General features: G+C 41.7%; 4 protein-coding genes and 1 long non-coding RNA gene across 8 annotated transcripts in view; 3 read left to right on the forward strand and 2 right to left on the reverse strand.

Moving 5' to 3' along the window:
* The window catches only part of BET1 (Bet1 golgi vesicular membrane trafficking protein), a 7068-nt gene extending 3270 nt beyond the window's left edge, over positions 1 to 3798 (forward strand). Inside the window, exons 2-4 of the mRNA XM_056334128.1 lie at positions 1 to 28; positions 3006 to 3062; positions 3634 to 3798. The exon at positions 1 to 28 is cut by the window's left edge and continues 88 nt beyond it. Coding sequence (XP_056190103.1) covers positions 1 to 28; positions 3006 to 3062; positions 3634 to 3789 — 241 coding nt within the window. The 3' untranslated portion in view covers positions 3790 to 3798. The remainder of the gene's footprint in view (positions 29 to 3005; positions 3063 to 3633) is intronic.
* Positions 3799 to 6773: 2975 nt separating this feature from the next.
* On the reverse strand, positions 6774 to 96881 carry LOC130147254 (probable acyl-CoA dehydrogenase 6). Its single transcript, XM_056334129.1, has 9 exons — positions 96685 to 96881; positions 81075 to 81195; positions 41193 to 41322; positions 33944 to 34050; positions 27963 to 28130; positions 21423 to 21596; positions 15229 to 15390; positions 14864 to 15014; positions 6774 to 7637 (listed from the first exon to the last, which is right to left on the reverse strand). The coding sequence occupies exons 1-9, from the start codon at positions 96835 to 96837 to the stop codon at positions 7547 to 7549; spliced, it is 1257 nt and encodes a 418-aa protein (XP_056190104.1). The 5' UTR covers positions 96838 to 96881; the 3' UTR covers positions 6774 to 7546.
* A 107-nt stretch (positions 96882 to 96988) lies between these two features.
* On the reverse strand, positions 96989 to 100855 carry LOC130147255 (guanine nucleotide-binding protein G(I)/G(S)/G(O) subunit gamma-11). 2 transcript variants are annotated; one of them, XM_056334131.1, is made up of 3 exons: positions 100701 to 100855; positions 100462 to 100560; positions 96989 to 97446 (listed from the first exon to the last, which is right to left on the reverse strand). In XM_056334131.1, the coding sequence occupies exons 2-3, from the start codon at positions 100555 to 100557 to the stop codon at positions 97321 to 97323; spliced, it is 222 nt and encodes a 73-aa protein (XP_056190106.1). In that variant the 5' UTR covers positions 100558 to 100560; positions 100701 to 100855; the 3' UTR covers positions 96989 to 97320. The 2 variants fall into 2 exon arrangements, with proteins under 2 accessions (XP_056190106.1, XP_056190107.1); XM_056334132.1 differs by having other exon boundaries at positions 100462 to 100565; positions 100703 to 100842.
* Positions 100856 to 104147: 3292 nt separating this feature from the next.
* TFPI2 (tissue factor pathway inhibitor 2) lies at positions 104148 to 109542 on the forward strand. 2 transcript variants are annotated; one of them, XM_056337894.1, is made up of 5 exons: positions 104148 to 104360; positions 104447 to 104626; positions 105092 to 105271; positions 106543 to 106716; positions 108493 to 109542. In XM_056337894.1, the coding sequence occupies exons 1-5, from the start codon at positions 104279 to 104281 to the stop codon at positions 108591 to 108593; spliced, it is 717 nt and encodes a 238-aa protein (XP_056193869.1). In that variant the 5' UTR covers positions 104148 to 104278; the 3' UTR covers positions 108594 to 109542. The 2 variants fall into 2 exon arrangements, with proteins under 2 accessions (XP_056193869.1, XP_056193868.1); XM_056337893.1 differs by having other exon boundaries at positions 104175 to 104360; positions 108490 to 109542.
* A 4013-nt stretch (positions 109543 to 113555) lies between these two features.
* LOC130147210 (uncharacterized) lies at positions 113556 to 121027 on the forward strand. 2 transcript variants are annotated; one of them, XR_008821159.1, is made up of 4 exons: positions 113556 to 113698; positions 114789 to 114970; positions 116919 to 120131; positions 120621 to 121027. It is a non-coding gene; the product is annotated as an uncharacterized LOC130147210 (long non-coding RNA). The 2 variants fall into 2 exon arrangements; XR_008821158.1 differs by having other exon boundaries at positions 116919 to 121027.
* The last annotated feature ends 23152 nt before the right edge of the window (positions 121028 to 144179 follow it).

Below are 144179 nucleotides of genomic sequence, written 5' to 3' on the forward strand. Positions count from 1 at the left end.
GCGTACAAAAGTCAGTGCCATCAAATCAGTAAGTATTTAATTACAGTGGTATCGTCACATTTATTGAATTAAAATATATGGGTCAGTGAAGCAGTAGACTTAGTTTAAAACATACATTTAATACTGTGGTAGGTTGACCCTGGCTGGATGCCAGATGCCCACCAAAGCTGCTCTATCACTCCCCTCTTTATCTGGACAGGGGGAGAAAAAATATGACTAAAGGTTCATGGATAATAAGGACTTAAGAAGAGAGAGATTACTCACTGATCACTATCATGGGCAAACCAGACATGATGGAAATTAATTTAATTTGCTGCTAATTAAATCAGAGTAGAGTAGTGAGATATAAAACCAAATCTTAAGACACCTTTCCCCTACCCCTCCCCTTTTCCTGGGCTCAACTTGATTCCAGATTTTCTCTGCCTCTTCCCTTCAAGTGGTACAGGGGAATGGGGAATAGGGGTTGTGTTGTCTTTGCTGTTCCTTCCTCCCTAGGGGAGGACTTCTTACACTCTTCCCCGGCTCTAGCATGGGGTTCCTCCCACAGGAGACAGTCCTCCATGAACTTCTCCAATGTGAGTCCTTTGCACGAGTTGCAGTTCTTCAAGAACTGTTCCAGCATGGGTCCCTCCCATGGGGTGCAGTCCTTCAGGAACAGGCTGCTCCAGCATGGGTCCTGCCAGCAAACCTGCTCCAGTGTGGGCTCCTTTCTCCATGGGGCCACAGGTCCTGCCAGGGGCCTGCTCCAGCATGGGCTTCCCACAGGTCACAGCCTCCTGCAGGTACTCATCTGCTCCGGCATGGGGTCCTTCCTGGGCTGCAGGAGATCTGCTGCACCATGGACTTCCCTGGGCTGCAGGGGCACAGCCTGCCTCAACATGGGATTCGCCAGGGGCTGCAGGGGAATCTCTGCTCCAGCGCTTGGAGCACCTCCTCTCCTCTGGCTGCTGTTGTACAGCAGTTCTTTCCCCTTCTTAAATACATTATCTAAAATATGTTATCACAGAGGCACTACCACCATCGCTGATGGGCTCAGCCTTGGCCAGCGGCGAGTCAGTCTCGGAGCTGGCTGTCATGGGCTCTGCTGGACATAGGGGAAGCTTCTGGCAGCTTCTCAGCAGAAGCCACCCCCGTAGCTCACCCCCACTACCAAAACTTTGCCATACAAATCCAATACAAATACAAGGAAGAATTATTGTCAGTCAAAATGTACAATCATTCATTTGCATAACTGAATCTTCCTTTAATTAGATTTTTAAGCTAGAGGTGTCCTTTTCTGCTGATCTTGAGGACAGCTGTGGTGTTACTTACGGCTTACTGTCCTACAGAATGAGTCACTGTCCCCACAGAAAGTAGAAACTTTTGAGTTTAGGTCAATAAGCAGTTTCTGTTTCATTTAAGAAAATGGATCACTACTTCTTGCGGTTACCCTTGTGGCTCACCAGTTTCTGCTGTATCTGCTGATAATTCTGTAATGTGAAAACAGCTCTTCTAAATAGTGTGCTAATATCCTCTGAAAGAGAAGTTTGTTACTTTAATGATTCTGATTCCTTCCAGAGATTAAGGACTTATTTCAAGCAAGTATAACTGAAAGACAGCACTGTGATTAAAGTTACGTGGGTTTATTTTTCTTAACAACTTAAGATTTTATAAAATACATTCTTAGCTATAGGTGCTGTTTCTATGTATGTTGTACAAGCCAATGAATTATTAGGCCTAAATTCATTCAAAGTCCTATTGCTAATACTGCTACTTAAAAATTATTTGTTCAGTCTCCAACAGAAACTAAAACCTTAGGTTTAGAATAGTAATTTAGAGTAAGTTAAGAATAAGTTAACGTTACATTGCAAAATCAGTGTATGTCAACGGTGCCGTTGGTAGTGCCCCATGGAGCGGCACATGTGCTCTTTCTACAGTTTCATCTTTTAGTGCAACATAATAATCTTGGAATATGGAATAGTCTTCAGATAATCTTCCTAGAAGCCCGATGTAAAATCAGTTTCACTCTTGATTATAGATTGCAGTGAAATGCAGCAGTAAGAAATCATGAGATTTAGGTTGTGTCACAAAAAACATGTGGGTCTTGGCAAATCCAAAGCCTGGGGGCCAGGAGCACATTTCCATTCCTTCTAGTTGAGCCGGTTGTTCAAGGCCAGCATGCTGGTAAGAACTGTTACGGAGCAAGAACTGCAAAGAAGCCACAGTGTGGGTTCTCCCTGGTTTCACTTGGGAGCTGCTTTCAAGCCAGGGCCCTCCTGACTAGCCCCTGCCTTTGCTGCGTTGCAGCTGTGTTGCAGCTCTGTCTGCGCCTGGTCTCATACCTCCCTTATTCCGACCCTTACCCGACTTGACTTTCTTGCTTGACCTTTGATCTGTCTCATAGCTGGGGATGTGCTGAATGATCACTGGGCTGTTGCTGACCCTAGTTACTACCTCTAGAACTGACTCGCTTACATACACGGCTTGCCACCTTGTCCTGCTGTGCACTTGCTGTTTCATGACACAAAGCAGAGAAGGAATAGACAAGTTCAGAAAAGAAAATAGCATTTATAGCACAGCAGCAGCTTGTCAAAAGAGGTGCATTAGCAGGTTACAAGTGTCAACTCCAGCAACGCTGAGGCAGAAAGAGTGCTTATGGTCCTCTGTGCCGAGTGCGAGTATTTTTAATGCGTGTTCCAGGAAATGGATAATTGCTGCTGAGCCTTGACTAGATCTTGAATTTTTGAAAGTCCACACAATAATTCTAATAAGGAGTTCTCTGGAAAAGGGGAGGAGGAGCATTTAGTAACCTTCCGACACTCTTCAGACTCATCTAGTCAGATGACAAGTACTTTCCTAAGGTTTATTGACAGAATACTGTGCATGCTGGTTTGTTGTTTGAAAATACCAGGTACTGTTTTCACATTTTACCTGGGAAAGTGCTAGTCATGTCATGTATTTTAGACTGGTTAATCTATGGGTAGCTGTTTACTCATATGTAATACTTTTTCGGATTTTTTTAATAGCTTTCCATTGAAATTGGGACAGAAGTTAAAAACCAAAATAAAATGTTATCAGATATGGTAAGTATTTAGTCACTATCTTTCTTTAAATGTGGGGCAGGATTAAGAAGTTAGTAAAGTAAGTTACTAAATGCCTTCTTTTAGTATGAACATTTGTATTAAAGCATTGACAGCTTATTGTTGACTCTAAAATGTGACTAATTCAGCAGTAGTATTTCTGTTCAGAAAGATAAATATGTAGATGCATTACTTCCAAGGCATAATCAAGGTCTTTATATTTCAGATACAACTATTTGTTGTATACTATACATAGCAAATGTATAGTATTATTAAAAAGGCAGTTCTATATTTAATTGTATTTAACAATAGGAGAGGGAAACAAAAAATAAGTCAGAAATGCCTTTTTTGCTTACATTTTGCTTTGTTTTGGAGAAAAAATACCTCTGGATAAATGGGCAAAAGTTTTTTCTAGTTAATTTTCAGAAGCTGCCTCTGAAATAATTTTAATTTTTGGCAAATTTGAAAAAAACAGGAAAAGCTACAGTTAGCAAGCTTTAGGGGTAATCTTTTTTTCCTCAGAGTAACATGTTTTTTGTTGTTTTGTTCCCTTGTTTGTTTTTCTTACATGTAGGATAATGATTTTGACTCTGCGGGTGGACTTCTAGGTGCAACTATGGGCAGACTGAGAACACTCTCTAGAGGAAGCCAGACAAAGCTATTATGTTACATGATGCTCTTTGCATTGTTTGTTTTTTTTGTAGTATATTGGATTATTAAACTGAGGTGATGCATGTTACCTCCGGTTTAAATTGTGTCATTTCAGCTATAAAGCAGTCTTAATTATTGAAGACATTGATCTAAAATGGCATATTCTGTTGATAAAACACGGTGAAATTGTTGTAAATTGCATTAACTGTTAATGCGGTTATATATAGTTTTCTTAATGTATCAGAATTTTTCCCATCGTCCCCTGTTTTGGGGGGATCATTTGTAAATATGCAGAGACTGCTAGGAGATTAAGTTGATTTTTTATGGGAAAATAGTTTTTAGAATTGATTTTAAAAAAACCAGAAAACTGGTTGTTTGGATATTAAGTAATTGCAGAATTACAAGGCTTTCATTCTGCTTTTTATTCTGGGCCATGCTCTAAATTAGAGCTCCAGTTTCAGGCATACAGTAATTTCTAGGTTGCAAAAGCACGAAGAATACTTGGCTCTTTCTAAATTGTTTTTATCTGTGGATTTTTAAAAGGCTGGCCTGAAGCTAACAAGTATAATAGTGGTACCCCCAAAATTCTGATAGTGTGTGTGTTTTAAGTAGCTTAAACTGTGTGTTATGGGGAGAAGTTACTTAAAGCTGGTTGGTTGGGTTTTTTTATTTAAATGTAACAAATCATGCTTATACATCTACTGTTTTAAGCAAATGCCGTTGATCATTGGGATCAATTAATATGGACACAGTACAAATGTTTCCTTTATATTTAAAGCATCTAAAACTTAATGATTTCATTGAATCACTAGAGCTTTTACCATTAGTATGTTTACTTTTCAGTCTGTGATGATTCCTAAATCTAAACTGCATTATGACTGAAATATGAGGTCAGATATTTTGAATTTTATATTACAGTATATTATGATGCACCTGTTGAAGGTACTGTCATACTGGTTTTTATTTTGAAAACTTAGCTTTGGCTCTCCAAATAGTTTCTGATAGTTGAAGCCATCACATTCCTGGGTTTAACATTTAAAAAATTCAGTTTCCTTGATACTGAAATTGTATCTACAATTTTGAAAAACTTTTCTAGAAATACTGTATAACGTGTTGCCATTAATAACTAATTATGAACTGACAAATGAAGTGTCCTGTAGTATTCTAGCTAGTGTTGTTTATATACATTCTTTTCTACTGTAGAATACCAGTCTATTTTTTTGAAATGGTGCAGCATTTAAGGGGCTATACTTGTGTGGGGAGCACTGTTAAAATAAGAAATGGAAGTATATGCTACATTTCTTTCATGTCAGATTTTATATATAATGGAAGTATGGCATGTAAATCACCACCTACACAGATTGTGTAAAAGTAATTAAAGCTCAAATATTTATACCTTATTTAATCTTTGCCTGTTAAAAGGTCTACAGTACTTCTACAAAAAACATCTAAGTACTGACACCAGGATAATGTATCGTCCTTACATGGGAATTGCTAGGCTTGTTAAACAAGTATAGCATTCCCAAAGCTAGTCAGGAAGAAATATTGCCATCCAAAATTAATGCACTTGTATAATTTTCATGAGACAGTGGCGTGCAAGGTACCTAACAAGTGAGATGATAATTACTGACATACCTGTTTGACAACCACACTCCCCTGATAGTTGATCATCTTCTAGAAGTATATTTCTGGCTCTTAAACATGGTGTCTGAACAATTATTTTTTTTCTTGAAGCAATCAATCTGCCATACCAATTAATGGAAAACTTTTTAACCACCTAATATAAATTAGAAGAATGGGTGGATGCAGCTAGCTATATGGCCAATACAGTTCCTGCCTTAGTTCTGAAGAATATGCTACAGTGTCCCTTAAGTCCTGACAGAGCACATAGTGGTAAGAGTCTTTTACCAGTCCTTCAGATCATGTGTAAGAGCAACAGGATTTTCATTTTAAAATGTCAACCAGATTAAAAGGTAATTCATGCAAAATAGGAACTAAGTCTTCTTCCTTCCCCCTCATCCCCCATTCTGCGTGGTGTGGAGAAGTGAGGGGAAGTGTATTGTGTGTGTGTATAATTTTAAACCTATGTCATCCTTTCTGTGTTTCTTCCTTTAAGAGGGGTTATTTTTTTGTTGTTATCTAGATAGGGCAGGAAATGGGGAGAAGGCTTAAGCACAGGGAATATATATGTTTATTAGAAAACACACAAGTGCCTTTTTAATGAAGTGCTGAAACAGAACTCCATTAGGCTCTTTAACACAAACATTCTGAACTGAAATGTAACTGAAAGTTAAATAGTTAAAACTGTGACATATTTCTGTATGTTTTTATGTTATTTTATAGCATGTAGCATATTTTCCTTTCTTCAGTTCCAGTAAAAGGTCAGTTTTCAGTTTAAAATCTGAACTGGAATCCTGCAGGTTTGCTTAGAATGGTTAAGGTGACTGTGTAAAGGTGAAACTGCTTTGAGAGTATTTCACTCGGGGAAGGGGAATGGCAGTTGGTGGGAATCACGGGTTACAGCCTTAGAATCTTCCTCAGCATCTGCACTTGCTTTGCTGGTTATTTTCTGGTGGAAAAGTATTACTCTGGCAGGGCGTAGAATTTACAAATGGCAAGATTTCAGGATGCTGTAGGTATGATCTTGTAGAATAAAATACACTGCAGTGGATACAATAGGAAAATACTAGTAGCATTAATTGTACTTTGTAAAAATTAGTTACATTTTGTAACTTGTAAATTTTGTAAAAAAAGCTACATAAGAATACTGCAATTATTATTATTATTGCTTTTTAGATCTTTTATACGTAACTTTTACACAATATTTATACTCTATCTAGCAATCATAGAGATTATTTCCAGGTGGAAGGAAATACCATCTTTTAACTACCAAACTCTTAACCTTACAGTGTCATGGAGATTCCTTAGAAAATGCATAATCAACACATCCATTTGATTACAAAGACAATTCTGCTGAAGGTTTGGGTTTTTTTTGCAATAATATGGGTTGTCTCTTCTGGCTTAAATGGCTGCTTTAGGAAGAGTTTAAGTAATTACACACAATTTTCATATTAACATGTTTATTTTTAGTATTTTTCTTTAATAATTACACACAAAACATGATACCTTACTGCTGAAACTAAGGCCTCCAAAAGCTTCAGATACAATTAAACAACTGTTTGTAGAATTCTACAACTAAAGATCAACCCCTGCTCCCATCACCAAACATCCATGACAGTGTAGTGCAAGTTGATGTGAACTTGGCAAAGATGACAGAACTCATTTTGATGACTACTTGCTGGAAGTAAAAGATAAGGAAGGTGCTTGTAATTGAGAGCAAAATTGCTGTTCCAGTATTCGAATACGACAGGGAACAATTTGTGCCTTAATTACTGATCTTGAAAGCAAAGCTACACTGAAATTAGATTAAGCTACTAGTGAAATCATAGCTATATCCATATGGAAGTTCTGTTTCTTAATTGGTGGCTTAGTTGCTCTTAAAATGTAGATATACCATGATTTAAAGAAGGCATTTGTTCTGGGTGCTTAGTGTGGGTCACTAGATTCCCCAAAGCAGTAACCCACTGAAAAAAATGGGGAAAAAAATTCTTGAAGGAGGCCCCATGCTTTCAGCTTGTTTCATATCAACAGAAATTTGTTATTGGAGAACACATAGAATGATAATGGTCAAACACCTTGACAAGCATTTTGATGGTGAAATTACTGTTACATTTTCTATTTATTTTACCCTTGAAACATGTGCTGGCTGTAACCTTCAGTGTGCAGTACGAGCTATGCTCTTGCTTTCTTAATTTTCAAGGAAGAGTGGAGATGTATCACTTGCTTGGAAGCATTTCCATGTATTTGCATATGATGGAAAGCATGATTTCATCTGTACCACCTCCTATCGACATTAATCTCAAGTCTCTGTAGAAATATAAAGAGTAGATTTAAACTTTTGCATGTTATACAGATGAAACAAGTACAGAACTGTATATACCCATTTATTCCTCTATGCATTTATTATGGAGCTGCTTTTATTATATTGAAACCTCTTGTTCATAGAAGTACATACAAGGTGTGGAGAAATGTGTTGTCAACAGTGTAAATACCCTTTTGTGTACACGGATGTTGCTAATTCAGAATCAAAAGGCTTAAGATAGTTTGGCACATACAGTTTTCAGATTCTTTCAAAAATAACCTTAACTTGCCAAAACATTATTTTAATCTTGAAGTAAGTTAAAACTTCTCATAGCATACAACTGCTCCTGCTTAAGGCCAGTCAGAGCTCATGCAGCTGAACTCCATAGAGACCTACCTCTGTTTAGGTCTTAGCACTTTGGACTGGCATATCAAGCATCACAGGCTCTTCCCAAGGTTTTCTGCTGGACTGCCTGCTCGAATAACCTACATATTACATACTCATGCCAGTAATCTGCAGAACACCTCATCCTCTGCCTCCTCCTGGTGAGGTGGTCTGCAATACTTCCCACAGCATCCCTGCTGTTCCTTTGCCAAAGCAGTAGGTGCCTAAGCGTGCAGTTGAATTTTAGGAGAGGAGGGAGTTTTTTGGAGGGCCAGCAGCAAAATGCGTTGCAACACTTACGCTTAACTGTGTCGTAAGAAGAGTATTAGTCAGTCAGTGCATGAGGTATTGGAGAGTTCTATGGAGGTGGTACAATTTTCATTTGTTTTTTAACCAAAAAGTATCCTGGTCTCCCCAATCACAAAGCTTTGTGACATCTGGCATAATCCATATTAGGATTGTATAGTATTACATAGTACAGCATTAGTATTCTAGTGTAGTATTTTATAGTGTATATATAGCCTCTCTGCTTTAAAAATGAGTAGTGGCTCCTCCAAGCTTGTTTACTTTTGATTTGATATTTCTAACTGCACTCATTTAATAACTGCCACTGATATCACTGAGTTATCTGTAACAGCATTGCCTAGGTTCCCTGTGCTAGCCAGACTGGGAACTACTGCAGCCTTAAGCAATTTTCTTCGCAAATTTCTTTTCCCCTTCAGGGAGAAGAAAAAAAAATAATCACCAAAACATTGAAACAGTTCTGCTAAACTATCTCTACTCAATTCAATAACCTGAAGATTCCCCACCTTCCTGGGGGCCTTGTTGAAGGCAGCAGAGCTGGAACAATGGTGGGTTACTTGTTCTTCGTGCTGTGGTGCTGTCTGCTTTTTCAAGCTGCAGAAAGCCCCTGCCAGTGCTTAGCATCTTCGCAGCACTGTAGCAACAGTAAGTAATTAACCCTCAGAACTCTGTGATGCTGATAAAAGTCCTCCATTTTCAGCAGGAATCCTGGACACGTGGCTATTACAGTTATAGATAGGCAGGGGTAAGATCTGGCTTTGGTAGTATGTGACAAACATGTCAGTTTTTCACATCTGTCAGGTTTTCACATACAAATGCAGGTTTTTAAAAACCAAAACATGTCATGTATGTTTTTGTGTGTGTCTCTGTATATATGTATATCTGTGTGTGTCTTTACAAAATTGCTGGTGATTATATTTTTGTCTCTGGGTGAGATAAGGACTGTTTCCTACAGAATACACAGGCAGGTGAGTAATGTCAATCTCTGCCCCGGGGAGACAGGACAGAAAGTTTCACCTGGTTGTAGAGGTTCAAAATGACAAAGGACTCAAATGATTTTAATCTAGCAGCCCTCTTCTGGGAACAAGACTTGTTTTCAGCTTAAGAAAACAAAACCACAGGACTAACTGTCCTGCCAGGAACTAATGTGAGGAAGGTGGGGAAGATGACATAGTGAAGTAAGCTTGTATATCAGCTATTTATTGTAAGTTTATTGTTTGATAGTTTATATTATATTAATAATGCATTATTAATGCAGCATATAAATATTTTAATATATATAAATAGTAGAATCTTATTGCTTTAGGTAGGCTACCCTAGAATGCTTTTGATTTGTCACAGCAGCGCTTTGCTTTCTGATTTCTCCATGGCCTTGTCGCTGCCCCTGTGACAAAGCAGCATGTCCTGCACTACCTGCAGCCCGGCTGAGGTGAGCACCAACCTGTAATGGCTTCACTCTGACCAAGGACAGTGAGGAACCAGCCTGCAACACACCATACAGTTATGTAAAGGTGTCATTTTGAGGGACCAGACAGCTAGCTGGTTGTTAAGTGCTTTTCCCTTAGAGAGCGGGAGTTTGCCTGAGGAAAGGGATTAATACTGACCGTTGTGTTCTGCCTTCCTAAAACACTCCCTGCAAAGAGTTTGCTCTCATTCAGGAAATCCTGTGCACCTGAAACATCCACTGTAGATGGTAAGACTTACTCTACTCAACCAAATCAAGAGAGGTAAGTGTTAAAAAGCTTTTGACAGATTAAAAAAATAAGTTATTCAATGCTGAGTTTAAAAACTGCATTTAGGAGGGAGGGTGAGGAGCCTTTCCCACCCACCAAACCCAATCCAGGTTATCATTTTCTAGTTAGGCAGCAAAAGGAACAGAAGACCCCCCACGTCATCAAATCAGATTTCCCATTTCCATAGGTACCGTGTCATATAACCTTCAGAAATGTATCAAGCACTACTTTGAGATGGAAAGAACAAGATCCCTTTAATCTTGGACTATCCTGATTTGAAGGCTGTCACATGAAAAAGTTGTTTTAATGATTAGGAATCCTCTAATTTACAGCCAGAATGTGCTCTTGAGTAGTAAAATCCAGTATAGTCCTTCAGTTAACGTTCGTCTTCTGGCTGGTGTTGACCCTTCTGCACCCAGAGCACCATTCAGCCCTCGTTTTGCACAAGCCGAGCGCAGTCCATCACTCTGCCTGTAAACTTTTTGGGCCCCGTTATCCTGAAGATCAGGGCTGGTGCTTGGCTCCACTCTGAGCTCTCCCTTGCGTGCGATTCCACTAGCCATGAAGTAGGGACAGGTAACTTTCCCGCAGCACAAAGAAAGCTTTTGGTGTTGTAACATTCTATATAGGCACTGAGGCCACAGCTAAGGGTACGCTAAATCTGTCTCTAGCCTCAAGCTGATAAAACATGAGGGTGTTTGCAGTTGTGCGTCCCACTACCTTTACTACCTGCCGCTGAAAAAGTGCTTGCTCAGGGAGCCATCCTGCGCTACATTTTCCTCTTGAATGGCATCGTGATCTAAAAAGCCCTTTCTGTTCACAAACACCCCGAGAGGAACCTGCTCCACCATCTACATAACTTTGAAGTCTTGAGAAAATAAACTTCAGTCATCTTGTTTCCCTTTTCCAGCAGCGATCGGTGCTGGTCAGACGTGGGGAAGAAAGCAAGTTTTGGTGACTCCACCTCTAGTTTTCCCTAGCAGCCTGGCTTCACAGCAGCAGTCCCTCGGAGACGCTGCTCCCTGCTTCCCTGCTTCGGAGGCCGTTAGTAAATCCTTCCCAAGATTTATGTGTCTCAGCATATGACTGCTTCCCAGAAGGCCATTTACGCACTGCCCCCTTTCAGCACAAATTGCTCTTGATTATGAAACCTTTATTTATTTACCCTTTTTTCTCACACTTATTATTTTGAAGTTGTATTACTGGCAAGGTTTTTCTCAACAAAATATACTGATGTACCCTGAAACGTAGTATTTTGTGACTTCTTGCATCTTCAGACTCGGCTAGATTACTTCTAGGCTGTCCAAATTAAGCAGCATCTAAAAGAGACACTGATCCAGAGGGAGAAGTCTGAGTTGATACCACCCAGTGTGGCAGGCTTCTGGCCAGGCTGGGACAGCCCAGCCACCAGCAGCTGTGTCTGCCAGTTCACGTGGCCCTGCCCGTGTCCCCCACGGGGCATTCTGAAGGGCCAGCTGAGCAGGAGCGGGCATCGCCTTCGCCCGCTCTGGAGCATAGCTCCACCTTCAAGTCACTGCTGTACAGTTATGTACTTTGATTTGCCATATTAGAGCTAGATGTCACGTGCTTCGTCCAAACGTGCTCTCAAGGTCCTCATAAAAGTCTACCAAAGTGGTAGACGGGCATCTGTCTCAAAACCTCTGCAGGCAAAGGTTGAGGCTACGGATTTGTTTTCACAGGTGACTGAGGAATCGTTACTAAATCTTGTCTCAACAGTTAGCTACTGACTTCAGAGCAAATTGGTTTTGTCAGCAGAAATGGATAGGTTTGGTTTCATTTGGTACAACCATGAATTGGAATAATGACAAAGACCGATGGAAAACCCCCCCGTTTGTTTAGACTCATTCTAGTTTAGACATGCTTTGTAAAGAATGAAAGAATATAAAAAAATCAAATAAAGTAACTGAATAAAATATTTCAACTGACTTTTAAAAGGGGAGGAATACAAAAAATAATTTAGAAGGAAATGCATTACTTATTCAGAAAAATTCACTTTATACAGAAGCTTGATTTTTAACTAGCCTGAAGTACAAATAAGACTTCATATTGCAATACCTAGGCAAAAGTTGAGGGGAAAAAACCCACCTGTTTTTCTTCTGCAGCTATGTGCATTTGCAATGCTGTTTATCTATTTCACATGAGTAGTCAATATTTTTACTGCTTTCTCGAGTCTTTCACAATGCAGCAAGTAAAGAAATCAGCACTCTTCCCACCACCCCCACAAAAGTAAAACTTGTAAGAAGTGGCAGCAGATAGACACAGTGTTTGGTACTTAGAAACAATCGTAATTTTAAAAAACCCCAAACTTCTTTAAGAAGGCCGGACAAGTTCTTATAACAATTGAAGTGTATGTAATTACAATATATAGATCGCTACCTGAAATTTTTTAAAACTGACGTTATGAAGTCTGAAAAATTGCAATATAATTGCTACAAAAGGTTTTCCTCCCTCTGATCTCTTATAGCCTGGGGTTTTCATATAGATTGTGGGTTTGTTCAATAATTGATTTTTCCTAAGTCATGATGTCTTCGAGGCATTTCATACACGGGAGAGAAAAATAAACACAACTCCACTCTGCACTCTCCTCCAGCGTCCTGCTAGTATGGTAAAGTCTGGAAAGTCCACTCTTAATCTTTTTTATATTGGCTTGTATTTTTCTGTGAAACCCTTTGATATTTGGGCTCAAAACTTTTTTTTTTTCAAACCCAATCTCCTCAGAATCCCTACAGCTCAAAATGAAACATTCACGTATATAAAATCAGCCCAGTATAGACACCTACATGGTAAAACAGCTATCTTAGGCCTTCTAGAGAATACTACACTTTAGAAAAGTCAGTTGTTCTACAAAGTTTAAAAGACTAATGATTAAGATTACAGATCTGAATAAAGTCATTTGGCAGTTTTGCGTTGGGTCTGTTTATTATCTCCCCACCAACACTAAAGACTAAAATTCAAAGATTTCATGTACTAACCATGGATTATACTGTGTGCTCTTTGAGGAGTAACATCCGGACGTGTCAAAGACTAACATTTCCTTGGAAACTTGGTAAGGATTATGCTGCAAAAATCTTTATACATGGTGACTAGATGTCATGCTGTGCAGTTACGCTGTTTGCTGCTTGGTGACAAATACCACAGTGACGTGAATGGTTACTCAGACTGCTGTACAAAGAACTGCTTTAGGAAAGTTACTGTTTTGCTTATCGTTAACAGAGAACAAGATTCTGACTTGAACCTGTAATTGTTTATTTAGGTAATGCTTCCCCCTTCCAGGAGCTTATAGTTACTCAGTGATGGAATTTTACTGATTCACAGAAAATTTTGGAGTCTAGATATCACGCCACCTTTAGCCTCTTTTATAACAGTGGGGGTTTTTTATAGCCAGACAGATAGTTCTTTAGCCAGCTACACAGTTTATACCACTAGGAAATACTCTGGATTTCTTCTCGGGAATAATGTGACTGTGCTGGTATACTTAGAAACTAGTCAGGAATTCACACAGAAGAGCCCTGCCCACGGTTAGCAATAATACACTGCACTAAGAAATCTAAAGACAAATCAAAGCTATATAAAAGCACTTACACATTAATCTGTACTTATTACTACAGTGACAGTAAGCACTTCAAGACAAGGATTAATTTTATTCAGGGTGCCTGCTGCAGAAGCTTTTAACATCTGCGTCACCAGGGACCATTAGCCACTAATAAAGAGGCTGTGGAGAAAATAACTTGAGAAAAACCATCGTATTGACAGCTGGCTTAAAACCATCACCACACAGCAGTGAGTACGTTCACCAGAAAAGTTCAGGAACCCACCAGTCAAAAAGGTTGAAGATCTCTCTGACTTACCACAATAGCATTTCTGTTCATAAAATGCTATCAAAAAAAGAAAAAGTAACTTAATCTACAAAAGAAGAAATGAGCTTTCTACAGATTTAAGTGTTTCTGCTCTCACTTTACACAGATCTATTCACCAAAACCTTCAACTAACTGAACCAGTAACTTATTTTGCTAGCCTTTGATTGGATATCTTATATATAAGGGCTGAACTGAGATCTGTTACTGCAAGAAAATGCAAGTTCCATTTTGGTCCTTCCTATCAGCTGCCAACAAACCTGTTTGCTTAGAGAGAATTTCCTTTAAGTAGATACATGGTAAAATTTGAAGAGACTTTAATTAATTTGCTAAAAGGCCTCTGTAGCATTTTAATGTTCTAACAGCTTGCTGGAAGCACCTACGTCTCTCATACGAGGCGTCTCACAGTATCTGGTATGACTAATCAAGTGGAGACTGCTGTCAGAAAACACTATGGCAGGAGCCTGATGGTGAACTCCTGTTTCACACAAATATTTAGGGAAAAAGGTAAAGCTGATTTTCAATGGTTTTAGAAGAAAGCTTGTAGTTTGCTTTAGTTCCGTTGTAATCAAGACTACAAGCAAACAAAGGGCAAAGAGAAAAAAAACACCATTGTCTGGCAGGTACCAGAGGACCAGCAGGGAAAACATGGAGTTTGCTTCTTTCACCTGACATTCAAGTTAACCCGTGGATAGTTTCAGACTACCCAGTTGTAATAGAAAGCCAAGATTTAGCAAAGGAATAGGCACCCTGTGTCCTGACATTCACATGTCACTCCAGGATCGATGTACGCCAGTGACAGGCCATTCAGTTTGACAATACCAGTCACGCTAGCGAGAAGCTGGTGCTCTTTTCAAGGGGTGATCTTTTAGCAGGATATGTAAGAGGCCAAATTTCAGTAAACCCTCTTCCTATTTTCACCACTCACTCGCTTACCTGTAAAACCTGCTCACCAGAACCTCACTGGTGAATCCCATTCCCCCCCAAAACTGGAGACAGCTATCGGTCACTTCACGGGCCAGACGACCTGCCTTTAGCTTAGCCATGGAAGCAAGTTTTGTCACATCATTGCCTTCCACATAGAGAGCTACAAAAAAAAAAAAAAAAAAAAAGGCACAGTTAACACACATAGAGAGCTACAAAAAAAAAAGGCACAGTTAACACACACAGTCACCGACAACAGCCTGCATCTAGCCATCGCCTCTCCATGTTCCTTTAGCCTGACAGTGTTCTTGGCACGAAGGGCGGCAGGTGTGGGGGCACGAAGGGCGGCGGGTGTGGGAAGCAGGCTGGGGGCTCACCCACGGTGCGGTACAGCAGTGAGCGCAGGAGCTCCACGTCGGTTGCCAGCTCGGCCAGGCGAAAGTGCACGACTTGGTTGTGCAGGATGGGCTGGTCAAACACTTGCCGCTGGCGAGTGTAGTCAATAGTTTCTTGTATTATAATTTCCAGCGGCGTCAGGACTTGAAGAAGCAAAAGACAGAACATGACATCGTTTTAGCCAGATCTGTTGTTTTCCTTCTTGTTGACAAAGATTTTTTTTTTCATGTAGTACAAGAAATCAGGGTTTCTAAAGAAAATTATTCCATACGCTCAGTTTGAGGTGCCGTGTCAATTCTGAAAAAAAAGTCTGGTATTTCCTTGCACCTTGGAGGCCTCTTTATCCCTATTTCACCTGAGCCCCAACCTGTCAAAACTCAGAGGAGAGCGAAGCGGGGTGGGGAGGAGGGAAGGAAAGTCATGGAGAGCAGTATGCAACAAAGAGTGTATAAATTTCATCCCTAATGCCTCATTTGGGGCCCAAGCAAAAGCTTGTGGTAACTCCTGTTTTCCATGCTACCTGTGTCCTGAAGGTTTGTTACAATCCCAAAAGAACACCTGCAGGCAGAGACTGTGCTCACTGAGGAATGCTGTTCAAGGAAGGCAGGGAGAAGGCAGAAACCAATTCAGAGATGAAGGCACGCAAACAGGCTGCTTCCTAGTCTGCATTCCGTGACCAGATCCCGGTATAGAAAGGAAGGGAAAACCACTAAGATTCGCAGCCCCTTTTTAATAAATACTGAACAGTGCTTCTAACGGGAACAGAATCAAAATAGGATACTGCTGGAAGACATGTGATAAAGATAGCAGACACTGCTTTAAAGCAAGAGAATGAGCTTGCTGCTACTTTTTGAGCAAACTTAGAGATACCCTATTTTAAACAAGAAGAAAAGGGAAGTTTCTTTTCTAAGACAAAGAACCCTTGAAGTGAAGGGCTAGGCTCTTGCAGCCTAGCTAGGATAACAGCAGGTGCTCAATTTGTGGAGAATTTTATATTTTTTTTTTTTAGCAAATGTGGTCCCATGTCACTATGGCAAGCAAGAGGGAGAGGAACAGAGTTCACAAACCCATCTGTATGAGAAGGGTCAGATTTTCTTTTTTCAAAATATGCATATCCACGTCCATTCACATATAGAATCTAAACCACAAAAACCCGAATCTGAAATGCAAAATACAACCAAGCCTTGGACTACTACAAAATCCCTTTTCCCACCTGCCAGTTACTCACAACAGGAGCCTGGTATACTTCCATATTCCTTTTTGCATCACTTTCAAGAGCACCTCTATTTAAACTTCATCCCTATACTGCTCTCATATGAAGACTCTGCATTCCACCAACTGACCCTGCCATGATCGTCCACCAGCTCTTCCACAGAGCGCTACTTTTCATGTTTCACATGCTGTCCCCACATTTTGCAAGGTGATCAGCTTTTTTCATTCCTTAAATATTATTCCCTCCTTTCTCAAGCAACTAGCCTCAATGCTTATTTTTCAAAAAAGCATATACAATAATGTCCTCATTTCTTCTGTGCTATTACACTATGCTGCCTTGCCACCCTACTGCTGGTTTTCTGGACAAGAAAAAAAATTGTGATTTTCAGGGACATCTCTCGTACAGAGGAACATCCCTGTCCTTCCAAAGGACTATGTAACACAACACTGTAGCATGCATAACACTAACATGTTTTTCACTTCTATGTCTACAGCCTCCAGCTTGGAAGATGCTAAAAGAGCAAGAAGTGTCCAGGCACCTCTTGTCCCTTGCCCCTAAAATGATACCTGGGAAGCAAACAGCCAAGTCTGAGCTGCTGGCAGGGAAACTAAACAGTACATGCCAGTTCTAGGAGAGCAGAACAGAGGTAGGAGTGATAATGACAAGGGATTAGTCTTGTGCTGGTCTGTCAGAGCAAGGCACTCCAGCATGGCTCACGTGGTTCCCAGCAACCAGCACCAGGGCAAGAAGAGATGAGAAACGGCAAAGACAAGGCAGGGGCAAGACAGGGTGATAGGGAACAGGCCAACACCTATTTAGGTCCTGCTTGCAAAAGTGCTGAAGATCATGAAGGGGTTTTGGACCATCTCTGCTCAGGCTGTCACCATGCATCAAGGCTTGGAGTGGGGGGCCTGGGAAAAGTGCTCTCAGAGTGTTCACTTGTCCACCTCACTGCCTCCTTCCCACCCCAGCTGACTGATCCATCCTCCTGTTTCCCTAACTGCCATCACTGCCCTTCTGCTTATTCCTGGGACTGCCACCTGCACACAGAAACAAACAGAGGAAATCTTCTAAGGACAGTCCTGGGTAGCATCAAAAGCAGCACGGCCAGCAGGTCGAGGGAGGTGATTCTGCCCCCGTACTCTGCTCTTGTGAGGCCCCACCCGCATGCAGCATGGCATCCAGTTCTGGAGCCCACAGTACAAAAAAGACATGGACCCGTTAGAGCACGTCCAGAGGAGGACCACATAAATGGCCAGAGGGCTCTAATGCCTCTCCTGTGAAGAAAGGCTGAGAGAGTTGGGGTGGTTCAGCCTGCAGAAGAAAAAGCTCTGGGGAATCTTTGTTGCAGCCTTTCAATATATAAAGAGCACTTGTAAGAAAGATGGAGGGAGACTTTTACCACAGCCTGTAGTGACAGGACAAGGGGCACTAGTTTTAAACTGAAAGAGGGTAGATTTAGATTGAACATAAGGAAGAATGTTGGGGTTGGAACTAGATGATCTTTAAAGTCACTTCCAGCCCAAACCATTCTATGATTCTAAGAAAATCTAAGAAATTCTTTATGATGAGGGTGCTGAGGCGTTGCCCACACAAGTTGTGCATGCTCCATCATTGGCAGTGTTCAAGGTCAGGTTGGATGGAGCTTTGAGCAACTTGGTCTAGGGAAAGATGTCCCTGCCCATGGCAGGGGGATTGGATGTCATGATCTTTAAAGGTGCCTTCCAACCCAAACCGTTCTGTGATGCCATGACTACAGAGAGCTACGAGCATAGCTCTAACATGGCAAAGCTTAGCTGTGCAATAAACAGCAATGAAACACCGCATGTCGTGAATACCATGGCTGCTAACAGCCCTGTACAACAAAGCAGCACACAATACTTTGCCAGTCATACAAGTACAGAGAAACTCCATTAACAGTGAAACTAATTTTTCTCTGAACATTCCCCACCCACCCCCCATATATTTCTTTTCTCTTTTTTCATATAATGTTCTCCACATCCTCAGACAACCTTGGCCCCATGGGTTTCAACAGACAGCACGTGCAGGAAATATCACTCTAGGGCAACCTAAGGATGCAGCTGAGAATTGTGAAAGCACGTGAAGTTGCCAGATGCAGAATATTTTTTTCCTTGTACCTCCATCTGATTTATATTTTTCCATTTGAAACTTCTGCTCACTGTAAACACACTTTGCCTTGCTGCATCTCTTCTCCAAACAAAAGGAAATTAATATATTTTTCTTAGGTTGTGGCTGATCACCCTCTAGTGAGATGTACAGTGAGTTCCAAGCTGAACAATCTGTCTCTTTCATAAAGACGTGCATTGCCCATGCAAAAGGATCTGTCATGCCGCTTACTGGCCATGACTCAATGGTGCTCATAAAACTGAGAGTACAGAAGCAGATAGAGGTCATTACAAAAGTGCCATTCTGCTCTCTCACACACACTGAACTCCGTCTTTGCCTCCAAGTGAAGCAACTAACAAAAAACCTGTTTGCTTTCTTGCCACAGCAACATACTTTTCCTGTGATCCATGCACCAGGTCCACAAATGGATGGTGTTTACCAAGTGTCATAACATGGGAGAGATACCTAGCAACTCTTCTCTTTGAATGAAGCAAGAAACACAGCAACTTCCATAATGTTTCACTCAGAAGACCACACCTGTGACCAAATTTTGCAATTCCAGGAAACTAGTTTTCTATTTATATTTTAAATCTGTTTGACTTAAAATTCCATTTAAAGGGGGGGAGAGAAAGAAAAAAAAAAGTGAAGAAGGAAGGAAACTCCCCACAAATTCTGAAATCTGGCCACAAAGAAGATAATTAATAAACAAAGAGAAGGCTGGAGCACAATACTTGCTTGATACTAATAATACAGAAAAACAGAAAACAAAACAAAAAAACCCAAACACAACACAACAAAACAATGCCCAAAAAAGAGAGAAAGAAAAGAATGGCAGTCAACTGCCTCTTCCAAGTTTTAGGAAGCAGTGAAAGCAAGGGTGCCAGGACTGGGCCCTAGAGCAGGCAATTTTCAATGTCACGCAAATAGTCATGAACTCAGAAGGAACAGAAACGTCCTTCTGAGGGCCACAAGTGAGCACTAGGATTACACACGCACATCTAATCACAAAACTGCTGAAGGCACGTGCATAGTTTTGCACACCTGAGGCTTCAGCAAAGCACTTGTGGTTGAACATATGTAAAACCATCTGCAGGACTGGCAGTTAACAGCGAGATGTCACCGTGTAACAAACCGCAGCCATCAAGTACCTGGCTGCCTTCTGAGTACTGGTTACTCTTTTTTCTTGTTTACAACTGGTTACCTCCAGAGTTTGCAACTTGGCTCAAACCATGGGTCTCGTCCCTGTTCCCAGTGATTTTATACATTTTATATCAGAATGGCTATAAACCAGGGGGCCCAGCGAGATATAATACACTGGTCACCATGCGGCAGAAGGCAGCTCCAAGGCTCTTCCTCCCTGATGGCTCCTGCCTGGCCATGGCGGGCGGAGCAAAGACGCCCTTCCCAGACTGCTCATCCAGGGTGAGGGTTTGCCTGCTCCTGCTGTGTTGCTCTGGGCAAAAAGAAGAATTGAAACCTGGTGTCCCGCTTCCTGGCAGGGCATGGTGACTGCTGGGCAGTTGTGCAAGGCTGGACAGTACCAAACTCTCAGTGGTTTTAACAGGAGTGATCAAACCTGCCAGGCTTTGTGTTTGGATGCTGTCAGTGCGCGTCACTTTTGCCTGGGGCATGAGTAATGCCTGTGAGCTACTCTGCTGCCTGGGGAGCACCACTGCAACCCAGAGTTTCTGATTGTTTTGTTTAACTTAGACTTCAAACTGAGCATAAAAATGCATAATGCACATCCTTGCAGTCTGTGCATGCCTTGATTAAAGCAGGACCAGCAGCAGGACCGTGTCTCTTCCTTGCCTGAGTCTAACCTCCTGTTCTTTGCTAAAACTACTCTCACATTTACAATTTATCTCAGGCTGAACTAAGAATTTTGGCCCAAACTAAAGATTTTTTAAAGCATTTGAATTCTAAAATATTTGGTCTGGGATCAGCCCACAACAGGGAGTAATTTTTTATTTGGTCACTGAATCAGAAAATCACTTCTTAGAATTCCCGACTCCCCAGCCACACACAGCCAGTAACAGACAGGATATGCGCAGGAGCATGAATATAGTGGGATTATTTACATGACCATGAAATTTAAAGAGGGCCAACCTTCTTACAGTGGACCATTGTATTTAAGTTGAAGAAGCAAACACGTGTGTGTGTGGGGGGGTGGGGGGTGGGGGGGGGTGGGGGGGGGGGGGGTGTCTGTGTCTGTGTGCTGAAAATGGACAATCCAGACTTAGGTCTGTTACCTGGAATATCCAGAATCCATATAACTCAAATATGCGGATTCAGGTATGGCCTGAGGCCAGAGTAACAAGAACTCTGTGACAGCTTAACTTCAGGGAAAGGAAACTGGTGCTGTACCACCTATGTCCAAAGCACAGGGAGGTAAAACAGATTTGTAAAACAAAGCTCTTTTACATGCTGTAAGAGCCACTTTACACAGCCACTAAGAATTTTCTAAAATCCAGGATAAACATCATAGCTTACTGTACTAAAGGATAAATCACCACCCTTCTATTTCATGCCAGTATTTTAACAACCTTTGTACTATATTTGTAGCAGACATAACACGATGCCATGTTTTCTTATCAGCAGAAAAGCACCAAGAAAAAGAAACAAGGCGAAACCATCCTTGCTGATATGTCACAAAAATTTTTCTGTGTTGAGCTTTTCTACAGAAAGGGAACATGGTCTGTATCCAGGCTATGACAGATTTCAAAAACAGATCATAAGAGGTCACTCCAATTCACAATAAAAGGAAAGTGCCATTAGTCATGCGAAGGGTGACCCCCATGTCCCTGCCCAGCCCCAGAAGCGCAAACGGTGACTTACCAGTGGCTACTCCCCACAGCCGCTCTTCTTGGAACTGCAACATCTGATATGTAAAACCCTTTCCTTCCTCACCGATGAGGTTTTTGCTGGGGACCCTCACGTCTTCAAAAAAGATCTGAGCTGTGTCCGATGACCTCATGCCCAGTTTGTCTATCTTTTTAGCAATGTGAATGCCTGAAGAAAAAAGGGGTATTAGGAACACCACAAAAAATAGAAACACTCTGTACTTTTAGGAAGGCCACAAAAGAAATAGAAGCACTACATACAAGTACATCGTTTTAAGAAAGTGAAGTTTGCAGATGTGAAGGTATGTGCCAAGGCTACAGTGAAAACTACCTTCAGGAAAAACTTAACAGTATTCTGGAATTTAAGAGTAAAATGGTCCACAACCTATTTTGAAGAGTTTTTCCATTTAACATTTAAGTAGAAAATCAGAAACTGCAGTGTAAGGGGTCCTCTTTTCTTACGTCTTGAATAATAATTGTTTACTAGTAGTAATAATCTTACTTCACAGACTTCTTGAAACAATGCAGTATTTGCTTATATTTGATTTTTAGTGCACTACAATAAAATGCTGGGATTCAATTTAACGGTATTTGCTGAGTGCCTGCGCTGCTGTGAAACAGTAGAAAAATATTTTAAAATGACAAAAACAGAGCTATGTTGTAAGCTGTAACTAGAGAATTTCTCTTCCTGGAAATCCTTTTCCTTCCCTCTCTTCCACACTTATTCTTCCCTTTCTAGCCTATCCTGACTTTTTCTGGTACCTGTAGAAGAAAAATTTATAATCATGCCACACTGTTTTTTCCTAACAATAAAAAATCAGACTTAAATTCATAACTGCTACAAGCATTCAAAAATTCCATATCAACTCCAAATTTTGTTAAAACTATGTATTTTACGATGGCCTACAAAATACTGCTTAGTTCATCTAAGTAGTCATAGAAGGGTTCATAATGATTACAGTTCATTCCTCTGAGTTGTCACGGACGTGCGTGTGAAGAGGGTTTGCCTCCCCACAGACCCCCCTACACAGCACCGACTGACCCCATGTCCGGTGCTTTGCTGGAGATGAGCCCAGTTCCTTCAGGTTTGGCCACGTAAGTCTTCAGCTGCCTTGTCACACCAGGCAGGACTCCTTCCTGCTGTTCATTTTTTGCTAGCTACAAGTTCTTGCTCTTGTGCAGATGCAAGCATGGCTCACCACCGCGCCATGGGAGTTTAACAGACATCCACTGATATGTTTTGTGGCAATTCTCTTGTCTTCAGTTTTTGCCTCCTTGTTGCTGCAGGGCTGATGTGAGTATTCGGGATAGAAGGCAAGAATGTTTCAGAGGTAAATTGAGGCCAGCAATCAGGTATGAGGATTTGCGGCAAACGTACTGATTCCATCTGCCAGGGCAATATTTGTAGAAAAACAGTGCTCCAAATCAGCATATAGGTCCTTGCAGAAAACCAAACATTTCACTACATACAACATACATAGTATTCTAACCAGTTTTGTGAAGAGGAGGCATTTGAGAAATATTTTCCTCTTTATTCTTTTTTTTTTTTCTTTTCAGTTCTCTGCTACTCTCTAAAGTGGCTCAGTAGGAGCTGGTCACTGCACAGGCTGTCATGGTCCCTCTTTGGGGACCATGTCCTTCATGGCTTTCAGTGAATACATCTTTCTGAACCAATATAGACATCTCAACTTCTACTGATAGGAGGGCTTCAACCATATGAAAATTACTTTGGTTTTGCATGCAGAAGCAGCTGGCAGTCATTCCCTTCACATTTACTCTCTCTGGCTGCACTGAATAAGGTTATGGAAAGTTTCATTTCTCCGCAGAGATGAAATACTGATGCTATTTCCAAATGCCAAGACTGCTCTCAGAATAAGGTCCACATAGACTTACAGAACACCTTCCACTCCAGATTTTTCTCCACCAGCCAATCTATAAACAGATTATGTGTTAGAAATACTTGCTTTGATACATGTTCAACACAGGAAGAAAATCAGGACAGCTGTATAAAAAATTCTGATTCTTGGATTGAAAATTAACCAGCAATTTGCACCCAGTCATGCCAAGAAAGCATTTGTGGCTTGTTTCTGTATTAAGATCAGAGCTAAACACACACACACTGAACCATTTAGAGGCCCAAATGATTTCTGGAACATCTTTTCCTTTTGGAATATTACTGCTTGGTTTCTTTGACAGCCTCAGAGATCATGCCTTTGGTCTACTTCCAGCTGGTTTTACACAATCACTGCTCCTCACCCACATGAAGATGCACTTACTGCTCCTGTTAGTGGGTGGTTTACTAAGGACTCTGCTGGAAAAAGTACAACTGCTGCCAGTTCTTTATATTGCTAAATCAATCCTGCACCTCCCCAGATCCACATACAACAGCTATTGAAGAAAGCTCTTACACCTTTGATTAGAGGAGCTAGACGTGTTAATGATTTTTACCTATACTTCTTCCAGACTGGGCTGTGTGCTCAAGTTTCCTGAATCCAGCAGCATCCCCTCTGTTGTGCCTTAAGAGTTTCACTTGCTCTTAGATTAATTCATGCTTCTCATTCAGAAGGAGGCCCAGAGTGCATCAGCCTCATGTAGTTCCCCCTCTGTTGCTAGCACATGCTTTATATTTTCTCTTTTTTGAAGACAATATATTATCATCTCTTTGGTTACAATATGGGCATCAAAACTTTCCTTTACTTAGTTTAATTATCTTAATTCTATATAATATATATACACACATACTATATACGCTTCTATATACTCTTTATATACTACATACTATATATATCCATACACACACACACACACTTACATACAAAAAATTACCAGCAGCACTAGAAATTACTTGCCCAGATAACTGCTGGAGTTTGTCTGTATTAAATAAATCGCAAGCAATAACACACAAACCTTAATCTAGCAAGGCTAAGTGCCTGACTTACTAAAATCACTCTAGCAGAACCATTTGTGCTACTAGCATAAGTATCACTGAGATGGATCGCTGTATCTCCTCCTGGGCAGTTTTTCCCAGGGGTCTTTGATTTTTCATTTTCTCCCACTACTCCAGCCTTCTGACAATCTCTTTTATTTCCTATATTCTGTCTTGAGAGAAAGGCAACGGGTCTCTCCTGACACCATTTAGTGCCATTACAAATGGAAACAGGCAGATTTTAAATGACAGCCTGAGAAACATGCTATTTCCCCTTTCCTGGATGCTCCCCACTTTGTGATCTCCCCCTTGCAACCTACCCTAGAGCTATCTAAGGACTCAGAAGACAAAGCAGTGCACAAATAATTACCAGATTAGGACTGCCAGCCATTTGTCTATATATCTGACACACAGACACTTTATGACTTGTTAGATTCTCTTCCATTGTATGAGAAATTCAGCTTTTTTTTTAAAAAAGACATCATTGGTATGAGGAGTATTCACCTAATGTGGATATCTACTGTGAATCCACACTGCTGTTACATGAATTCCCTTGATGAGAAATGTATTCAGCAGTGTCTGTCAAATCTAGACCATGATTTGCTTCACCCCAGAACACTGTACACACCTAAAATTAAAGAAGCAAATCCTACTTCATTTCTCCAATAAACTACTAGTTGAAGTTAATAATATGCTTTCAGACTTCAAACTTTTGGGTTTTTTTTATCACCACATTATACAAGTATGAAACAAGATTTTTGAAAAAAAAAAAAAAAAAAGCAAACAGTCTCCCGTGTCCTTCCAGCTGCTAGGAAGGAATGAGTTACTGCTGCACCAAGGATCCCTTCCTTACCCTGTGTTACAGGCTGGTGACTGCAGCAGTTAGTCAGACATAACACACTCATCTCCATTGCACTCGTTCTTGAGCTTTGACACACATACATCTACAGCCGCTTGATACTGCATCATTCAGTGATGTCCTCCAGACACATCCTGTACAGTCTTGGTTTGCTGCCCTCAAAGGAGCACAATCTGGGCCACACAGACATCCTTAGGATGTATCAAAACAGCTGGAGCTTCCTTCTCACATCTGTGTCAAATGGAAGCCTTTTTCATATTTTTCCTCTTTGTTTTCCTGAAAAATCTCACTTCTGATATGACCCACCCACTAAACAGACTCAACTGTCTTAATGCTTTACTTTAAAAGGTCACCAGTCTTGGTACAGTGATCTTTTTGGAGGTCAATATCTGTAACACAGAGAAGAATGAAAACATGTACAAAGCATATACACTTTGAGAAGTGCAATTTTTTTGTTTCTAGGAAGACTTCTGCACTGATGCAGATCACCTTCAGGCGACTCAGGCAATTTTTCTACTCTTTACCACAGGTAAAGAAGTTCTGTGTATAAGCTGCGTGACCTAAAAACACTCCCCCTCAAAGCTATGGCTCATGTGTCTTTTTGGCATAAGCAAAGCAGCTGAAAACCTACAAGTCCATTTCTGTATATTTTATCTGCCTCTAACAGTAGGTTGGCCACTTTGTTGTTTTTGGACAACTGATTTCAGAGGAGCAGTATCACATTTGCACTCTGACCCTTTAATAAAAAAATCACAAGGAGAACTTCATGCAGATGGCTGATAAGTGAGTTTACCTGGAAATTCAGGGAGATTCTGGCTCTGAGTTACATATTCACTTGTCACTTATCAATAAGGACAAAGTTAACAACTAGTGAGGCAGCTCAGGTCCATCAACTGTGAGCGCCCATTCAAAGCCTGTCTTGCATAAGCAGTGGTTGCAGAAATTCACAACCCACTCAGCACTTGCTTAATTCCCAAGGCAACTCACTTGCTTGAGTTACTCCACACTGAAATTCACTTCGAAGACATTCCCCTTAAGTAGCTCTCATCACCCTCTTTTGCAACACTGGAGACCTCGGTTTTGTTCTCAGTCTGATCCATTAAATGAGCAGACAGACATTCACTTCACTGCCATGGTGGTGGTCCCTACATGCGAAATGCTGATAATGACATATATTTTGTATGTAAAATACTCTGAATTAAATTTAAAAACCCCCATAGTTTCTAATATTTTATATTACTATATAAATACATTTATACACACTATTATCCATTAAATAATTGTCTATTTAAAATGTTATAAAATATAGTATATATTATATATTAAATTAATATTACACATTTTCTCAAATATTTAAATGAGTGAAAACCAAAACAGGTTTAAAAACTTTTGAACAGGTGTTAGAACTGCAAAGAGTCCCTGCCGACATAAGCTTGACTGCATCCTCCCTGAAGGGTGTCCTTTTTGCAGACAGCACATTATTGTTGCTGCAAGAACTGCAGACTACTCAGGAACGGACATCCAGTGGACTGCACCACTGAAACTTGCACCCTTATGTCAGGATGTACTTCTTCAGCATCTTCACACAAATTACTAGTCTTCTTCAAAAACAAACCCCTACTTCCAAGATCTTTGAAGCTTTCACTCCAGCCCACATTTAACTCGCTATTTTTGTAATTTAAACTGATAACGATAGTAGCGCCCTAGAAAAAAAGATCCCTTTGCAGAGCACAGCCATGAAGCCCCCTGGGTGTGCCTGCACTTCTCTTCAGCAAGCCCACCAGGCTGGGTGGCAGAGGACAGCTATCAGAGGAAGGTCAGGCCCAGCCACACAACACAATCGCAGCGCAGCATTGCATCCCTCTAGTATTCAATGCAGCTGGTAAGTCACCTCACCCTAACTGAGTCAGATACTGCCCATGGGCTCCTGGGAGGCATGTGGGATGAGATTGTTTCGGGATTTGTTTCCCAAGTTTAAAATATCTAAACTCTTTATCCTTTCATTTTCACGTTTGAGAATCACTTTCAGTGTTTTTTAAGAAATAAGACAGCAAGCTTAAAAATACTTCTCCAGTCGTTGAAAAAACTATATATTTTCTGTTCACCAGTCCTCACACAAAACAGGAAAGAGTTTAACGCTTTTTTTTAAAGGTAATTTGAGAACTTTTCACATGCAGTTCATATGTAGAAAAGATCTATGTAAATAGAGTACTGTGTTATTTGTTTTGCAGACTGTTTGCATCTTCATGCTTTTTAGTGACAGAAAACCAAGATAAAAGTTTCGTGGAACTTCTCCAAAACTAAAAGACACTGGATGTTATAACTTTCAAAAAAAAAAAGTTTGCTATATTTTTAATGATTTCTTTGAGGCATTAATTTTGTCCTTGGCATTGACTTGTCTATTCAGTCTCACAGAATGTTACGAAATACTCCCATGCAAATGTATCTCAACAACTTCTATAAACTTATTTTTGGCACAAAGGACTCTCCATGTAAAATTATTTGGGAAGTCAGAAGCCAAAGTCTGCAAAATATTTAACTTCCTTCTCATTTCCTGTTGTCCCCTACTTGTTTTGTGGAAGCGTGCAAATCCATTTCAGAACCAACTTTGTATGACAGTGAAACACCTAACTTAGAAGAGCATTTATGGGTGCAGTCCTTTCTGTCAAACATCTTTCCTTTTTGTTCTGGGCATCCACAAAAACACTGATAAAACCACATTAGAAGAGAAAAGAGTTCTGTGATATTACCAGGTAGATTCATTGGCAGACATATGAGAGATTTATTTCGATGAGGAGGTCCTTCACTGGTGTTTGCCAGCAGGCACATCCAGTCTGCTTGGCACCCAGACGTAGTCCACATCTTACCACCATTTATGACATATTCATCGCCTTTTCTCACAGCTTTCGTCTTGATACCTATTTCAAAACACAGGAAATTAAGGGTTATTCTTGTGACGGAGGGATAAACCGGTCCCGGAATGACCGGCAGAGTCGTTCCCTTGCTCTCAGACAGACAACTAATATTTGGGTCTCCCTGCGTACGCCCCCCACGTCCTCCAGCCCTTCAGGGCTGCACAAAGCAGTGTCTGGACAGCTCTTGGAAGGCAAGTGGTGAAACCGGACCACTTCTCTCATGCTCCTTTAGGTGGAGTCTTCATCCCAGTGGATGAAAGCAGAAAACATTCCCTACGTAAATTTGGTTGTCAAAAACTTGGGCCAGAAACATTTCAGTCTGGGGTCATCTGTATTACATCTCTGATACTGTGCACGTTAGCCACCGAGGAGGCCATTAATTCCAGAGTCCTGACTCAAACTTAAGCCTCAATATCTGTGTATGCATAAAGTTATATATATATATATACATGCACTTCCTGCATGTTCTTCGTCAGAAAGGCATAAAAATTTCGAAGCCAGGAAACTTTCAAAAGGCCAAGTCTAAGTGCTAAGAATGTCTGTGCATGGAGTTCTAAACACCAGGCATTTATACCCCCTGGCAAAAAAAAAAAAATAAATCATATTTTCATCCGTGAGCGTTCACATCACACTGCAAGCCCTAGCTGCACAGACAGCCGGAGTGAATCATTAGTTATTTTTTACAATCCAACAGAATTTCCAAAGGGCTGGCTTCTTTCCCCTGCAATTCTTCAATTAAAAACCCCAACTGAGGAAGGCTCTCCAACAGATATCTAGCTATAGGTAGGGATGGTACCACACCCCTAATAGCACCTGTAAATCTAATGAGACTATAAAGTCCATAAGAGCCCACCTACTGAGGGAAGCGGTAACTTGGTGGGTAGGCATCAGACAGCAGGTGGAGCGGGCAGGCACATTGAAGTCAGCTGGTTATACCTTCATACACACCCACCCCAGTCTGCGCACGAACCTTCTTCCCAAAGCTCTAAACATAAACCAAAGCAAAAATCAAGAATCTGATCTTCATTTACAAGGTAAAACGGGACTGAGGTCAGCATGGCTGAAAAGAAGCCTTGTTAATGGAGGAACTGGGGAAAAATGATGGGAGAAAATTATCTAAGTATAAGACAGGGGAATATCAGATAAAGTTATGGCTAAAGGAATTTACAAGCAGCTAATGATGAACATCAAAGGAAAGAGATAGTACTAATGTGGATATATAGCTATTCAGTCAATGAAAAGACTATGTCAAATCTGTCCAAGGGACCTGACATGATATTCTCTCTAATAATGAAGGCAAACAAACCGAAGAAATCTAAAGTACTGATGCTCGTAATACACGCACACAGACACTGAACAATCATATATATGGAGATTAAATAATAAACGAAGGACACACAGTAGCCAAAATAAGAAATACAAGACTGTACTGAAGCAGTATGAAAAGGATGGAGCATACATGGTGATTTACATCACACATCCCTTTGTTGTAGAACAGCTACTGGAGAGATTAGATAGAGGTCTCATGGAAGGTCTGCAGAGGAACAATGAGCACTCTGATGTTACCACAAATGTAAACAGTTCTTCCAAGCATGGCGTCACAGGGGACTAACCACCCAAACACAGACTGAAGAACAAATGCCTCGCTAATGGGAATGTTCAAGTGCTCCCAGATGTGATAGCTGACAGTTTGCTTCAAATGCTTGAGAAACAACTAAAATCAGCTTATGAAGAGTTGATTCTCTTTAACTCTAATAAGAAGAAAGATTATCAAATCAATAAATAAGTTTTATGGCTAAAATACAGAAGGCTTAGAAAACCTACTTAACAATTTACTTAAGCCTCAGGGATATGGCTATGACAATAATTTGGAATAATTGACTGCAATTTTCTCCCTGATAGAGCATAGCTCTAGGAAAAGGCTACTTCATTGGTTGCTCCATAACCCATTTTTGGCAGGTCCACACCACTGGCCCTGTAGTGCCTATAACTCAACGAGTTGCAGAGCATGCTGTGAGGGCCCCTTCTAGGAAAGGCCACAAGTCACCATCAGAAGGATACAGCTAGTGCCCTATAAGCAACAGGGCTGGTCACTTCACCACTCCAATCACAACATACTTGAGTCTCAAGTTTTCTTCTACACTGTGCTCTTGAATCCAGCCATGCATCTTAAGAGATTTGACGAAAGGCAAGGTTGGCTTTAACTTTTAAGGTCACCATTACAATCTAGGATAGGCAATGCATATCCTTAAAGTAAAAACTGAAGAACACATATCTAGAATTTACATCATCAGCACAGGAAAAAAAACCCGAAAACTTGCAAGAAATAGCTTCAAGTCTAACTGAATGAATAATCACTTCAAATAACAGGAGATAGCCTACAGGAAAGGAAAGAGATTAATCATCAAAGTAAGCTACAGTTGGAGGTCAGAAGGTAAGAACTGCCACAGGTCAAACCAAGTTAAACCTTGTGGATGAAAACGAACAAAACTGAAGAAGACTGAGGCAGCAAACAAAAATGTTTCAGCCACAGAAATGAGAAGTGAATGAGAAAAAATATGAGGCATACAGAGGATGCCTCAAAAATAAGGAAATATTTCACATGAGATTATAAAGATATAGCTGACAAAGCAAGACATCTACAGGAAGGAGTGTCCAGAAATCAAAACTAGTGAAAACAGAAGTTGTTTGTTTTGGCAATCTGCACAGCCTCAGAACACATTTGGAAAGAAAAGACAATTCAATTTACCAGTGGCACCTTATTTAAAACCAACCTCATTTGTTTATTACAAAAATGGATTTTCTAGAGAAAAGCAGAACACTGTTGGACCCAAGCAAACTAAAATTGATGCTACAAGGTAACCATGAGTTAAAATTTTGAAAAGATAAGAATTAGGACAAAAGTGGGAATGTAGGTAAGGAACTTGGTGAAAGGGAAGTTGCATCAGTTTGCATTAAAAGAGGAAGTGCTGATGTGCAGATGTGCAGGAAGCTACTACCTGGATATCAGCCTTTGGACAAAGCCTTTAACAATCTTTAAAAGAAGAATAGGAATACACTAATAAAACTTGCTGGTGACACAAACTTGGGAGACATCACCAACACAGACAACCAAGGTATCGCCCAGCAAGAGAGGATTGATCTTGAGTTTTCAAATTCAACACTGGAAGTACAAGCAGTTAGGCACAAGGTAATACAAATGATCGCTTGGTGTCTTATGATGTTTCAGCAGCATAGTTAATCACAAGATTCACTAGCCAGCAAACTGTTGTGTACACTGTGCATATCAGAGGGTAGTATTTCTATTAGGCTTGGAGAAGCATTTGTACCATTATAGACACCGTGTGCAATTTTGGTTTTTCATGCTCAAAAAAAGATGACCTAAACCCAGAAAAGCAGAAGGACTGGATTCCACTGAGACAAAATGGGCCAAGATATCTATGTTGAAGAGGTAGATGTGAACAGAGTTACTTGGTGCAGTTGCCTGGAAGACATAACCTGAAGAAAGGGCGAGTGTCTTCCATGATGCATTTTTACATATCCCCCCAAATTATCATTAAAACATTACATAAATTGTAGAATAGTAGTGAAAGATAATGAGACAAAATCATTAAAACTGACACAAATGTGTATGCTTTGCAGTACCAAGAATCCTGAAATCAAAGACAGACACTTTCTATACCAACTGTTCTGTACTGCTCTGCTCAAGTCATCTCTGTGCTAGTTTTGTTGTACACAGTCAATACTACGTACAATATACAACAACTACATCTGAAAGCAGCCAGCTGCTCCTTCAAATTCACTTGACATTTATTTTAGACTAATATACACAGTCTTCTTTGTTCTATTGAATTTTGAATAAATTAATTCAAGGCACCTTTTACTTCTCATGTAGAGAAACTTTTTTCTTCTGTGTTCACATCGCCTTCAGTAATTTTGGAACTGGTAGAAGATAATGCTAGAGGTACCTTATTCTGTGTTCATTCTTTGGTTAAAAATATATTGGCTTACATGGCAGAAGTATGTCCCCAACCTTTGTATGTGAACAGTTGCTATGTTTTACTACCCCTTTACTTACCTAAGGGACTCAAACATCCCAATAGCATGAGAAACCCAAGGATGTATCAAGTGCAATTACACACAGTTCAGTCTACTTTAAAGCTGGGCCACCTGGAGGTGGCAAGTTCTCTCTGCCTTGTGCAAACCAGTGCTACTCAGAACATAAGCTAGTGCTGTTCGTGCCTAAGTTGTCCATTTAATTACCCTCTAGAAGCACTGTAAGCTGCTTTCTGGATTTATACCAGGGATCAGATCTTCCATGACAGCTGAAAAAGTATTGTCATTTCATCCTGCGGTCTGCCTCCCAGCTGCAGTCTGGGCTCATCAGATAATGCTAGTTGATTCCAAATTTCTCTTTAACTGTATTAATCCAGTGTATCACACCCATTAAGCTAGATGATAAACAACATGCAGCTAAAAGAATATTTATGTTACTTATTATCTGGAACACTGCATCAAAAATTCGAAATCATATTTAGAAAGTTCTTACAATCATCTAATTATACTAGAGAGGCATTAATTAAAATAAATAATGTTGTATTTCCTACATTAGCAAAATTCAAATTTCAGATTGTTTTAATGAAAAACAAGTCTATAAATATTATGGAATTTTTCTTATGAATAAAATCAACTAACTAGAAAGAAAAACAGCAACAGATCATGCAGTAAGATTATTTCATTATCCCCATTAACTCTCTTGAAAACTACTTGTTGCACCCTAATGGTGAATAATTATCTATTTGTCTTGAGAAAACAACGGGATATGGACATAGGACTCTGCTGATGAAAAAACTTCTGTGAAACTTGTCAGTTTTGTCTGCAGGAAGATGCTGTCTCAGCAACTTGTAAGAGCATCATGTGTGTTCTTACTTTAGCCACCCTGTGTCCAACAGTGACACCTCTAAAAGCGGTTTCTTGTCATTCCCTTTTCCTTGAAGTCCATCACAGTCAGATGAGATATCTTTTACTTTTTCTACGATATCTGTTTTAATTGATGGTTCAAATTATCTACTGCCTCAGGCACTTCAGAATAATGGTTTCATTTTACCACATTTTTAAACATATTCTTGCACTAGAACAAGAAAAATAGTTGCATGCAAATAACTCACAAAGCTTATAGATCTGACATGGCAAATTCTTCATTAGCTGCATATAAAACAATCACCAGTTCAAAGACATTTTTGCTGCACAGGAATGATGGAAGGGGCTGAGGTGAAGTAAGAACAAGCAAGAGGAACCCATTGTGGAAGTGACACCGGCATTTTCAGAACAAACTAGCTCTGTAATTTGCCCACATTCAGTGGGAAGGTCTGTTTTAAGGAAGTGCGAGTTTTAGTACAGTTGAACAGGCTACACTCGCTCTCTTGTAGGTCTGCAGATTGCACAAGTGACAGTGGCTGTGCAGCTACGGAAGGCGCTGGAGGGCTCCCTGCCAGGGGTGAGCTTGAACAGAACGGGGAGGCAGCAGCAGCAGCACAAACAGGAGGAAAAACACAGGGCCAGCATGACAGCTGCATATTAACCTGTTGTGCTCAGGCTACACAGGGTTATAGCTATTGATTCACTGACAAATATGTTCAATTTGATGCATCAGAGACATGTATTACTGCTCCTGGATTTTGCCCTCACCACACTACCCTTTCCTTCCTTTATATTTCTTACAAATTATAGCAGCAACGGGAAAGGTCAGGGAAACCAGATTATTTCCATTAAAATACCAGGCTGTCTAAAACTGGCAATTTGCTAGGTTAACTTACTTGCGACATCTGACCCAGCTCCAGCTTCACTGACTCCCAAGCAAGCCACAACATCTCCAGCTATAGTCGGCATGAGAAACTGTTTTTTCAACTCATCAGAACCAAACCTGCAAAAATATAACACAAAAGATAGGACATTAAAAAGCTTTTGAAGGTGGATTTTCTTTACAAGTTAGTTACAAATTTTGTTCTACCCATACAGTTATTAATTTTCCTCTGATTAGGTAAAACCTGTCCTAGAGCCAAAAGACAGAATAGATACCCTCCAAAGCTATGATTCAGAGCTTTCACCACAAGTGCAGCCGCAATCATTTTAAAAAAAGTTTTTACAAGTATGCAGGCATCTTACTCCCACAGAAATCTGTGCTCTAGATGCCCAAAACTCTGATCTTTATAACTGTTGTTTTGAGAGCTCTCAGATCTAACTAAACATAGTCCCTGGGGTTTCCCCCCCAGTGCCCCCGTACCAGTCTGCAGTCAGCCAGGATGGAAGACCTGCTGCCTGTATATCTGTTGACTTTTGCACCAGCTCTTTGCCAGGTTTTAGTGGCGACTGAAAAGTTGTGACATGTGATGGCCACCCTCTGCAAATATCTGTGTTCTTACGTTATTTACATTATTAGTATTTCACATCTGCATTTAAATCACACAGCGCCATTAGTGCTTCTTCCCAGCCGTTCCTCTAGTCCTCAAAAAAATAAAAAGGGAAACGGCAAACTGTTGATGGCATTTTAACTCAAAAAATTCCCTTGGCCATATTTCAATTCAGCTAAGAGACACCCTCGTTTTCTCAGTGTTTAGCTGCTTTCATGGATTCAAAACATGGTCCATCTCATTTCATGGTTGATTTTGTCCTAATTAACATTCGCTGATTTGTTCTTGCAGTGTGAATGGTGAGCTCATGGTCTAGTTTTTGAACCATTCTCGTGCTAGGCTGAAAAATCCCTCAGGTCATGAGATGGCTTTCCTGTGAGCAGCAATGCATAGAAGTCATGTTCCTCCTCAGGCTCCTCTTCAGTATGAGGCTTCTCAGGTCAGCATCTCCACTCATCTCCTTGGAATTGCTGGCTGCCTAAGCAGGCTGCTGTTACCTGGCCCTCCTCCTAAAACACTGTCCCAGTACTTCCAAAGGAGTGATGCCATTTTAGCTAGAACTGACCCATCCCCTCCACTGCAACCCTGACACAAAACAGTCAAAGAGCACAGGACAGCCAGAGAACAGGCTGGGAGCTGGCAGGCACTTTCACTGAGCACACAGGGAGCTCAGTTCCTAGCTCTGTCCCTGCTGATAATCATGGCAGCAATCCCAAATAAATACAAGAAGCGAGCTTGGAGTGTTTACCCCTTCCTCCAGCATACTGAGACAAAGTCCCCATGTCTGTTATGCAGTGTATTTTTTTTTTCCCCTTCTCCTTTCCTTGGGACATGATCAAGTATAGCCAGATGAACATTCATTAGACAAAAAAGCCTCAACCAACAACAGGAAAAATCAGATTATGAGAGGAGCTAGCAGGGATTTTTGGCAATGCTTTCTAATGCTTAAAACTTTGAAAACCTTTAGTTATTTCAACAGAGGATTTCCATGACAAGAACTTTTCTCAGAATAGTGTTTTTGGTTTGATATCTTTGTTTGTTTGGTTTAACTTTCAGAAAATAGTTCAGCTCTTCCCAAAAATGAGGCTACAGAAGAAGCTATTTTGCAATTAAAAAAAAAATATCTGGCAACACTATCTTCAGAAGATCATGGGTCTCTGTGCCTTGCAGGAAGGGCATGCAGCTCAGCAAGCAGCTGGCTATTGTGCTAGAAATATGCTGTTTCTGTAAAATTCTGCCCATCTTAAATGTATCCCAGAAAAATCTCAGGTTTGCATAAATGTAATACCCACTTTTTTCCAGTTTAACAGCTCCAGAATTAGAAAACCCTGTTTGCAATGAGATCATGCTCTGGCTCAAGACAGACCAGACTATGCCTGCTCTCTGGGCCAGGGCCATACCCCAGAGTATAGTTTCCCATGTGATTAACTGTGAAGCCTTAGCACTGCTCTAAAGTGTATTTTCATGCATATGTGCATGTATGCACACACATGAATCTACAGCCAATAAACCAGAGCTCCTTGCTGATGCTGGGTAACCCAGAAGTCCAAAGTGTGAAATTCAGACACATTTAAGAGTAGCATGAAAGTGGTTCATCCTTTCTTGCTCCACACTTTCGAAGTAACATCGGTGGAATGTCCTTAATGCAAGTACAAAAATGACAATGGTATAAAATCTTGTAAATGGTGAGTAAAAGGAAAACAAAACCATGACAAAATACAGATGTAAGTACACTTCCTTGATACACATAGTTCTGTTTAAGTGCTCTGCCAATTAGCAATTTGAGGTCACCTTTATTCATCTCAAATATATATAAAAATCTGGTTTCTGACAGGTTAGATTGCTACATTGAATGAAAATATGTCTATCGCACATCATTATTCTGATCTTAATTGGGCTGATAATCATCTTGGTAGAATCACAGATCTTATTCACTTTTGTTTATTCTGCTTCTGGGGAAAAAAAAATGAGCTGAAGTGAATTAATTAAATTAGTAAGGAAAGTTCTGTGTAGAACTGACAGATACACTAGTATGATACACTATTAAGTACAAATTGAAATTCTGAATATGAACAGCTGCAGGCAGTTCTAACACGGCTCTCAGCATTTGATGAACTCAAGCTTTCTTGCACTGGAGCTCAGACATTCAAGCACTATTCTCCACTAAAGCAGAAATAAAGCAAAAGAAAAAAAAAAGAAAAAAAGAGTTTGTTTCAGATGATCTATGCATTATTCTACAGTATCTCAAAGATGACACAACAGTTTACTGATGAACTTCCTAGGAACAAAAAGATGTCCTTTAGGCAAAGAACAGGGCCACTGACTTACTGTCACTTTCTTTCTTATGTACTAGCAAGAACTGAACTTCTCCATTTCTTTTTTCTGTTCTGCTTCTAGACTCAAACTATTAATAACGCAGTAGCCACGTGCCACGCTTTTGCTTCAGTGTAGTCCTGCTCAGGCATTTTACCATCTGATATCCAGATCCAGATTAGCAGTACTCCTTGGATCTTCAAGATACAGGAAAAGAACCAAGAAAAAACAAAAGGGAAGAGATACTCTTTACAGGCACAGAAGTTGTTAGAAATACATCGTGAACAGCAGCAAGCACCCTTGGGCAGCGTAGAAGCCTCATTAAGTTCAGTAATTTACATAACCTGGATTTAAAAGAATCTATGCTGCAATCAGCTTTATCTCCTTGAGTCCCTATTTCAGCCAAGATCAGAAGACATGCAAGTTCAAAAAACCCACACATTTAGAAGACTTTTTTTTTTTTTTTGGTGAAAGATAGTGTAAGAAAAAAAGCAGTAAGAAAAGTGCTCTGGCTCCCAGTTTTTATCAAGCCTTTAAGCTTCAGTTATTTGAATATTTTATGAAATGAATTGCTCAGTTTGAGCTACTGTGATGTTCAGAAATGGATACAGATGAGAAACCTGTATGGACTACCTGATGGGCTACCTCATGCAGATGAGACTATCTGAAGGGCTTTGGTTAAGAGTGATTACATCAATCTTCTATTTATTTGGGAATGCATTTTGCAATAAAATGCAGGTATTATAAAAAAGGAGTCATATTAAAGATTACCCTCTTCAGATCATGCAGTTTTTCAGAGGTGCTCATGTGGCTGGTATCCTGCTGCAACCACACCAGCTCTGGAGACCTCAAGGCTGCCAACCAGACAACCTGCCACAGTAGCATGGCCAGGCTGTCACCAGCAGCTGGAGATCAAGGGTACAGGAACAGTGAGAAGCTGTTTTGAGGAAAGCTAGTTAGAAGTAGCTGCTTGACTTCATATTGCCCAACTGTACTCCTCTGGTCCGGTTAGACTTTCACAGATTTCAAACCCACCAAGCAGCACAACTGGCTATGGATGCAACATTCCAGCAGTGCTTAATGATACTTTTTTAAATGGCCTGTGGAAAGCTGCACCTATAAGTCTCTGCTCTGGCTCAGGGCAAGAATTGGCCTATCTTATGTGCACTGTACAAACTTAAGTACCAAATGTGAGAGTAAGACAACTCAGTATGTCTGTTCTTGAAGAAGCACAAACTCAGGATTCCCTTACATTACGCCAGTGGGAAAGCCACCCGGGTCTTGAATGACCTCATTTTCATCCTTGTCCCAGCTGATAAGTGGATGACCCTGCTTTTCAAAACTGCTGTTCTGATTATCAGCTGCAGCTTCTCTGCAGCAAACAGGAAGAGACAGTGAAACTAACTTTTCTGACATTAATTCTCAGGTATGCTGCTGCTCAGGGTGGAGAATGAATCAGTGACAAGTAAGCTGATGAAACAGGAAAGCACTCTCTTCCCACTAAATAATCATCATTGTCCTTAGGCTTTTCTATAAATAATAGGAGGCAGCGGGGGAAGAAAAGTAAAGTTTACTGACTACTGCCTAGATAAAGGAGCTTTACACTGATCTGGTATCACTATGGATGTGTCACCCTACAGGTTTGTTTACAAGCCCAGGGAAATGTATCCCATTCACTGCCTCAGCTGAGAGCTGCTTTCTCCACTCTAATTGTAAGCATGAAAGCAAAGCGAAGTATTATATCTGAATGCATGTGAAAGACCTGACAGAGACTTATGTTCAGAACCAGGTACATCAAAGGTCAGATCCCTGCTGACAAAACATTTTGCATTTATTTCTCAAATTTACAAAGTGCTACTGATTCACTTAGAGGAATCTGTGAATAAAAAAATGGAGCAGTCTGGGAATCTTCAGGAGAAACAAAACTAGTTTCTCCTGTATCTTTTTGCACAATAGAAATGCATACAAATCAAAACCTGCAAGGTTGCTTCCAAGTATGACCAGGAAGATGACTTCCTAAATGTTGTAAAAAAAAATAATCATAAAGAACAAAGTAAAAAGGGGAAGGAACAGTGAACAGGCAAACAGATACGGGTAGCATTTTCATTATTTTTAAAATTAGAACTATTACTACAATGCTCTTCTCATTTAACTGAATATCTGAAAGACCTTCACGAACTAAACATTGCAACAGCTTATCACTGAAGCAAGAAAGCTGTGGAAGCTGCAGAAACAGCATCAGGAGGCATCCTGACTCTTGAGACTCTAGATCTTCTAAGACTTTATTTTTCAAAAGCATGAACGTTTTAAAAGCTCTGTGTATATGAGCGTGTGTGAACATGTGTACCTATCTGTTTAAATTACTGTGGTGTCTACATATGTAGTTAAGGGAACATCTCTGATTTATAGTGGCAGAACATCTTAAGGATGTATCACATTCACCGAGTTGGTTTGCAGGTGCACTCAATACATGCTTGGTGAATGCTAAATAAGCCCAGTCAGGAAAGCCAACAAAGGGCTCCAGACTTATTTTAAAAGTTGTTTAGGAGATGATGGTTGACTCCCATATTACTGTTCACTTTGTGCATCACTGATGCATCATCTGTAACAATGCATAGTTCAGATACAAAACTTAGATTATCTCTTTGAACTTGTTTAGGATCACCACAGTACAGAGATACCTTTAAAGAAACCATCCAGGTTGCGAATGCAATTTGAATCCATGACCCAAGACAAGCAGCTAGCCCTCTCACTATACTGCATGAAGTAAAGCTGCACCTGTGCAAAATGTCCTGCAGCAGCCAGCTTTCTCCTTCCATTACCAAGTTTCACTTTTACATCTGAAGAGTGGGACACTGTACTGTATAACTAGTCACTGGCATTAACAGTGAAGGAAAAGTTCACTAATACAGATGCAAATCAGTTCCAGATTTCATCATGTTAACAACATTTTCACATTTGCTTTGCAGGAACATCCACTTTAGGATTTCACTAGCACAAATGTATGAAGCTTCACTGCTTTGCTGCAGTAGAACAGAGTAACAGAAAGCCAAAAAACCCCAATGGAACAAAATCCCATCTTCTTTTACCCACAGATTTTTTTAAACCCCTGGGAATAAAAGGCTATTATGAGGGCAAGGTAATATTCTCTGAAGTCTTTAAAAATACTAGTTTTATCCTCAGTTGGACTATAACTAAGCTACGGTTGCAACAGACATACTGAACTCCATGCTTTCAGTAAGCTTTTGGTGTATTACACAAAGAAGAAGATTTTTACAAAGATTTCCCCTGCTGAACTCCAAAGTTGCAAATACCAAGTAGAAGGATAAATGGATGCAAGGGAACAGAGCCTACATTCCACATTCTGCAGCAGATTTACAGGCATTTTAATTCAGAAAGTGGGGGGGGGGGGGGGGGTGGCTGCGGCAGAACCCCAACAATCCAATTGCTTTTCTGTGCAAAATTCCCTTCTTGTATCTCTGTTTTGTGTAGAGAAATTCCTGACTTCATCATCATTATTTGAATTTAATCCCCTCCACCACCTTCCAGAATTTTAAGCATATCCATGTTCCAAGGGAAAACTGCTGGACCAGCCTGTCACCTCCCTCTAGCTTTGCAAACTGCTTTGATGCAGAATGTCTGTGAAACTACTACAGGAAGAAGTTGGTAACTGCCACTTTTATTGAGGAAGGGAAAAAAACACCCTAAAACAGATTCAGAAAGTGCAGGATCCTGAATGACAGCAAGTGATAAAAGGGGAACACGGACACAAGCAGATGAGAAAAAAGCAAAATGAGTAATTGCCTGGAATGGGCATACTTAAGAAGCATGACACATGCTACAGTTTTAGGACTTACAGCAGTATTGATCATTATTTCTGAAAAGTCACAGTCAGTGAGGAGCACCTTGTTAAGCTGGAAAAAAAGCAAGTAAATTATAAAGCAGAATTAGACCGATCCTAATCATTACAACTAAATGCTTAGTATGACTGCACTGGGATATCTGGCTAAGAAAAAGCACAGCCACTAATAGGAAGATTCTAGAATTAAAATTCTGTTATTGGTTGTGGCACCGAGGTTCTGTGTTTGTAAATGTACCATCTACTATTAAACAAGGCCTATGTTTTAATATATAATATTCTAACATGAAAAAAAAAAAAAGTATTTTCTCCCCTCAACCAAGCTGAGAGGTAGAGAGCAGTTTCTTCCTCAGGCGTTACTGAAGCACAACTAGACAGTAAATCTGCACAGAAATGTTTTTTCTACTCTTATACAGATTGGAGTTTAGGTCTAAACACATGACAATTTGGGTTGTAGACTAAACCAAACTTTCTGAAAATTACCTTGTAAGAGCAGGAGTAGCCATGCCAGCTTGCACTCCAATGGCCATAGGGATACCTCCACAGCGAATATTTCCCAGCTCTTCTGCCACGGCAATGTTATAGGAGAAGTCCAAGCCCATGCCGCCATATTCTGAGGAAAAAACAAATCTGTGACACTGGCATTCTAGACTGGCATAAGCAACCAACAAACAAAAAAAAGATATCACTACTGCAAGGACTTGCCAACTGCCATTTCATTGCTAATTTTTAAAGATTTGACAATGACCAGCTTTCTTTTCAGAAAGGCGATGACCTGCTGTTGTTTACAAAACCTGAATGTAAAATTGCAGCTGCTCCGGTTACCCACACGTGCACACCATGTGAACACCCTGCATAGCACCATTACTTCTACTGGAAACAGCGGGGCGAAGTGATGTGCTGCTGAAAACAACATTGGAAGGGAAAACTATTCTGACAGCAAGGTCACGCGAGCAAATCACCACAAGGTAAGAAGCGCTTTCATTTCTCCGTGGTAACGCCTGACGCCTGCTCTCACCCCCAAAGTGCTCAAGTGGAGCTCGTCTCTCACATGCAGCAGTCAACTCAGCACAGAGCAAGACCACGTGCAGGTTGTGTCCCTATGTTGAGTTACTGCCATGGCTCAAAACCTGCATCAGACACAAGTACAATACTCAACACCTGCATTTCATATCCTGGCACCTGGCCGGTGCCGTCATTAAAGCATTTTTCATCAGCAGGAGGCTGACAACCCAGGGAGCTGGCTGGGCACCAGCACGGGCTGTTCCTCCTCCCCACATTCCGATCTGCAAACTCAATTAAAGAGGATATTATTCTTCACCTCCTTTCCATGCCCAGGGCTGATAAACCCACCACAGAGCACAACACAGAAAAGTGCTACATTGCTGTGATGGATGAGCTAATTTCTAGCTGTACTAAATAGTTTATAGTCAAAAGGAAATATGGTGAGAAAGGGAAGGTTACTGCTTGACGTCATTAGTTGACTGAGAAGCTTTGATTAGATAACGTTTTCCTCCTCTTTTTTTTTTTCCACTCATTTGAAGACCAACTAAGAAAATGTCAAATAAATAGATATAATCCCCCACCCTTCACACACACAATAAGGGGCAGACAACTCTCTTCCATTTTGACTTGCTGACATCAAACACTATCTTAGCTCACCCCTTTACTGATGTGCTTCGCAGTTTTCAAAAAACTATTAGTAATTAAAAATCAAAACACTACAGTGCATACAAACACAGGGCTTTGTGTGCTATCATCTGTTTCCTAAACCCACCAACACTATCTTTGTGCATCCTTTTTCTGCTGAAAGAAGGGAAAACACAAAAGGAAAAGGTTAAGTGTGAAGTTCAGTTTTCAAATAACATTTCTCCTTAGGTCATCGTGAATAGCCTGCATTATCAGAACTAAAAACACAGATACACTTCCAAACTTTTTACCTGAAAACAAAGAATGTGTCTTAAAAATGTACATAACATTAAAATTCTTACTGGGTGCTTAAGCAGTACAATGAAACAACAGTAATATGGAAATGTGTTTAGCGTAATACAGTCTAATTCTCTTGCCTTTACAAAGCTCCCATCACTAAATAAATGTTCTGAGTAACAGTAAGGCATATATGCACATGTAAAGGCAAGGCTATTTCAAGATGTGTGGTATGAGAGAATTTTTGCTAATTTATAAGATTCTATAACACAGTTGTAATAGATAACCTGAGTTTTGGCACTGCACAAATGCTTTCCATTTGATTTTGGTTTTTTTTAATCAGTCAATCATTTTATTGCTAAACTACAGTACTGATTTTGCCTTTCGTTTTGTCTGTCAAGCAGTTATATTCCTGACTTTCACTTAATTTCACGAATCAAAACCATAATTTCTTGATTTACCCAAAGCAGCTTCACAGGAGCAGTGCTATGCACAAAACTGACCCAAAGAAGGATTGTTTTATGCAAGTGTATGGCTTACATATATATTCTTTGTTCATAATAAAATTCATTATATATTACAATATAACAGACCCGCCTTGCTCTCATCTGAGATAAGTTACTAAGTGGTACATTTCAAAAACAAAATGCTGCAAAAGGCCAGCTGTCAAAGCGATGACAGCAAAGGAAATTCCTACCAAACGGAGGAAGTGATCAGAACAAACTCTCAGGAGCTGAGAAGGTGGAGGGGGGGAAGCTCTGCCAGATGAAGAGATGATGCATCCTTTGAAGATTTTTTTATAAAATGATTGATAATGCAAGAGATAACCACAGATACAGACCAGGCAGGAAAGGCAGAAGCAAATGGTAAAAACCATTAACCAGACAACACCTAAATTTTTCAATAGTTCTGTTCTAGGAGCCAAGGAGAAAGATTTTCATGAAAAATGTGAGTGGTTTGATGGAAAATTATAGGGAACACCTTTTCTAAACCCAAAGCACTTGATCACAACAGATTCACTTGCCAGTGCAGCCTGTGCAGCTTACAACCCCAACTAATAAGGGCAACTTCGGGCATGGTTAAAGACAGTGTCCCATCTCTTCGGAGAACTCGATCTCTGCACCAAGACATGCTGCCCAGGGTGTCACACACAGCAGCAGCAGACAGCGCTGGCTCCAGGCGCTGGTGAAACTTTCTGTTTTCCCCAGCACATGGTGGCAGCCTGGCTTCCACAGCCCAGCTGCTAGCATCCAGCTAGGTGTTATGGGGCTGGTCCAAGCACATCACCCTGAGTGCCATGGGTCTCAACGCTTAAACTGAGACAAAACCACCAGGTTATTCTTATCTCACCTGCTGCATCAAGTACAGTGAATGTACGTTTTAATTTTTATTTGGAAATAAGGCTTACTCTATTCAGAATAATTGTTATTTGCAATAAGGGAATAAGCTGGTGGTAGGAGGGTCATGGTCACCAGTTCATCAACAAACACCACTTCCTGGAAGATGCAATGCTAATAGGTCAATTTACTTTTCTATTAAGAAAATCAAACACCATGCATAATATAATTTTTGGTGGAAAATCTGTAATGAAAGGAACCAAATCAATTTCAGATTAGATTGCATTTTTTTAAAGAAAGAATAAGAAGCTATATGTAAATATTCACATGTAAAATACATCTAGGGTCAATATTTCATTTAACTTTAAAATGAGATGAGTGACCTTTAGAGAATCATTTCACTACGTTTCCATTTTTAACTTGCAAGAAATATTAAAAGAACAAAGAAAAGCAATACTAGGCAGGAGGTCTAATGAACTAATGCTTTTATAATTCAAAACAGGTAGAAAAAGGCAACTCTGCTATATTTAAATTGTTACTGTTTTGATGACAATAGCACAACTTCCAGCTGTTCAACAGTTTAGTTTGGTATCTTATCCATTGTTCCATTTCAGGTTCTTTTACAAAGAAATTAAATTATAAAGCCCAAAGCAAGAGCACATGAACATGCAAATGAACAGATTCTGCACTGCAGACCATGGGCAGGACCCACACGGGAGCAGGGGAGAAGTGTGATGTGACTCAGGAATGAAGGACTGAGGCTGAGCTTGGGAAAACAAGGGAGAGGATGGGGGAAATATGTTGTTTTAATTTGCCAATTTTCATTTGGACACAAATCCATTTTTACTTGGCAGCAAATTAAACGAATTTTCCCCAAGCCAGTGATGGTAACTGGTGAGCAGTCTCCCTGACTTTATCTTGCCAGCTGACCCTTGACACCCTATTTTCTCCCCTGTCCTGTTGAGGAGGGGGAGCGATTGAGCGGCTGGGTGGGAGTCTGGCTGCTGGCTAAGGTGAATCCACCACACCATGGTCAGTGTATTAACCTATTTTCCTTTTAAATTGGCTCTGTGCTTTTCTACTAATCACCACCACCACGTTATTTTAACACCCACCCCCCCACCCCCCAAAAAAATAAAAAAGCTCCTCATTTTGTATAGACCACCTTATTTCTACAAGTTTGTGACACTGCCAGCAGAGTGGGAGCCCAAGAGAAAACAGCAAGTTTTAAAAAGCATAATTTTTAAAAATACAGATGTACATTCCACGACACCTGATAATTTAGGTTATCAGGACTTTCGTATATTTATATAGGCAGACAGAAAAGGTGATGCCCAAAACCACAAACACAAGAGCAAGACTATCTGATCTTCAGCTGCAACATGTTAAAACAGAAACGCTGCTGAGATCAGTTGGGAAAGCAAAGACTATCTATGAAAAATGGACTTTAAAGGCAAAGGAGAAGCTGCTGTCTTTCATATAATTATTCCATTTTTGTGAAGACCAACACATTTCTTGTCACTTGTTCAGCCACAAGCTCTCTGTTCAAATATGACTCTGCTCAACAAGATAGGCTTGAAGTCTCTCATCCAAATTTTGTAATTTATAGAGTGTCTCTATTTGGAATTTGCTTCTGAACCCCGTCTAGTAGCCGTCAGCGGGAATGACAACATCTGTGGTGAAAAGGGTCTGTAAGTGAGTTGAAGCAAGGTGAAACAGGGATCTTTAGAGGGTTTTAAGAATGTGAGTGAGCCTAGAAAAAGGAATGGTGAAAACACACCACAGCTGTATTGGTAACTCAATCTTAAAGGCTTATTTAATTTATCTTGTTGATTTACATAGCTTCTGAAGTTTACATACAGTTTATCTACACCAAAGGAAGTCACACAGTATTATTTCTACTATTGGTATCTAACTCAGTGCAAGAAAAAACAAATGTGTGCTCTTATTTCTAGTGACTAGAAAGACAAATAAAACATGAATCAATTCCCATTTTGAAGACAGGTCTGGGAAACTCCTACATCTGACACTAGGATGACAGTTAATTGCTAGTTTTCATCATAGCCTACAATTTTAAATCAAAAGAAGCAAAATTTAAGTGTTCAAACTTTCCTCACCTGTCATAAATATAGTTAAGAATTTAAACTCTGGAGGACTACAGAGCCTTGAAGTTGCATAATTACAAATGTCATCAGGTAGGACAGTACAGAAATTGTACTGTAATCCCTTTCCTCTTCTTTGCATAAAAGGAATTTAAAGAATTACCAAAGGTGTACTCTCCATGTTGTGCAATTTCCCTCAAATCCATTCTGAAAAGTTGAGGTGTTCAAGCCCAGAAAACAACTCTGCCTTCTTGGTTATTTGTTTTTTGTTGGGTGCAGTGGAAAAAAACTCTCATTCTGTGTAACAGGAACACTGTGAGTCCACTTCAGTCTTGTTGAGATGAATGCAGAGATACTTTTTGGCTGTTTCCCCAGCAGCAATTCAAGCACACATACAGAAAAAAGAAAGAAATAAAACCCTTGTACCAGCTTCAAAGCTCCCCTTAACAGATTACATTAGTCAGACGGATCAAACGCCCTCAGTCTGACTGAAAGTTTGTCCCAAACCAGGAAAAATCAGAGTGCTTTTATAATTTTGTTTGTCTGATCCTAGAAAGATCACAACCACGTACAGTACTTTATCTCTTACAGACACTCACTAGTTAATCCAAAAACTCCAAGGCAGATAAAGACCTCTTCTGCTAACCAAAGTTTTACTTGTAATATCACTCTTGTGATCCAATATTCTTTGGAAAAGGAAAAACACGTCTTGGCTGTTCTTTCCTTTTCAGACATACACAGCAGCACAAGCATAGTCCCTGAGCAATTAACAGTACGAGCTGTATGTTCCTGCAGTACTCGTTGCTACAGAAGTCATCACGGTTGCCTCTTCAGAAACTTTAAACATACTGAGATGAGTAAAGTGATAGGATCTCTCTAGCACTGTTTTAGATTAAAACAGAGCTACTCTGTTTACAGGAGAAACTTCCCCCACATTGTAAGGATAAAACCCCCCAATCTATAAAAGCAACACCAAATGCCAAGTTGGAGCTTGGTGCAGCACGGACACATTTAAAGAGGTTTCAAAGCTGTCTAATACGCTGCTTTAGAAAGCCAGAGCAGTACATCCTAAGCTACCAGTTGACAACAGCTGCACTTGTTTCCCTCTGACTTCAAAAATCTCCCTCAATAATTTGTAAGGTTTCTTTATTTTCTGAATACTTATGTAGTGTCACCAACTGCCATCTAAGTCACCAATCACATCTGCATAAATCTTCAAACTCAGATGAATATCAGACCTCTTCAAAAAAGCAAGCACACAACCCCTCACAAATCATATAGAACAATGTTATGGGGAAAGAAAAGCTAAGCTGCACAGTACAACAGAATAAAATGTCCATGTGGCAACACAAGAAACATTAACAGTGTACAAAGACACAGTAGCAAAAAAAAACCAAAACAAACAACCCAAGATTTCACGCAGTCCCAAGCACCAGCTATCGCGTCAGCTCCAATGCAAAAGAAAAACTGGTTCCTCAGTCATCTTCTGCCTGCTTTTAAAAGAGATTGTTTTTGCTCGTCAGCTCTGACCCAACATCAATTCCACAGAAACCTAGTTAAACCATCCTACTTTTTCCTTTAAGGTTGAGAAGTACAGATCTCAATTATTGCACTTTGAAAATGTCAGTAAAACTAAATGCCACAGCATGAAGAAAACAAGAAAAAAAGACATGGAAAAATGAAGTCAAGAAGTATATAAGCTGAATATCACACACCTCCTGAGCTTCAGTGGCAAAGCCATGCTACTTCTCATGGGGTTTCTCCTTGGGCAAGCTCATAAACAAAACATAGCCTATGTTTCAAGAACACCACCTCTGCAACCTCCCTGCTGCTTGAAATCAGTCAACCAGCAACAACTGCCAGCCTCCTTATGTACACTGAACATATACATTCCTACAACCTGTTGCATGCTCATAGAATCATAGAATGGTTTGGGTTGGAAGGGACCTTAAAGATCATCCCTGGTTTAAACTTTGCTTGTGAATACTCAGTTTAATTCTCTGAGTCAGGTTTATCCAGCAGGGAATACTGCTTCTCTCCAGCTTGAAGATTGCCACCCTTGTGAGGAACAGGCCAACATTGCATCAACATCCTTTACAGAGCACGTGCCCGCTGCAGTCCTACTGACACCACCATGAGTCAGCCCTCAGAGGCATCCAATCTGCCTTCAGGCTTGATGAGGCATCTGTCGGCCCCATGTAATATGTGCTTTTCCTCCCAAGCAAATGACTGCACAGCTGCTTTTTTAAGCATGTTCATTGATTTTGAACAGGTATTAAACCAATTAATCTCACACCTGTACAAAAAATAAGCAGATACATCATCTTTATGTGCTGCTGGTGCTACTCAGGACTTCTCTCACATGAACTACCACAACCTACTACAAAAAGTTCATGTTACTCCGCATCACAGCAAGTTTTCTTCCAACAGGATCTGAAGTATGAATACACAAATAAATATTATAAGGATTCTACATTAATTTACAGACATTCAATATCCCATAGACAAGCAGGGAAAGAAAATGGAAATAGACTTATCAATAGGTAACAGACAGCCTAAAGAACATTTCCAGTTTAAGCACAACAGAGAGAAAAGATGAGTAACAGGACTGAATATAAGTACATACATTTTAAAGGATTCTTTAGAAACTGGATGAAAAGGGGTCAAGACCTGAGATCAGAAGAAACTGTGCTCAGTTTTACAGCAAACTTTATGAGCAAAAAGCAGACTAATTCCTTTCATTTCTTAAAGGCATCAGTATTCAAAAGATCCAGAGCTCATTCTGGCTCTTTGGAATTCCACATAAATAAATAAATAAACTGAAAAGCAACACTATGTGATTCAGGGATTAAACAGATTTATTATATTTGCTACTTATTAAAATTTCTATGCTCAAAATTAATACTACCACCTGAAAGCTGTGTTTTAACTTTCTTCCCCACAAGATCTTTTATTCCAGGCCAAGCTGAAACTAGCTTGTAGGAAACCTGCATTTGTCTGACACGGAAAACTTTAGCCACTTAGCTCAAGATGTCACACACTCCAAGACATGAATTTTACTAGCTCACAACTTCAAAAACTTGCAATCTCCAAATGGAGTTATAAACTGAGAATTAAAAATGTGGGCATCAGGGGAAGAAACTTGACAAATGCTGGTTTTGAATAAATTCCAGAAAAAAAGGACTTCAGAATGTGTGCAGTAAATAATTAAATGAATCCTGGATATGCTCTGGAGCTAGCCTGGCTAGCACAAGGGGTTTAGTTCAGTAGCAGCAAACTCAGAACAGAAGCACACCACAGGAGGTTCCACAGGAGTTTCTGATCAGCACTTACTTACAGGACTAAATGATTTTCCAGAGGCTGACTCCTTAAGTCCTTGAGAAGCTGGGCCAGATACTGAAAAAAAAAAATGCCATGCCATCCCAGAATACCTGCCACATCACACATCAACATATTCTTAGGACAGTCACAGGGAACAAATCATCAAAGAGACATCCATCAATTAATGCCACAGCCAGAAGCACACCACTCTGCCATTAGTTAATTTCCTTGTTTGTTAAGTATTAACAGGCAAAATTCTCTTCAGCTGGCAACGTGGGCATCCCCAGGCTGCTGCAGCCACCAGCACTGGCAGGGCTGGAGCTGCCACTTCCAGCTCCTCATCCCCAGCGAGCCCCAAGCCCTCACCCCGCGGGCCAGGCTGTTGTGCTGCTGGAGCATCTCCAGGTGTTTCAGTTCCCAATTACAGCAGAGACCAAAGAACAGCATCTTCTGTATTTTGTGGTTGATGGTGAAATCTGATTGGTTCTGAAACTGCTTTGAGTTTTTGCAAAGCAATAAAAAGGAGCATCCCTGTTTCTGAGCAATTGAGTGTGGTTAGCTGCTTAAGACAAAACCCAAATGTTCAGTTTTCCAGGAAAGGTCATGGGTTTGATCTCAGAGTGGGGAAAAAAAGTCAAATTAAAGTTTTTATAACATTGTATTCTTTTGTCAGTCCTTTATATTCCAAAAAACATATAAAGGAAATTTCACAATAAAAACCCCTTCTGGGATGAAAATGGAAAATTTTTTGCAGTGTCAAAACCAGGGGTCCTCAGACTTTTTAACCAGGGGGCCGGTGCGTGGATGCAGTGGCAGGCAGTCATCTGCGGCTGCTTGGTTTCCCCCCCCAGCCCTGGCGGGGGGGCGGGGGGGGTCTGTAAATACCGGGGGCCGGATTAAGGACCCTGGGGGGCCGTATCTGGCCCGCGGGCTGTAGTTTGAGGACCCCTGGTCAAAACAATGCATTTCCCCTTCTTTTTCTCCGACCAAATAGATATTTTAATAAAATGGACATGTTCCCATGTTTGCTCTATTCTTGATAAGTTTAATGGAAAAAACATTTCATTGACAACTTTTATTTGGTTTAAGGAGTGTGGATAAACACTTCAAGCACTGTTCTAGAGCTGAAAATACCTGGCTCAGTTCTCATTTTTGCCTATGTTTCTGTGTGCATCCTTGCCCTTAAGATTTGTCAGCCATACTGTATCATAAAACAGATTATCCCTCTCTGTTTGCAAAGGCATTAACACATTAGGATTCTAATATGAACTGCAGTCTCCAATGTGAAATACATTACATGCTATTTTTACTTACATTGCAATTGCAGGGTGTGTCTCATATGTGGTAATGGCCACAAATGAAAGGATTTTCAGTATAGTGCAAAGCATGTTAGAAGTCAAATTCCCCATTCAAGACTGCTTTCTTCAAAAGAACCTTCTAATCAAAATACTGTATTATTTCCATGAGCATTTCACCATCCCCTGTGTATGCTTCAAGAAGTAATTATTGATCAGGATTATCTGTTTCTTCTTATTGATTTGGTTCCGAAATCAGTAACCAATCAGCACTCAAAACCGTGAAAAGCAAGTTATTCCAAGGGGGAATGACAGCATCTGGCTGCAGAGCAGGTAAAATTGTAATATAGTTTACTATAGAAACCCAAATCTAACTGCTGAATACACAATTATGTGACTGAGACAGTGAGGTCTGTAACATACACAGACAATAAGCCAGGGCAAAAGGGAACAATGACATGGTTAAAGGTATCTGTAGAAGAGTGAGTTAAGAAAAAAAACCACACACACACAGAGAAAACACCTTCTACCTTCCCCCACTCCCAATCCTACCTGAATTACAACTAACGACCCTAAATGTTTATAAGCCCAGCAGCATAACAACCCTTTTACTATACAGTTTAACTGTAATTTTTGCAACAGAAATAGAAAATAAATTTAGCCATAGCAAATTCAAGTCTACCGTAAAAGTGCATTTGCCCTACTGACTGAATAAACGCTTGCAGGTAGTCAGACCTCTTCCAATCATGAATACTATCTCAGCTATTTACGGACACCAGAGTAGGGACATTCATGCATTCAGCTACCATTCAGGAGCTCCAAGAGCTTCAGACGTTGGCTATTCATCTCCATCATTTGCTTTTTTATAAGTAGCTATACAGCAAATTTTATCTCAACTCTTGTTCTTGAAGTATCACATTAGAGTTACACAGCGATTATTCTTCAGGGAAAGAATGAGTATGTAGTCACATAGTAAATTTGCAAAGGAATTTTATTGTATTGTGTACACTGAGTAATTATGAGAGGGGAAGCCTATTATATCAACATATATATTGTATTTTATATATTCATATTTAGGAGATGGCTCTGGAACTGAGATTTAAATATTCATATTTGACAATAAAAGCAGCAAAACAAGTTTATATCTATGTATGGAGAAAAAAGAAATCCTTCTTCCCAGAAATTAATAAATTATTCCAGGAAATAACCTTAGGAGTATTGCCAAATACCTGTGCTATTATCTTCATGGCTCAATAATCTAGCTAATAACATACCGTCCTTTCAAATCAAAAGAAAAATACCAGTTAGGCTGGAGTCCTCTTCACCTTCCACCTACCGAGGAGTCAAATGTTCCAGAGTCATCATGCTTCCCTCATCTTTCCCACACATCTGCAAGTAGATGGAAAGCACGAAGGATGGGGAAAGGAAAGGTAGCTTTTTCATGAAGGAAAAAGCACTTGTCAAAACTACATATTATTACTATTTTTTTAAGCTGGTCTTGTACCATGCACTTTCCATTAGATCACTCTAAATGCAAACAATTATAACAACATGATAGGCCTGGCAGCCATCCATCAGATACCAGCGGTTTATTATAGTGTTGTGTGTATTGAAACATCTGGGGAAAAAAAAGAAAATCCCAGTCAATTTATTGGTACGCAGGTATAAGAATCTCCAGAAACAGAACACACAATTATAAAATTACATTAATATATTAAGGCTTTTTGGCATGTGTTTTGAGAGTTACATTCCTTTCCATTTCACAAGAGGCACTGTTTTAGAAACACATCCAATAGTCACAAAAGTATTTGCCTGATTTTCATGTGGCCCCATCCATCCAGCTGTAACACAACTGGCTCTGTGGCCATGGGACCCTGCTGAGTAGCACAGGGCTGTAAGAAAGGGAACCAAAGAGGATTTTATTACCATAGGCACATTTTATCATGGTGAGACAACTCACTGTGTAGCCATCTACTAAGGTTGCTGATGCAGCCTTTGTTTTCCCGTGATCTCCTGGACACCGTTTCTGTTCAGAGAGATAAATATTTTCCACCACCTCCTTGCTGCTCTTAAGCCACATCTCCAAAAAGCTGGCTGACAAGCTTTCCAGTATTTCAGAGACAACCTGAAGAGGTGCTGGGGTGAACTTGGTTGATCATGTATGGGCAGTGCATGACATGGGAGGCAGGTAGGCGTGCAGGGATCACCCTGATGGACCACACCAGGAGCCCGTTGCTGCTGGACCTCTGGAGTTCATCTGCAGCTGAGATGCTGTGGGCTTTCCACATCATTCAGCAGAGGCAGCACAGGTGCAGATGTCTGCCCTGGAAGGGCTCCAGCTTAAAGACACATTTCCAGTACAAAGGTTGTATCTCACACCCATGGAAAAATGTAACAAGTTCAACATCACTGCATAATCTTAACCTGGTGGAGACACCAATCCCATACCGACTCCAGACCACCTTTATACACGGCCCAAGAGCCAGATCAGTTGCTCAAGTTTCTGAAGCAGCTTTTTCAGCATCATTAGCATGATCAAAGTCCAGAGCTAGATGCAGAAAAAGCAAAGGGATATATAAGCAGCCACAGATTTTAATCAGTGACCCATTCTGAAGCTTCTGCAATGTGTCACACGAAATTATAATAAATGTATTAAAACTCATAAGCTTCACAATGTTAAGCATACTGCATATCCTTTCAGTGCTGCATTGCTACCTTGTTTTCTCTCCTTCTTTTAAGATGGCTATTTGCTAACTTATGCTTAATGAAAATCCAGTTTATAGCATTGCTCAGCATTAAATAGTCCCAAATCAAGCAATTCCAGCAACTCTAAATTAACAGTGAGCAAAGCAGCAGTGACCATACCTCCTTTCTCCCAACTACATCATTATACTGAACCATGAAGAAGGAGAAAGTCCACACCAAAGACATCAATTTATGCTTAAACATCACTCTGTTTAAAATATACTTGAGAAAAGAAAAAAACCCACCATTGTTCATTGAATACTTAATGGTCTTAAAATTAACAATAAGGTTTAAGACTATGCTACACTGCATTGAAACAAGGGAAAGTTACATGAACTGTTCCTCAAATGTAAAGCTGACATTATTTTTCCATTAAAAAAAAAAAAAAAAGAAGGCAAGGCGAAGAAAGTTTTTGTATCTGGAAAAGATCACAGCATCTCCTAGGCTACAGCCTCACCAGTTCAACTCAGGGGACATAAACCAAGTCAAATATGAATTAATGCGTATCTTCTTCCAGAAAAAAAAAAAAAAAACCAAAAACCCACAAAACAAAAAACCCCCACCAAAACCAAAAACACGCAGAAACAAAGGAAAAATAGGGTCATTTCTTTTGCTCACATTTATGCAATTGTGGTAACTGTAACAACTGAGTTACAAATTTTATGGTTTTCTTAATACACCAAGTGTTGGTGAAGTCTTTTCTTGTTTTAAAATCCTTCTTATATTGTGACTGTGGCTAATGCTGTTGTCTAAATTTTAGAGTAGCACTGTAAAAGTATGGACTAAACTGAGAGTGATCAATTAAAGCAAGACATGAAAAATGCACCAAATATAAACTCACTTAAATAGCATGCTAAAACACAGACCTTAGCAATTACACTTTCAAACTGAATTACTATTCTCCACATTTTGAGGAGTTTTACACAAAAGAATCAGATACATTTCCTTATTGCACATTCTTCTTACGTGTTAGAAGTACTGCCATAAACTGGAAAAAAAAAAAAAAAATCAACCACCACCAGCCGCCACCACCACCCCCCATTACCTACCATTATAGAGTATTTCCTGTGTTTGAGACTATGCTGCTCAGACTGAGGTTACCCTGGCTAATATTTTACCCGTAGAAAATATCTCCCATGTGCAAATTAATTGCAATTCATTCTGCAAGATTTGGCTTGCTCCTGATGCCGGAGTGGTTAGTACTGCTGGAGTCCTGTTTAATCCAGCCCCGCAAGCTGAAAAGATGTGTGCAGCCTGTCAGCTTCCAGAAAAATTAGTCCTTAGGCTGAAAAATTTTGAGCAAAACAGAAAAAAAATATACCAAACTTTATTATATTGGAATGAAGGACTTTAAGAAAATGGTTGCTCTTATTCAGAGATGAGTATGGATAAATCAAACAACATGTTGATATGATTTTTTTTATTTATTTATTTATTTATTCCAGTTGTTTTCCATTTCTCAGTCTGTCCTTCCATGCTGGCTTTCCAGAGCTAGGATAAGTCTTCAGAAAAATCCTGTCCTCTGGGGTTTTTTTCCATCCTGACCTGGGATGAAACTGCTTCCTAATTTCTCCCTTGTTGAAAGGTTTTAATCAGCGCAAACCCAGCTATGGGCACTGTGCATCACCCAGCTCTGTTCCGTATGCTACTGGAGATTTATCTTCTTCTTTGCCACATTCAGGATGATTTTGGAATATCCTAGCAAAATGAATGGGCACTGCTGATCTGATTGTTTTATTGATTACAAACACAGAAAAGATGGAAAAACCCAAAAGAAATTCATACATATTTTACAGCTGGATCAGGGGACCTCTGTTTAGCCTGCCAGCAACGGAGAATGTGCAACAACAAGGTTATATAAAACCTAATCATACTGGAATTTATTTATCCCTAATGTCTCCCTGTTGACTCACTTTTTTTTTTTTTTTTAATCTGACCTCTAGCTATGTTTCTCAACTGCAGTCAGCCACAGCGCTGTGCTCTGCAGATCACTATGCAAAAAGCCCTCACGCCCCACACCACCTCGCTGCTGCCCCATTTCTTGATGGTCAGGTTTCCCTTTGGAGATACACAGGGTATCAGGTCTGTCCTGCTGAGAAAACATCACACAAAAGAAAGTGGCCAAACACCCCTAGCTCTTATCCCTCATTTACCCACTCATCTACCTTCATTTTGTCACCTCCTTGCATAAGCACAGCAGCATCTTGTGTGCCTTTAAAAGAAATGACCACTGAGGCAATAAAGCCACAGTATTATACCACAGACTTTCCTTTAAAAGGCCTTACTACTCTTAGCAAAAAGACAAAAAATCCTTTCCCCCTAATGATGACAGAAGGATCCACAAAACTGGTAAAAGGCATGGCATGGAAGGACAAAGTGATTTAGAAAAATATGCGTTGCCTGTAATCTAATATTGTGTTGTTTATGGTCTCTATGGCAGAGTTAGATGCTGCAAGATACCTAACAGCGTTACAATGAGCAAGTCTCTTGATACACAAATTATAGGATTGTGCCACAATCTTGAAGAAGTCAAAGGTTAAAAAAAAGCTTGAAGCTGGGAAGAGTGCAATTAGTTAAGGAACACAGTAAGAGGAGTAATTTCAGGGAAGTGCATGGGGAAGGAAAGCAGACAGATGGGGAGAGTGATGCTCTCCATTGCACAAAACAAAGGAGAAGAAGTTTAAAAGTATTTTATTTTTAAACCTAATTCAATGAAGCAAGGGGTGGAAGGAAATACAAATCCTCACAACCAACTTGGTATGTGCTTTAACTGGAGATTCCTCTTGGTAAAAGCAAACTGTAACAGAAGGCTGCTTGAGAGGCAGGTGGAGACCCCGGAGAAACACAGCCCAGCTGCACCGCTCAGGGCACCTCAGAGGCACTCAAACACCAGCAGGGGAAGATGCAAGCTGGAGGCCTCCAGAGAAAAACAGCCCTCAGGCGGAGAGAAGTTGCCAGTGTCCACCATCCAGAGTGGTGATACAGACAGCATTGAGATCTTCTTGCTAAGTTAAACTGAGAATTTTAAAAAATAGAAATCTGTTCCGTACTTCCAATTTTGCAGCCAGGCATCTCGTTGCGTGCTTTAATAGACTAAGCTTTTTTATTGCCATCCCATAACCTTGTCTGGTATAAGACAAATATCACTCCATGGCAGACAGAGGATAAACCTAACGGCAGGGTGAGGGCACGCAACCCTGCACAGACTGCCATCCCAAGCATGGATTTGGGACTTTTACCAGCTGGGACTGTAATTTTCCTCACCCCACTGTGGAGACTGGTTTGAAGATAACAGATAATCCCCTAAGTAAGGATGAACCGCTGCCCCTTCTACAAGCAGGAGTCGGCTGGAGGAGAATTTCTGACTCCGGGAGCAGCAGTGGCTGTCACAGAACTCTGCTTTCAGCACCACTGCTGTTAGTTCAGCCCAAGTGTAATTTGCCTCTGCCTGTTTCCCCATCCCTCAGCTATACAATCACACCTGCCTGAATGCAACAGAAAGAGTTAGGCAACAGCTGGTACTAAAAAGCCGCAGACTGGTTTACATTATTCTGCAGTATACTTCAGTGGTTACTCTGTCTCCCTGCACAACACAGAGGGTCCCCACTTTCAATTCCTAGAAGGACAGATATATTGTTGGCTTTGTTTTGGGGTTTTTTTTTTAAATGAACTTGTGATACTTACCTTAGCTTTCAAAGAACCTTTGTGGCAAGAAGGTATGCTTCCACTTAAAAATTCCCTTTTCGTAATGCTAATAGTCATGCCATGTACTCTTTAATGACTGTCACGAACCACAACAGAATGACTCCCTGAATAATGCAAAATCAAACTAGATGTATATGAAAAACTTCCTGTCCCATATAACAACTCTATATAGGAAGTTTCAGATTTATCTTTTCAATACCCTACTTGGGTCTTTTAGATGACAGAATAACAAGAGACATGAACAAAATCACATCGATTGTGGTGGTTTGTTCGACAAAATTTACTTTAAAAGTCCTTCCATTGCATATGCATTCCAACTTCACTGTGGCTTAACAAGCTGTCTGGAGGGAGTAACAAGAAAACTAAAGACTGATGTTTTTCTTGTTTATCTTTTTCTGTTTACAGATGAGATTATTTTCTCATTAGTTTCATGATAAATGATTTCACATTTTTCATTATTTTCAATGATGCCATGAGCCAGGTTTCTTTTATACAGAAGCAGAGCAAACCTTTTTTTTTTTTTAAAGTAATTAAAAAAAATCACAAGAGAATTCACTACTGAGAATTTGTATCTGAAGTTATATATGTGATTGAAATATTCATAGCAAATAATCTGCAGTCAGAAATGGATGGTCATTCTGCCTGTTTGCTAATAGAGAACAAACTTACAAACGTGTTCAGAATTGTTCAATAAACACTTTCTCTGAACAAATTTATGAAGATTCTGGAGACAAACACCCTATTGTCAATACCAGTGTGATTCCCTTTTCATTATTAATACTGTGATACTGTTCACTGAAGAGACTTATTTATATCTGTACCTTATTTATAAAGATGCTCTCACTGATGATTAAGCAATAAATACTTGAGGACATGAGGAAATAAAGCCAAGAAACTCTGCATATATATTAAACATAGAAGTAGTCTGTATAGAAATTAAAGAGTATTAATTTCTTGAATTCCTGCTTATATACTTCATATATAAGTATTAATATTAACCATAGGACCTAATCTTTTTCTCTTGACTTACTGCCATTCCTACACTAAGTTATGAAAACTAGATTTGAAATGACTTATTAAACTGTCATATTTCATTTTTATCTCAAAGGTAAAACCTTTAGAGCATTTTCTGAGTTTATATACATATATATGTGTATATATATATATTAATACATATAGAGAATTAATTTAAGTCAGTGGTTTAAAAAAAGAATCTGGAAAAAAACACAAAAAATTAGATAGCACCCTAACACAGAAAGTATCACGGACAGTAGTAGTAGCCAGGACTCCCCAGCCACTGACATTAGGCCAGTGCTTTAGCAGCTCCATCGCAGTAAAAATCCAGCCTGGATCAGGCACAAGCAATTTCTGTCACATTAGCCAGAGCACACAGTATGAGGTTACCTGCTTTATACCGACTCCAAAAATGAAAGATGCCTGCTGATCTGGCCTGGTATCAGCTCCTTCAAGTATTTGTTAACGACCTTAAATTGGTATGCTACTTTTTGACACACCTATGCTAGTTTTTGGTCTCCCTGGTGTCACCTTAACTCCACGACCAAAGTAATGATTCAGGAGAATGTTGGTAATACCAACAGCCAGAAGCTGAAAATAGCAAAACTGAGTCTTGAAACAAGGTACAGAATTTCATCAGTGAGTATAACTAACCACAATAACAATTCTGCCAAATAGCGTGCTGCCTATTCCTCTACAAAAATTGAAATCTAATGTCTTTTAAAGCATACAAAATCATATGCAATAGCTTTACTGCCTTCCTTTGTTTTGTTGGGTTGTTTTTTCCCCTCAACAGAGAAATAATTTTTTACAGTAAATATCCAAGCCTTCTGACAAGAAGTTTGCTCTCCCCATTAACTTTTTGCTTTCATCTTGGAAATAATCTAGAGAGATCCATAGGCCACAGGCTGAAACCTACTTCTCTGATTTACCCACAGGTACTGGATTTGCTCAGCTGATTACTGCATGGAACTTAATTACCCATACTAAACCCAAAGTCAGATGACATGCTCAAGCAGTCCCCTGCCTGCCACTAAATCTGAATAAAAGAATCAAAGAAATTAAAGAATCCCATGAGTTTCAGCAGAATGAGTCCCAGCTGCATACCTTCTCCTGCCCACATAATACAACTGGTATGTCTCCAGCAGTAAGGTTTCCAACTTTTGGTGGTAAGTGGTATAATCTCATGATTTTAATTGCTGGTAGTTTTCCAGGCTGTATTTCTCCTTTTCTTCCACTGTCCTAAACAACTCCTCCTTTCCTTGTTTATGCCTGACACAGACATTGTAATTGCATGCATTTAATCACTCCCTAGCTCAACTACTGAGCTCTTTAATTGCTCCTACAAATCAATCCTTTGAGCTTTCATCATTTCTTCCCTGAACTTATTAGTCTGCCAAAAACTTTCAAGCCAAGACATGCCCAGCTGAAAGCTCCCATTCCAAATCCATCTTCAATGTTAGTAAAATATGCAATTAATTTCAGGTTTGGGCAAGGAGTTGTAGATGTAAATTCCCTGAAACACAGGAAAAGTTAATTCTCTCTTTTTTGAGCTTTCACTAGTAATTACAGTGATGACCCTTGCAACATGTCTGGTAGACAGATGCCTTGTAGCAAAGAGGAAAAAGAAAAAAATTATATAAAAAAAAGAAAAGATCAAATTCTGCTTGCACTTACATAAAAGATAACTGCAAACTTCTGACAGAACATGGTTTGGTGCTACTTACTGAACTTAGGTCTTTTACTGGCAGAAGCAGTCCATCATCCAGCAGTCAAACATGAACAGCTTTCAAAAATGTCTGTCTTGCTGACAGAAAGATGGTTTATAAAAAAAGTTTGAAATCTAGATCACAGACCAAATAAGACTATATAAAAACATATATACATATAAATATATATTAACTTGTCTCTGGCAGCATGTAAAATCAAAGGTCATTTACCAATATTTTTTATTTGGGAAAAACAAAAGAAACATAAGAAATTAAACTGAGCTGAAACACTGAAAACAGTTCTAAGTTCTTTTTATTGCCGCTAGACATGGCACATGTCAGGAAAAGGGCTCTGTTGTTTCTAAGCTCTTACAGAAATAAACCACAGTTTTGCTAGTCAATAACGTATACCATATACATATATATACTATATACAAATAATACTGATTATATACAGATAATTAGCTAAAAGACACTTCACTAGATAGAGAATATCCTCAACCGCTATTTGGGATTTGGAGCAGCTGATGCATGGAGATCCAACGCCAATTTTACTGCAAGCAACCTTACTGTTCCTTTTTCTAAATATGGAGGGTGACAGAAACTGCAGTCACCCTTACTGCTACAGAGTCCAGTCATTCAGCCTCCAGCTCCTCCAAGAAACATGAAAACAGCTACACTTCATCTCCTATATATTTCATGAGACAGCTCTGCTTCCTTCATCCCCTCCTTGAGATGGGAGGTTGGGAGACAAGGGTGAAAGCAGCCACAGGTTCGATGTCAGTGTGAAGAACAAACCCTCACACTGCATTACTGCAATTTACAGTAGCTGAGTCTCCAATATACAGGGTACCCCTCTCCAAGTAGTAACTCATTTGCAAATACGTGTTGCCACCATACCAGGAACAGTCATAAATTCACAGAAAAAAAAAAAAGTCTTGCTAATATTTTCCCATCACTGTAACTTCTGTACTGGTTTCAACTGGGCAGAATCTGGGTTCATGCTGCCATTCAAACAAAACGTTGGACAGCAAAGCCTAATCCCCATATTGCTGTGCGACCTGACCCCACAGCAGCAGAGCAGTTTCTCAGACAGCAGGCTCCCTGCTCTGCCATCCATACCTTTTGCTGCCTGGCGGAGTTGCAGGCACATGGAAGAACAGCTAGCCAGGTGAGATTTGCATAGCACACTGCAGCAACACTCACGTGCCTGCAAATCCACTGCTAACAAGTCACATCTAACTGCTCAGCAAGATGTAAGACCTTGGAATAAAGTCACAGGTGAGAACCAAGCTATCAGCAGAAAAACCAGACAGCGTTGTTTTGGAAAATGTTAAAAAAAAAAAAAACAACATGCGTAATTTTGCTTTTATTCTTCCAAGAGTGAGATCTGAGCCTCCACACCTTTTCTGAACTGACAAGGAGACTCAGGTGCATGTTCTTCATGACAATTTGAGACTGCTTAAGAAGTGCTTACACAAAATCACAAGAGTTATGAAGCATGAGCAAGCTTCCTCACTTTAATCAAACTGGCAAGTTTTCAAATTTCAGTATGACACAATTGCAAATTTACAGTAATGTCCATCTGCCCAGTAGTGAGAATATAAAACTTAGGAATTTGTAATGCTTCATTGAAATTTCACTTGCTGATTAACAAATGAGCATCTCCAACTAGCAATATGTCTACTAGCCAAAGGAAAAGCATACTGATCCTCTAAGAAATAAGGCCTCCCCCACGGACCGCCCATACCTACCTATAAACCCAGTCAGGAAAGGGCCTCAGGAAAAAGATGATGCAATGCAACTGTTTCACCCTTTAAAATTCATGGCAAAATAAAAATTGTTCATTAATACTTCTTTAAAGCCTGGAAAATGTATGTATATCTGGATGATGCTTAGTCACATGGTTTAGTTTTAGGTAATCTGTCCTGTGAGGGGCAGGGAGTTGGACTCAGTGAGCCTTATGGGTCCCTTCCAACTTGAGACATCCTGTGATCCTCCAAAGTGTCTTAACATGCATCTACATCTATAGACACACATATTAGACACACGTGTATATACAAAGGGTACGCATGCCAGCAAAGTCTTGCTACTACTACTCATGTTAAAGACAACGTGACCGAAGATGACTACTTGGGGCTTACTTGGTTCTCCTTGTAGAACAAACGCCAAGCACAGCATCAAGGCTGTTACACCACTCCCTCCCTCCCTCTCTGCAGATGACAAAAAGGGATACACAGAAAGCTGGAGAGATATCCCTAGCTCTACTCAGCCACACCTGAGCTTCAGTCTTGACCTAGAACTGCACCCAGTGTCTTCACATGGACCGATTTCCTACCATTCCTATAGCTGAAGGTTTGGGTAATTAATAGTCAGTGCATTAGTCCAATTAGTTTCAAATCAAACGTTTTCAAAACTCATGAGAATTACAGCGACTAAGTCATGCTAATTAAATATTGAAGCAGTAAGTGGAAATAAGCGTCAGGAGAGGTTTTTCTGTGCCCCACTCCCAATGCACAAAGGATTAAAGGGCATTTACTGAAAGTCATTAGCTGGATCTGTGAGCTTCTGCTTGATCCCTAATTTTTCTTTAGCATATTAAAGCTGTGTAAAATATGTAGAAATGCATGAATATGTAAAGCACAGCTACTGAAAATGGCTTTATAAAGACTTCCTCAGAAAAAAACAGCAAAACCTTTTTAAAATATCGAAAAAGCTTCACTGTGTAACTAATGTAGAAAAAAAATACATTTGACAACAGTAATATACCATCTCAAAGTAATACAGAAACACTCTATTACCAGTGTGCACAAGACATAGTAAAAAAGCACTCCTCCAAAAATAGCACAATAACTCTTCTCACAATAATCTGAATATATGCGTAGCCCACAAGTGTAGACTGAGGAGTACATATGATGAAAAAGGAATCAGACAGGTAATTTGACAATAAGCAGAGAAACAGGGAGGATAAAAAACATCAGTGAAAGTGGAAGCTGGGATGGATTATTTTTTTTCTATAAATACTGATGGCATCGGTGATAATCATTATGCTGCCTGGTGACCCAGCAAAGGAAAAAGAATTAGACTGTGGTTTCTTTTGCCATCATGTCAAAGGAAATCCTGTCTGAAAAGCAGAGCTCCCGGCGCCCTGCTCCCACTGTCCTGTGCTCCTCGAGGCTCCGCACCACCAGCTGCCCACTCCAGGCCCCCAGGCAGCAGCCAGCGCACAGGGTATGTGACACCAAAGGCAGCTGCTCAGGCTGGTACCAAGGGAGCGGGTAAGGCAGGTATCGGGCCAAGGGAGAAGACAACTTCAGCCCACACCACCGCCTTGCTCTTCGTGGTGGCACTCGTTCTTGTCTCATTCCTCTCACCCATTAATGACTTTCTCAGACACGCAGGAACTGGTTAACTCTGGGACCTTGAATTAATCTGGCTAAGCTTGGTAACATCTGCAAGTATTAAAGGAAACTTACTTAATAACATTAGGGCCCTTTTTTAGGAAACCAGCTTAAAACACACCACAGCCTCATGACCACAACTTTCAGTGCCCCCCTTGCTTCCAAGGACCCCTGCTGCAGCCCAGGTGGCATCAGTGTTACTCTATCACAGCTAAACCTCTGCCCAAACTTTAAAAGCTGTTCTGGACAAGAAAGGGGCACGGTGACATCTGCCCACCCCCAGAGCTGGCACACCCACTGGTGGCTCGGGGAGCTTCCCTTGGCTACAGAGAAGTCACAGGTGGCAGTTCCTGCACTTTAATCCAGGGTTTATTAAAGTCAGTAAGGATTCTGCCTTTAAAATCAGTGCGAGCAGGACTAGCCGCCTGTCTCACCTTCCCCTTGCTCTGCATTGCACCAGCATAGTCATAGAGATCTACAGCAGTGAAACAGGGCAAACCAACTGATCTGGTTACATGGTTCAAGGAAGCTCAAAGGCTTTATTAGAAACCAATAAGGAAAGATGTCCCAAGAAAATAAGCAAAGAGGAAGCATATTTATCACATTGCTTCCTTTTTCTCATTACAATCTCAATTTTCAAAAAACTAATATTGCAAATATGTGCCCAACTCTCATTGATGCCCAATAGGAAAAAAAGACAATAACCAACACCCAGGCTTTAACTTATATATATAAAAATATTATATATATTTCTATATATAAATAACCACATAGGTTATTTAAATAAAGGTGCTATTTGCCCCTGAACAGTTGGAAAAGCACAGGTAAGCAATATGGACACTATATCCCATTATCCGAGAGTCAACCAGTAGCCCGGCTGTTCAAAGCAGTATTGCAAGAGCAAGATACAACGTTGGCATATGGTCTTCACAGAGTATCTTCCTGAAAACAAGCTTAACTGTAATCCCTCCAGCTTGGTCCTTTGCAGAGTAAGTTGTGACACACACAACCCACAAAAAAATACTAAGGCAATGTTTTGATTCTGTTTTTTATTGCCCATCTTCACAAACATGATCAGTTCAAAGCCTGTGTTGAACAAACATGGGTATTTTCATCTGGCCGTGTGCTTTAGAATGATTTCATATCATTGAGCCATTTTTTGCCCTAAATGATGCTCTGATTGGTTGCAATTTATTACTCATGAGTAAAATTGCAGCTAACTATTAAATATGCGTTTGTGGCATCCTTCAGATTCTCCAGGGTCAGCTGAAATAAAAACACCCCTGCCAAGTGATTTCACACCCTGATGTCTGAACAGCAAGATCATTTTCTAGTATGTTTCAAAAACATTCCCCATATTTCTGAAATTAGACACTCTCACAACAGAAATAACTCGACTGAAAAACATCACAGGCAAAAATAGGGAGGGAGAGGGAAGCTGAGTGGGTATGTAGGGAGATGCTGGAGGCAAGCACTTCTCTGCAAGGTTTGCCTGCTGGGGTCTTTCAAGCCTTGGACTAGTCATTCCCCCAAGATTTTCCACACAAACCATCCTGACCAGGAATCTCTGGTTTCCCACATTCATTGCAGCTACCCAGACTCCTAAAATTATGGTCCAGCTTCTGGCTTTGCTCCAGACTGCCTTTGCCACCTCTGCATTTCAGCTCCCAGCTGCGATGCCTCCTCCTGGCATCTGGCTCAGGCCAGCAACGAGCTTGGGGCGGGCACCTACCAGCCACCCAGCACCACGGGCCCTGCTTACCGTGGTGGCCTCCAGACACAAGCAAAAATATTTATGACCATGTGAGAGTTTCCATCCCACTTTCATAACCCTGTAAGTGTAGCTCTTAAGTTGTTTTTTTCTGCCTTTTAAAAAAAGCCAGTGTTCCCCTGGCATACATACAGATAAAAAGGAATCATGTAAGGGCTTGTGCAGCTCCAAAGCCAGGGATAATTGCAAAACATGAGCCTTACCTCACCACTCTGTTTCACTGCGCATTTTTCAACTGTGGCCACAGACAAATTGGTGTCTGCTATCTACATCATATTTTGATTTCTCCTCTTATTTGCTGTATTAATTTTCCTCTTTCTTTTTAAGCAATACTAAATGTAAACATAAAAGTTTGCAAAAAAATGGACTGACATTTGCATTTCCATGACATTAACTACTTGGAATCATAGAATGGTTTGGGTTGGAAGGGATCTTTTAAAGTCGTCTGGTCCAAGCCCCCTGCAGTGGGCAGGGACATCTTCAATTAGATCAGGCTGCTCAAAGCCCCATCAAACTTGACCTTGAATGTTCCCAGGGATGGGGCACCTACCACCTCTCTGGGCAACCTGTGCCAGTGTTTCACCACCTTCATTGTAAAAAGTTTCTTCCTTACATTTAGTGTTTCTTCCTTATATTTAGTCTGAATTTACTATCCTTTACTGTAAAACCATTACCTGCTGTCATATCCCTACAGGCTCTACTAAAAAGTCTGTCCCCATCTTTCTTACAAGCCCCCTTTAAGTACTGACAGGCTGCAGTAAGGTGTCCCCAGGGCCTTCTCCTCTCCAGGCTGAACAACCCCAACTCTCTCAGCCTGTTCTCACAGGAGAGATGCTCCAGCCCTCTGATCATCTCCATGGCCCTCCTCTGGACCCGCTCCTACAGGTCCGTGTCTTCCCTGTGCTGGGGACCCAGAGCTGGGTGCAGCGCTGCAGGTGGGGCCCCACCGGCGCGGAGTATGGGGGCAGAACCACCTCCACTGGCCTGCTGGCCATGCTCCTTTGATGTGGCCCAGGGTAAAGTTGGCTTTCTGGGCTCAAAGTGAGCGCACATTGCTGGCTCGTGTCTGGCTTTTCATCCCCCAGTGCCCTCAAGTCCTTCTCTGCAGGGCTGCCCTCATGCTTTGCAGCTAGTAGACATTTGGGACTTGGAGAAGAATTTGGGTGTTGTCCCATTTCACTGTTACTTACCAAGCTATGCTGTCACCAAAAATTACTGATTTCAGTCAAGCCCTTCTTTATTATTATTCAGCAGAATTTGTATTTAAATTCCTTTTACCCAAAAAACTGTTAGTATGCTCCAATAACTACCTTTAAGGATATTCCCTTGCCAGAAATTAAACTGCAGAGCTTTGTGGTTATTTCCAAGTGTTGTCAGATTAAACTTAATATTAAATTAAAAGCTGTTTCACAATGTCAAAAAGAATGTTCTGTATAATAATCTACCTTCTGATGATAATTTTGTATAATTAATGCCACCTTTTCATGCAATCTTTTGTGTTCTGAAGTTTATGCTGTACTCCCACATGGAAAATTAGATCATTGAGCATATGGAGACATTTACAGAACACAGCTCACTACTACCCATTGAATCAACGAAATACTGAAAGGAAAGGAAAATTATTTTAAAATATCAGCTCTTAACCACTATCAGTGTCTTCATTCAAAAGACAGCAAAGAGGATGATGGTAGCTAGAGATTACCACCCTTCACAGGTGCTGCTCCATCTCCACATCAGAACACCAAAAGTTTCTACTGGAGGTTTTCTCCATCTTTCATGGATGGAGATGAACCTGTTACGGCACTTGCTGGAGTGGCAGGCAAGGGGGCAGGTTCACCCCCCAAAACTACTAGTCATGCCAACATACTCACTCCCTATGCAGTTTCTTCTCACTAAATCCATCAGTGGAAGATTATTCACACCACACCAAGGGACAATTTGACCCAAATCCAGGCAGAACATTTTAAAGCCTGCATCAACAGTACTCAGCATGAGCCCTGGACAGCTTGGAAGCAGGATGGAAGACCTGATGCTGCCTCCTGATTCCCCATCACTGCACAAGGTACAACATAGCATGTCCTTCCCCTCCACCCTCCACACTTTGCTTCACAATTTTCCTTGTAGAAACCACACTGTGCTATAGATCTAGATAATGGTCACTGCAACAGTAAAAATCTGCATTGTTAATAACCTCATATTTTAGTTTTAGAATCTTAGACATTTTGAAGTCACTTGCCTTAAACCTGGGAGCAACTAAAACCTGTTAAAGCCTCAGCAAGATCAGAGTTGGAAGATTTTGTAATTCTCTACATTTACATGCTTTATGTTTCAGACATATAGGTAAACTGCCTGAAAAATACCCTCAGAGAAAATCTGATTCATTTTGTTCCACCCTGTTTCTCTTGTTTCCAAACAGAAAACTTGCATTTTCCCTCCTTTCCCCAATTCAGAGGGCAGCGCCACAGAAACCACACAATGACCAGGTTCTGCTCTATCACAGACAGGTACAATTCTGAAATCCCTGGAGTTGCTTAGAGGTTACACAGTGCAGGGAGTCTAAGGGCCACATCAGTTCTTCTGCACATCAGTTGCACAAGCATGTTCACTGGGCATCTCCAAAACAGAGGGTTCCTTCAGTTTGAAGCACCACCAAGAACTCAGAACACCCTTTTTTGTATATTAAAGATCTGCTTGTGACTCAAAGTTGATGATCAATAATAGCATGCAAAGTTTTCAAAGACCAAAATACACATCTCTCTTCTAAGAGAGAAGAAACTGGATTCTTAGTAGCAAGAAATAAATTCAAAACTGGAATAAAATTAAATTAGCATCTTGAAAATAGTTACAAAACAAGTTTGCTGGAAGGAGCAGGCCATTTCCTGTTGAAGTGATTCCTACTTAAAGAATTTTCCTCCTGGTATCTGTTTCCTCTTGTATTCCCCTCTCTCCACATCCTCCTCTGGGACTATGGGACTTGATGACATCCAGATATGACTTGGGCAGAGACAGAGGACAGGATTCCCAACACTGTGTTTGGAAGAAGATAAGGAGAGATAGGAAGCTGCTTTTACTTGTGAGAGAATGTGGTTTATCCAGACATCTCAATAGTGTGGGGACCAGGAGTTCAGGAGAGACCTGTCCAAAGGTAGCAAATGCATCATCGTTTCTTTTACAGGTCCACCAGCCCACAGGTTCTACAAGCACAACCAGGATGTACGGTTTACACAACTTTTCTCATGCAAAGGCACGTAAAGAGTAATACAACCTACAAAGGGGTTAGAGGATGTTTCGCGGTCAGCTCAAACTTCTCACAGAATGCAAAGATGCCAACATCTCCTCCTCCTCAGAAATGCAGCACTGCTACAAGCATCAGCTGCCATAAATACTTTTTTGGCAATGCAGAACCTGACATGGGCAGAATATGAATTAGTCTGTTACTTCCAGGAGGACAGCACACACGTGGCATGGACAAGAAAGCCACGGGAGGTTTTCAACAGCTAAGAAAAAAAAATGTATTTTCGTTACGTAAAATTATGTAAAATTACATTTTACACGGTTTCTTTTTGGTCTTCCAAACAACCCCAAGCACAGTGTCACCAGCAAGCCTCTCCTCCCTCTATGGTGCCAGAGGACCTGGCTAAAAGCAAAATAAAAAGCAATCTGAGTGTGATTTTTCTTTTTTTAATCACATGCCAAGTATGACACCAGCCTTGTGCACAGGAAGCATCTGGACACACTGGAAAGAATTTCCTGAGTCGCTGTGAGCGACAAGCTCAGCTAACAGCTGCTTTCCATCAGCAAAGAAGAGCAAATCGGTCCCGTGCTGCTTCCCTCAGAAGAAAAGGGGGGGAAACCCTCAGCATTCTATCTAAAACAAACAAACAAAGCCTTTCAAAAAGCTAGTAAAATGGATTCAGAGGCTTTTTGTTTTGGTTTGTAAACGTAAGACTTCCACAACATCAGTATTTAGCCTGAACTGCTAACACAGTTAGCTAACAGCTATGAGAAGAGAGAACTGGAAAGCAAATCCCTATTAAGAGTGTTGAAGGAGTATGTTATACTATTTATCTTCCGAAATAAAACTGAAAAGGTTATTGAGCAAGAACAAACTAAAGACCAAGTAAAGGAAACACAGCATGTTACTAGCTCAAGGAAAAGAATACGCAATGTAATCTTTAATAAGCTTTCTCCACAAAGCAAAGTCAATCTGTCTAAATTTCTCTTAAATGGCACTGGCTTCGAAGAAAAATCTACAGCAAGTAGATGATAAAAAAAGCCTCAGTTTTCTCAGCCTTCAGGACCTTAAGGTCTTCAGTAATGCCAAAAATATATGACTATAAAAGATGATTTTTCTTCCCCTTACACCCAGAATTTTATTAGTTTGTCACAAAATACTTTTGTTATCCCTCAGTCCTTCCAAAGTAAGTTAAATCAGAAGAAACAGCAAATAGCAGTAGTTAGAGAAGTAGCATGAGGACCCACCTGAATCCTCTTAAGAGAGGAAAAAATGGAAGAAGAAAGAGGTAAGAGGCTCAGTGGGAAAACATGAGTGACAGAGGTGGCTGAAAACAACTGGTAAGATTTAGAAAAAAAAGATGGATAGTAATGACCTGTAAAAAATGTGATCATAACAATTCCAATATATGAAGAAGGAGAGAAGTGCAAAAATTAAAAGCTTCCTCTCTTGGGCTGGGGGAGGATCCTGAAAAAGTTGAAGTATCCATTGTGGTTTGGTTTTTGGGTTGTTTTGGGGGTTTTTTTTGTTTTTTTTTTTTTAATTACTTGAGCTTTTCTTTCCTGGCCAAATTGAGCCTGGAGTGAATCTCTTCCTGCTAGAAGTAGTTCCCCAGCCGATTATTTTCTTTCCACACGAGCCCTGGCTCTGCCATACTCCACCTGAACCCCTAGCAGCTCTGGACCAGCTGGCTGCAGCCTGATGTCATCTTCCCTCTGGTGCTCCACCAGCATGTGGAGAAGGCTCTGACAGGGTGTCAGGGGTCACCACATAGCTCTCAAGCAGGTAAAAGCACTCAACCCTCTCTATCATAGCCCTGCAGCTGCAAAGCTCCCCATGGGTCAACAAGTGAAGAGAAAAGTTTCAGTCAAGAAGACTGGCTTCCTCCAGAGCTCTTCAGGGATGTGTGCCATCCTCCCCAGCTACACAGTGGTACCCATGCTGTCCAACCACAGCACCAGGCATCTCAGTGAAGCACCAGACTCCATCCAGAAAAGCACAAACCACCCCCAGGCAGCGTCTGGCATAACCAAAGGCTGAACTCTGCTCTCAAGCAGGGTGAGATGACTATCATTCTATACCACATCTCAGTCCAGAGCATTACTAGTGTCATGAGATAAAGTCCAGATTTCTGGCATAAAACTACAACCTCTGGCTGGGACTAAAGCTCTGATCCACCTACCTGCTACTATCCACCTACATGCTCCTTTACCCATGCCAGACTTCGACGTCAGCACACAGAGCAGTGCTAGATGTGCTATTCAGAGGGGTATTAGTGAGCCAGTAGAGGCCGCAGAGTATAAGAAGCTGTGAAATGGTGCATCCACCAGCTGATGATCAGAAATACAATTACTCTCTCTGAAGTACGCTATGGATGGTCCCACCATCTATAAAACCATAATAGCTTCTGGTTTCCTATTAAACTGTGCTTCTTGTGATTTCTGTGGGATGAATTCCACAGGTTATACATCATGTAAAAAGAAAAAAAATAATCCTTATTATTCACTGATCTTCCACTCCACTGAAAGATCCCAGTTCTTGAATAATAAAGCGGAGGTGAGCGTAACAGTGTCATTCATCTCCTCCAATGTACAGAATAGGAAGCAGAAGAAATGCTGAGAGAAGTCACCTTCAGAGATTTTTAAACCACTTAATGACACCATAAAAAACTCAAATACCTGCCCCTCTGATGCTCCTTCAAGGAAATTTCCCATGATTTCCGTCCTTTGTTTCCCCATTCAGCTGTACAAGTGAAGCTAGTTCATAAATGCTTGAGGTTCTGAGCAAGTGCACATACTCTGCCAGCTTCATAGGCTCGAGGAAAGTGTGCATACACAGGTCATGGTGTTTCACAGGTCCTATGCTAAGAATGTCCCTGCCCTCCTCCAGAGCCACGCTGTGTTCCTGGCTCCTGTTTTCCAGCACTGAAGACATTTCCCAGAGCAGACAACACCACAGAGAGGGTTTGTGGTCTTATGGGAAACAAAAGCTATTGCACTAGAGATGACTGGGAAACAGCTCTCCTGGGCTGTGCCAGGAAAGGCAGAAAGGTAACAAACAGGCACGCTCTTCAGGAAATACCAGTCCTGCAAGAAACGCTTAGTCTGTCCCAAATCGTCTCCCACACATCTGCTTGAGAAGCAAAACAAAATAAAAACAAATAAATATTTGACACTGATGTCCGATTTCAAAATCTGATTCTGTAAAATGGCAAAGTGGTATGAAATGTCAGTGTATGTTTCCTTATCACACTGTCCTTCACAGTTGGCCAACACTTCAAATACTTTTCAACTCTCTGCATTCCAAAAAGGCTCCAAACTCTTTACGTTACTGAAAAACAACTCGAAAATTAAGGTATTTAAAAGACTTCCTGAGTGAACAGAGAGAAAATAATAAAAAAAATGTTTTAATTTAAACTTCCTTTTCATGATTTCTTTTAAACTGGCACAGACTTTTCCTATTTTCTGCTTTCTTCTCTTTGAACAGGGTGAAGCTGTATTGCGTCCAGATGATCATGACTTTGAAATGACAGCACAAAATGAAACACACCTGGAATAAAAGTGTTAAACAGATCTTCACACCCTCTCATGGCTTCTTGCCCCTGTCTCCTCCTGAAACCCATTATCCCATGCCCCTCCCCAGCCTCTGCCCCACAAAACTTCTGACGTGTCTCAATGTCTCCACCAACAAGGTCAGCTGCAAAATAAATGAGATGGGGACTGAGATGGCACCACACCACAGAGGCAGGACTGCAACAAACTCCGCACGCCAGTCCTGCTCAGTGCTCCTGCCACCCCTAAAGGCTGATACTGTTTCACAGAGCCTCAGGGTTGTGGTATTTTCCCATCCTTCCTTTTTACATCTCATTTTGCACCCATTCCCCATGGAGACTGCAGTGACACCCGGTACAGTTTACCCTGAATGTTAACTGTGTGCATTTCTACTTAAAGATGATCTCTGCATCATCCTTCAAAAAATGTAGGAGACCAGATAAACAAAACCCACGGAGATTACTACATAAAATTTCCAGTAAGTTGATGCTAGTCTGCAGAGAGCATCTTACCTCAGGAGGACTTCAAACCAAACCAAACCCCCAATCAAACAAACAAAAAAACCCCACCAAACCCCAAAAAACCAATCCCCCAGCAGCTTCAAAAAGGCACATTTGCTTATAATATTTTTTCATCCTAAGTGATGCACACAAAAGGAAAATCTGAAAAACTTGAGCAAAAATAATTTCCTTCGCTTTCATTCAAAATTCTAAGAAAAATAGCTATTAATTCATCATATCTTATCAATGTCCTCTCTCTATTGGATTACAGTTTGTGTAAATTACAATGTTTGTGCTGTTCTCCATGGACATTATAGACGACATATAAAAAAAACAGCTGATGTGTGAGTACCTGACATCAAGTGGCAACCAGTGCACAGCCACAACTACTTCACTTACCAGAGCATATCATGCAGTCTTTGAGGTGCGTACCACTATGACACAGGGGTAAACAATGAAATCAAAGCAGACCCAAAAGCAGTATAAACATGAACCCCATGTCACATAACTAGATATAGTAAACTTCTGGGTTTGTTGGGAAATGGTGATACCTATTCCACACAATACAGCAGCATTGTTAAATTAAAATTAAATATTTTAATAATAATTATATAATTATATATAATTAATTATATAATTATATAAAAATAAATAATTAAAATTAAGATTAAAAAATAAACTTAAAGCACTGCAGTTTCGGTTCTGTGCATCTTTACCTCACTCGTTCAAGTCCATCCAATGAGAAAGCCACAAATGGCCAGCTCTAACCCTACCTAAGTAGACCCAAAGAGACAAAATCCTTATATTGCTACCCTTTGCTGACAGCTTTTTCTTACCATGTAGCATACAAAGCTGTGTATGTTGTAGGTGTTACTTATCCTGTAAACAAGTTGCCTGTCACATGCAGATTAACAAATACTGCGTCCGTGCCTCTGCCTGTCCTCCTTTCTGGGATAAATGCCAAAAAGCAGTAGTGCTATCCCCCAGGAGTCCAATTCATGGGAGGGAAAGCCCTACACTCGTGTTGCAAGGGTAACAACAAGATTCACAAAGGTGGCTGCAGTGTTAGCCACCTGTCAGAAAAGGAGAAAGATGTTGCTAAGACCTGTTTTTCACTTGTATGAAAAGGCACTTCACTGGCACGGGGACTTCTAAACCTCCTTACAGATGCTGGAGTGACTAAGGGCTTACACAAGATCTCCAGGGATTAGGTTATTAATGATGCTTATGGTTTTGCATGAACTGGGTCACTAGGGATTAGAAATGTTAGATCAGAATAGAACCAGAACTAAACACATTCCTTGTCTTTTTTTCCCCCCTTTCATTTCTTCTTATTCAGCTACACATGCTCAGGTTTGCACAGCCTAGAGACCAGCTTCTTACCTTGCTCAAATGCTGGGAACAGAAACACTTCCCTAAAAACAACACAATTTTACTGCAGTCTTGTTACTTCTCTCTTCAAGCCAGATGTCATTCAAAGTTTGTGATTTGGTTATCAACCTATGGCATCTGCAAGTGTTGACAAGTCCACAGCTCTTCAGATATTTCTCCTGTCAACTTCAGAATGACTGTTTCACAATATTTTTGCCCATTTTAGCCCCAGGAAAGAAATCAACCTTCACTCCCAGCAGTTAATAATGCAAGAGTGAGTGGATAAAAGTGAATCAAGCCTACATTTCACAAAGATAATTTTTCCACGCTCACCACACCTGTGTACTGACATGTCTCAGCATAAAAGGTGCATTTTATACCTTTCAGAAAGCTTCCAGATTATGCCATCCAGGTATACGACAGATGTCAAGAACCTAGCAACAAACTTTTGAAACTGGGAAAAGACAGTTATGTGTAAATTATAGAGACTTATAATACCAAAGTTATTTTAGCATAAATTCATTAATTGGCCCAAGCTTTCTCAAGAGTCAGTCTTAACATTTGATCCACAGAAGGATGAACTCAACTCCTTTAATGGAAACTCCCAAACAGTATGACTTTCTTGATAATGTCTCAACCCATATATTCTTCTCAGATGTTATAAAATTTCATATTTTTTTAATCTATTCAGCTATTCTTTTTAGTGTGCACTACTTTCTTATTCACAGTTCTAAAATTAAGAACACCAGATTTTTGGCAGATTTGGCTCTTCAAAACCCCCCAAACACAACCATTTTCTACAAAACTGGAAATTGAAGTTACATACAGAGACCTTCAGAAGCACGGGAACAGGAGGAAAACAAAAACAAGAATACCCCACACAACCACAGAACACAGAAGTCACTAAAGTTAAGCATTCCACTCAATCTAACAGTGTTTGGTGCACAGCTGCTGAAACAGATCAGCCTCCAAAGAAATGATCACAAGATACTACTAAGAGTCTTGATTGCTTCTTCTGGTGTTTTGTCATGATGTTATGTTGAGAAATACCATCTGGCTTTTGGCCCAGTTCAGTGCCAACTAGACAAGTTAGTTCTTTCCCACCGGTTATCTCTGGCTCCTGATTCTGCACCTGGACCTCAAAGCAGGATGCGGATCCTCCTCTCATGTTTCTACAGAAGTAAGGAAACTATTATTGTTGCAACTTCAGCATTAGCGAGAAAACTCTAGCTAGTGATGAGATTCATCTGTCCTAAAGCTTGAGGCATTAGTACATAAAAATGGCATAACCAGTTAGGCAGTAGATAGGACCACAGTTTGGATTCTGGAAAACAAGGTTCTCATTCTGACGCTCCATTTCAGTGTGACCTTCCAACAACGTCAGAACTGTACCTTTACTTTTCCCTCCCTGGCTTTTCCGGACTGCGTTCCCCTACAGACACATACTTGATATGTGAGTCCATACAGCTTTGTACAACCTTGAGACCTCATCAACAAGCCTCATATAAAGCACTCAAGTTGGTGCACACTTAGCCTAAGGCCAAGTACAAGAGAGAAGGATGGACTCTCTTGCACCAGTTGGAGCACAACCCTGCACATAGCGCAGAACCGGGACGGAACGACGACAGCTGCTTTGCAACTGTCTCTTACCTACAAAAGGAGACTAAGTGCTCCTAGTCAGCTTCATGATGTGGATGTGCCAGTTTATGCAAAGCGTGTGATACACAGAAGTGAATTTGGCACAGCAGACACACCATGAGAGCGCTGTGTGTCAAAGAGCTTAAGTGCTGAATTGCATGTACGTAGCTGAACATTTGTTCCTAGTTAGATAGTTCTAACTCCTTCCAGGAAAAGAGCATTTTTAATTTCTTTCTCAATACTATTTTGACATAACCTGTAACAACCAGTTGTACACGTACCAGATTCCAGAAAATTGTAGTATGGCCCTAAGGTATTGGTACATGCACACCTGAACTGGATGAGTTACTGCTGCATTACAAGTCACAAGTGTGAGGATTTGCTTTACCTCGAGTTCAAAAGCAGAATCCCAGGAACTAATCCGATCCCTCTACCAACAACACATTTAAAGGAAGATTATTTCTTCCACAAAGACTGTATGTCCTTCAGTAAGTCTGTTCTTTGCTGCATGTCTCTACAAAACCGCTGTCAATAGCTGAACAAGCTATTCCCAGAGGTACTGCTGCACTTACTAAGCAGCCACAAAGAATGAAGCACTCACGTTTCTAGGTCATGTACAGTCAAGAAAAGCCAAAGACGAACTCAAGTGTTCATTTCCTTATCTGATCAGAAATATCTGATGATCCGTGAAATGCAGCAAACAAACTGTCTGCCCCTTACCATTTTCAATTGCATTTCATCCTGCACTTGCAAAATGCTAGACGGGACCTGAATTGTTAGCATTTCACAAGAGGGGAGGGGAAAAAAGTCTCAGCCACACAGAATTTATATGTACACACACAGAACCCTGTTCTCCTGAGATTTCAATTCAATCCACCAAACTAAGAAGGTCAGATAAGCACCTGAAATTTCTTATACTTATCTGATCAAGGTCTCCAAAGCCCTGCCATCCATCACTAATTTTGTCATCAATATGATTCAAATAAAGCAATGACTGATTTTGGTCTATGTTTTTTAGAGCCTTATCAAAATTATTTCTTGATTGCAAACCAGGTATACCTCATAGCTGGTAAACATTTAAGAGTGCTGATGTACTGGCTCATTGGTAACTGAAAACATGGTACCATGGCTTTTCTCACAAACTTCTAGAGCGCAACTATAATTAATTAACTGCTATTGTGCTCCTTTGTAAGTGAGAAAAAGATCAAGCAATTAGTCCAGCTGCCTATGCTTAAATCTACTAAACCAAGCACAAGCATTGCAGCTGGTCCACTCCTGCCATACAGAAATGGGTTTGTGCGAATGAATTCTCTTCTGACAAATATATTCCTTTTAGCTTCTATCCATAGATACACCTGAAAAAGTTTGTTTCACCTACTCTCTTAGAGGCCATAAAACCCTGTTTCACCTGAATTAGTGAGTCCCTTTCTAGTGACACAATTCACAGCTCCTCCTAGGTCCTTCTTTTGCTCATTCCATATAATAACAAGGCTTAGTACTACAGAAAGGGAAAAAGGAAAAAAAAAGAAAGAACCTCACACACTCTTTCCAAGTGACTCTCCACTACCAAACTCTCACAAGCTCTCGTCTTACAAGAGAAATGTGTACTCGTGAAAAAAACAATAAAGCCATAACCTTAGAGGACAGTCTAGATCTATATTCCCACATTCAACACACAGACACTTGCAATAAACAGACTTTCTTAAGGAAAGATATTGCATCATTTTCCAACTGCAGTGCAATCAATCATTTGAAACATTTGTTTTGTTTTATCAGATGCTCATCTGTCTCAAGTGACAAAAACATACTGCTTGCTTGCTTGCTTTCTGCAGTCCCATATCCAGCATATATCCCAGCAGCAGGGGAAGGAGACAGCATAAAACTATACCTTCCCATCCACGTACAAGTCTTACCACATAGTTTCGTGATTTTCCCAAAATATTTAAGAACATTTTTCTGCCAGAGCACTGCTAAGTGTTTGACAAGAATAAATGAAGGCTACTATTTGGACATACCTGTCATACTTACACATTCTGCCAATTATTCCTACAGGACTGCCAGTGAAAACACTACTGAAATACACAGTGGTCATCATCATTGCCCATGTCTCACAGTGATGCTATGTGAAAATACAGGACAGCAGACACTGCTGTCTTACAAACCTTTATCTTCCCTCCTCTTTGCTTTCTCTGAGCCTTTACAGGAGGATTTATGTACTTTTGCATCAGCTGATAAAAAGAACTTTTAATCATCTGTGCCAGCATATGCCCACATATAGCAGTACATTTCGGTCTGTGTCTTTGGCAACACATCCTAAAAATTAGCAACAGCCAAGGCTTTGATTCATAAACCATAAGATCACACACAACCACACAGGTCTTTTCAGCTTTTACTCTAATATCTAATCTGTACATTAAAAACACACCAAAGAGCATGCCTTGCCCACTTAGTAATTCAGACAATGGCCAACTACCAAGACTGTTCAAATTATTTTTGCTGCCTACCCTAATATTTTCTGCCCTTAATTTTGGGACTGTCAGTACCTCAATAGCCCAGAAACTTTATAATTTAAGGAGAAACACACAGTAAACATAAATGAAGAGTAAAAAGTATATGGAGATGTTGTTTTTTTCCCTCAGACTAAGTACTTCAGGCTGAACTGAGTGATTCTGTGAAACACATTTTGCGTACAGCATAAATACACTTTCTATGCATAAATTATGTTCAGTTTTTCAGCATGTATTTTATTAGTAGGGAGAATTCCCTAATATAACAGAACACCACAGACTTTTTCCCAGGGAAAACCAGCGCATGCACTATTATTGAGTCATGTAAATAATACTAGAGCAGAGAAATGGTTCAAAGAGAAGATTCTTTCTCTGGCAGAGGACTGACCAGACAGTGTAGTCTGTTAAATCCACTGATCATCTTAAGGATTCTCCAGTTACAGATGCATGTGGGCCTTGCCCACGTCTTTACAGAACCCCTCCAACTACCACCCTGAGCTACTGTACTATAGCCAATACTCACTACGTAGGTAAACAACTGTGAAAAATTATACAGGAAAAACCTTCACAAAATTGTAGCCCACGACTACATATGGTGGGTATTGATGGAGCTTTTGCAGTACAAATAGTGCCCCAAATCACTTCTCCACACAGAGAAAGTTTCCAGCGATAAGGGACACATGTGAGGCATGTTCTTTTAAAAACTTGACTCCCATTAAGCAGCTCATTGTTCATAAAGGGAATAGTGTTTACACAGGAAAAAGCCCAGTTTCAACAAATCTGAAATCCAACAGATGTTTCCTTCTGTCTAAGCAAAACAAGTTTGTGACCCATTTCTGCCAAATCAGAAAGCTTCAAAATTAATTCTACAGGGAAAAAAAGCCTGTACTTAACAGAACGATCTCAGGAAAAAAAAATCAGGAAAAATTATATTTCAAAATTGCAGCTGCTACTAAAGTGAATTAACTTGGAAAATGCAGTTGTCTTTAAAGAGAATGCTTTATGATCTGGGTTTGAAGGGCTACAACATGATAAATATAATTTGGGTTTGTGCTGGAAAGAGAAAGTAGGACAGGTTGTTACTCACACGGTTCTGTGCCACAATTGCTCTCCTCAAATCAGTTTAACCTCTCTTTTCCAGACCTGCCCAGCATCCCTCCAAAATGCCCGCCCAGCTGCTCGTGGCTTCCTCAGATCTCTCAAGACCTCTCTTCCTCTGCACACAGGAGTTAAATAATAGAAGTGGCTGAGCAGGGTATAAAAGGTATATCTCTTAATTTTATTTTTAATTCTACTACCAGTAGACACTAATCATAAAGCAAGCAAAAGCACTATGTAGAAGTGTAAAAGATACACAACTTCAGGCTTTGCCAAAGTCCTGCTGTTGAGACTGCACTGCTACACACCTGATGGTTTCACTTACCATCACAAGAAAGTTTCAGGACTTTCAGGGTATACCTGATGGTATTATATGATTACAGAGCAAAGCTGGATCTGCTAACATTCTGCTGCACAAATGAATGCTGCGAAGGCAGCATCTTCCAGGGAGCTGGTGCGTTTCCTGTAACCAGCAATACCTTGCTCCAGAAGATGAACAAAGATGGACCATGTCCTGCTGAGAATTTTATCCAGTTTCTTACAGCTTTTATAAAATGCAGTTGCAGAGGCCCAACAAATTAGATTAACAGCTATATACAAGTGTCAAAGCCAAAGCTAAAATATTCTTAATCATGAGTATGACAAGCGTAGTCAGTGCATGCAATCTCCTGCACCCACCTTTGCCTCCACAAGTCCCTTTTTCACTAGATTTCACTCCAGTTAGTTCTTGTCCTGGCTATAACTGTGAGCATTATACAAAGTTCCCACCTCCACAACGTTTTATGTGCAGCATGCTCAGCCCTGAGGTTCCTTACCCCAGCCGTGGCCTCTGCATGTCCTGAGATGAGTATAACAAGACGGGGCTACAATCTGGCAGCAATGCAACACACCGTTATTACAACCAACACGAATATTAGCAGTGTGAAGGAGACCCCACGGAGACACATTTCAAATCTGCCTATCAAACAATAATAACTGAAAGCAGAGGTGGTTTTCTCTCTCCCCCAGTAATCCTATTTGTCCTTTAAATAGATCTTAAGTATAATCTCAAACTGACAGCATTTTTGTACAGAAATACCAGCTCAGACCTAATTGGATTTGTCAGACAATCACAGCTAAATAGTTCTGCGAGCTCCAACAGCTGAACAGCTACAGAAAAAAACTTCCATGATGGAATGTATAAGAATATGAAAGTTCATTTCAAGAGGAAAAATTTCCTCTGAAAGTGGTAAAAAACCATAAGTTGTTCCACAGTTCAAACCCCGTCTCTTAGCAATATAAGGATGTGGTGTGGCGTAGCTAGGGGTTGTGTGAGCTGCTCCATGTAGAGGATTACTTGCAGTTAACCACCCAAACATTGTTACTTCAGGCTTCTCTAATTGCTACAATTGCTAAAGGTTTGCCAATGCAAATTTGCTTTGTTTGAGGTTTTTTAACCATGAGTAATAAAATGGGGGCAAAAGAAACCAGAGAATTCTGAAAGGAACACATAACAGTAGCATTTGAAAAGAAAACAAGTATACATTACATCACATACAAACAAAAACAATAGGGGAATATGTATTTTAGCTGAAGAGCAGAAATACCTCCTACTCCTCTGGAATTCTTGACTTTTTTCCTCACCAATATATATATATGTACACATGAAACTTGCTCTGTATGTATCATATACATATATCTGCTGTGTGTATCATCAGCTTCTTGTTCTTACACGCTTCTTTGGGCTGGAATAGTGCATTTCAAAGACAGTCTAGGATATAATGGCCTAAAATCCAAACAAACCTCATCCTCCAAACGGCAAGGCAGAATACATTATGATGATGCAGAGGTTACAGGTTAAGGAAGTATCATAGGCCAAATCTTACAACACTTCCAATACCTTCAAATTGTGGTTTCTTTAATGAAGATTTAGATTACTCCATATTTCACATTTATAATTAGGAGAATATCAACTTGAACACTCCGTGACACTGTTTCTCTATTTGCACAATTGGTAACCAGCACACCTGTACTGATGAATGTAACTAAACTTCACAATTAATTCCAAACCATGCCCCACCTGGGACAAAAGTGATTTGAGATAATGTAAAGAGTTTATCACCATCAACATCAAGACTGAGGAGTTATACACTCTCCTACCTGTTGGCTTATCCACACCAAGGAATCCAGCCTGTCCCAGGGTTTTAAATACTTTATGTGCTGGGAACTGACCTTCTTCTTCCCACTTGTCCACAAAGGGATTAATTTCCTTATCGATGATCTAGATTTGAAAAATAAATTTTAAAAGTTATTAACACAGACATTCATACAGAAGCATATTTTACTACTTCTGCCTAAAAACTTTAATTTAAAAAGAAAAAAAAATACAGGGAAAATTTTGAAAGCACATTAATTTTCTTACTTCCTGTTGAATGTCCTTATTCTCCACCCACCCACAACTATTACAACAGATGCAACAAGGCAAATACAAGTAATTCTTTTAGCAATTACAACTACTACAACAGGAAGTCATCAGAGCCGGTTTAAGCCTCTCCAGGACCTATGAAAACAGCAGTTTCCCCTCACCACTTGTTACCTTTTGCAAACAGTTTCTAGGAAGTGATAGGAAGGGAAACCTGGATTATTCTCAGAGGGATCTTGACACAGAAGGTTGATGATCTGTTCACAATGACCACATAGTACGCAAGACAGGCAAGCAGGAGAGACCGCATTTCCCCTGCCTTTCCCTGAAGGGCTCGCAGGGATGTCAGTGCTGTTCAGGGCACTTGTGTCCAGTCTGCATTTAGACCTCCCTAGGATATGGCAAATCTCGTCTTCTTACAGGTTTTATAGTATTTCCAAGCCTAGTCCCTGGGCGACTGTCAACTGGGCTATTGCTGCACATTTTCCAAAAGTCAGTGTCCTCAGCTGCCTGGCTACTGCCCTTGCTCTGTCCAGGCTGCTGTCTGCCCTTCCAGCTGTTGCAAGCAAAACACATCTGGAATACAGCCACAACATTCAGTAACACTTTTAGGTTTCAGAGCACAAGGGTTGGACGTCTCGCCCCACAGAGTCCCAGATTTCCATGGCTATGGGAAAGCAGCAAAATGGGTGACCTGCAGCTTTGCAGCTGACCTCTAATCCCAGCAGTAACTCCTGACCAGAGTTGGCTCCATGCCAAACAGCCCTATGCCATGGGGTGCACGGGGCGTTCGTGCTTCTGCCACCTCACACTTGCTCCTGCCAACCTGTCACAAGGCAGATGTGGTGTCAGTAGCTCTCAAAAGGAGTCAGTTGCACAGCACCCACCTCTGCCCACCTCCCCGAGCAAAGCAGGGGCTGGCACAGGCTGCTTCTGCCATTCTGCCGACTGCACCCCGCACCCGGGTCAGCAGGCACAAGGGGGTCCACGTGTGAAACAAAAAGTCACTGTCCTTCCCCCAAGCCAAACCTTACCAAAACAAACAGCAATTCCCAACAGAAAGGTAACGCCCTTTAATCAGTGACCGCAATTTTACTGCTACACTGTTTCACAAAGAGAGAATTTATTATTTTAGAACTTGTGCCTCTTCGTCTTTTCTCCACAGTAAATAAACAAGTCCTGTAGCGCTAACTGTTCCTTGACCTGGAAATAAACCCCTCTCCCTCCCAAACTGCTGTGCTCGTGAGACCCTGCAGAGCCTTCTTCTGAACTATCTATTTATTGCGCATTCTTCGGAGAATTTCAGCCCATATATGGCTGCTTTCTGCTTCCCAGTCAGCCACAGAAATAAGGATACTTCACTATTGGTAACAGAAAAATCACTTTTTCACTTTTCTCACCAAATTCTAAGAAATGTACGTACTGAATGTTCAACTCATTCATTAATTATCATCTCTCTTCATCTCTTATGCTGAATAACCTAGGCCTCCTGATCAATAGCAACAAAATACTCACCAGGACACTATCTAGGAGAGCCCACATGTAACTTCACTACTGCCACAGCCTAGATGCTCAGATTCTAGGACGCTGGCCCTCAATGTTGAGTTACAAATGGTGAAACGCCTTTTGATTTTTTGTAATAATACCTGGCAATGTTAATGGATAACATCCAGCAAAGTGCCAGAAGCAGGTTATGAAGCACATACAGAAAGTTATCTCAGTGTTTTAATGGATTCTGGCAAAAGTATGAAGTGAATGTACTAACAGAGTTTTGTGCTTGTTATGGTTGGTACTAGGCCAAGTGTTTCACAGCCCACATACAAAGCTACCTTTGAAGTCAAACTAAGTCAGAAGAATGACTAAGGCATAACAGAAGTTATTTTACATCATTTCTGCAGATTATCACCTGCTTGCTCCTGTGCCTTTGAGTAAAACTCAAATTGTTTGACAGAGCTGAGGTTTAATTATTCCCAGGTGAAGTTTGCTGTGTTGAGTAAAACAAGATCTCCCTTGCATGACGCAACAAAAAAAAGCCAAAGACAACCTCACTGCTCAGACCACTAATGGTGCATGTCTCTAAGTTCAAGAAGAATTACTATCACAGCCCAGATACTGATATCCACAGATTTTTTCTTAGCCATTGGACCATCCACTTTAAACCGTATTTTTGCAAAGAAATTAAATAAGTCCTATCAAAAGCTTTTACACTTTAGACACAAATAGTTCGTATAAATCACACATGCTACTCACACTCATAAGGGCAGCTGGGGGAACAGCTCCCCTTGTACTGCCACATACAAATATAAACCACATTACCAGAGAACTGCAGTACCGGTCACCTGGCTGATGCTTTGGTACTGATTATTGGATATTACCATCCCTTCATATAAAAGTAAACTGAAACAGAGAGATGTATTTTGAAAGGTCAAGCCAGCAATGACTGAAGGAACACAAGCAGTTACACAACATTTGCTTAAAACATTGCTAATAACAGGTTTATTTCAATGCAGGTGAAATAATGCTGTGTACCTAACCATTTGATTTGCCCTTTTCCTTGGCTTTGGCGACTTGCTCATATCTGTGCCTCCAGAGAAATATTTCACACTTGAATTACTTTAAATCTTGATGAATTAACTTGGAGTATATTCATATGTTTTTTGAATGCACACAGCCTTTAGAAGCAAACACTAAGAGCTGCAGGCACCTTAACCTAAATCATAAGGTATACGGGCAGTGTTTGGCAAATATACAGAAGCCAGCTTTCCACAGCACGTGAGCAGCTGGTCTGCTTATTTTTATATGCTTTATCATGGAAAATGTGGAAATCATGGGTGATAGCATTTGGACTTGCATCACTAGAACACTGACTGTAACAAGACCTAAAACTCCCCTCAGTAGAAATATTTTAACACTGCATGCTCCGGGTGTTATCTGACAGAGATTCCCAGCCACAAAGGAAATCTTTCCACCTGATCTAGCTGGCCAAATCACAATGGCATTTGGGATGCAAAGTTGATTTAGGAGCCATATATCTTTCCCACCTGCTGATAAAGCACCAGTAAACCACAACAGAAACTCTTACTTTCCTGACAGCGAGGGCACAGTAAGTCTCATGTATGGGATCAGTGTTTTTCTCAGGCTGCTTCATCTGAACGATGAAGATGCAAACCTAAAGGGCTTGGCTCTGGAGGCAGCCTTGGTTTAGCACATATCCCAACAAGAGCTCGGGCTGCTCTCCAGGAAGCTTCTGAAAACATGGCTTCAGGGCTGATAGCGGCTGTGAATTGTTTCAAAAAACACAGTGGCTATTTGCCCATCCGGAAATTGACCAAGCCAACAAATTCACTTTGTGTTGAATGACAGTAAGAAAAATAAAAGTGTTTTCATTTAAAACTGTCTTGACAAATTTTTGTGAAAACAACACCTGTATCTTCCTGCCCAGCAATGGGGACATGCAGTGGCAGGGTTGGGGAGGGGGCAGAGGCAGAAATTCAGATATTTTTTTTTGTTATGGATTATTCTAACTTCTCTCTATAACAGAGTGAAGAAAATTTCTCCCCCAAACATTGCCAGACAGTTGCACATTCTGATTATTTTCCACTGTAAATGAGAAAAGAAACAAAAAAGCACATGTAGGGATTTTCCTTCACATGATGCTCAGCATTTTCTGCTGATATTGTACCAGCACCTACCCAGAAACATTAGCAATTGCCATTTAATTATCACTATATTCTAAAATAAATATATTATTTCTACAACAGTAGAAACTGTGATTGAAGTGTTCTGGGTACTGAGAGTGTGTACAGATGTACCTTAGAGCAATTAAAGATTTTTTTCCATTATTCACTAGTAAATTTACCTTCTATGAAGTGATTCATATCGCAAATTGAAGGCCAGCCCACTTCTACACACAATACCCGTTACATCGATCCCTTATAATACTGTACAATGGCAGTATATTTTAACACACAATTAGCAAGATGAGAAATCTTGAAATAAAAACCAATAAACTGAATTCTTATAGAAATTACAGAAACTTTTACTAAAGCCTCCTGTGAGTTATACCTAAGATGAGATTAGACTTAGTAGAAAAGCAAAAAAAAGATGTCTAAGAAAAAGGTATATTGTGTTAATAAGATTAAATCAATTTAGTGGTACCATGTAACTGTACCATATGTTATGATGAGCATTTTTTGTGCTTTAGATGAAGTTACAGTAATTGAACTTAGCACTATTAATATAATAAGCAAAGATGACATAATTAATGGGATATTTAATGTAACAAAAAAAACCAAATAAGCAACAAACCGCTAATGACAGTTCTTCAGTGGTCATATCTAGACATTAACGTAACACCAACTTGACAGGAAGGAGGTAACACACCAGAGAGCTCTTTGCCTTTGATACCAGCAACAACTAAACAAAATAATTAACAGTCCGCAAAACATTTCTCCTTGTAGCTTTATTCACAACCACCAGCAGCAATGCCTGCACTGCAAGACAACCGGCACTGTAGGGGTGCTGGTGCCGAGGACAAGGTAGCGCTTCAGCAAGATGTGAGGCAGAGCTGAGGTGGGGTGCTGGTTCTGGCTGGGACAGGGTTAAACCACAACAGGCGGTCAGACCCATGGGCCACCCGTGGGTGCTACCAAACCTGGCTGCCAAAACCCACCCCAAGGGGTGCAAGGCAACAAGGATCCCACCAGTGAGCTCCTTGCTAGCCACCTCACCACGGCTGGTGCAGGTCCTCTCAGCTGTTCCTCAGGGGAGCCTTATACATCCAAATAGCAGCTGTTCATTCCCCACACATTGGTCTCCATTTCCTCAGAGGCACGCATCCCCAGCACACCAGAATGAGTTTTCTAGCTTATATTCCCTGTTTCTTCTTGCTCCTGGGCTTGGAGGCCATGGCTCTCCTTGACTCCCTCACAACTCCTCCAAAGCCCTAACCAAAGTTTGGTGGCCAATCCTTTCCCAGGAATACTCTTCCCAGGAATACTTTCTCCTAGGTAGAGAAAGGATGCAGGGAAGGAGACTGGGATGTGGAAATGCATTCAGGACACAACCGAGGCAAATCCAGACGCACAAAAGGAGGCCGACTCCTCATAGCTGCTACCTACCAGAAAGGCTGTGGAGAGACTGACGCTTCTGCCATGGCACCTCACTGATAAGAGCATCTACCAGCATATGGTGGGCAAAGCAGGGTCCTGTTGTCCATCTTGCACTCATGAGGTCCTTACAATGTCACCAGGATGGTAGCTGCTCCTGTGCTTCCAGTTCCCATGACACATGCTAGGGGACCCTGGCAGAAGCAAGGAGCTGCCCAAGTTTCCAGATCACCTGGCCTGGTGGTGGCGGGCACTACCCCAAGGGAAGAGGCAATCATTCCGTCTCCAATGACATCATGTGCAGAAGCAAAGGCAATATGTGACTTAGAAGATCTCAATGGGTTAAAAATAACGCCATCACACAAAGATGATTTCACCACACAGCAGCAGAAAACATTCCCTGCAGTGCTAACCTTGCCTGCTTGCACAAAGTTATTCAGTGCGCTTTCTTCTGGCAACCAAAATCCAAAATTACCAGCTTGCCTGAGGTCTGAAGTCATCTAGGGAGCAAAGCTGCAGCCTGCCGCTTCCTCTTTCAGGATGCATCATCACCACAGGGTGAAGGTGGAGATATTCTCTAGGGAGTTTTTTGAGTTGGTTTTGGGGGTTTTTTTTAATACTAACTGAAGCAAGGGGGATAGCCCTCACTCCTCCTCTTACAAAAACATACATGCTTTTATTGGTTAGGACTCACCTAGGACATCTATGTAAAAAATATGACTCACCGCTATGCAAGGGGTCCTGTCAGGGTAGAAGATGTCCTAGATGCTGCCAAAACACTTCTCCCCTCTGCATGAAGAAGGCAAGTCCTTCCCTCTTACCCACAAGGTAGAAGTTTCGGCATTTGGATACAATCTGTGCCTTTTATTTTGTATTCACACCTGACTACTCAGCCAATGTATGATGCGACACCTGGGCAAACGACCATCTACACGAGTTGTCACTGGAGAATTTGCCCTATTTGAGTACAGGATTTGAGACTGGACATTAATGCTGACATGAAACTTCTGTATCCTGGGCTGTCATCAGACTGTTGCCGGGAATAAGCCAAGAGAACATTTTCCACAATGATACAGGGTTGATCTGAAAAAGTTCAATTTAAGTGCAGTTAAAAAACAAAATAATAGTCCCACCTACCCTATTTAAACACATTGCCAGTCCCCTTACTTTGGTGGGATTACACAGAGAAAAGATTAGGACCACACTGAAGTACCTGGCTGAGCATGCTCACCACCCTCTTTTTCCATGGACAGCATTGCTGATCTTTGATTTTACTTGTAAATGTACTAAGCACTTGACAGAATAGAGAAAGACACATCAACCATGTCAGGTATGTTACATATAACCCCACCTGAATCTACTCTGTGCATGTGTGTGCATTTAGATGTAAATACACACAGTATCCAGGTTGTTTAGCTTTCCCTTTTACCCTTTCCCAGCTGGTCATACATAAGCTTGAGACATTAAGAATTAAGGAAAAAAAGTCATTCCAGCTTAGCACTATAAAGCCAGTTCAAAGGGGTAGATAACATGTCATCGTTAGCGCCCTGGGTATTTTGTTATACTTCCACTTATTGCTGCAAAGTGAGGGTGAACAGGCCTGGCTCACATCTGGGTTTCTCCACTGCCATTGCACATAGCTGTGGCTAGAGCTGAGCTTCCAGTGGGTTTAAACCATTATTCAGTAGGCTCACGTAAGATAAAAAAAGAAAAATGTCCCAAGTGCTGGAAAGTATATGGCTGAAATGGGAAGACATGTATTTAAAATTGGTTAATTAGAGCACCACAATTCCTTTTTTGTACCTTCAATTAAGCTGTGCCACAGGCAACAAAGGAATCATGCAATCTGCTGCAGCACTAGGTACCAAAGACTGCAGTGACCAGCAAATATAGGAACAAACTGTCACTAAATGAAATTTTCCCTTTCTCAAAGGGGAAAAAAAAAGTCATCGGAGTGAAAAACCCAATAACAGAAGAGTTGGCAGCATCTCATTATATAATAAAATACACCTGTCCCCATCTATTTTTACAAAATTATAAAAAAAAAAAAAAGCATGTGCTTTATGACTGCTCTGCAGCTTTGCCTGCCTGCTCTATTCATTTGGCAGTAACTAGACAGGTTTCTGTTCCAACCATCATATTTCTTCCCTTTCACTGCAACACAGTTCCTTGCAACATACCTAATACATAAGCAAAGCTGATTACCGGTTCAGAAATTTCAATACTGCAGATCTTTTGGTCCCATACATCTGGCTACCATTTTTACTTCAGGAGACAAAAAGAACCCCAAACCATGAATCAACCAAAAAGTTTTTGCCAAAACTTACCAAAACCTGAAAAACCTACAAGTCCAGCAGGAAGTCCAGAAGCATGCACTTCCCCTCCATCCTGTGCAGCTGCTGGCACATCTGGGAGCCCCAGTGCTGGAGCAGAGGGCACACATCATCACCATACTAAGAAAATAAAAAGTGCAGTCCAGGACCTGGGAGCTGAGCCTAGCTTAACCTTTTCCTGAGGAATGAGATGCTGGAAGACCAGCTCCAGCTGGTGAGGGACCTACATGACCCTAGCCAACCCCTCCTCCCTCCCTATTTCCTTCTTCCCAGGACAGCTGCACAGGCAAATGCCTCCTGTACAGACCTGAATGTCTTGGCAGTCCCTGTACACTCCCAACCACAATGCCTTCAACTGCCCTATCACACATTATGGCAAAAAAGGGAGGATCCCAAAATTGCTTCCCACTCCAGACTCCAAGAAATGCAAGTACCATACTGAAATCTGTTCTCCAGTGGAGAGGGATGGGAATATATTTTCAAAGTCTCCTGAGATCAGGCAATCAATTCTGTGTTCAGTTCCATGGAATTTCTCCCTGTCTCTCCTTTGAGCACATGTAGATTATATTATACTTGAGCTGTCTCTCTGTCTGTAGTATCTACTGCATCTTCCATTCAACCACACCACAATGGGCAAAGCAATATGCCACTGAAAGAGCATTTCTCACTTGATACTCAACACTATGGGTTTTAAGCCATGTGGGGCCCCGTGTTCTTCTTAGACAAGAACCCCATGTGCACATGGTGTCATTGTGGGGAAAAATTAGGTCAAATAAATCCCATTTTCTACCTCCAACCAGCCGTCAGTTGATTGGGTTCAGACTCATCCACAGCAACCACAAAGTCTGTCCATAACCAGAGTGATTCTTTGCATTTGCTAACAAAGCAACCTCTCCAGGTGCCCTGTCCTAACTCCCAGAACATACGATTTCACAATTTTAATCTTATCACTAATCTTCCCACACACACAAATCACAACATATCTAAAAACTCCCACATGGGACTGTCCCAATCAACTTGACTTTCAGCTGGAGGGCTTGCCCCAGAAGGACCCAGAATGAGCACAAACCCCACACTTTCACCATATAATAGGCAAAGACTTTTTTTTTTTTTTTTTTTCTTTTTTTCTGGCCTGGCATACAGGGAACCCAAAATTAGTGAGAACAAGTGAGCGCTGAGGGTATGGCTGCTCCTAGGATCTGGGGACATTCAAATGAGGGTAGTCCTACAAGAGCAAAAATGTACACTATGTCAATCCAGATGCTGATCTTAGACAAGACTTTAAGATGTCTGGGAGCTCTGGCTACTTGTATCCAGTTCTGTAGGCAACACAGAACCAAGCAAAGCATTTTCTTTTTCCCTTGCAACTCGAACTTTCCAACACAGAGCTGCTGAGCTGAGGTATAGCGTGATGCGCACCACAGGCTGGGATATTGAGGTTTGGATCCTGCTTTTGAGTCTGGGTTACATCCCTGCAGGAACAAAACAAGTTATCTCAATGTGGCCCACACCATTCCCAGCCACCTCTCTGCTGATGCTAGAGATGGAATTATACAGTGGGATCCAACTTCAAAGGCATGTGCCTCTGGAGTTTATCCATCTTTGCCTCCCACACACTGTTCCCCATCACATTGCTCAGGACTTAATGTAGTACCTAGGCAGAAACGCAACCTGAAAATTGGGCAACAGCTGGAGAGATTTGCTTTAAGCAATGTTGTATCAAGTGCTGGCTGGGCTATACTGTTTGTTCAACTGGACAGATGGATTTCCTTTCCCAAGATGTCTATCTCCATTAGCAGAGCTTCCAATGTCCATTGATGCTTTTTCACCAACCAGGACCGAAGTGGCAACCAGGATCTCCTGTCATACACCTAGGGCTTCCAAGTCCATCAGTGGGCCATATTCAGATAGGCGTATCTGTGCTGTCACACCTGTACCCAGAAGAGTAGTCCTGGACATAAGACATGGTTTACTGACCACATCCAAGAAACCCGCACCATGACTGAATCCATTAGCTAAAAAGAAAAATACTCAGTCCTAGAAACTGATCCTAACTTTATTGCTGCCCTCACCTTTTCTTCATCTCATGTCACCAAAAGAGGAAAAAACATTATTTAGAGTTATTCAAAGAACACCTCTACACATGCCAAACCGTAGACGAAGACTCACCACAGACCGGCAACTTATGCCTGTTTATATATATTCTGGCACTTAACCTATGCTCATCATCATATCAGCCAAGTACCTAATAAGTTTGGGGTATCCTCACTGATTAAAAAAGCTGACCCCATTGAAGGTCTGCTAATTCATAATACTGAATCATCAGCCAAAAATTTGTAGGGTCATCTGAACCACAAGAAGCTTACACAGTATCTACTTAATGCACTGCTTCAGCATGCTCTAGTTCCTTCTACTTTCCTTTTTTTTGGGGGGTGGGGGTTTTTTTTGGTGCTTTCTTTTGTTTGTTTGGGTTTTTTTGTGGCTGGGAGAAAGCTAAGCTGAAATAAAATGTTCCGCATTTCTCTCTAAACAAGGTGATTTCTCTCCAGGATTTTATCTGCTTCCCCAGGAAAGTTTGGTTTTTTCTCAAGAATAAGAGAGGAGCTTGTAATTTCCTTCTCTGCCTCTGAAAATGCAATCACGACACACACCATCGTGCTTATCCCACTGCATTCTTCTAACAGCAATACTTGTGACAACAGATCTGAAAGCACCTGCTCTCAAGAAATCCTCCCAAACCTGCCTGAGGAGCATCTCCGCTCTCAAACACTGCAGTGCTTCCTCCAGCCCAGCCTCCTGCCCACAGCAGGTGTGGGTGATGCTGACAGGGAAAGGCGGCTCCCGATGACAGACAAAACCCTGCTGGTTGTGCAGCAGTGCCAGAGACCAGACATCGGCTGGCATGGTCAAGAGTGCATCAGAGCATTCTCCATACTCCAGCCTTCCTGTCCTTTAGCTTTCACGGAGCACCTTCTCCTCCAGCGGCCTGGCATGCGGCACGGGCAGGGAGCAGAACATCCACCACGAAAGAGCAGTCTGAGGTGCAACAATCTGGCTTCCCCACTACTCCCTTCTCCTTAGGATCTCTGCACCTCACCATTTCAGACACTTGTTGGACTTTCAGGAACGCCATACACTGCCTGTACCAGTTTGCCCAATCTCAGGTTTACACGGCATGTTTTGAAGGCTGCCATGTATAAAATGGCAGATTGCAGATATAATGGAATTTCTAGAAATAGTTCAAATTATTAAGCTCATCCTGACTTACTCCTACAGAGAAACTAATGCTCCAATTTTTTAATGAGAAGTTAAAAACTAGGCATTGAAACCTATCTGAGGGAACACACAGCTCAGGTGCTGCTGCCAGGGCTAATCACCAGGGAACATTGGCTCTTAAAAGATGTTTAAAATAAAATAATTCCTGTGTAGATACACAAACCTGGATGCATAACAGCAAATAATTTTAGGAAGCACACCAAGTATCCTGGAAGTCTCCTCATGTAATGTATCAGCATTCATCTGCCAAATTTCATCTTCAAAGACTGCACCTGGATGTAAGCTTTCACTCTCCTTCTGAGCCCAAAGAGGCAGAAAAAATCTCCCTGAATCTCAAAGTCCAGAGCAAGACTCAATGAAATACAGGCAAACTTTCAGAGCACCTCAATGCCTGGCTGGGGCAGCGTGGGGAGATCTAACTGCACATCAGACTTGACCTAAAAAGTTTTAAGCAAAGTTACATTTTCTGAGCAGTCATGGCAAAACATATATAAACCCTGGACATCTGCTTACTCATGAACTGCTTATTAAGACACAATTTTAGTTGTCAGAAGTGCTTAACTGTATTGCCTAATCCTATCAGGTATGACAATGATAAAGCAATATAATAGCCCGATCCAAGCCACAGAAATATCCCTTAGGCCCAGTTCTACTAAAAGATGCGCATAGACAAGTCTAACTAGATGTACTGGAAATTTGTTCTAACATGAATATGGGATAGGAAAAAAATCCAGTGTTTGGACACTGTAAATGCAATCTCAGATGTACACACTACTCTGACAACAAGTAAGAGCACCGCTTAAAAAATTGCCTTTACTGCATTTTTTGCTAGACAATGAAGCATTTGTACATTAAGTGACCTTTTTTCTGATTATGAGAAAAAGCTTTTTACAGAGCTTCCTTGACTGTGCTAAAGCTCATGTTTTTCTCTCTTATTCCTCTAAATTGATTGAAAAGCAGCTCTTAGTAGGGCAGTAGTGAATGTATTGGGTGGCCCTTCTTATTACAGTGGTATATCCCACCTGCTCCTTCCAATAACAAGAGCAACCAATTATGACAATTTCCTCTCTGGTAATTTACCACCAAAAATTCCTGGCAGTGGTAAAGGATACTGCTGTGTTTATCTATACCAGCAAGAGAACTAGCCCCTAAATGTTTATACGGTGTTTCTGTCAGGCACAAGATGACAAAGGCTATTGCCAATACCCCAGAATCTGGGAATACATTTTGCTTCCTTTAAAAGGGCACTCAGTGGAAAATCTGTAAGCCTTACTAGGGTCACAATTTTTACCTGTCTCCTTTCTGAAACTTCTTTCTCAGGTGCAGGATGAATAAGGTTTTTAACTTACAGATGCAAGTCATGTATTTTGCAGATTCAGCTGCGTCTTTTCTCCCTCCCAGTTTAGTGAGAAACTATCTTTTAAGTGATTTATTTGTAACAACTGCGACCTACTACTTTGCTGTTCTGTTACTGGGTTTTATGATTTATTACAAAGATATATAAATCAATTGCATCCAAGGTGCTCCAGTGGCAATAGTGGTCACTCTTCAGTATTTTGCAGAAAGCCAAAAAGAGCCACATTCTTTTGACAGAGAATATACAGTAATTTTACCTGAAAGTTAAAGTGAATGTCAGCATTTAATTCAGATCCTGCATTCTCTAACATGAAGGGGCTTTAATTACTGTAAAAAAATACATATTAATAAACAGAAACTCATGACATACAAGCCAAGACTGGCAAATAAAGTAGCAGTGTCCTTTGGGAGAGTCTCACAGGGGAAATCCCGCTTATCCCACAGAAGTGGAACACTGTGTAACCAGACCAAGTCACCACTGGTTATAAAATGAAATCTCATTTATATTACATGCAACTTCAGCAAAATACATGCCAATCCTTTTTGAACTTGTTTCCTAAAGCTTCTTACTACTAATGCCAGAGGAAAGGAAAAATGGACAGCATGTATATATCGTATATATATATATATATGCTCATACTATTATGCACACATACACAGAGTAGGTTAAATCTTTTTCCTTCAAGCCAGTTATATTATAATTTAATTACACAGCAAGCTGTATGATACTAGTGCACTGCAAGCATTGTTCAACAAGTTAAGGAAAAGTTACGTTTTCGATTTCCAAGAGGAAGGGTGGTGACCTATAAAGTTGTAAAGGAAACCACTCACAGGGTTATTTCAATAACCTTGCTAAAAACAGCCCCCTGGAATTATAAGAGTCTCTTCCTCATCCTGCTCAGAACAATTGGAAAATTGCAGATCATTTAAAATATGTTAATTTAATAGATTAAAAAATAAAATTAATGAAAACAAAAAATTAACAGTTCTCACTCATGGAATTGCACTGCTCATTTCTCTGATTTCTCTCGTCATTACATCTGGGTTTAGCCAGTGAAAGCATGTCCCAAATTTCATAACAGGTACACCTAAAATGTGTTACAGATCCTGAGTGGTCATTCTCTCCCAAAGACTTCACTTTTCAGTTTATCCTAAAGTCTTTGGGGACAGGCTTAACTTAAGCCAAAATAAACATTGATTGCTAGAAGCTTGGGGGGAGCGAGGAGAACCACAGACTGGATTTGACATAAACTGGTGATTATTTTTTTCTCTATATATGATCAGATAAAATCTAAAATAAATGTTATAGAATTATTTTGTAAAATATGGGACAATGATAAAATTGAGTTTATGTTGCTTACTGTAATTTCTTCTACAATGTATTCATCAGAAAGATTTATGTGGTAGACGTAGCACCACATTCCCTCTTAACCCATGATGCAATTATCTGCACTAAACCCAGCAAGGCCTGGCATACTGTTAGCTGCACTGTAACAGGTGTTGGGGGATATAAAAACAAGGCTGAGGGGGAGTATTTGTATTTGTAAAAAACTGCACTGTATCACCCAGCAGAGCAGCAAATGCTGCACCAGCAGGCACTAACACAGCCACTTTCTCTCGCCTCCCTTTTCATTCCATCCTTAATACACAGCTGCAAACACCTGAGATACAATCCAACACGTGCCTTAGCCTATCCACGACAAAGCAGGACTTTAAAATCTTGCAGATCTGAATTAATGCCTTCACAAGGACTGGCCTTGACCTCTGTATTTCAGGAGGACATTGATTTCTCACTAATGCAGCTGTAGTGCCCGAATAGGCAACAGGGCGCAGCATGCCAGGAAACATGTTTGCCAGGCAGATGACTCTGCAGACATACAGAGCAAAGGCTCACTGCAGATGAGATGAGATCAGCACAAATGTGACACTGTGGTAGTAGCTACAAAATCCTGCACTATTAATCCAGGTGAGAGGGGAGGATTCATTTCCAACTTCTTCTACTGATTCTTTGGCTGCTTATTTCTGCTTTGCAGAAGGTCCAGGAATTTAGACTAATGAAACCAATTTCTTAGGAAACAGACTGGTCATGCATCTCTTTTTTTATTCCTCAATCTTCTTTTCTTATAACATGGAAGATGAACCCACAGCTACTAAAGCTCAATAGTAACAAGCCTCATCTTAGTGATAATTGATTAACTGAATGGCCTTTGGGATATCTTGTTTTAACACTGGAAGTGTGAAAGTTGATTCCTAAAAAAAAAAAAGTGAAGATCACATGACCCAGAAGTAGCTCCACTATCTTTTGCCCACAGTGAACTGGGAAAGAGGTGAAATTTGGAAAGACTTACATTTATCCATGGAAATAAACGATTATTTAAGTAATTTTAAAAAGCATCTGTCAAAGATACAGCTCCAAATTCACATAAAGGAGTTAACACCTGCTAATCCAGTGCATACTGTTTTTAAAAAGCAACAGCAGAGCACCGCACCGCCAGCTCAGACTTGTAAACCCCCAGGTAAACCCGGGACGGGTCCTTCCCACCCCGTAACGTCCCTCTGATCTCCCCTGGGGCTGCCCCGTAACGCTGCGTACCCCTTTAATAGGCACTGAGCCTCAGCACTTCTCTCACGGGTTCAGAGCTGAAAGGTGGCCGGCCCTGCCCCCCACCCCCCCCGGCGGAGCGCCGCACCGGGCTCCCCCCGCCCGGACACCCGCTTCCCGGCCCCGGACAGCCGCGCTGCCCTCACTGCCGGCGGTCCCGAGGGTTCGCCCACATCGCGACATGCGGACTGTCACCGGCCTTCCGTTTACACGCCACCTTGGCAGAAGCGCCTACTTTCCTCCGGGTTTACGATTCGGTTTTATAGGAACCTCCCGTTACCCCCCGCCTAGAAGGAGCGCAGTGACAAAGGGGCCTTTTCTTGCGCTCTGCGCCCCCGGGCCGACCCCCCCGTCCTCCGTGCGGCGGCCGCGGGCGGGAGGCGGGGGCAGGAGCAGCCGGTTGGGCAGCCCCGGGCACATCCCGCACGGCCCCCGCGGGGCCGGGCCCGCCGCAGCCCCCGCCACGGACGGGGTTTTCTGCTCCGCTGTGTCGCACGCAGGGGACACACGATTTCGTTTCTGACACCGGCAGGGGGAACTTTACGTATTTAAACACATCCCGGGCCGTTCGGGCGTCAAGCTGGCCTTGCCCTGGCTGCTCGCTCCGCCTCGGGCGGCCTGGCTCCCGGGCCCGCCGCGGGGAAGCGCCGCCGCCACCCCCACCCCCTGGTACCTTCCTGAGGGCCGCCCGCAAGTCGCGGTACCCCGGTGTGTCACCGACCGCCCCGCCGTCCCGCCGCCCGGAGCTGCCGCCGCGTCCCGGGGCCGAGCCGCCGCGCAGCGCCGGGGCCAAGCGCGCCCAGCGCCCGCCGCCGCGCAGCGCCATCGCCGCCCGCCCCGCTCCGGCCGGGGCCGCGGCCTGCCTGCCCCGGCGAGCTTTAACGGCTGGTGCGGGTCGCCCCGGCGGCCCCTGCACCGCCCCGCCCGTCCCTCCTCCAGCTCCTCTCCCCCGCAGCAAGCCACGGCAGGCTCTCGCGTTACAGGCAGGTTTGCTTTAATGCCAACGAACAGCCGTGAAGCAACCGGTAAACCGGTGGCGAAAGCGGGCGCCGCGAAGCGAAAGGAGCCGTCCCCGCCGGCGGAGGAGGGACGGCCGCGCCGGGGAGCGGGGCACAGCCGTCCCTGCCGAGCCACCGACGCAGGGCTCAGCTGCTTTCGGGTTGGTTTCTTTATTTTTGTAAGAAAAAGAAAAAAAAAAAAATCTGATCCTGTGCTCTTCCCATAAGGACCGGCGGCGGTGGGGACACGCTAGTGACTCCCTACGGGTACAAGAGTGCCTGCTCCGGTGGCAGGCGCTGGGTTCCTCTTCCTAAGCGATGACACAGCCTCCCTTCTCCTTGAAGGGGTTCTTGTCCTCGGGAACCCCCTGCACCAGCGGGTCTTCGCCCGATCGCTCCTCGATGTAGTTCTTGATCTCTTCGGAGCACTTGGACACCTCGGGTGAAAGAACAGAGAAGGACCTGTGTTAGGGCCGCAGCTCACCCCGCACGTCAGCCAGCACCCCAGGGAATTCGCACCCCTCCATCTCTCGCCTACCTTCCCACCGAACAGAACAGAGCTGACCGCAGAGCCAGCACCAACCATGTGCAGACTCTGCTTCCTTCCACTTTTTCACAGCCCGATATTCACAGAGCATGTGAGTATCGCTGGGAAGGTATATGCCGCTCGGAACAGCAGCTGCTGCATAGTTAAACTTGCTTTTTTATTATTATTAGCCAATATAGTTTTTTAAGCTGTGGCTCACATTCCTCGGCATCAGCATGACTTATGGTCAATGGGTTCAGGATCAGGAACTTTCCATGTCAAAATATTTATGGCTTTACATGTTTTTCCCAAACAAAACATACAGTAATGATTTTCAGTAGTAATACAAATTCCCACCTCCTATAAAAGCAACTATGCGCCTTGAATGGGAGTGAAGACCCGACTAGGAAAGACAATTTACTTACAGGTTACCTGGGGTTGTTTCAAGCAACGGTTAATAAAACAGCCTATTGTGTTATGAGAGAACATAATATGCATGAGACTCTGCATGACATTAATAACAAAATAGCACTGTAAGTGTGCACAGTAAGTAAGCCTGCACAGAACCCGCTTGTACCGAAGAAATGGGTTGGTTTTGTTCACTGAGATGGAGCAAGTGCAGCACATGTAGTAACAGCATCTGCAGAACCTGAGTGCACAAGCAAATCCCACCAGCTCCAAAGATCTTTGTCCACCATATCTCGTTTCCCTTCCCTGTGTCAGCAGAAAATGTCCTTGGTGTGTGAGGACAGGCTCCCAGCTCCGTCCCCACCACCTCCCTTCCTACCCTCGCTCCTAGCAGAGGCATAGCAGTGCAGCCAGCAGCAGGAACCAGCTGTTCTGTTGGCCAGGCCACTACATGACTAGTATTTCTAATTCAAGGCCCCTTCTTTATTAATTATTTTTCACTCCATAGGTAAAATTATGACAAAAGAACTAATGAGTTTACCTGCTGTATCACATACCAACAGAGCACAGCCTGTGCAAAATTCAACTTTAAGCCATTAGAAAGAACTCAGAGTTAATTCCCACTAAACAGTGCATAAAATAAGATCTAACTACCTCTAGCTGCCTTACAGCAAAGAATTTGGGCCTACAAATCCCATTATTTGTACCTTCCTCTTCTGTGCCTCACAAACCCTGTTCATTCAAATTCGGGCACCTTATGCCATAGTAGAGCTGTGCTCCAAAGTATGTGCAAGACCAGGGCTTGGTTTACTTCAGTCAACACTTACAAGATCTTTTTCACACATAAAGAAAAAAAAAATTGTCTGCTTAAAGATACATTCAGGCATTTTTATGTATGTAAAAAAAAATATTCTAAAGGATATTTCCTCTTTGTGCTGTAAAGGTATAGGAAAGGGTCAGGAAAACTTTGGCAAAACATTTTCACTTTAGGTGATAACAGAAGTGTGGCTTCTGCATTTCCTTGTCCCTGTAACACTCATACAGGTACCAGGGGACCGTGACAATTACAACACAGATTTCATTCTCACAGTGAAACCTCTGTTATAATACACTGCTAAAATTGAGGATGTTGTCTGTACTTTACTACAGGTGGTTTGAAAACACCTATTTCCCTAAAGTGATCAGGCTTTTGGTTTATCCTAAAAATTTAAAAAAAAATTTTAAATAGTAATAATAGTTGTAATAAGAATAATTATTAGTAGTATTAAAATAAAAATCTGTACATCCTACTGAGTATATTTCAGTTGCTTGGGAACTCTGAGGAATTATATAGATATCTATAGTTCTTGGATGTGGAGCCTTCAGTACTGCTGGAGCTTTAGACTATACCGTAACTTCTACAGTCACTGGTACCTTACTGACAGCTGCAATGTAACTGCAGCTGGGTTAAACACCTAGACCTGCAATGTGATTAGCCGCTAATGGCACCGGTTCCCACACGTAAACGCATTTCTAGTCCTAACTAGAAGCGTTTATTTAGATGCAGTTTGCTTCTGCTGGCGTGCAGAATAAAAAAGAAAATAAAAAAAATACTAGTTTTATCATGGAGCAAGGTCAGCTCCGCATGTCATTTATCCACAGAAAATGTGCAAGATTACAAAAACTTAACTGGAAAGAAACTGCTTCATCTGTGGAAAGAAACAATCGCTGTAAATGGTGTTTCTGCCGGCTCAGGCCGGGCGGGTCACGGCCCTGCACCGGCGGCCCCTTGGCCCGGGCGCTGCGCAGCGGGCGAGGGGCGGGAGCCGTGCGGGACCGAGGGCAGCGTCCCCCGCACCCCGCCGGCTGCCGGCGGTCCCGGCCGGGCGGGGACGGGAGCGGTGCCGCGGCGAGGCCCCCGCAGGCACACCGCCCCTCACCTGGCACGGGCAGGTCCCAGCGCGATCTCCAGAGGGGGGAACTGAGCTCGGCGCGCTCCTCCCTCGCCAGGCAAAGGCTGCCCTGTGCCGGCGGCGGGCTCCAGGGACGCGCGAGGCCCGGGAAGCCATGGGGTGCCAAATGTAACGGGAACGGCCGCAGCCGGCGGGCCCGTGCCAGCCCTTCGGGGCGCCTTACCCCGGCGGCGGTGCGCCCCTTCCCCTTGCTCTGCAGTCACCCCCGTGAAGGGCCGGCGCTCCTACGCGGGGCTACCGGTGGAATGTCGCCAGCGCTGTCCCCGGTCCCTGCCCCACTGGGGGTGACAGGACCCGTCGGTGCAAACTGTGGCCGTCCCGGAACAGCCGGGGGTCCCCCGCAGAGCTGCTGCCGAAGCCCCGCTGCCCCTGCCTACGGCGGGACGGGGCGCTCCCGTTCCACGCTGCGCTGGGGCGGCCGGCCCCGCCGCCCGCCCCCCCGACGTGCCCCCGGGAGCCGCCCGAGCCCCTCACCCCCGCCCGGCGAGTAACGGGCTTCTCCCCGCTGCGGCCCCGGCCTCGCCGGCCGCCGGGCAGCCTCGGGCCCCTTCTCCGCGGCCACTCACCGGCTGCCTCTCCAGCTTCACTTCTTTCCGGAGCTGCTCCACTTCCATTTTCAGTTTGTCCTTCTCGCTCAGGTCCTCGATGTTGATGGCTGGCATCGTCTGCACTGCCAACGCGCGGGGGGAGGAAGAGAGGGAGTAAGGACAAGAGGTTACCTCTGGGCAGCGAGGGCGCCAGGGCCGGAGCCCCCGGGAGGGCGCGGTAGGACGGCCGCCCCCGGCCCGCCCCCGGCCTCACTCACACGGTGCCGTCCGGGCTGTCCTTCGGCGGCGGCAGCAGCGGCCGCTTCCTCCCCGGCGCTCCGGGCACCCCGTCCCCGCGCCGTCCCGGCCTTTAAACCGCCGCGCTAATCCCCCCGAGCCGGATTAGAGCCCCCGACCCTCGCCCGGACTGCGCAGGGAGGGACCGGCCCCGGGCAGCGGCATCGCCCCGGCACCCCGCGGGGCAGCCGGCGGCAGGAGGGGGGACTGCAGCGACCCTCCCGGGCCGCCCTCTCCCTCTTCACCACTGCAGAGGGGCGAGCGCAGCAGCGGCGGCCCGGTGTTTCGGCCTGGCCGTAAGGTCTTTCTCCTCTGCCAGCTCTCCTGCTCCTCCTGGCCCCCACGATGGTTCTTGTCTGCCTGTGCCACCGGAATCCCTGGGCTCTGTGCTCCACTGCCCACCAGCTAAGGCAGCAGCAGGTGGTTTGTCCATTGCAACTATGAATGAAGTGGGCTAAAAGGTAGAGAGGGGAAGGAACCGCCCCTCTCAGGCCAAGCGTCCAGGCGGGCGACCAGCCCATCACTGGCAGACATAGCAACTTTTGTCGGTAGGTATGGGGGCAAAGCAGAATTGCAGCTCTGCTGTTCTGCCCAGCCTGCACTAAGTGTCTCTGGACTTAGTCTAGAGTCAAATGGAGTCATGGAGTAGTGACGAGTGTTGAGGATGGAGCACCCCTTGTAAGAGAAGTGATGGCTTCAGAAGACACAAGAAGGAGCTAGGAAATTCTTCTCCTGTGGTTGCATATACTTTCGAGGTCTAGATCTCAATAGGGTGATACACTTCTCAGAACAGGGCAGTCCCTCCATGTGTGTTTGTGTAACACCTAGCACCTCTGATCCCAGCAGCTGCTTTCCTTCAATACCAGTGGAGGCAGAATTCACGACTTCACACTGAACAAAGCTGCAGGCCATTAAAATGGTCCTGCACAAGTCTTTCTGTTATCTGGCTCTTCAAAGGTCCCCATAGGTGGTCATCCCTCCCTCTTCCCATCTCTGGCTCTTCCCCTTAAAGACACTCCTCTCTCCTCTCCCCACTGACCAGATGTAAGCAGCTGTCGGCACTGTGTAAGATTTACATCCTTCTTCTCCCTTCTCCAGTGCTATTCTTGTAGTGCTCTTGGGGTTTGTATTCGTTTTATTTTAGCCAGTTCACTAAAATCAGTTCCTCCTCCCCTCCCTCTGGCTATTATCTCCTCACTCCCAGCTGTTGATATGCAATTTCTACACTCCCTTAATCTACACTGGCAGCTGCATCTCCAAACCCCACCAGCTGCTGGTTGCGGGCCAGCCAAAACAGGTGGAAGGAGCCAAGGGAGCCAGGGCTGCTGGCGGGAGCAGAAACATTGTGGTGCCGAGAGACAGAGAGCATGTGGTGTGGTGGTGGCAGGTGTGGGGTGTGGGAGCGAGCTGAGGGTGGGCTCTGGCACATCGTGAACATGGTTAGGGTGGGAAGGACAGTCACAGCTTGGTACCAATAACCCTGTAATGGAAAGCCTATAGTCAGCTGTCATCTGACATGACTAGCTCTGCTAATGGTAGTTAATAAAGGACTTTCTACCACTGGCTGTGTTTAACTTTTACTCTACTTCATATATTTTTACAGATACTTACCTATCTAAGTGAGCTTTGCTGTTATAGCAGAGGAGCAGCTGAATAAACACTGCAATGCACTGCAACACTGATGTGTAGGTGGGTTTAGCTCAAACTTTGATTTGTATGTGTCTGTGCACAGAAAAATGGATAATATGGAAAATGGTATTTGCATGACAGTATTCATTTTGGTACTATTGTTTAAAGAGGTATTTCAATGACTTTATTTGCAATTCCAACAAAATCCAATGAAAACTAAAGGATATTATTAATTTAAAAATCACTTGAGAGTTTCTTAATATTAGAAAGTTGGCCTTTTGATTTTTTCTGGAAACAGAAAATGTATGTTGTTTTGTTTGTTTGTTCTTTCCTACTGGGGAGACATAAGCTTTACTATAGTTACTGGGCTTAGTAGGCCTGACAAACCCTCTAAAAATGAGGACTACTGGCAGCTGTAGCTATAAGATTCTAAAACATGGCAGATGTGCCCCATGGTGACACCTCAAACCCTACCAGGGTTTACTTTTTTATCACCAAAGCACCCACTTAACCTTTGGCAACTGGAGATTCTGTAAAAAGGGAAAGTGCTGAAAAAGGAGGGAGAGAGTTCCCTTCGTATCGTTTCAGAAGCTACGTAGGTGGGGTACAGATTAAATGTGCTCTTCTTTCTTGCCTTTATGAAATATAAAACTATGTCAGAAAACTAGGCTGTAGTCAGCCACCGTATAAGAAAAAGCAGAGAAGCCATAGAAAGAAAGTCAGTTCCTGAAATAATAAGGGTGCTATGAAGTTCCTGCTCCTTACAGCCCGTACGGACTGTGACTTCTTTCCTGCAGGCCACGGATTTCCAGGGCCCTGTATCACAATCCCATTGATGCAGCACCTGCCTGAAGGACTGGGACCCAACGCCGTCACGTAAAGGGAGTGGAGGAGAACAATAGGAGATCAGATTAGCTTACTGTTATCTATAGAGAGCACACCTAACTTGCAGCCACTCATCTCTTTTACTGTATTAAACCTGGAGTAAACACTAATTAATGTGATGCCGCTAACAGATTAGAGGGGGAAAGTATGCTGTTTGTGCTCACCCCCAGATCCCACCAGATTGCCTGGTGGGGTTAAAATCTACAGAATAAACCAAGTCATAGTATTTCCTCAGATCCAGTTTTCTTTGAACTAGCCAGAGGTTTCCTCCATCCAGCCTCTCAGGTTTCCCGGGAGTCCAAGCCCACTGACGGTGCCTCCGATTTCTCAAGTTCATCGGCGTTACACGCAACGGGATTAAACCAGTAACGCGGGTTTATTGGTGTTATCTCTAGCGGTGCTCGCTAAGCGGCTGGTGCTTGTCCCGGCTGGACGAGGCCCCGCCGGAGGCCCCCCCGTTTGATTTCGCCCGTCCTGCCGCCTCCTGCCCGCAGCCTCCGAGCGCGGCCGCCGCGGGAGCCAGGGCGAGGGGGGAGATGACTTTCGCGAAGTGACCCGTCCCGGATTTCGCCGTGATTAACGGGAAATGCTCTTTGAGCATCATCCCGTAATGTGAGGGGAGCGGGGAGAGGGGCACACGGACGGGGACGCCGCAGCCGTGGACCCCGGCCAGCTCCCCGTAGCCCCCCGACGGAAGCCCCTGCGCCGTGGGCGGCGCAGCCCGACGCCGAGCCGGCCCCGGCGGCGCTGCCCGCCTGGCCCCGGCAGAGGCTCCCCCCGACGGCGGCGGGGCGGGGGGCGGCCCCGGCGCTCGGGCTCAGCCGCGCCCCGGTGACGGCCGGGACAGCGGGGACCTGCTGCCAGCTGAATCAGACCTTCCCCTCCCACCACGTGCGCACGAGGGAGGCGGCCCGGGCAAGCCGTCTCGGCGCATATAAAGCGCTGCCGTCGGGCCGGGCCGCGCCGCTCGCTCCCGGGACCCTGTGCCACCCGCCCGCCGCCGGCCCTGCCTGCCTCCCTCCCTCCCGTCCGCCGCCGCCGCGACATGGCCGCCGGCCGCCGCCTGCCGCTGCCCGCGCTGCTGCTGCCGCTGGCCTGCGCGGCCCTGGCCCCGCGCACGCTGACAGGTAGGAGCCCGCGGGCGGCTGAACGGGGCCGGGGCTGCCTCCGCCGCCCAGGTGGCTTCAGCCCCGGTCGCTGGTGTCTCCCGCAGAGAAGCAGCGCGCCTGCCTGCTGCCCCCCGATGACGGCCCCTGCCGCGCCCTGGTGCCGCGCTGGTACTACGACAGGTACACGCAGAGCTGCCAGGAGTTCACCTACGGGGGCTGCCACGGCAACGCCAACAACTTCCTCACCCTCGACGACTGCGAGAAGAGCTGCTGGACCATCAAAAGTGAGTCCGGGGACCGGTCCCGCCGCCCTCCGCAGTGCCGGGGGCCGAGCCGACGGGGCCCAGAGCCCCCGGGGTCCCCCCGGGGTGGCGGGGGGCCGTGGGGGGCTGCGACGCTTGCGGGACTCACCGCGTCTGCTCTGTCTGTCCCTCCCGCCTGTTGCTGCTTTTCGCTGATGTCGGGTTTATGCAGAGAAACCCCAGCAGGCTGGCTCAGAGGTGACGTGGATTTTGACTCTTAATATTATAAACGTGATTTAATGTGATGCTTAGTTGCTGATTAATGCATCAGATTCCTCCTGTAAAACTTATCCCACTCTATTAAAGAACGCAGGTCGTGGGACAAGCTGGGTCTTGCCTCTGACCGGAGTCACAGCATTTTGTCCACACCACCATGTTGTTCAGTACAGGGAGCATGAAGGGTTGATTTTAAGGGGATGAATTTGTGTTTGGTTTTTTTTTTTTTAGAAGTGCCCAAATTATGCCGGTTGGAGGCTGACGGAGGACCTTGCAGGAGTTATCTAAAAAGATATGCCTTTAACTTGAGTTCGATGAGGTGTGAGGAGTTCATCTACGGTGGCTGTTATGGAAATGGCAACAACTTCAGAGATTTGCAGTCTTGTGTGGACCACTGTCTGCCAGAGAAAAGTAATGGTTGTTCCAAATTCTTAATAAAATAGATGGATTGAAAGTGATACGAAGATGATATTTTATTTGATATTTTCTCTGTATACCCGTACAGCAATGTTTTGGAAGACTTCTGTGGAGCAGATGTTTATATTGCCTGCAGACTTTCATGTGTCATTTGTCTCTGCTGTTACTGAAAAAGCGAAAATGCTGTTAGTTTAATATTGTGACCTTAAATATGCCCAAAGCTCCACCCATCTGATCTCTTGACTTCTAGAGAGTTGTACCTGTGTAATCTGAAGGGAAGTAAGGTTGGAGATCTGTGTTGGGGCACATGTACAAGGCGTTGTGGCAGTTAAGTTCAGGGCAGTGATATTATAATATAAAGCAGAAGTGCCTTTCTAAAATTCAGGCCTGACACATAGTATTAGGTGGCTTGGGCTTTTGGCACTTGACAGCTCAACTTCTGATAAAAGTTTTTTGCCTCACACAACTCTTCACTGCCTCTCCAGACAAGCTTTAAAGAAGAGAGGTGGTAATTATGAGCAGGTGACTATAGCTACGTTTTGTCATAAACACCAGGTTAATATCCAGTGCAAGAGAGGCTCTTTGAAGAAGAGAGACCTACCAAAATGTATAAAAGCTGTCACTGGCTAAGCCTTATTAGTGCTTGATGAGACAGTTATTTTTGGCTGATGACAGATTGCCAGCCTTTTCACAGGTGAATGCTAAATTATTTTTAATTTCTCTGTTGCACATCCAATAAACTGAGAAAAGGTCTCCAGCAAGAAAAGTAAAATTTTGTTGAGGCAAAATGAAATGTGATTCTTGTGAGGAAAGTGGTGGGGTTGTCCTTTTGCTGCAAGCAGGCAGGATTTGCTGGCAAAATCATAGAAAGGATAAACAAAATCGTGCCTTTTTCCTTTACAGAGATAGTTCCAGTGGAATTATTTTTATATTCCTGTAGATATATGGAATAAAACTTCTGGCCAGACCATGTAAATAACTTGGCTGTTGTATGGCTGGCACCACAAATGGGGAAAGCTGATGAATTTCAGTTTTGGGATATTAATCCTATTTTCTGGGACTGTTGCTTTCTCATATTCATAACTCACAGGAATAAGATGGAGTGAAGTCTCTGAAGTCATCAGTAGCCGTCATGTCAATTCAATGGGAACAAGAGCAGTTCAGCCATAAATTTATTGCAGGGTAAATTTTAAGAAGTTGGGCACAGAGATTACATTTATGTAATTTACCTGTCGCTCTTCCTTCCCCCCTTCTTTTTTTCCAAGCTGGTCCCATGCTATGCTATAGCCCAAAGGATGAAGGACTGTGTTCTTCTTCTGTGCCTCGCTATTACTATGACAGCAAGACTAAATCGTGTAAGGAGTTCAAATATACCGGCTGTGGTGGAAATGCCAATAACTTTGTTACTGAAACAGATTGCTACAATGTCTGCAGAAAAGGTAAGATTGTTTTGTATTTTGTCAGTCACAAGCAGATAAAGCAGTCCAAATAGCAGGAACAAGTCTTCACAGTGTTCCTCTACTCAACTTGTCTTGCCACAAGTGTATGTGTTTTGCATTTTGGACTCCATGCTTTCAAAGGCAGGGAAAACTGAGATGCAACACTAAATCCTTCTGACATGATCAGTGAGGTGTGAGGGGTTACACCATTTTTTAACGAAATACAGGGAAGGGCGTACAACAAGACTAATTTATCCGAGCCTGCAAGGAACCAGTCTTTAAACTGTTCAGTACCAGAATGAACACTAATTAAGGTATCTTTTTCATCTAGATATTTTTAAGTAGAATTAAAGTGAGTTGTGAAATCAATTTTACTTTTCTTTGCATTTTCAGCAGTTACCATCTTCCCCTGATTTCCTGCTGCCTGTTCGCGTTTCCTACTCCCATTCCTAAAGATTTCTGCCTCCTCACTTGTGCTGAGGCAACTGTTTCTGTGACTGGGGTGGGGGAAGGTTGGGAATGGTAATTGATTTTTCTGAATGGTTTTATTCAAATCAGCTGTCGGCTGTACTTGTAAGTCAGAATGGTTGTGCTTTTACCTGCAGTCATATTTATATGTTCATACGGCTATTGCAAGTTTTAATACCCTCGTTTAATTAGTTTGATATGTAAATCAATGACAGAGAGAAAAGCATGACTGTGTGTTGATTCCCACAGCACTCAGGAAACAGATACAGCACAATATTTTAAAAATTGATACTAACAGGAAAAAAATTAAGGCTGTATCTAGCATGTTTTTTGGGTTTTGGTGTTTTGTTGTTTTTCTTTTTTTTGGGGGGGGAACCCCCAAAGTAGCTCTATATTAAACATGAGATATGCACAAGGTCCAAGTACATCAGTATTTAAGATGTGTAGTCAGAGGGCTTAGGTCTTCAGTTCTGGGCTGGAAATCCAGAACACGGGCAAGGGTTGCAGCCTGAGGAATTGCACCCATCCTCAGAAGTAAAACTATTGTCTGCCAGTTAGTCATGACAGTAATATTTCTGTGGGTGACAAGTCTGAGAGTGTCTCTGCCATTCTAGTATTATAAAAGAGTCTTTAATAGCATGCTAAGTCTACTGGGATTCCTGTGATTATCTAATTTGCAACTATTACTACCTGGGAAATGGTAGGGCCAGGCTCCAGCATAAGTGTGCAGGAAGAGAGGAGGAAGGAAACTGCCTCATCAGCGTCGCAGCCCCGCACTCTGCCCCTGCCCACACCCAGCCAGACCCACCTGGTGGTTCTCCCTTCCTCACTCTTTTGTGGAAGAAAGTAGTAAGGAAACGCTGTCTGTCCCATAACCAGAGCACCAGAGAGCCAAATGTAAAGGATCGGTTATAAGCTTTTCATCAGCTTGTGGATTTCACAATTCAGTAAATTGTAAAGCTTGGTACAACCAAAGCTCATGGCTAAGGGCATAATTAGTGCTAATTAATGTTGTGCTATACATATTCGCTTCTATAGCTTGGGAGTGTAAAGCAACATTAAGCAAATCTTTCAACCAACTTCAGCCACTCCTGTCCTGCTCATAATTTCCTCCCCAGCACCTTTCTTGTTACCTTTTGGAGTCTCAGGTTGAATTCAGTTGACCTTCCCTGTGCAAATATACAGCTGCTGTTTAAAATGATCTATAGCTTTTGGAGTGAAAAGGTTTCTGATCTATTTAATTAAAAACCTAAAGAGTAATAACAGTTTTGTCAGTTTCCCTAAATGCTTCCTTTGTTTTCTTAGCAGGGACTCAGAAACCAAGAATCAACAAGCCAGCTAATGTATTCCGCAGAAAAATGATGAGAAAACTGACTAAAAAACCTCAGACGTATAACCTGAAGTCTTAAAGCTGATGTGCACTTGGATGTTTGAACTACCTTGTTTTGATTCCACTTTCTTCTTTTGTAAAATAGTTTCCACACAGTTTTATATGCCGTCAGTTCTGTCTTTTCAGAACTGCTTTTTATTTCCAACTCACCTTTTATAAAGAACTACATCTAATAGAAGAAGAATGAACCTAAGTTTGGTTCTTCCAGTCTGTTGTCTTTGCAGTAATACTTTGGCAAAGCCAGGTAATAAGATTTCCGTGTTTTTTATTAGGGGAATGTTGCTACTGCCTGGGGAGAATATTTCAGCTGTTACAAACCAATTAAGATTTGCAAGATCAATCTTCTCTAAGTATAACTAAGGAGAGTACAAAGCTAAATCTCTGCCATAGATTTTTTGTCATTCTCTTTCAAAAATGGGTTCAGAAGTTTATTGCCCTGCCATTTTACAGACTTTGGCACTATCATTTAAGTAGACTGCCCTTTACAGTTATGTTCATAGTCAAGGCTTTCAGAAACCTTCATAATAGTAAAAGAAGTGTAAACTTAAATCTGACTCATCCCACGAGAGAAGACTGGGAATAGGGTTACTTTGAAAATGTAGCCATTACTTTTTCACGGCATTTGAAATTTCTGCTAAGTTACACTCCAGATTCTCGTATGGCACAGATCAGCACATTTTTAATGATTTTAATGGAGCTACACCGATTACATCTGCACAGGATCTTGATATTTGTGTTTATGTGGTGGCTGCTAAAGCAGAAAAGCTGAAGTTTCTGCAGACCTCAAGTAATCCCTCTTTTGAGGCACTATGGTATATCTTATGATAGATTAAGCCTATGGTGATATTATTGCACTGTCTTGTACGTTTCATATTTGAGCCACGTCTGAATTTCAATTACTTTCACCTACAATACTTTCTAAATATAAATTCATAAGTAATATTAATAAAATGTTTTTTGGGAAAAAAGGGGAGCTTGTTCTGTCATTATCCTGAATTAGCTGTATACATATATACACCAATATGTGTAATGGAACCTATTATTTACTAATTATGACTCTAGCAGAGTTTAGTTGTCTCTTAAATCATTTCCTTATGCTGAGGTCTTTATTTGAAGAAAGCCAGTAAATTGCATTGATGTCATTCATCCCCAGCAGTTTTTATGGCTCAGCTGGCTCTCCCTAAAGAGCTGCTCTCAAAGGGGTGCTTAGTTAAGCTGATTGTCTGCTGCTGGGTCTCCTGTTTGATGTTGCACTATCTGAAGAGCTTTTTCATGGGTAGCAGGCTATTTGCTTGAAACAACATTGGCTTTCAGTTAGAAAATTTCAGGTGTGTGTTTTATCCCCATTTCAGAGAGGAAACATGATGGAGAAACTAGTCAAGATCTGGGTTTTTTTGCTGATCTCTCTCTCACTGCTGGATTTTCAATTAAAGCAGTTGGCTGTGCTTGCCATAGTCTTTCTACCACTCCATTTATGGTTCTTTCATCCATTTCTTTCCTTCATCTCAAACCCCCTTATTTCAATTAATTTATCCCTTAGTGCATACGAATGAGGGCACTCGACAGAAAATTGCAGGCAACTAGTGACACAGTTTTGAGTTTGTGCCAAACCAGCCTTCAAACAGAAATGGGGCAAGCCTAAAGTCCCTGGGGAGACAGGAGACACTACCCATGGATGCTGCCTGCTGCCCATGTCCCTTCCCTCGGGCTGTGAATTCTGGCCACGCTGCTTAAAGCAGCAGCCCAAGGTGTTCCTCTGAATATTTTTTCATACCTAGCACTGTCATGTGGGGGGACCCCAGCTGCATTTGTTGCAGATTTCTGACTATAGCTGAAAAACCTACAAGCCTGTTTCAGAAGTCAAAGTTTAATTTAAGCACTGTTTTTAACTGTAGAGGATGGCCACCTTAACAGCGTCGCTGTGGGGTATAAACTCTGGTAACATGTTTGAGAAATGGACTATTATTCTTTACTTCTCTGGGTCTTTGACTTTTATAGGAGTATCTTGGGGTGGGATACAAAGGTGGACCTGGGATTTAAAGGGAGCCCAAAATCTGAGAGCAGCTCCATCTCACCTGACTTTTTGGTCTCAATTGGGTGCCCGGTCACGTATCACGGCATATCCTGGGCAATGCAATACCCAGCTAGTGTCCTGGAAAGGATACAAGAATTTTATAATTGTCTGCTCATGCCCCCTCAGGGGCTCACTGAGAGCTGTCTTGATGGACCAGGCTCCATTCAAGATGCCACAGTGGCCACTGCAGCTTTTTGTAATATGGCTGCTCCGCATGCTCTTTGTTTTCTTGCATAAAAATATAATTCAAATTCTGAGGGCTTACTGCTGGGGTACGCAGTGAAGTATCAGAGGCTTGGGGGTTGATCCCCTATTGGATATCACACAGAAATTTAACTTAAACCACCCATATTTCTTGCAGGCCTTCCTAGTGGGCAGGCTGTAGAGAATTCTGGAGAACTGAGCGATGGGGAGGGGAAGGGGGGAAGCTATGGAAGTTTCTTTCAAGTCCCTTAGTGAAGCTATCCTACTTTGTAGAAATTGCACCTTCTCTTCCTGTAAATGCCTTAATCTCTTATTTTTAGCCACAAAGAATTTAATCTGCCACTGTGCTGCTTTTCTTCATGTTCCTACGTTACTCTAATATCCCTCCAGAATCCTGTGACTTTGATTAATCTAAATAATTATCATTTACAGCATTTTGTATGACTCATGACTTACTTCCTTTTTCAGTTTGCTGATGAAACAGCACTGGCCCAAGGTTGGGTCAACTGTTAGCATTTTGCCATGTTGAAAATTAATGCAGCCCATACCATCCTGCAAATTAACTTTTATTATAGTAGCTGGTGTCCAGCAGCTGATATCATGTGTCACAGTGCAAATTTCTACTGCAGAGGAGGGAAGCAGTGATTATAATCAGTTGTGTTCATCTTGTCTTGCATGGGCAAACTGCCACTGAAACTCATGACTAGTGATTTGCACGGGACAGTCATACCTGCTGCTGAAAAGTGGTTGCTGAAATAAGCAGATTTGAATGCACTGCCTTGCAAATAGCATCACTGATCTTTAACTTTCCATTGCAACCCATAATTCCGGTTCTTTTCTTAGTGATATCTTGCAAAGAACTATTCCAAAGACTCTATAAAAATGAAAATCTGCCCCTTAGTCTGTGGCAGCACTCAAGGAATTGCTTTGTAAAGGATTTCTGGAGTAGGAGAGTGGTTTAATCTTTATGTTTTAGTGGAGTTTTAAGTATCAAAGAGGAAAAAAACCCGCCACCCCTGTGGAAACATGTAATTTTTTTTATTGATGAGCTAAATGATGGCAAGCAAAATTTCACCACATCTCATTTTAACAGTGATTTGCCTCAGTAAATCATTTTCTCACAATTCCATGCTTTAGGAGCAAAACAGTGATGAGTTCAGCTTGTATCCCTGGAGTCAGATTTCTGACTGCCAGAAGTGTCCCCCATCCTCTATCATTTCTCATCAGCTGAGGAGGTGTAAAACATGGAACATTTATTAAAAAATACATAGATATAATTTATTAGACATAATGGGTCACATTAAAAAAAAAAAAGTATCACTGAATTTGTGTCTCAGATCACAGGTGAAAGATTTTGTCTCTAAGCTTCAAGTCAGCTATACTGCTGAGGGCAGCTGTTCTGGATCCAGGCAGGGACAAGAAATCTGTCCTACTAGATGAATGCAGTCCAGCTATGGTTATGTGAATTTGGAAGAACGACACTGTGGATGTGCCAGCAGAATTATTATGCATTTGTATTAGTGTTATTGAAAGCAAAACCTGCCTCATTATCATTCTAGAAAGAAAGACTATCACTGGTGATAATTAGTGCAGAGATACTTGCTTCTCTTGGAATCTAATTTTCAGTGTGTGGTGGTCCTGTACAGTAATGACTATCATCTGATAAATTACTTAATTGCTGAGGGGAAGGGGTGTTAAACATAGTATACAAAGCTTAAGGAACAGCAATTACACTACCCCCCCCCCCCCTAATTATGTAAACAAGATGCATAAAAGCATGGTGTTTGAGGTATTAGCAACCGATGTGGTCATGAGCTGTGATTTCCAAATAAATGCCAGGGAAATGAGCATTCCCAGCTTATGTCTGAACTATTCATAAAAGAGAGAGAGTTCAGGCAAGTTAAAGACTAATTTATGAAATGTAAAACATTGTACTATTATGTGGGAATGAAACAAGTCCCTTTAAATGAAGGTTCCCTTTGTATTGGCAGCACTGACAGCCATTTCAGACTAATATGGATAAAATGGACGCTCTTCCAGACACATCTGTTTAGGTTCCTAACTGCTTTTGTGTGCATGGTTTTAAATGCAATTTTAAATCAAAGTACATCACATTGTCTCACTTGGTGGGCCCAAACTTCAAGCTGGTGAGCATACAGTGATACTAAGTCTTGTGTTTTTTCCCATGCTAGATCCTAATTAAAGGCCTTAATGTATTAACTACAGATTAAATTATTTCATATACCTGCCAGCTGAATTACAATGTTTTTCCCCGGTGAGCTTCTTTGAGGTAAGGCAGTACTCACTTAGCAAGTGTGCAGCTTCTTATCTAAGAGGACAATGCCTGTTTAAATTTTTTAAAGCTTAGTAGGAAATGCAGTAATAAAACTCATTGTAACTAATAAATGCATACACACACACTATTCTCTATGGGATATTTTTCTTTGTGTGGGAAGCAAGATAAAGAGGATACATTATACTAATAAAAGCTATTTAAAGAGTCAGGAGAGTAAAGGGTGAAAAATATACCTCATTATCAAACCAGAAAAAAACCTTTCCATCATCACAGTAGTTTTCAACAAGGAGAAATCTTGAGTTTTACTAATGTTTAAAAAGAATATAGAAATGCCTACAGTAGAAAGTAGCTAGACTAACAAGAATTTTTTAACCTTTTTCCCTCCCCTCTAAAAGTGGGAGGGAAGTCTGATGAGAAAAACGGTGATGACAAATGGTATTTACTGCTCTCTCACAGACCCAGGATGCTGCACTGGAGCACAAGGAGCACCCGGTACAGGTCCTGCTGTGCCAGCCAGAGGGACTCTACCATGATTTCAGCAAGACCTGGAGTGAGTTCAAAGGCTTCAGTAACCTCCTTTAAGTGCAGGAACATGATCTTGCACAGAGCAGCCTTCTCCTGCAGCAGCATGTGTATCTGCTTTAGCTGAGCTCTTCTTTGTCAATATTCATCAGTGGGTGCAGGCAAATAAACAAAGGCTAAGCAAAAAATGTCCAACCTTTATTTCAGTGCCCACACAGCTGCTGGATGTATGATGTGAATGACTGTGTGCTCTGGTGGGGCAATAAGTTCCTTTCATTTGGGAAAATAACTTGTTTCTTTACTCCTATGTGTCTTCAAATAGGATTAGCACCAAAACTGCTACAAAGCCTATTATATAAAAGCACTGGAAAATATAGATTTTAATGTTAAAGGCATTTCCTTGATTTTTATCAAGGTTTCTTTCTTCCAGCTTTTTCAAGACTCTTCTTTTTAAATCTAAAGCAATATTCAGATGATTAGAAATCGGTTTATATTGAAGGAGGAATTTTTAAATCTCCTTGGTTTCAAGTTATCAGGTAGCTTGAATATCCTCCCTTCTGATATATGTTAGTAGACACCTGTTCTAGGTGTCACTTTTGTACTGACAATTAAACTGGGTTCCTCAACTGATCTCATAATAGTAATCTTGCACCCTTCTAGTGTGAATTAATCTAAGCAGTACTAAAATAAAAATGTGTAGTATGAATCACAGTAAGTTCTAATTCTCACAGAACTACTTAAAGCTACAAACACCTGAAAAAAGTAAATATGTCACTGAAGTAGAGCTCACCACTTTTTGCTTTTCAGTTTTGGATGTTATTATTTAAACTGAGATGAAAAAAAGATTACAGACTGTATTCTGCAGTCATGCTGATGGAAAGCTGCTCTTGATCTCCAGGTATACAATAAAGAAGATCTTTCCAAACCTATTGTAATGGAGCTGACAGAGAATCAGCCAACTCTTTATTGCTTCATTTCTGAACAGACACCTGTAGTTAATATTTCTCTCCCCAACAGAGAGAATTATGCCTTTGAATGCGACAGTGAGCACTCAGTAGCACTTAGGATTTAGTTTTTCTTCTTTAAAAAACTATTTTTTTTTCTTTTCTTTTTTCCAGTTTATTGCTTTCTCATTTCAGCATGAAAGCATTAGGGAGAGGCGTGCTGAGTCTCTTCTGCAAAGGGTAGGATCCGGACCTCAGAGCCATAACACACCCTCAAACTATTTACTGCTGAAAACCTTGGCCCCTTGAAGAAAACATTGACAAACAGCTCAGATGGTTCCATGGAGAGAAAAGAGGTAGGACATATCTTAAGCACTTGAGAAAGGTAAATCAGAGGAAAATAAAATAGTCACAGCTCTTGCAGGCTTCCTCCTGTTCACAGAGAGACATTTTTGCAAGTTGTGTGGTGATTTTCCTTCCCTGGCTGGGGAATCCTACGCTGGAAGGAGGGGAGAGCCTTCCCTGACTCACTGCGCTTTCTCCTGCTTTGCCCTTGTGATCGTGTGTGCACAGCCAGCAAATGCTGGACGTGGCTCTGTTCTTGGCGCTTGTTAGCTGGATGACCACCGAGCTCCTTTCAGCCCAGATTTTCCTATGAGTAGGAGTGACTGTCTTAACTGAAGAGTAACATAATGCAGGAAATGCAAATAAGTTTTCTGAGGATGTCACCGAAAACCTGAGGATCCAGCCGAGTCCCTCCTTCTGGGCACCCAGGGAACTTCCCATTCCCATTATCCAGGGAAATCCCTATTGCCAGTGCAAGTCACAGCCTATGCTGGGAGGAGGAATGCTTGGATTCAGGGAGGGTGTCTGTCCCAGTGTTGTGCAGAGCTATGGGCAGCTTACCGCTGGGGCCATGGGCTGAGAGGTACAGAGCAAGAGGAGCAGCGCACGGGAAGGGGCACAGTGCTGCGTACATCATTGGGTGGGAATGGGGAGGTGGCTATGGGCAGGGGGAGAGCAGGAGTGAGCAGAGGGCTCCCACCACATCACCTGGTCTGCTGAGGTGCTGGGGCTGGTGACAGAACCCTCCTTCCCTGCCTCTTCCAGTAAATCCATCCCACTGCCTTTTCTGTACAGCATGATCTGTGGTGAAAATAGTGTATTTTATTCTAAGGAGCAATACTGAATTGTATCCTTTGAGCACTATGTGAGAAATTTGTTGGTCACATGGTCTCTATCGTACACCAGCTAATGTACAAAAAAAATAAAAAATATCCAGCTATCTGGCCTCTCAGGTGGGAGCATACAATATTAATAGAGCTTTGAAATGCATCACTGTACTCAGCAACAACATAATAGCATTATTTTTCTCCTTCAGACATCCAAAACTATAAAATAATGACTATTTTGTTTTCCAGCTGATGTAATGAATCTCAGTAGCACTGGAGTATATGCTCCATAAAGCACACCAAAGCATGACTTCAAGATTTTTGCAACTGCTGAATTACTGTGACAGCTCTTTCTCTATTTTGTTACATTCAAACTAAGCAGATGTAAAGAGAAATTGCGATACATAGCTAAATACATACATAGCAGTGGTATAGGTTATTAGTAACATTCCTTCGCTGTTGTCAAACCTATTCCTATTCTCTTTCAAACACTTGTATAGTCATGCTCAAAACATGATTAGGACTTTGTCTTTCTGTGTGTTTTTTCTGCTAAATTTCCATTTAACAGTCAGTCAATGTTCAAGAAAAATGCTTATTTTCCTAATCAACAGGCATGGGACTCTGCCTTGTCTCAGAGATCATATTAGATGTGTTTGGTCTGTACAACGTCCCCTTTACTAGTAATGCAGATTTTGCAGTCTGTACTTCAGTCTCTGCCATTTCCTCAGTTTTAGTAATGAACAAAAACCAAAAGGAGGTTGTTGGGGCAGGAACTGCACATCTTGTATCTCCACAGAGAGTGTTTGTAGAGCTGAAGGTGAAAACAGAAGAGATCAGGAAGCAAAGACCACATTTACAGAGGTGTCTGATTTGTGAGATTTTAAGTGTCAAATTGCCTAAGTCTATTGATAGCCTGCTTTTCCAGGCACTTTCAAAAAGTGTCTGGGCACCTATCTCAGTCCTTGGACATTCCTCTCTATTTATTAAGGTAAATATCTTTGAAAATCTGGCTCCACCTCTCATTTTCAAAATGATTGAAGACGAGATAGTTCATGGTTCACACAAATTGTTCTCAGAATCACATAGTTTGGCATTGCCTAACGTTGAGACTCTTCCCCTTCTTGTGTGCCAGGTGCCAGGATCCCACCATGCAGTCTCGGCAGGATAGGTCACCAAGAAAAGGATGTGCAGAATTTGGCCCATTATGTGGGCGGCTGTCTAGAATGGGAAGACTGAAAACCAGGAAAATAAGTGAAAAGTGCACACATAAATGCCCAACATACTGTATTGGCCAGAAACGGGTGTCTCCTTCTATGCAGAATCTGGGGCCAGATCCCAATCTCTGCTGCCTTCTGCCTTTGGAGCAATAAATTTGGGTGAGTGCATTTTGTAATATTAGAAGTTGCCCAAAATTTAATTAATTTGAATAAAGAAAAAAAATAGTATAATTTCCATAAATGCTGCAGGTTGAGAAGACACCAAGATGTGAACCGCCCCTGGTTTCAGGTTTGCAAACCAAAAACTTGCCCAGTATTTTGTGCAATCAAAACCACACCCCTTTCCCTTCAGTTCTGATTTATTAACTAGAAAGCTGTCATATCATTCCCTCTCTCCATGGTTGCTAGTACTATCTACAGTTTGAGATAGCATAAAAGAAAGCTTGCTGTGCCAAAGATGGCAGTGATTATCTTTTTCATTTTTTAACATGGTTATCATTTTCATATTTCTGTGTTTTCCAGTTCTGAAATGAATCATACGAGGAAAAACATAAAAACCTTCATATTAAATTGGTCTCAGAACACGAAGAAAAAAACATCCACCACACCCTGTGATTAATTCATTAATCCCTTTCAAAACAAGTAATCTAATTAGCTTGCAAACAAGAACATGATGCATACGTGGCTCTTCAAATAGTGTTGACATACTGAATAGTTCAGATTCCTGTGATACACAGCCTTTCACTTGCTGCTTCCAGTTCCAGTAAGACCCAAGACCAGAATGTTTTTGCTTTCGAAGGTCACTTGATGCTCAATATGCAATGAGCTTGTGGTCCAAGGCTGGGACGTAAAGAACACATCTATTCAAAGAAAGTTGAAATTTCAAGTGCCTCTAACTGGCAGCCCTAAACACTGTTGACTAAAAATTATGCAGATGGTAGAAGATGTGAACGTGTCATTTGGCCTCTTCATAAGCACTAAAACTCAATCAAAAGTTCAATAGTTCATGCCATATATATGTATTTGTACACATGGAGAAAGAGAGCCGAGGGAAGCAGGCTGCCGGGTGAAGAATGCAAGGGGAGAGAGGTCTGTCAGCTCAGCTGAGAGAGCTCCAGCACACGAGAGCCCACAGAGCAGCAGTAAGGATAATTAAGGGTAATAGTCTGGGGGCAGGGGCAGGAACCGGAGCTGAATTTCATGTGCACCTACCATCCAACTGAAAGGCAATCCAGAAAAAGTACCCAATAAAAACATTGCCATTCTATTTTTAATGACACCGTTAGCTTTTAAAATTTCAGAAAGATCAACCAGGATGAACAGGCTGGTTTTAATCTCGTATTTTAGTACCTTTTGTCCTTAGGTGACGGTTTGATTTTTTTCCCCTGTGTATGTCTGACTTTGCTGTCATGTCACAAAATCTCAGAAATGGGACTGAGGTGAGCCTGTGGTAACCATCAAAGTCTCAGTCAAGGAACCCAAACTCTCAGTCCTTTCAGCTAAAGGAGGTGCTGCTGTGCTGAATTAATCCTTGTCATCACCCAACAGAGAGAACTTTAATTTCTCATACTGACTTCTTGACATTTTGCTAACATTTTTTTGGCACAGACTCTTATATAACTGGAATATTTTTTTTTTTCATAGTTCAACCCAGAAGATAATTTAGATGCTAGCTACGTTGTTCATTACTTTGTTTATTTCAGAAATCTGTAGGGAACACAATCAGTTACTGAGAATTAAATTCTCCCACTGACTGCTGAAAAAAGAGGAAAGGTATAAATGCTACAGTAAAGACAAGGAAGGTGAATGATCTATCACATCTACCCATGTCTGATGAAGCGTCTTCCGTCATGCCTAATACTTTGTCAGTGGCTGGGATGGGTGGAGACTAGCATGGGAAAATACATAGACACCTTATGGGTTGTGAAATGGTTCTTGCATTGGTTCCCTGCACATGAGCTGAATCAGAAAGCTGTTATGGGGCGGCCTTGTAGAAGATTATGGGAAAGGCCAGAGATTCGGGTTCATGTGCATCCAGTCACGCTAATAAAACAGAAGGGAGGTTCATGAGTGCATTGATGGTTGTGAATGACCAATGTAAGAGTAAATCACAAACGGATGGAATTTGTCCTATAGAAGCTGCCCAGTAAGAAACTTCTTGAACTTCCAAGAACATGGTCTGGAAGCAATCAGAGCACTCAATATGTGTGAAACGCAGGGCTGGTAAACAGCACTGTTTGTCAAAAACCAAAACTTCTGTCCTTTGGGTAATCCTGAAGTTCCAAATATTTTCTTCCACTGCTGGGCTGGAACAAAAATAGAAGTAGAAATACCAGATTTTTAATGAAAAACTAGTTTTGTAAGATTGAATTGCATTCCAGGTGTACCGTTTTTACTCAAAGAAGTACAAGAATAATCATGTCCAACCAAAAGGTATTGAATGTAGGGAAGCAAAATGCTTTGCTCTTTTTTCCCCTACAAGGTGTGGAGAGAAGTATGTTCTCACTGAACAGTCAGTCTCACTCAGACCGATATTTCTCAACAGAAAATTTGTTCCTTTTGCATTGCTGTGACAAAACCTAGTCAGAGATTTCATGTATACCCTGTTCAGATATATTTTCATACCAATGAGTAACATTGGAAGCCTGGCAGATGAAAAATTGGTATGATCATCTGACTAAGGAGATTATGAAGAAATACAGACAAAACCCAGTGTTACATCCTTTGAAGATCTACAAGGCCTAGCAGTTTTTTCAGGGTGCTTGTATGTCCATCATCAATGCAGTTATTGGGGATGTTTAAGTTACAGATAAGTGCCCTGGATCTGAGGCACTGGGGCTGAGGTTGAGTGGAAAAGTGAACACAAAAGAGTTTCAGCCTCTGCAGGTGCAGACTCCTTCAGAGCCTTATCACATCTCTGTGTTGTGCCCCCAGGGCTTTCAGCCTGGAGTCAGCAGTTAGCAGCCCAGTCTCAGCCTCCCATGAAGGCACCAAGGCTGTTGCTGGCCTGAAGTGACTTTGAAAATGTCGTGAAGCTGCATTTTCTTGACACTGCACATGAGCTAAGAAATCCTGTCAATGGGAAAACTGGAGACATCTCCACATCCAGCACATGGCTAAGCTTCAAGGTACGGTCTCCCAGGCGATGTACTGTCATTTCTACTTATGTTCCCCTGTGAGCAAGGCCAGTCTTTTCATGACCATTGTGCAGAGCAGGAAAGAGGAGCCATGTACATTTAGACATGTAGCTCTCACCAAGTTAATGAAAACTACTTACAAGTTAGATCATAGAGGACCTGACTGATTTGCCTAAAACAGAACAGAAAGACTGTGGTAGAAGACAAACTTCAGTTTGCGTGATTTGTACCTAATGCCAAGAAAACCAGCATCTCAAATAGGTTATGCGTTTTCGCACTAATACAGTCATATCCAGCCAGATCACAGCACAAGCAAGGCAAAGTTAGTCTGTCTGCAGAAAGATGGACATACTCTTAGTCTGTTTAGCCAAGTGTTTTCTGTTTCAAGCTTCTATGTAAATTCAATTATATGTTATATTTAGTCTTCTTACATACTTTTTTTCTGCTCTACATTAAATATTTTGATTCTTTTCTTTTAAGCACGCAGGTTTGGAATCTGCTGTAATGGAAAGAGCAGATACTGCAGCAATATTTGACATGGGCAGACACAGGTGGGAGCCTTCTCACTTATCTTTGACCCATTCCCATACCTCAAAAGTGTTTTAAAAGGTAAAATCCCACCAGTTTTTACAAGCTGTATAAATAGCCATACTATTTTTCCAAAGTGAAATCTGCTCAGCAGTTCCTCTTGCTGCACAAGACTATCCTTTTTGACTTAGAAGAACAACTTATTTGATGTTTTGCAAATTACCTGGTCCCTAAAGGTTTGTCTTCTAAAAGGCAGATGTACAGAACACAAATTATACTGAGAAATGTATAAGCATAGTGAGATCACTTGAATTCCTTTTTCTAATCATATAAAGTGGGCCCAGAAATTTCAATGTGGGTAAGAGGCTGTTCCTGTAAAACCATAATCTCAGGAACAAGCTCTTTTTTTTTTTTTAATTAATATTTTAATAATATGGTTATTAATATACCATAGTGTGAAAGAAGCTATTGTCTCCCACTTAGTTCACTTCATAAAATACTGGCTAGTCAGAAGTATTTGGAAAAAGCACAGTCGGTTCCTGCGCTTCCTAAGTCACATTTTTCCCCAAAGTGAAAATAGAAAGATTGGTTTATAGAACATTTGCAGTTTGTTTTTCTATGCACCTCTGGTTTTATAGCCCACTATTTTATGATGTTCCATAAAACTAACCCAGAAGCATCCCACCATGTTCTTCTTATTATCCAATAGTCTAACCCTCCAGCCTTTTTCCAGGCAATACTCTTAGTGAAATTCTTGGGAATTTCAATTGAGTAAAGACTAACTTCATACTATAGGATTGGGCTTCAAGACCTTCTTAGCTAATTTAACTTTTTCATTTGCTTCAGCAGTTTTAATTTCAGGCATGCCCTACTGCAACCAAATATGATGACAACGTTTTTCAGAAGACCGTACTAGCTTTGCTCCATTACTTTGCTTTCCCTAAATTTTTGCTTTGCACCATTGTACCCCATGTAACTCAGCTCATACTTTACTGCCTTTTGCTATTGATAGACACTACTTAACAACTCTTCCCACACATTTGGTAAAAAATGAAAACCAGTTAGCAGTGCCAAATAAATCAGGAAATGTTCTTTAGAAATAACAACCAGGAAAATACTGTAATAACTCTTTTGTTATTGTAATAAAGGTTTCTTTCCAAGTTCCAAAAGTCCTCTGAATGGTCTTGAGGACTGTCCATTTTCTTTTTCTCTTTTGATTGTTTTGAATCAAAAAGATGTAACGTACAGTCTCCAAACTACAACATTTCCTTCTGTAAAACCATTCTTTTACATACTTTTTTTTGAGAAACAATTTTTATGGCTCAGAAGGGGGATAAATTCACTTTTAGAAAGAGATGTCTGTCAGATTTCCCAGGTCCTGCTGTCACAGTGCTGTGAAGCTCAGCCCTTGTGGTACTGTTTCCCTTCCGCTGGGGTTTGGCAGCAGACTGGGCTGAGGAGGTGACCACCTCATGTGTTATTAGAAACAAGGTTTGGATCATACTCGGCTGGATTTGGACAGGCCAGTCACATGGCACTGTGGGACACCCACACAATCTGAATTTCCAGTATGGAGCAGACCTTACCCTGTTCCTGATACAATTCCAGCCAGGGTCAAACCACCACATTCCTTTTATTCCATTCTGGTCCGAATGTCACACAGAGCTGACATATTCCACAATGAAATGAGACATCATTTCACTAATTGCTGGAGAACAGAATGGGAAATTATACCCAATAAGCTTGACTGAGAAGTTTTTAAAAATACAAAATTGAGCCCAATTTAAGAATCATTGAAAAAGCAGATTTATCTCATTGCTCATTGCAATCAGAGATGATTCTTGGTAAGTGCTTAACTAATGCAAAGCACAAATTCCTTCACCTTCCAGGAAAGCCAGTTTTCTGTGAGACCCAACCTGCACATAATAATACAGCAAGAACCTCAGAAGTATTTGGCTGTCCGGTTCCCTCTGATATACACAGTTTCTTGGGCTTCCCTGTCAGCGTGCAGGGACTTGGAAACCTTTCAGAAGCACTGTGCCAGGCTGTAATCTTGCTTTCCAGCGCAGAAACTCCATGAGACATGCTGTTTCCCAAACAAGCGTGGTGATCACTGGCCACAGCTGCTGCAATGCCCCCTGCCCCCCATCCCGATCCTGCTTTGCACTCCCCAAAACCTTGTAAGAAGACACCTTGCCTACGTGCTCCACAGGCTCCCTCCCCCCTTGCATGCAGCCATGTGTGCTATACAACCAAAGCCCACGTTTGCTGGATCCTGAGGCACAGTGACTTGAAAAAGGGGTTCAAAAAGGCAAGATTCTAATTGTAACAAGGCAGAATTTTTTTTCCCTCTCTTTCCAGCCTGTTAGAAATACCAAGGAGTTTATCTTCAGAGTTCCCAGAGCCTTTGAGTTTATTTTTGTACAGATGGATGAAATTTCTCTTTTCATGTGAGGATATCTGGCTAATATGGAAGCAACCTGAAGAAATTTATGTTTCCTATCCATAAAAATGAATTATAAGCCTTGATCATGACCTGTTAACGCCGTACAGTAGGTGGCTAATTTTGCCTATCATCTAGTGAGGTAAAGCACTGTTAGGCTGTAACGAATGCACCCAACAAGGCTTAGCTGCTCTCTAAGCAAGTGAACGTGACATCTCACATCGGCCGCTATCATGTTATTGCCATGTGAAAAGATCCTTACCTGCTGCGGGTTGGCACTGGTCAGCTGGATGGGTCAACTAAAGACCTGTATGATATCCTTAGTGAAACAGTAGCACCGATCCATTTTTCAGCAAATTTACTGAATTCATTGCCATCTTTTGCACAGGAGCTGCCCTCCTGCTGATGAGGAAATTAGTGATTCAGCAGCTTAATAAAGCAAAGAACTGTTTAATAAGGCAAGGAACTGTTTTGAACCATTTTGATCTCTTCTGAATTGGATGGCTTAAATATTTGGAATAATACCTGAGCTTGAGCATGAGTCTTTTCCCAGATGCAAGCTACATTTTCTTTGTTTCACAAGCTGCTGATTTTCTGAGTAACTGCTTGTAGTATCTCAAGAAATACCCCAAGGATGGACAGGTAATAGGATGTTTCCTTGCTGCCCCTTCGCTTCAACCTCTTGCATGCTTGTTTCAGATGAGTTGCCAGGAAAGGGTGCCAGGAAAGTTGTTCTATCTAATTTTATCTGTAAATAGCCCACCTGAAGAAATTCTGCCAAGGGTGTGCCTATACAATTAAAAGTCTTTGCCTAGCTACAGAGTCACTAAGAGCAAGAATGAGAGGATAGGGAGAATATCAGGTTAGAAAGGAACAGTGAATGATCGGGAAGACACGAGAGAGATGACGCTCTTCTGGTTAATGCCATTTCACCCAGAGTCCTATGAACATGGCATTTACTTAGAGGTATTAGCTGCATCTCTGTGCATGTTAGTTCAGTCTCCTTTACATCTGTAGCATTTAACCTCAGATTTCGTTGTTGTGCTGAACAGATAAATAAACATTTAAAAGAACTGGTAGAAAACATTATTTTAAGCTGCAAAAAGCCCTCATAAAGCCTTAAGACAAACAAGCAAGAAATATTTCTGCCTGGGCCCCATGTCAAGCTGACACACAGCATCTTGTGGGAGGCTTGCCTTTCAGAGCTACTGTCAGATTTCTGCTCTCCAGGCAAAAGAATTTGGGATCATTTAGAAGATGATTTAGATAGTTTCTAGAGAGACAATACAAACACATTACAGCCACTGCCCAAGCAAGTGATGCAGCACTCTGTGCCATTGGGGGAATCTGCATGTCCCAGCCTTTATGTCTGACTGGGGTGGGGGGCAGGGAGATACCATGATGTGTGCTTGTCTGGGTACCAGCAGAATCTTTCAAATGCATAGGAAAGATTCAGATATGTTCAAAATCCTCGTTATTAGTTAGAAGATTACTCACCAAACAAAAGAAAAAATAAATTCAAGCATTCTCACACATTCTTTGTAAATGCTCTAGCCCCACAATATAGCCTATTTGTAGTTGAGTTTCTCCCGATCTCTCTTGTTGAAATTATTCCATAATTCAGTATTCATTGAAAGACAAAGATGTTATTAAACATAACTATATTCCAATGGAATATACAAAAGAGAGAGACTTCGATTTCAGAAGCTTGCTTCAGGGAACACTTTGTATGAAAATCTTAAGTATCTGCCATCTAAATCTCTGCCTCTCCAGAAAGAAAAAAGCAGCTTTACAGTCACATTCCAGTGTCTGGTTCATCTCCCATCTCCCATGGCCCTGTGAGTGCAAGGCTTTTCTCATGTATGTGCTCTAAGAATGCCAGCATCTAGGTGATAATGAGACATGAAAGAATGACAGCTTGGTACATCTCACCAGGGTGGTTATGAGTGAGATGTTGGTTTACTTCCAGCCATGGCTGAAGGATCTTTATTCACTTGAGGTCTTTGAAGAAGAAAGTGTGGGTATGTACAGCATTTAAAATCTCCAAAGTTAGCTGGAAATCTGAGGACCTAAATTTTGAAACAAAGTGCAGTTACAGATGAAGGATTAATTAAAGAGATTATATGTTCACCATGCCAGATGAATTACTTCACTTTAAATATTTCACGTGTATTTCTAAGTAACTGCATGTTCCCTCCAGAGAATATTATCTGACTGACTTTGGTTTTCAAATGTAATAAATCCCGTAGGTTCAATAACTGCAGCTGCTAAGCAATCCTGTTTAGTCCATTCTAACTAAACATTGCACAAGTCAGAGAAATAACCAAGGAAGTCATTCAGCTAATCAGTTCCCAGTGGTAAGGACACTTATGCTAACATAAAGGCTCCTCATCAAGCTTTAAAGATCTGTTTTTATGGCAATATGTCCAAAACTGATGCCCTGTCCCATGGAAAGTAAAGCATCATCTTGTGATTTCAATTACCTTACACTGTCACAGCGACCTCCTCCTTAGGCTACACCTCTGCCTTCTGTGAGAAGTGGGGGAGGTTTAGGTGAATCAGTTTGGAAGACAGTGAGGTTAGATGAATGTCGATCTCTTTATGAAGATACTTATTTTAACTGTTGAACACAATATCTTTGTAAAAAAGATTCTTGGTTTTGGGAGGTAAAATAATTTGATAGCATGTAAAATGCTGAATTTTCAGCAAATTCTTAAATTATACTTCAGTCCCAGTTGTATTCCCTCGACAAATCGTCTTTAAGCCAAGCAGAGGAATTATAAAATACTTAAGAAAACATTTCTGGCAAATGAAATACTGACATGGTGAGTTTATTCTCGAGTACCTCCATAAAACCAGCACGGATATTGTCCCAGTTTAATTTTTTCTCAAATCACTTTTTCAATAAAGCTTAGTAAAGTAACAAATGCAATTATTACTACAGAAATAAGGTCATGGCTGAAATGGTGTTCCTCTTGAAATTAGTGGATGGATATAATCTACCCAGTCTGTGTCTAGTGTTTCACATTATTTCTTTGTGCTTCTGTGAAAGCTGACCACCTCACCTGCCCAGGTAGGTTCCAGATATCTTCTAAACTATAACAACTTGCATGTTGAAATGATTAACTGAACACAACATGAATAAAATCCCCAGTGATGACTGATCTACATTAAAATACTGACTGATCCCTACATTTAGTCACAAAAGCAGATGATCATGAATGCATGTAAAATGGGTGTGAATTTGATAGACAAAAGGTGGTTCATGCTTATCAGAAGCTGAGGAGTATCAGAAATCGAAATATCTTGCTAAGCACAGGTGCAGTGACCTTTTTGCACCTCCAAATACTGCTCTATTGCTTTGTACCTTAAGCAGCACAAGTTGCCTGAAACAGAGAGTGTGCAGGACTCTCAATAACACCCTGTTATTGCTGGGTACATTATTATGGACTACCCTAGAGAGGTGAAGGATATAATCTTTCCCCTTTCCTTTTGTTTCATACACATTTATGCTATTATATTTTTACTCCAGCTGGGACATCTGTTAAAGACTGAGGAGACAGAAATGGAAGAGGAAATGGCTTGCTAACTCTAGATCTGTGTCTGCCAACTGGACAGGCTTAAAGATCTAATGAGAGTTAACATGTGGATGCAAAATTTTTGTGAAGTTTGCTTCTTCAAGAAAACTCGCACTCAGCCACTAACAGACTTGTGCATATAGAAAACCTTCCTCAACTTTTATTTTTCACAGGAAAGAGCAAAGTAGAGTAGAGCAACCTCATTTATACAACAAGAGGGAAAAAAACCGAGAATGAGATAGAGGATAAGAAAGATGCTGTTTTTACTGAAAACTTCCTCTAACTCTAAATGAAGAGGACAAGAAAGCTCTTAGCAGACACTTCTAGCTCTGGGTCTCAATGCAATAAGTGGCAATCCACACCAAACCAGACCAAGCTGTTTAAATGGTAGGCATTGTACCTCACCTGGAACCTCTAATGTTCTTTGCCAAATATAAATGGCGTTCATTTCCTACCATTATTACTGCTGGGTAGATAGGAAAGCACAGACTCCAACAGTCATAGCTGCTAGCCAGGGTATTACACTTCTCCTGTAAGGAGTCTGGTCTTACAATGGCAATGTCCGCATCTATGCAGTTATTTCTTATTGTCACTTTTATATTTGCTTCCACAGCAGTGCTGCCCTTCTATCCCACTTACGTTCTTGCAGATTTCTTCTGTAATGTCATCTTGATAGCAATTGCAAAAATGCAAACATAAATTGCTGGAGTTCACAGTTCAGTCTGGACTATGAGGAGCCAGATATTTTATCTAATGAGTTCATGCACAGTACTATAAGGCACTATGCCTCCATGGTGCGGAGCCTCTGTATCGGCTTGCCTTTTATTTTGACAAAATTAGACAAAACAGAGTATTGTTACTCCAGCAACTATATCTATGCAGATTGCAAGTGGCTTATCGTGTGACTTGGCGTGTTGTTTTTTTCTTTGCCCTTTGCTTGTACAAGCACTTTGTGCCTCCCACAGCAGTGCCCTGTTCTGGCAAGAGCTCCCAGGCACTCCAGAGTCTTGGCAAACAAAACCAGTCACAGGAATGTTAAATATTGAATCACTTCCCATTTGGTAGAAAATGGTGATGCATTCTTCAGCAGTTCTTTCTTATACTTACTACTTTTCTACTTCAGTTTTATAGGTCTCCTGAAGAAATGCTTCCAGCAAACACGTGGAGGAGGTTCAATGTGTTGTTTGATGGTGTCCTAACAGTTTAAGGAATAAATAAGAGGAAAATAATGATACAAAACTGAAGCACTTTGCAAAAGAAAATGAAATATTTTTTTACTATCAACAGAGCAGGTGCAAAAGATTTGTTTCCTTCTGTTTTATGAAATCAAATAAACTTCATGGCTATTGAAATAGTAGGGAATGACTTCACAATTCACAGACTGTTTGGATATTATAGCAATACAAAGCGCAGGAAGGAGAGTACAGAGAGAAGCTTAGGTAGAAATCCAGTTGTTTTGCATCCAAAATTTTGCTCTGGAGAGCACCCAAAAATCCCAGAAGAGCAACGTGGCTTGCTAAGGTCAGTAAGAATTATTATTTGGAGAACACATGTACTATCAGGAGCCAGTGGCCAGGGGAGTTAGGAGTGGGAATTACGTATTTAAATGTGGGGAAAGGCTAGCAGAGATAAGAGAAATACCAGCTCTGTTGAGGAATCCAAGAGGGAGGGGGAAATGGTTGGCAAAGGGAGGAGAGGAGACAGAGTGGGAGCTGCTGCTGCAAAGCTGACCCAGAGGGTACTGGCATTATTCACAGCAAGGTTGAGAATTAAGATGATCATAATTTAATGCATTTTCTCAGAGGAAATGTCAGAAGACTAATTTTATTTTTTCCCTTTTATTCTGAAAATATCAGAATGTTTTCTGATATGCAAACTTTAACTTTATTGCATAGTCATTTTAACTTTTATTCTATGCTTATTTCAGTATCCCATTTACATCACATGTCTAAAGAGTTAATACTGGGTTATGCAGGATGTTTGAAAGTTGAAAAGAAAGGAAGATTATCTTTACAAAATGGCATTTTATCTTTCACAAGGGCATATCAGTGGGAATTCACTTCAGGTTCCTTAAAAAGATTTGAACTGATATAAGTAAAATAAAACCTAAACTGGGAATTTTATCCAAAGATTAGACAGCTGAGTCTCTATTACCACTGTCAGGTTACAGAGACTGTGAATTATGTCAAATAGAGATAAATTACTTTCAGCATTAAATGAGGTTAAATGAGGCAGAAGCAAATATTCGGGAAGCCTCTGAAAATGGGCAGAAGGAGACCTTCTTCAGAGTTCAGGCAGGTAGCTGTCGGTGTACCTGTACCTGCCAGCAAAGTCTTGGCAGTGAATTCTGCTCTGAACACCACATACCTTCCAGATCCATAATCCATTTCCATAACCCGAAAGCAGGGAAAGCTACTCCTTCAACCCCAGAACACTAAGGAGAATTTCATCAAGTGATCCAAGATAAAGGTGATGGAAATCCATGCTGAGCTTTGTCTTTAAAAGAAAAAAAGAAACAAAAAGGTCAAAACCTTTGAACCTGCACGATATTCTCACTAGCCCTGAACACTGTTTTACCCTTTTGAGCTGACACACTGTTCATGCCATATGCTCTCTGCATGTAGACAAAGTGGTGTTGACCTACTGAGTGCATAAACAACCAACTGCTGAAAGATCAGCCAAGGGAGTACCGTGCCCCTCGCCTTCTGGAGCAGACGATGCTGTGTTATGGACCTCGGAAGAGAGCAAGCTCCCATCTGTGCAAGCAGGACCACTCCTGAATTCATTTACAAAGGTTTGTTGGAGCACAGGATCAATGCTATTTCCTTGGATTTGCAAGCAGAGGGTTCTGAGCAAGCACCAGTGATGCAGACAAACTGGCCCTACAGGGGCTTCACCAATGAAGCAACTTGAGATGTTAAGCCCATTATAATAAAGGCACTGTATCCCAGATGGCAGACTTCGCATATGGACATGAAAAATACCACAAATGAAATTATAACCAATGCAAGGAAAATCTGTGAAGAAACACCCTTTGAGACTTTTGAGTAAGAAAAAGTAGCACAGTCTAAAAGCACTCAATGTCTAGAAAGTTCTGAATCTGAGCTTTTTTGGAATTCAAGCTTTTTTATTGTGTGGTACATTTTCAAATTCAGACAAAATGGTTCTTTAGCTTCAGCTTGCTTGGACGCTGCAGCACACTGAGCAAAAGTAGAATTCATTAAGCAACTTCAGGTTTTCTACACAGTCATAGGGAAAATATGTATCTGCCCAGCTTCCTAGATGTTTCATCAAGATATGACAGGGCTTATCAGTGATAATGTCAATTTGTTCTTGAAATGACAGACTAGAGATTAAAATATTGCTTCCCATCGCATAAATGCAACTTGTAACAGCCTCCTGCTGGGAAATCATAGGTCAATGATAGGTTGATAAACCTTAGTATTTTAAAAATAATATATTGGGTCTGGCTGGGCTCCACAGCAGCCCTCATAGTGGTGTGCTTGTATTGGTAGCTAGGAAGGTGTCGATAACACGCCAGTGGTTTGGCTACTGCTGAGCAGCGCTGGCGCAGCATCAGGGCTGTCCCCCCAACCTCCGCCCCCACCTCCCACCAGCAGGCTGGGGTGGGCAAGATCTTGGGAGGGGACACAGCCAGGACAGCCGACCCAAACTGACCGAAGGGATATTCCATACCATATGACGTCTGTTCAGATACAAAAGCTAAGAGAAAGGAGGAGGAAGGGGGGCATTCGTTATTTATGTTTGTCTTCCAGAGCAATCGCTATGTGTACTGGAGCCCTGCTTCCTGGGAAGTGGCCGAACATTGCCTGCCAATGGAAGTAGAGAATACCATGTTTTGTTTTCCTTTGCTTTTGTGCACATGACTTTTGTTATTGATTCACTAAACTGCCTTTATCTTGACCCACAAGTTTTTTTCCATCTTCTTTTCTGCCCCTCTGTTCTGCAGAGGATGGGAGTGATAGAGCGGCTTGGTGGGCACCTGGTGTCCACCTGGTGTCCAGCCAAGGTCAACCCACCGCAAAGAAATTTTTAAAAAGTTCATTAAGAGCACAAAATGACACAGCTGGCTGGAACAGTTGGGGTCCAGAACATGGGCTATATCCTTAACTTGAGTTTTGACTGTCAGATGTAGCGGTGTTACCACTGCTCCTCTCATGGCAACATGTTAGGTTTTCAGAGAAGGGATCAGAGTTAGAAGAGACCCATTTAAACCAGTCATGTGGCAATTAGTGGGGTGTCACCTTCAAGAATAAAAAATCCAATGTTGGGGAAAATGCTGCTGCTACAAAATACAGCTGTCCTGAGCACCTTGAGTGCTGAACTCACTCCTTCGGCATGGGAAAGCAGGCAAGGAGAGAAAGAGATTGTGGCATTATTATGACGACTCGTTATTTCTCCAGTTCTAACTCCCCTCAGGGCATCTCCTGGTGATTCTTCTCCCTCTCGTCATTCTTCCCACACAAGACCTTCTGAAATATCATGTCAAACAGTTTGTAGTGCTGATACCAACACAGGTTTTATGTTTGGCAGCTGCTAGGAGCTTCTCCATTAACTGGAGCCACCAGTTCACATTAAGTTAGGAGGAGAGAACTGGACTGCATGAGCAATTTTACACCAGCAGCATGAACTACATCATCAGTCCCACAAGTTATTTAGAAAAGGTTCTTCTAATGAGCTAAGCTGTCTGGCGTTGTTTTGGCTGTTTAAATCCTCCCATACGTACAGAATAAAAGATTTGTGAATAGAGAGTGACAGGCTCCCGGCAAAAGCACTCTGAAAAGCAAAGCAACCTTTCAACCTCAAAGAAAATGTAAAGCTGGAGCAATTCTGTCACCTAACAAAAAAAGCCATGACAAGGCTAGGGCTCGAGGGATGATTGGGAAGATTTATTCACCTCCTTAGATGCAGTTAAACCTGCTAACAGTATACTAGATCTGTTGAAGGACAAGCCTGGATGGCACATAGAGGATACGGAATAACATAATGCAATTATTTTACATTAGTCTTTCGTGAAGATAAAAACATTTGGACCAAACAAGTGACGTATGCTGATACTTACGAGCTGTACCAACGGGAGCTGCTGCTGACTGGGTGACCCATGCCTTGGCAGAGCTTCTGCACATCACGGTCAGTCAGCACCCCGTGAGGTGCTGCAGCTGCCTGAAGGGATTTGGAAGACGGGACTGATTTATGCGGCAGGGGTCAATCATGACTTTGGTGGCTGGGAGGAAACACAGAGCTGGCAATCTAGCAGGGATGTTTTAGACTCTCTTCCCTGTGCCTATGATGTTGATGTACTTAAGCCTAGCAATTATCGGTCAGCACCTGAGAATGCATAAATAAAATATAACCTGTTCTTCATCCACACCTCAAAACTTAATTTTTCATTCTGCACATAGTATGATCCATGCCTATAGGTCTGTGGGGCTTTCTCTGCTTAGCATATGACTGACAGCACATGGGGTTTTTTTCTCTACACATGCATTTTTCATGCCATTTCAACTGTAGAAAAGTCACTTTCTGCTGGAAACAGAGAGGATTATGCTGTTAACTTTAAAGATTGTCCTAGAGAGTTTTTCATTTGTGCAAGAGTGGAATACAATCTTTTCAAGAATCCAATCAAACCATGGCAGAAAACCAGGTCCAAATGTAATTTAAAAGGAGATAAAGCATTTTATTTTAATTATAGCAGGAGCAGAAAGGAAGTGAGAAATACAGAGCCGTTCCATTGGGCACATGATATTCATGTGAGCAGCTTTTGATTGTGTTAGTGATTTCAGCAGATGACAGAGGAGATCTATAAATGACTTTTCAGTTTGCTATCAAAGGAGACTAATACTACTGGGCCAGGCCTATACTATGCTATTTAAAAAATGGGGTCAAGGACTCTGAGAAAGATCTGCTTTATTCACCCACAGCAATGTATTTACACTGAGCCCACACAGCCAGTGAAGTCACTGCATGGCCCAGCATCCCCAGCTGTTCCAGCTGTAGGCTGCCTGGGGTGCACCATGCCTCCCATCTATGTAGTAAAGTGTGTTTCTCATGAAAACAGGGGATGGAGAAGAAAAGAGGGTGAAGGTCAAGATGCAGTGAGCTTGCATACCCAGACCCAGGAGACGAGAAGTTGTTCGAGAACCCATGGATTGCACGTAGTATAAACCCACAGCATTAGTCATGTCCTGACCAATGCTGGGACTGTTCTAAAGCCAAAAAGAGTCTTGGTTTATATTGCTGAATATAGTGCTGCAAATCTCAAAAGAGATTAACTTTTTTGTTGTTCTGCTCCAAGGACAGTGAGAAGTATGGCCTCAGTTTCTTCATCCTTCAGGAAAGCCTCAGTGCCAACAAATTTAATTACAGAAGAGAGTTTCCATCCTCACTGGAGTCTGCTGCTTGGGACGTGCTCTTATGTTACTAAATGCACTAAAAAACAGGAAAGATATCTACTCAGCTCACTGCAGATAATTCATGATTCAGAGAAATCATGTCTGATTCCTGCTAGAGACCGAACCTCTGCATTTTGAGTTAAATCCTGTTGTTGAGAACCTTTTGTGGATGAGGAACATCACACTGAGAAGTAATTTATAAGGAATTTAAGGTGGTCTAGCCTTCATGTGAGAAAAGATCTCACTTCTATGCCCTTCTTTCTAGGCTCAGTTATCATAGAATCATAGGACCATTTGAGTTGGAAAGGACCTTTAAAGTCCTCTGGCCCAACCCCCTGCAATGAGCAGGGACACCTTCAGCTAGATCAGGTTGCTCAGAGCCCCGTCCAACCTGACCTTGAATGTTCCTAAGGATGGGGCATCTACCACCTCTCTGGGCAACCTGTGCCAGTGTTTCACCACCTTCCTTGTAAAAAGTTTCTTCCTTATATTTAGTGTTTCTTCCTTATATTTAGTCTGAATCTACCCTCTTTTAATTTAAAATTATTACCCCTTGTGCTATCACTACAGGCTCTACTAAATTTTTTTCCTCGTCTTTCTTACAAGCCCCCTTTAAGTACTGACAGGCTGCAGTAAGGTGTCCCCAGGGCCTTCTCCTCTCCAGGCTGAACAACCCCAACTCTCTCAGCCTGTTCTCATAGGAGAGATGTTCCATCTCTCAGATCATCTCTGTGACCCTCCTCTGGACCCGCTCCAACAGGTCTGTGTCTTCCCTGTGCTGGGGACCCAGAGCTGGATGCCCCACCAGCGCGGAGTATGGGGGCAGAACCACCTCCACTGACCTGCTGGTCACGCTTCTTTAGAAACAAGTAATTCTGTTTTGCTTTTTTAAGGCATTTGTGTGGGTCTTGCTGTTCACTGCTACACTAATTGGACATTAGTAATGTAGTGTCACCACTACTCAGTGATGTTGAACAGCTCTAGGACAAAGTCTGACAATAGTACTGTTTTTGGACCACAGACTTTGACCACCCTGCCAGATATGCAAATAGAGATCAAACAGTTAACCCAGTATGCATTTGTATTTCACATTGCAATTGTCTTAAAGAAGCAAAGTCTGAAAATATTAAAGCCACTCAAACTGTTATCTGTGCTGGCACCAGTGTAAAAGTCTCTAGAAATAATATATATCTAAGAAGGTATTCTATGTTCAACATGGAGACCCAGACCAAGTGCAGCACCAAGCCTCTTGGTGCTTTGAGAATCTGAGACCGACTAAAGCACATAGTGCACAATAATATGTAATTTAGCAGCCCATGGCCTACAAAACGTATGGTTCCTGGCAGGAGGTAATGTTAGAAACGTCAAGGAGGAGCCTTTAATGTTAGTTACCTTACCGAGTTTTTGCCTGAACATCTTTATGTCTTGAAGGATGTAATGATTTTAAGTTTTGCTTCCTATCAGGATCCAGTGCTTGATCAACATCTAACCCTATGGGCTAGAGTCCAGCTCAGACTGTATTTACATTCAAGCAAGGCAGGCCTGTGACTGAAATACAGATAGGTTCTCGCATTGACTCATCAAGTAGTTATCTAAATATCTGTAGTAATTCCTTGGAATATTATGACACTTAACGGTGGCACCTCATTCTCCAGCTGGCAGTCTACAAAGTGCATTTCACAGGAATTCTTTTGCTGTTCTTTATCTCGGGGGCATTATCAGATGTTAAGATGAGTGGTGGACTTGGCAGTGCTAGGTTAACCGTTGGACTCGATGATCTTAAAGGTCTTCTACAACCTAAACAATTCTATGATTCTATGATTATGGTAGGTCAACCCAGTTCTCTTCCTTTTCAGCTTTCTAAATGGTTACCTTAAGAAAATTTCTCCAAACCTCCACTTAAAGTTATATTTCCTGGTGGAATAATTTCTGTAGCAAAGGACATGTATTATTTAATGAAAAATGGTAAATAAAGAAAAATATCCTGTATTTTGTACTTTCTCACAACAGGTTAGAGTATGGCTTTGCAATTTTAACTCAGTTTAATGCACAAATTACTTAAGAACTATTGTATTTCCCTCTCATTCCCGAGAAACTGGAAGCACACAGAAAAGGTAAGAACAAGCAGTAAGGAAATGGAGTCTGAGCTTCCTGAGTAGCCATCCTGGACCTGGGTGACTTGCAGTCCTGGTTCTCAGCTGCTGAAGATGATCTGAATGCATCCTGCCATTTGCTGGAGCCATGCAGGTCCAGTGTGTGACAGTTCTTGAACAATGGTCTGAGAAATGAGCCAAAGCTGGTTGCACAGACCTCATCGTATTTCATGCAGACAGCTGCCAGACTGCACCATTTGCTATTGTTTGTCATTTGTGTCTTCTGTCACCTAGATAAGGCATCACCAAAAATAAACAGCCGAACCCACAGAACAGAAGAAATGTGATGGCTCTGCAAAGCTTGCTGTGTTTTTTCTCTCCATGATGTATATATTGTGTTATTCTTTCCCTGAGCTCTAAAGGGAAAGAATAAAAACACAGATGTACTCTCCATTTAAGCAGCCTATAAGAAAAATATTTTTAGGTACTCTTAGTCCAAATATGGAGTCATTTTTTTAAGTTAAAGATTAAGTTTCTGTTTGGAGAGAGGTTTTAAAAATCCAGGATCTGTAACATTTATCCTGGGTCTTCTGAGTAGTATTTTCACTGCGTTAACACTGGCCTTATATCTATAGGGCAATGCGTTCAGAGAAATCAGGCTGTTCTGTACAGGGTTCACTGCCAACGACAAGTGGCCTGGTTTTCTCAGGTATCAGCTGACGACAGCCCTTTCTGAAGAAGCGAGAGGTCTGTGTCTGAGCCTGTATTTATTTGGGTATCTATATCTAGATTTAGGAATGCATTTTTAGCAGCCAAATGCGAACATTTTGGAAATGTAAAAATTGCTGCTGGCAACAGGTAGAGATGAGGAGAAAATCTGAGTTTCATCAGTCATCAATGAGATGCAATTGACCTTATTTCATGGAAAATCATGTAGGAAGGGACCGATTCTGCCCAGATCTTGTAGCGATGCAGGTAGTGTGAAAAAGAAAAGCCCTATCCACAAGGTAAGGCCAAGGGTCATGGGAATGCACCATTTCTTCCTTGCTGACTCCTCCCCAGGTGGTACCTGTCCACGAGGTAATATGAACCTGAGTTAGAGGCAGGGCAGAACTGCATTTCTTCCTCTGTCCTACTTTATCTTTGTCAGTAATGATGGCCAGTGACTGACAGGGAGCCTTGCTGCATTTTTCCCAGAAATACAGAGCTACTGCTCTGGATGTCCATATTAGATCAAATTCCTGCCAACAAGTCCTCTGCTGGATTTCAGCCACAGCACAAGGGATGGCTGCTGGCTCCCCTTGTCCCAGTGTCTCAGGGAAGCCCAGAATAACCACAGCCCAAATCCAGTCTTAGTTATTTACTTCATAATATCCTCCAGGATGAACTGAATGACCCCAGAAATACTGTCGTCACTCTATTGCTTAGCAGGGCTCTTCAACTCAGTGATACGGCTGCATCAGTCCTATTTTGTCAAGCCAGCTCCTTCAGGGTTTTAGCATGGGCATCACTGCACTGTGCATAGCTCTGAAAGCACGATGGATCCTTGCCTTCCTCACACAGAGGGCAAAACAAAGCCTGAGACGGGATGTGGCTCCTCCCTGGCCATGATAATTGAATGACGATGTTGGCACAAGAACAAATGGAATAAGCAAATAGTGGCCAGTTTAGAACAGGAATTCAAAAGTGGTGTGGATCATAAAAGCAGTGAGGTTTTGGAACAGCTGCCCAGAAAAAAAGGGAGCACAAAGCCCTTATTAGTTTTAAGAGAGACTTTAGCCTCCTTTTTTGTGAAAGAGATTTTAAGATGTAGTTTTCTGAGCAGGCAGACTTGGTCCCTTCCCATCACATGTGCTGTGTTGGGAGATCTCCCTTCCCTCCCAGTCCCCACATTTATGTGGCCATCTTCCAGGTGCAACCCTGCCTGGTGCTCCGATAAAGCCTGTGTTTACATGCAGAAATGGCATATTCTCCAGAGAGCCAAGGCTGGCACGGGCCTGATCAACACAGATACAGGTCACACTGCTGCTCACCTCTTGCACAGCTTCAGCATGCCTTGGAGGAGCTCTACGGTTTAATTAAATGTAAATCTACAGGCCAGGCTTAGCTATTGTTTTGTACTTTCATCTCTGTTACCTCTTTTGTCTGGGTCAAAGTAAACCCATTACCCTGTGTATTCCGTACATGGTAGGAATATACCTAACAGAAACTGTAACTATTTAATGTTGTTTAAATGATGTATCGATTTGCCTAACCTTGGGGTCAGTATAATTTCTGGAAGTGTAGATGAACCCTGCAACATGTCTTGTATATTTTGGTAGCAATGTTTCAGGACCCAAAAAGAGATGTCCTGCTGTGCAGAAGCCATCCTTGGGACTTTCCCCAAGTTCAAGACTTGCACAGCAGTGCTATGTGGGTTCCAGGCCATCCTACCCTTCTGATGTAGGACAGGCAAGGGCTATTTCTCTGAACAGGTTCAGGAAACCTTGCAAGCTCACCTCTGTCCAGATCATTCCCAATGGACATTTGTATGATTCTTAATCTTGCCACCTCAAACCTAAGAGAAATTCTTTATGAAACATCTATTCCCATTTCAAAGTTGAGTGACCACAGGCAGAGGCAACCCATCGAAGCTGGCCTTGCACAGGCAGTCTGCAGGGACTTGCTCATACAACAAAGTTCACTGCTGGGAGGTGTGAAGTTAAACTTTATGTAGGAAAAGGCAGCTGGTTGTCTTCCTCAGGGACTTGGCAACTGCATATTCTATAGCCTATTTTGCAAATGATACTAATACATATTTATCATTTGCAAATTTGTCCTAAAATCTAAAATATATCTTTGCTGTTTCTGTTTAAACTGATATTTTGTCTTGCCCTACTCCCACAGGCTGCCTAGAAAACCACTCCAAACTCTTTTCATATTGTTCAATTATGTCCTCATTTGTGTGTCTCATTTCTATTCATTTAATTTTCTTGGGGTTTAGGTTTATATTTTATATGTCTTAAATAATTTCTACTGTTTGAATGCAATTTCTTCTGGAGTATTTCTGGGTATGGAAACTAAGCTGCCCAAGCTGTAATTCTCTAGATCACAGTTTCTTCCACTTTTAAATTTTTTTTTCTCTGTATAATATTTGTCCTTATCTAGTCTTCTGGGACTTCACTATTTTTTGCAAGTGCATTTTTCTGTTAAAAACCATAATTATTCACACACAGTTTGACCAATTCCATAAGGGATCAAGGGTATGTTAATCTTGAGCTTTCAGTCTAAATATATCCCACTCTGCCAAACAGTCTTTAATCTGCTCTTTCCCTCTCCTGATGTGGACTTGCCTCTTTAATATCCATTAGCTGTTTAAACAACTATAACTATTATTTTTGTGAAAGCCACACCAAATAGATCCTAAATGATTTGATCTTTTCCTGATTATTATTTTCTCTCCCTTTCTCATAAAAGATGTATAGGTGAAAATGCAGTGTCTTAATTTTTTATGCATTTAGCCAGCATTGGTTTTAGTTGCAATTTTTGTTCCTTTCTCTTTGAAACTAATTTTACCCCTCCGCTTGTGGCAATCAACTACAGATAACAGTTACTAGTGTTGTTTGCACTTTTTATTTCTCTCTGATTTTCTGGTTCTCCAGGTATGCCTCATCCAATCTGATTAGTCACTATGGCATTTTCATGTTTTCATACCACAGGAAGACAGAATGGTTGTGTGTCCTTGTTATTACTTCATATGGGAATTGCCATTTCTCCTGAACTACTTTTTCCCCTCGGAATTCTTCTCCATGGGCACCTTTCCTCCCAGCCTTGAGGCTGTTACATTGGCCCTTTTGAAGCACATTGTTAGTGAGCATCATCTGCTCAAATTCATTCCTTCATCTTGGAACTGTGAACTCTATCAGGACAAGATCATTTTTGCTCAGATCGCTTTTTGTAGATTTTTTAAAAAGTCCCAGTCAAACTCGTAAAAACCAAGCTAACCAGGGACAACCAAGCTCTAGGAAAGTTATACCCCAAGCAGTCCAAGGTATCATTGTGCTGTCTGAGTTGTGCCATACTGCTTTTTCTACGAATATTAGGAAGAGGAAGTGTGGCAAGAAAGCAACAACAGATGCTTGGGTTTTTGCTGCTGTAAGTGCAACAAAGGGAACACAAAGCAAAGATGATGACTCTGTAGAGGACTATGTATAACATGTCCCACTCTCAGAAAGGCTAAGAAATGTAGGACGTTTGTGCTGATGAAAGAAAGGGGTGGCACAATGAATGGCTTTAGCAGCAGCAGCTTTATGGCCAACACCATCTCCCTTGCAGAAATTATTTTCATGTTATGTGTGAAACCCAGCTCCCCATGGCAAAGCTAGGCAATTTTCCCATTGAATGGTGTTCAGGTCAGTTACCCTTTCTCTTCCTTTGGTCTCCTTTTCTATCCCTTGATAAACTTTGAGTAAAGGGTTGCTTATTTCCCTGCTATCTTTAAACACATAGGGTGCTGAATGCCCAGTTTATTCCTTGTGGGGCTCTGGGAGAGGAAATCTTCATTAGATGCATTTTTTTTTTCCTCTGGTAAGCACTTACCCGTTACTGAAAGAACTATCCTTCACTTGACTAAATTGAGTTATCACCTATCAGCAACTGCAAAGACATAAGGAGAAACTACATTCAGAAAGTGTTGCAAACAGCAAATAGATAAATTTGGAATAAACAGTACCAACTATTTTGCATCTTCCTTCTTCCCCAGATATTATCTCCTTTCTAGTCTTCTTTCTCCACTTCCACCATCATATCTTACTTTGTCACTGAAGTCTTTCATGCCCCCAGGCAGCAGGACACTTTGCTGATAACATGGCACGAAATCACTCCTGTTCATTTGTACATAGCTGTAATTGTGTGGTATCTGCATATAGCCAACAACACTGGACAACAATGCTGGTGCCCTACGAAGTTATATATAGAGCATTCCTTTAAAATGTAGCAAATGAAAAAGTGTAGAAATTAGATAGGTTTTTTTTCTGTTTTCAATTCTAAACCTGTCTTAGAAAAAAACTGTTCTCAGAGGATCCCTATGCAGGAGTGCACAAGCAGCCCCTTAGCACCCATTGTTGGGAACAATACACCAGCAGGTCTCCTCTGGTTGAATCACAGCTGTTTGCAGAAATTTCAAATGTCTCTTCCCCAGCACTGGCAACAGCACCAGCTAAAGCCAGAAAAGTTTAATGAAAACTGCTGAAAACCTTGTGTGAGCTTGCTTTCTGGTGAGGGCTAGCTGGCAAAGGCACAAGGTCCCTAGCACTGGTGCATACCCTTCCCACCTGCCCACAGCCTGCTTGAAACCCCTGCATTTATCTCTGTTCTTTTCACTGACAATTGACACGGGATAATTTCACATTCTTAACACAGCTATAGTAACCTATGACTTAGATCTTTTAAAGATTTTCTGGAAAGAAAACTGGTAGACAGAGGCCTGCCATGCCTTTGTAAGGTGGGGTGTTGCCCACATGTATCTTTTCAGCTTTTATTTTTGTAGCTGTGTAAGATAAGCAGACTGTCCCAGTGAAACCTGCTATTGCCATGGTGTTTCTCAACATGAATACTACCCAGGTATTTTTGTTTGGTCAAATAAATAACTTGTATAAGCTTGTATGTGTGTATGCCTGTGATTTATTTACTGAAGTGGTTGCTGCTGGTGTTTGTTCAGCTAAATATTTATGCTTTGGCATAAGAAATAATTTTATGTCTATTATGATCTCCAGCTCCAAACCTATTAGAATAAGCATCCTGATATTTAGAAGAAGGATAAGCATGTCTGTGAATACAATATCATCATAAACCTTAGAGAAAGCTGAAAATATTTAAAAGGAAGATGAACAGCTGCCTTAAACTGGAAAGGTGGAAATTCTCTTTTACATGATTTTTTTTACACAGTAGTTTCTGACTTTGTGTCTGTATCTCTGCACTGGACCGTAGATCTTAACACTCAGTGTTAGAACCCAACTGGACCTTGAGCATTGCTTATAATTCTTCTGTACAGAGTAGTTTCACAGCTTGAAGTGAATATTTTTGCATCTGCAAATTTCTTTCTTTAGGTCTCTCTCTCTCTCTTAATGTATGTTTCTTCCTAATAAATGAAGCCAGCAGCAGAAGCACAAATGCACTGCCCTGAGAGCTCTGGTAAAAACTACTTTGAGCTATTTCAGCGTACACCCTGAAATAAAGCCTACAAGGGCCCAGTCTCTGACTCAGCACTCATAAGTGCTTTAGCCCTGCAAGCACTGGATATATTTGGGAAAAATCCGTACTACTCCAAGTGCAGTGATGCACAGTAAGAACCCAATCCCAATTCCTTTTTGTTCCCAAGATCTCTCTTAAAGGAAAGACATAACAGAAGTCTAAATGCCGGAAACCAACAGGGTGTTGCAACAAATATGCCACATAAGAGTTTCTTTTTAGGAGAGGGGAAAGCTTAGCAAAATTTTCATACCAAAGAGATAACTGCATCAAGGAAAGTGAGTTTCAACCATCATAAAGGAACCACTTAAAAAAAAGGGGAAGGGAAATTGTTCCAAATGCCCATACTGAATGTTTACCTTTAAACAGCAAAATATATCATGAAGCATATTCTGATTCAAAGCAGAAAGAACCATGCCACTGAAGTAAACTCTCCTTTCTGGCTACTGTAGCTGCATAAACACTAGTTTATATCCAGATGACAAGATGAAGAACTTACTGATTTCCAGATGGATACAAATTGGGCTCAATAACAAAAGATCATAAACTTCATCAAGTTTAAAAAAAAAAATAGTGAATTTTAAAATCAGATGTCTGTGTCTCACTGAACCTTAAATAGATCTGGACTCCTCAAAGTCACCTTCTCAATGGTGCTTACTGCAGGGTCCTGTCTCTCAAAGAGCATCTATATGGTTGCATTTTCAGAGGTATGTTATAGGTAGAGGTCCACACAGACTGCTGAATTCTCCCACCAGCTTGTAGGCCATACCGTGATGGGTAAGCCTTTTCTTTTCCAGTCTGGTATTCCCATCACAAAAGCACTGATGTTTCCAATGTCAATATTTGCACAGGCCCTCTTGCATTTTTATCAAGTCCCCTGCTTTTCCCCTTCAGCAATGCCCTACATGTGCATATATTTTTCTTTTGTCATCCTATACTGAGTACTTTTGTTTTTGTCTGTTTTACAAATGCAAATTCTTGGCAATGATATTAGTTGGCACCTAAAAGTATATTTTCCTTTGACTATATAATATCCATTGAACCTTGGGGAAAATAAGGAAAAAATCTTGTATCTTTAGCTGTCTACATCAATTTGTGCAAAGCACGAAGAACAAGGTTATTTATACATGCATTTGGTAGGACAAAGGATTCCTATTTTTGAAGCATGGAAGAAATGGGAAAACATGCTACTTCCTTCATTTAATGAACTGCGTGCCGGTAACACGTTGCCTGCCACTTCCTCCCCACAACCGTGCAAGGAGCCTGGCCCTGCAAACCCTAAAGAATTGAATCAGGATGCTTCATTCCTGGAGGTTACAGCTGAGCTTTTGGTCCCAGGAGACTGACTTAGTCATGTTGGGGAAGGGAAAAGCTAACCCAGAAAGCAACTACTATTACTGTGTGTCAAAAAGTGAAAAGCCTAATGCATTTACTGTACACAAAGTAGACTGTGTGACAAGGCACCCAGTCTTCAACATAGGTCTTTCACTCAATTATGTCACTTATATGACAACCTGTGATAGCAGAAAGTTGACATCAGAGGTATAAATTCAGCCCACAGAAACAGCAGACTTGAGACCAGATGTCAAAAAAGTTTCTTTACTTAATACACAGCAGTCTAGATTGCACATTCGGGATTTATTTTGATCTTCTCATGTCTAGCTGATGATTGATATAAACTGCATGCTTTACCACATAAATGACTCCTGAAAGCTACACTTATTTATAAGACATTACTTTAAAAAGACATTATTCTTTTTGTTGATTATTCGTTTTGTAAGCTGCTTGGAGTGGACCATAGAACAAGTGTCATTTTTTTCCTCCCAACATCACACACGTAAGAAAGCAAGTTTTTTTCCTTCTTTTAAATATCAGAACAAACACTGAGAAACTCATCTAGCTAAGGGTTTATAACAAATCTGGCATTTTTCCCAATTACACTGCAAAATTTCCCCTGTCTACAGAATTCTTAAATATACTCACACCAAAGTTGAGAAGTTCAACTAATCACCTATCCAATAACTTTCACCTTGGACACAAACACTTTTTGTGTGTCCTTTACTTCACAAGGAGGCAGTACAGGCAGTCCTGGTTTGCCTGTTTTACAGTGTGTTGTTTCAGTAGGGCTATTGGAGATGCCTGTGGCTCTACAGTCAGTCTCGTAGTCTTCTGTGCAACATTTACAGCTGCCAAAATAGTCCTCATACCCTTGAGCTAGCCTCTTCTCCCTCCCTGCCTATTTTTCTCTGATACCCATAGCCTGACCCAGGCTTTTAACTGGGCTTTTCACAGTTTTCACAGGGCTTTTAACGACCAGCTTGAGGCAAGCTGGAAGAAGCAGAGGAAGGAAGGGTGTAGACCAGGAAGCCACTAAACCAGTTTCCCATTAACCAAATGAACAGCATGCTGTAAATTTTCCACCTTCTCTGAAGCTTGTTTGAGGTGAGGAAGACTGAGATGTGAAAGTCTCCCATAGCCTTCTGTAGGTCATTCAGCAATGCATGGCTTAATGTGGCTTCCAGACAGTGTCCAATACTGATTTTTGCTAGCAGAGCCCTATCTCAAGCTGCTAGTTTTCAGCCCTGGCCTATGAGCATAGCAGAAGAGAGAGGCATGACATGGTTCCAGCTTGAGGTCCACTGGACCCTGCTTTCTTCCCTTCACCCACTCAAATGATCCATGTCTGGCCGAATGTCGGAGTCCCTGTAACCCCACCATGTGCCCTGTTAAAAGCCTGGTGTGTACCACAGCACATA

Source organism: Falco biarmicus, chromosome 4, assembly GCF_023638135.1.
Source record: "Falco biarmicus isolate bFalBia1 chromosome 4, bFalBia1.pri, whole genome shotgun sequence".
Taxonomy (NCBI): Eukaryota; Metazoa; Chordata; class Aves; order Falconiformes; family Falconidae; genus Falco; species Falco biarmicus.

What these genes read in the sequence shown, in the direction of transcription:
- LOC130147254 (XM_056334129.1), bottom strand. Translation starts at nt 96,837, where the DNA reads ATGGCGCTGCGCGGCGGCGGGCGCTGGGCGCGCTTGGCCCCGGCGCTG. An exon ending in GCTACTCCTGCTCTTACAAG is followed by an intron (nt 34,051 to 41,192) that starts GTAATTTTCAGA and finishes ATATTTTTGCAG; the next exon opens with GTTTGGTTCTGATGAGTTGA. An exon ending in ACTGCTGTACCGCACCGTGG is followed by an intron (nt 15,015 to 15,228) that starts GTGAGCCCCCAG and finishes TTTTTTTTGTAG; the next exon opens with CTCTCTATGTGGAAGGCAAT.
- LOC130147255 (XM_056334131.1), bottom strand. Translation starts at nt 100,557, where the DNA reads ATGCCAGCCATCAACATCGAGGACCTGAGCGAGAAGGACAAACTGAAA. An exon ending in TGAAGCTGGAGAGGCAGCCG is followed by an intron (nt 97,447 to 100,461) that starts GTGAGTGGCCGC and finishes CTTTCACCCGAG; the next exon opens with GTGTCCAAGTGCTCCGAAGA.
- TFPI2 (XM_056337893.1), top strand. Translation starts at nt 104,279, where the DNA reads ATGGCCGCCGGCCGCCGCCTGCCGCTGCCCGCGCTGCTGCTGCCGCTG. An exon ending in CCACTGTCTGCCAGAGAAAA is followed by an intron (nt 105,272 to 106,542) that starts GTAATGGTTGTT and finishes TTTTTTTCCAAG; the next exon opens with CTGGTCCCATGCTATGCTAT. An exon ending in CTACAATGTCTGCAGAAAAG is followed by an intron (nt 106,717 to 108,489) that starts GTAAGATTGTTT and finishes TTGTTTTCTTAG; the next exon opens with CAGGGACTCAGAAACCAAGA.